Source organism: Camelus dromedarius, chromosome X, assembly GCF_036321535.1.
Source record: "Camelus dromedarius isolate mCamDro1 chromosome X, mCamDro1.pat, whole genome shotgun sequence".
In the NCBI taxonomy this organism is placed as follows: Eukaryota; Metazoa; Chordata; class Mammalia; order Artiodactyla; family Camelidae; genus Camelus; species Camelus dromedarius.
Genome location: NC_087472.1, coordinates 91,056,899 through 91,201,077, shown reverse-complemented (window position 1 = coordinate 91,201,077; position 144,179 = coordinate 91,056,899). Strand labels below are relative to the sequence as shown.

The following is a 144,179-nucleotide window of genomic DNA, read 5'->3' as shown; positions in this document are numbered from 1 at the left end:
CTCTTTTGAAATTCTCAGTTTGTTAATGCATAGCTCTCTTGATCTTGATGAGCATCTTTATGACTATTATTTTGAACTCTGTATCAGATAAATCACTTATTTCCATTTCATTAAGTTTCTGGAGATTTGTCTTATTCTTTTGTTTGGAACATATTCCTCTGTTTCTTCACTTTCCTTGACTCTCTGTTAGTTTCTGTGCTTTAGATAAAACAGCCACATCTATTCAGTCTTGATAGGCTGGTCTCGTGTAGGATATGGACCTCATCAATCAGCCCAGCCAGAGCTCCTGGATGCCTCTCAAACCTTTGCTGTATTTGTTCTCAGTGGCTCCCAGCAATGGAGATTGTGCCAAGACCCTTCCGTGTCCCAAAGGGGAGTATATCTTTCAGCACCTGGATCCAGGCTGCTTAGAAGCTAGACCCTCAGTCAGCAAGTAGCTTATAAAGCATGCAGTCAACTGCTTCAAGGGGAAGACTGGACATGGGCACTTCTGCCTGCACTCTTTGCACTGAGCCCAGGTGGCATATCTACAGCAAGTGCTCATACTTCCATTAACAGCTGCTGCTTTCTTTGCTGTAGTCCTGTGGGACTTATGAAATGTAAGCCCTGATTGTTCTCAGAGCTAGGTAATTTGGTTGTCCATCCCTCAAATGACAGCCTTAAAAACTTTGGTCCTAGATGTGTGAAAAAGCTCCTTCTAGGGAGATGCTGGTAACTTGCTTTTATTACTGGAGCAAGGTGGAGAAAGGAGGCAGGGGAAGTGCTGTTAGTCTCTGTGAGACTCTGAGGAGGCTCACAGTCAGCACCTGGATGTATGCTAATTAGAAGCTGGGTCATCAGGGCAACAGCTTGTAAAGTATACAGTCAAACCCCTTTCTAGGAAAGATTGGGAGATGAGTGCTTTTGCCTGCTCTTTCTGCACTGAGGCCAGGGAGCATAAATGCAGCGAGTGCTCACACACTTGTTAACAACTGCTTCTTGGTTTGCTCTAGTCCTATGGGACTTGTGATTGCAAGCCCCACTGGCTTTCAGAGCTAGGTGATTTGGGGGCCCATCTCTCTAGTGGCAGCCTTAAAAGTTGTGGCATTAGATGTGTGTTCCAAACCCTTCACTCCTTAGAAGCTAGAAGTTGGGGATTCCCTTCCAATTGTATGGTGCTGTGGTGGAGGTGGGATTTAAGTTGAAAGAGTGTCTCAGCCTTTCTTACCCATTTTAATGTGGGTATTTCCTCAGTTGCCTGATGTGTAGGATTCACTCAGCTAGTTTCTGAATTTCTCAGAGAGGAAATTGCTGTCTGTAGCTGTATATTCAGTGCATCTGTGGGAGTAGAGAAATTCAAGAGCCTCTTATGTCACCATCTTTGTCCAGAATCTCTATTCACTTTCTAGATGATACTGCTTGGAGCACAAAAGGTTTTAAGTTTTATGTAGTCCAATTTATGTATTTCTCTTTTGGTGTTAGATCTAGGAACAATGGTCTAATCGAAAGTCAGAGGATGTATTTCTGTATTTTCTTCTAGGAGTTTTATAATTAGTTCTATGATCCATATTGAGTCAGTTTTTATATATGTTGTAAGGAAGGAGTCAGACTTTATTCTTTTGCATGTGAATATCCAATTGTCCTGGCACCATTTATTGAAAAATCTATCCCCCCACCCCACCACCATTGAATTGTCTTGGAACCCTTGTTGAAAATAAGCTGACTGTAAATGTGAAGGTTTACTTCTGGATTCTCAATTTTACTTAGTTGATCTACATGTCTATCCTTATACCAGTACTTTGGTGTAGCTTTGTAGTAAGTTTTGAAATCAGGAAGTGTTATTCCTCCAGCTTTATTCTTTTTTTCAAGGTTGTGTTAACTTCTGGCCCCTCACATTTCCATATCAATTTTAGGATCAGTTTGTCAATTTCTACAAGTAAACCAGCTGGGATTCTGACAGGTATTGTATTGAGACTGTAGATCAGTTTGAGGAGTATTGCCATGTTAACAGTGTTAAGTCTTCTGATCTGTACACGTGGAATGTCTTTCTACTTAGTTAGATCTCTAATTTCTGTCAACTATTTTTTTAAGTCTTGTACTTCATTAATTTTCTAAGAGTTTTCCTTATGATGCCCTTGTAAGTGGAATTATTTTCTTTTTCATATTGTGCATTGCTAGTGTATAGAAATGCAGTTGATTTAGTATATTGAGCTTGTATCCTGCAGCCTTACTGAACTCAGTTATTAATTCTAATAGTTTTTTAGTGGATTCCTTAGGATTTTCTGTATATAAGATTATATCATCCTCAAATAAAGCTTGTTTTAGTTTTTCCTGTACAATATGCATGCCTTTTATTTCTTTTTCTTGACTAACTACGATGGCTAGAACCTCCAGTACAATGTTGAATAGAACTGGTGAAAGTAGGTATCCCTGTCTTGTTCCTAATCTTAGGGGGAAAGCATTTATTCTTTCAACATGAAGTAAAATGTTAGCTGTGGGTTTTTTTATAAATGCCCTTAATCATGTTGAGGAAGTACCCTTCCTTATATTCCTATTTTGTTGAGTGTTTTTGTCACAAAATCATGTTGGATTTTGTCAAGTCCTTTTTTTGCATTTATTGAGATGATCATGTGGTTTTTGTCCTTGTTCTATTAATATGCTGTATTACATTGATTTTCAGATGTTAAATGAATCTTGCATTCCTGGGATTAAATCCCACTTGGTCGTGGCATGTAATCATTTTTATGTACTGTTGGTTTCAATTTGCTAGTATTTTGTTGAGGGTTTTTGCATCGGTATTCCTAAGGGATATAGATCTGTAGGTTTCTTGTGATGTTTTGTCTAGTTTTGCTATCTGGCTAATGCTGGTCTCAGAATGAGTTGAAAGTGTTCCCTCCTATTCTGTTTTTTAGAAGAGATATGAAGATTTGGTAATAAATCTTTACATGTTTAGTAAAATTCTCCAGTGAAGCCATTTGGGCATAGAAAGTTTTTAGTTACTAACTTAATTTATTTGTTACAACTCTATTAAATTTTTCCATTTCTTTCTGAGTCAGTTTCAGTAGTTTGTGTTTCTCTAGGAATTTGCCCATTTTATGTAAGTTATCTAATCTGTTTCCATAGAGTTGTTCATAATATTTCCTTAAAACCATTTTTATTTCTGTGCTGTCAGTGATGGCCCCTTCTATTCCCTATTGAGTAATTTGAGATCTCTCTTTCTTTATTCTGGTCAATCTGGCTAAATATTTATTAATTTTGCTGCCCTTTTCAAATAACCAACTTTTCACTGTTGTTTCTATTTTTTAATTCTCTATTCCATTTAATTCTACTTTAGTCTTATTTCTTTCTGTTTGCTTTGGATTTATTTTGTTCTTTTTCCAATGTCTTTAGGTGTAAGATTAAGTTATTGACTTGAGATCTGTCTTCCTCTATAATATAGGTGTTTATAGCTGTAAATTTTTCTCTAAGCCCTGCTTTAGTTGCGCCCCGTATATTTTGGTGTTTTTGTTTTTTTTTTTTTTTTTTTGTCTTTTAATATGTTGGGTTTGAGATTACTCTGGGATATTTAGATGGAGCAGTTTTAGTAGGAAGCTGAAAACAGGCCTGGAATTTGAGAGAAAGTTGAAGACTAGAGATAAGTGAAGATAGGAGTCATCAGTGTCCAAGTGATAGTTTGGGGGGAGTGAATGGGTTTGTTGAAGGCAAGGACATGGAGTAAAAAGAAAACAGGGTCAGTGAAGAAACACTGTATATGAACATGAATATAGCGGGCAAGGGAGGAAGAATCCAAGAAGGAAGCTGAAAAGTCATCAAGAGTAGAAAGAACCCTGGAAGGTCCTGAGATCTTAGAGGCCAGGGCAAGAGAGAACAAGATGAAGCAGTTAACATCACCAGGTCAAGTGAGAGAAGGCCTGAGACCATGGCATTCTCGAGTTGAAAACCACTTTCAGCAGGCAGTTTGGCACAGAGTCTAGTCTGTGGCAGAGGAATTAGCAGTCGTTGAGAAAGAGTAGAAAGCTGGTATAAGCAATACATGCGCCTATGGAAGGGACTGGGCAGAGAGATAAGTCAAATTCGTGTTTTGGGAATTAAAAGTACATTAAAAAAAATCAAAGTCATTAATGCACATGGTTCAGATAATATAGAAGGGCTACTATTGAAAACAACCATCTTCTACCCAGAAGTTTCTCTGCCCATTGTCATGTCTCTAAACCATATGTTTATACAAAGTCTTGACTTAGGAACTTGAGAAAACACCTAGTGACTTCATGCTTTCATAAATGAGGATTTAACTCATTCACACCTATACCCCATTCTCCCTTTTCCTCCCAATATAGTCATATTACTATTTTAGTTCCCTTCTTAGTTGCCTTTGAAACTTTTAATGATACTCTTAGAGCTCTGCTGCTTATCTCACCAATTATAGCCAGTGTCCTTTGTCTCTCCACTTCATAAGATGGGGACATCATTGCCAGTACCCCCTATTTATTTCTCTGTTCATCACTCCCACCTCCCTGATCTGTCACATGTACTTTCACATTGACCAGGTTGATCACATTCATAATTTCTCCTTCTAACAGTGCAATCATTCTAGCTTTGTCTCCAGGTTGATTCTAAAAGCTAAAAATCAATAGTACTCATATTGCTATGATTGTTAACTGTAGAACCACATTGGATGTTAATGTGTTATTTTCAGTAGTTCCTAAGAAGTTAGAACACTACGCTCCTGGAGACTTGTGTCCATCTCTTGCAATCTGAACTCACTGGCTCTGCACAGCTGTCATCCAAGAGCTTCTTTTCATTGCTCTGGTAAGATGCCCAATCGGTTTCCTACTTATCACCTCTCCTCTTCCTCCTCTTGTTTACCACTTCATTTTACCAGAGCACATCCTCCAGAAATTTCTCCAAAAGGGTATGGAAAAGGTAAACTGTTGAGTCTTTGCTTTGACTAAAAAATATCTTTATTTTGTCCATACACTATGCAATTTTAGTTTGAAAATTACTTTTACTCAAAACTGAGGTTGAAAATCCATATGGTATTATTAATGCTGAGAATTCTGATACCAGGCTGATTGTTAGTCCTTTTTAGGTGATGTGTTTGTTTCCTGGAAGCTTTTTGGGTCTTCTCATTACTAGGAAAGTTCATTGTGAGGTGTGCAGTGCTTTCACTATTTATCTTGAATATCACTGAGTAAACCCTGCTATTTTCCTTTAACTCCTGGAATGTTCTTGTGTCTCTTTGATAAGTTTCTCCCCCTGTTTGCCCTGTTTCTTCTCAGGAACTCAGTATTTAGAGATCAAACCTACTGGGTTAGGCCTATATATCTCTTTAGTTTTTCTAATATCTTCCCTGTCTTTGTGTTTTGCTCTGCATTTGGGAGATTTCCTCAACTTCCAACTTTTTTGTAGATGTTTATAATTTTAGTAACTGTATTTTTTTTAATTTCAAAAGGTTTTTTGTTCCAGTTATTCCTGTTACAGCATGACGAATGCAATTTGTACTCATTTGTCTTACTGAAGTTATGAGATTTGTTTTCTTAAGTTTATTTCTCATCCCTGAATTATCTGTTTTTCTGCTGGAGTTAGTTATTTCTGTTGCTTTTAAGTTGCAGACTTACTCAGCTGTCTGGTGACCCTTGATTGCTGGTTATTTTAAAGGGCTGATGGGGCACAGGGCTTATTATCTGGCAGGGTGAATGGGCAGGAAGTTGCCAATATGTCCAATTTGTTCCATTTCTTTAGAGAAATATCTTCAGTTTTCTTGTTTTTAACTGAATGATTAAACATGTGGTTGCAAGCCGATTTTTGAGCTTGAGCTTGGCCGTAGAGTGTAGGGAGGGGTGTGATGGTTTTCTATTGTACTTCTTTCTCCTGTCCTCCCTCGAATCTTCCAATTCTGAACCCAAGACTTCCTGGGGACTTGGCAGACACATTGGCTGCCTGCTCAGTTGTAAGGTCTTCCACACACATTCCAGGTTGCAGGTTACTCTCATCTGCTGTCATCAGTCCTCTCTTACTGCCTCCTGGAAAGTTTTTGTTGTCATCTCTTGTCCCTCAAGGACTCCCATTCTGTTTATTTTATGTTGTGGGCTTGTACCTTATTTAATTCTTTTATTATCATTTTAATGAAATCTTTATAGAGAAAAGATAAAATATATGTGCTCATTTTACAACTTTGAACTCAAAATCTGAAAGATTTTGGTGGGGGATAACTTTTTATGTACATACAGTTTTTTAAACTTCCAAAATCATTTTGCTCCATTTGCTTTTTTAGTATTCTCATGTGTGTATACACATATGCACATATATATCTGTATCCATGTGCACATATTTTTTCTGAACAATTTGAAGGTACATTAATGATATCATCCCTTCTACCTATAAATACTTTAAATATATATATATATATCCTAAGAATTAGACATTCTCTTACAGAAGACAGTACAATTTTCAAAATGAGAAACACTGATATGATAGTATTATCTACCCCATGGTCCATATTCAGATGTTGTCAGTTTTCATGATAGTGTTGCCATAGCAAATTTTCCTGGTCTAGGAGCAAATTCAGGATGTCACACATTACATTTAGTTCTTGTGTCTCGAATATAGAACAGTTCTTCTGCCCTCTTTGTCTTTCATAACATTGATATTTTGAGGTCATTATTTTGTAGAATGTTGCTTAATATTGGGTTTCTCTAATTTTTACTTATGATATGATTCAGTTGTGCAGTTTTGGCAGGAACACCACGCAAGTGATGTTTCCTTCTCAGGATGTCCTATCAGGATCCACACAATGTTGGTTGGTCATATTCCTGGGTAATGGTAACTTTGGTTGCATTACTGGTGATGGTAACTTTGATCACTCGTCTAAGTTATTGTCTGCTGGATTTTTCCACTATGAAGCTACTATTTTTTTCCCTTTAACTTATAAGCTATTTGTGAGGAGATCAAGGTACCTAAAGGCAGGAAAGCTCTGAGCATATTTGAGGAGAAAGGAGCCAGTGGAGAAGCAAAGTTAGGGAAGATAATTGAAAGCGTGGAATCCCAGAGATCAGGAAGTGGTGCCATTTGATTCCTTTATTGACTGATTCATTCATTCCATTGTATAACTTATTCACCACCAAGGACTGTAGATCTGATTCACAGGTGATTCACGTTACTTTGTTTCAGTGCCTTTAAGATCTAATGCTCCTTCCAAAACTGGTAGCAGGGGTTGTCACTCAATTTGACAGGAGAGGGACAGGAATGGAGGAGACAATTTTCATTCTATGCTTTTGTGTAACATTTGGAGACTTTGGGTTGCTTACATTACCTATTATAAACTATAAGTTACAAAAGAAAACTTTTCTGACTATTCTGAGAGGCAGTTTATAATTTCCTCTCTTTACAAGTTCAGTTTGGCGAAGGAAATCAATATTAATATGGCTTATAATGATCAAATTGTATCTGTAACATTATCAATATTTTGTTGGCATACAACTATTTTTCCCTTTCTTTACCTTTTTTTTTGTCTTTAAGTCTTTTTAATTAAATGTTTTATTTTGAGACAGCTGTAGATTGACATGCAGTTGTAGGAAAACAGCACAGAGAGCGCCTGTGCAGCCTTTACCCAGGTTCTTCCCATCTTGCAAGACTATAGTTCAGTGTCTTAATTGTATCACATTAATACAGTGAAGATACAGAACATTTCCAGCATCACAAGGATCCTTCATGTTCCCCTTTTATAATGATACACACTTCCCTCCCACCCTCACCCTCCCTTAACACCTGTGAGCACAACTATTTAAAATATATGAATGTTTGTATATTTAAAGAGACAAGGATCTTTTTAGAAAAGACACAGGATCCTTTTCTTTCTTCTCCCTTAATCTTAGTAAATTGGCTGGTAAGTCTAATTCTGCCTCGTAAGGTCATATAAACAGAAAACACTCATGATCTTCTAGAGCAAAGGCTAGAGTGACTTACTGCTTTACTTTTTAATGAACTTTTTATTTTGGGATAATTCAGATTCACAGAAAAGTTATAAAGATAGTACAGACAGTTCTCATACACCCTTTACCTGGTTTCCCCTAATGTTAACATCTTAAATAACCGTGATATTTTTGGCAAAACTAGGAGATGAATACGGGTACATTACTATTTACCAAAGTCCAGACTTTATTTGGATTTCATCAGTTTTTTCACTAATGTCCTTTCTCTGTTCCAGAATCCAATCCAGGATACCACAGTGTATTTAATGGTGGCATTATTTAAATTATAAGAATTCATCATGTTAGAAAATTTAAAAATTGCATATTAGACAGCAAAAAAATTGTAGAACAATTCTATTTCCGATCCTAAAATATTTGCAGATCAAGATGATATCCAAATCCATCCATTTAATAAATAATATTGGTTTAACATTTTTCTAGCAAAATCTGCCCTAGTACCCAGAGAAAAAAATTGAATCAATAAACTAGTGGGCTATTAGGTATTTCAAAACTACTTAGAGAATTGTGCTCATAATTTTTCTTAGTTATTTGCTTGAGAGGGAGTTAGAACTGGAATATGTTTTAAAAGGAAAATTGTCTGGAGGCTTATCCCACTTTCTGGGTAGTGGAAATGTGATATGACAATTATTTTAGAAGTCTTTCTTCAACCTTATTCATTATTCATTTAGTCCACCACTCTTCATTAGATATTTGTTGAATGCCTGCAATATGCCAAGCACTGTTTTGAACCCCTGGGGCTCCTTGGTACAGAGTGGGCATCCTGATCATAAAGGGTTCTTGATCTCCACTCACACATCACAGCAATTGTCTTAATCACTCTGGCTTTCATTGACCCTGTTAGTCTCTGCGGCTAGATCTGTGTTACTCTCTCCATATTAAATATTAAACTGTCACTCTCCTCCAGTGACACTATACTCATAACTAAATCCCTCTTTTCAAATGAGCAGTGTTCTCCTTAGCTGCTATGAGAAGGGTTTTATAGCGCACCGCGGCTTTTTGGTAGGAGGACACTCCCAGAGTGAGCAGACGTGGGAAAGGACTCCTTACACTCGGCATTTCTTTGTTTTTGTGTTTCTGCCTCTGAATCCTACCATTACAGATGTTCCCTGGGCTATAGCAACCTTAGTTAAAACCTGTCCCTTCCACAAAAACCCAAAACCAAACCCCCTCACCCCTGAAAACCAAAAAACCACAAACTGTATGATGCCTTTATATAACATTCAAAACGAGCAAGACTGATCTATGCTGGTAAATTAAAATAATGGTTACCCTTTGAGGAGAACCAACATGGAGAGGCCATAAAGGAGCCGTCTAGGTGCTGGAAATATTCCACATCTTGATGTGGTTGATGATTACATGAGAGTCTACATATATAGAAATTTTCAGGCCACACACTTAACATTTATGTACAGTAACTTAAGGAAACAGACCTTTATTATCCTCTCATTCAAATAATTCTTTTCTTGCTATCTGTGATATGATTTATGATGAGAAACATATTTAGTCTTTGTCGCTTTCCTGTCACAGAGCTCCTAAAACCCTTGGAATTTCCTAAGTACAGAGAGTGGTAAAGGTGTCTTTGTTATGTTAACGGTGACTTTTGGGAAGCTCCTTTGCAGAATGGGGGCTGGTTGCCAGGGGGAACCAACCCGCTGATGAGAGAGTTGGAACTTTCAGTCCCACCCCCAGATCTCTGGGAGGGGAGAGGGGCTGTAGATTGAGTTGAATCGCCAATGGCCAGTGAGTTAATCAATCACTCGGATGTTATGAGACCTCCAAAAACACCCAAAAGGACAGGGATCAGAGAGCTTCCTGGTTGAGGAAGGTTTGGGAGAGCCGTGCAGCACCCTTTCTCCATACCTGGCCCTTAGCATCTCTTCTGTCTGTTCCTGAGTTATATCTTTCTTTAATATACCCGTTATCTAGTAAGTGAAACGTTTCTCTGAGTTCTTTGAGCTGCTCCAGCAAATTAATCAAACCTGATGAGGAGGTTGTGCGAACCTCCAATCTTTGGCCAGTTGGTCAGAGGAAAAAGTGACAACCTGGACTTGTGGTCGGTGTCTGAAGAGGGACTGCAGTTTTGTGGGACTGTGCCCTTAACCTGTGGGATCTGATGCTGTCTTCAGGTAGATAGTGTCAGAATTGAGTTGAATTGTAGGACACTCAGTCACTGTCTGGTGAAAATTTGAATGGTATTTAAAAACAAAAACAAACAAACCACAACCCCACACACATTGGTCTCTCCCCATAGTTTTAAGTCTCCTCGTGTTTATTTACACTTGTATGTTTATTTTCAAATCTCTTGTATAGTCAACTCTTTCTTTAGCTTGGCATTATAGAGTATTAGTAAAAATCCCCGGTATGGTAATAGGGTAGGGATTCCAGAGTAGACTGGAATGGTGTGGAGAATTAAAAATTTCCTTTTAATAACAAACTCTCATAGACAGAAGTCATACATTAGAACGTGGTGAGGGGTTGGTTCTAGAACTAAGGAAGATATGGAGAATGACACCTGCAGGGCAGTTCGGAGCCTGTACAGAGCAAGAGTGCCTGGGGACCCCCCCAGACCATTTGCACGCGTCCCGCCGGTGGAGAAGCTGTCTCGGCGAGCGGAGCTGGGGTTACCCTGCCGAAGCTCCGCAGCGCTGGAGCGCAAGTTCTCAGCTCTGCCTTGTTCATTCCTGATAATTTAAAAATGTCTCCGCCAGTTATGTTCCTTTTAAAAAGGAAAGGCTTAGGACCATCGTTCCCTCTAGGTTTTTCTCAGTGAGAAAATGATCCTAGAGAAGGGGTGCTGGGGCCTGGGAACGCTGCAGTTAGCTTGGCTCTTGCCTGCAGGCTTTGTGCTTAGGGCAGAGCACACCTCCTTGGAGCCTTAGGCTGGGGCTGCTCTGGCTTGCTGCATTCTCGCCAGCAAAGCCATCACTTCCTTTTATCCCTTAGCTGAGGCTGGCTTGCTGTGCCAAGCAAGCTTCTTTCCCTCATGAAAAAATACCTCTCAGTGGTCCCACTGTTCATTCATAAAACAGGACTATTGTCAGTTCCCCATCCCCACTCCCAGCAGCCCCCTCTGCTCATTGACCCAAGTATGCCTGACATTCATTCAACTGTCTTGATTAAGCATTTATTATTTGCCAGGCAGTGTGCACACTGTATATGTGTATATAAAACATCACTAGGGACCTGGGTTGAGTTTTTCTTTGTCCTAAGAAATGCTGCTCCTTAGCATTCCATAAATCGGGATGGAAGTAGCTGGTAGGTAGTAGGAAGGTGTTGCTTAAAATACCTAGCAGAAGATTCAAGTCCCAGCCCCAAGTCAGCCAAAATGCTCAGTTACATTTTCTTATGAGTGAGAGAGCTTAGAATGTTCCTTGTGGAAAGCTTGTCCATTACTCAGTTAATGTGTTTATAACAGTCCCAATAACTGGTTATCAGAAAAAAAGCTAGAATTTCTGAATCCAAAATTGAAAAGTAAGCGTGTGTGTGTGAATGTGCAAGAGAGAGGGTTCTTTCAACTTTTTTTTCCTCATGCCAAAAACAGCAGCACACAATTTGTCAGAGTGGAAAAGAGAGTTAATGATGCAAAGGTACTTGAGGCCAAATGTATTGTGATGGGCATGTGATTCAGCCACCTCTGGTGACTCACTTCCAATGAGGGTACACTTGTAAGTCTCACAGAGAAAGAGCCTCACTCGCATGGAATCGGACAGTTGCTTCATGCACAGGATCTCAGATATTTCACTGAAGGAGGTGCTATGTCAGGAGGACAAAATCCTAGTGCCCAGACTTTTAAAAGTAAATAGGCTATCCTAGTCCAGTAGCTGTAATCCTTGGCTAGAAATTAGAATTACATAGGGAGCTTTGTTAAAATATTGATTTCTGGGTCCCACCATCCACAAATTCTGGTTCAGGTGAGGTCTGAGCAAGTTCAAATCCTGTAGCGCAGCACTGTGCCTTGGGAAGGTTGGGGAATAAATTTGTGTCATCCACATTGGCTTAAAAAGATAATAAAGGGAGTAAAACAGTCATCCATCCATCAACTGAAATTCCATACCTCCAGCAATGTTAGGGGACCCAATCATCAGGTATCATGCTCCAGGCAAACATCCTTAAAGACCAAACCAAGGGCAAAGGGTACCTGCTCAAAGCTGGGGTATAAAACTTAATCTCATCAATTTTCTAAGGTAGAGATGGGCTAGATCCATCCTCTAGCTGGAGATGACACATGGGGCTCCCTCAGAGGAGACCTAGAGACCAGAAATGTGATCAGCAGGTGCTTTTGTCAAAATACCCATTTGTGAGAGTGTTATCGAACTCGGGAACATAAAAAAGCAGTCCGTTGGAGAGTCCTCACTTCACACTGTTGTGAGCTCATCTCCTGCCAAAGCTTACCCAATACTCCTCATGTCAAAAATCGTACTCATTTTTAGCTTGGTTTTGAAAGAATCGAATTCAGCTACATTTTAGAATTCTAAACTCTTTTTTGGGGGGGCGGGGGTGAAACAATTCAGAAGACTCTAAAAATTAGACACATTTAAAATAATGATAGCATTTAAGATACACATACATGGACACTTTTACGCCTACAATACACATTTATTTCATTTCCACTCCCTGGAGGGGAGAGTATGTGGAATTTTCCAAGTGGGCAAGTAAGTCATGGTATATAAGGAGTTTTTCAGGGCATACACAATGATTCTGAGGAAAAGCAGAAATCTAAGCAAACAAGGTCTCTCTTGTGGCCTATATTTCTTAATGAATGGACAAAGGGTTACATCCCCAGCAGCAAAAGTATTCATGTAATTGTTTTTATTGTGGTATAATTGACATACAACTTTATAGTAGTTTTAGGCATACAGCATAATATTTGATGTTCGTACATATTGCAAAATCATCACCACCGTAAGTCTAGTTAACATCCATCACCATACGTATTTACAGAATTTTTTTCTTGTGATTAACACTTAAGGTCTACTCTCTTAGCAACTTTAAAATATACAATATAGTATTAACTATAGTCAGTCACCATGCTGTACATTAGATCCCCATGACTTATTTTATAACTAGAGGTTTGTACGTTTGATCTCCTTCAACCATTTGGCCCACCCCTACCCTGATACCTCCTCCCCCTACTCTTTCTCTGACAATCACAAATCTGTTCTCTGTATTTATAAACTTGGTTTTTTGGTTTGTTTCTGTGTTAGACTCTACATGTAGCTGAGATCATGCAGTATTTGTCTTTTTGTGTCTGACTTGTTTCACTTAGCATAATACCCTCTAGGTCACAAATGGCAGGATTTCCTTCTTTTTTATGGCTGAGTAGTATTCCATTCCAAGGATGGATGTCCTTGGGATCATCCCACCCCCCAGGAGCTGGCTCTCTCTGTAGGAAACATATCTGGTTCTATAGCATGCCTTCTAAGCTCCTAGATAGATTTTTAAATCAACTTTATTGAAGTACAAATTCAGTACAGTAAATTGCATCTGTTTAAAGTATACAATTTGACTAGTTTTTGCAGAGTGTATACACCTGTGGAATTCCCTCCTAAGATATAGAACATTTCCATTCTCACTCCCCAAGTATTCCTCCTGCCCATTTTCTCCACCCCCCATCTCCCAGGCAGCCACCATGCATTCACTTTGAGATGTAGTTAGAAACATTTTTTTCTGTTTTCAGTTTGGGGTCTCGTGTGCCCTGGACAGTGACAGAGAAAGTCTATTTTCTAAAATGTACACATGTACATGAAGTATTCCATATCTTTATTCATTCACCCATCGCAGGACAGGTTGTTTCCATATCTCGGCTATTATAAATAGCACTGCAGTGAACCTAGTGGTGCATATATCTTTGTGCATTAGTTTTTTCATATTCCTCAGATAAATACCCAAAAGAGGAATTGCTGGATCATATGGTAGTTCCATTTTTAGTGTTTTGAGGAACCTCCATACTTGTTTTCCATACTGGCTGCAGTAATTTATATTCCCACCAACTGGGCAAGAGTTCCCTTTTCTCTATGTCCTCAGCACTCTTGTTATCGCTTCTCTTTTGATAATAGCCATTCTAACAGGTGTGAGGGGGTATCTCATTGTGGTTTTCATTTGCATTTCCCTGGTGATTAATGATGTTGACGAATTTTCATGGTTGTGTTAGCCCTCTGTAGGTCTTTTTTGGAAAAATGTCTCTTCAGATCTGCTCATTTTTAAATGGATTGTTTGGGTTTTTTTGCTATCAGTGTATGAGTTCTTTGTATGCTTTAGATATGAGCCCATTATCAGTTATATGATTTGCAAATACTTTCTCCCATTCAGTAGGTTGCCTTTTCATTTGAGGTACTTTGTGTACTTTAGATATTGTATGAGTTCTTTGTATACTTCAGAGTTCTGTATACTTTAGATATGAGCCCCTTATCAGTTATATGATTTGTAAATATTTTCTCCCATTCAGTAGGTTGCCTTTTCATTTTGTTGATGGTTTCCTTTGCTGTACAGAAGCTTTTTTAGTTTGATGTGGTCCCATTTGTTTATTTTTGTTTTTGTTGCCTTTGCTTTTGGTGTCAAATCCCCAAAAAAATCACTGCCAAGACTGATGTCGGGAAGCTTACTGCCTATGTTTTCGTCCAGGATTTTTATGGTTTCAGGTCTTACATTCAAGTCTTTAATCTATTTTGAGTTAATTTTTGTGTATGGTGTAAGATACTGGTCCAGTTGCATTCTTTTGCGTGTGGCTGTCCAATTTTCTCAACACCATTTATAGAAGAGACTGTCCTTTCCCCCATTGAATATTCTTGGCTCCTTTGCCATAAATTAATTGACCATATATGCCTGAGTTGATTTCTGGACTTTGTTCCAGTGATCACTGTGTCTTTTTATGTCAATGCCATAGTATTTTGATTACTATAGCTTTGTAATACAGTTTGAAAATCAGAGTGTGACAGTCACATCTCCAACAGCACAAGTACATGCAAATTTCATGCTGTAGTTTTTTTTTAATAGTGTTTTTCTTTTAAAATTTTTCTTATTTTTAATTGAAATATATTTGACATGATGTTGTGTACAACATTAATTTGATACAATTTTATGTAGTAATATGATTGCCATTGTAGCCATAATTAGTACCTCTATCATATTACCTAATTACCTCTTCCTTTTAGTGGCTGGATTAAAGCATAGTTTTACAAAACTCTCCTGACTAATAAAGAAGTAATGAAGTAGTTACTTTTGGTATGTTTTTGAGGAAATCTCAATAATTAGGTTTAAAATTAAAGTGGAAATTAGATTGATTCCTTTGTATTAACATGAGGTTCACTTGGTTGTCATTTAGATTTTTGAAAGTCAGCATTACAGAGCACTCTTTTATAAATGAGTATTTGTAGCAACATTGTGAAAATTGGAAGATCTAGTATGGATGCAGCATTCAGTGAGTCACTTTGGAGCACAGGGTTACGGTTTGGGTATCTTTGATAGCATTTTAAAAACTTTTTTATTTTGAAGTAATTGTAGACTCACAGGAAAGTGGTAAAATAGTATGGAGAGTCTCATGAACCCTTCACCCAGCTTCCCCCCAATGGTGACATCTTATATGACTGGAGGGTAATGCCATAATATCATTTTATGTTAATAATGGTTTTGAGTTCAGTCAAGATTTGCAGCAGAGGACACAAACTGATTGGCCAAATAATTTCATCTCAGGTGTCATTTCATCTGGCTCTACTGAAAAAAATGTATAGAAAAAGAGTGGGGGCATGCTCTTTTAAGAGATACAACCTTTAATTGTATACGAAGTGGTAATTCATTTAGGCAAGGGAACCCTTCGGTAGATAGAACATGTTTTGTTTAAGCTTCCTCGGCCTTAAATTTAGCACAGTGCATAATGGTTAGCTGATTAACCTTTGTGTCTCTCTAAATTCACATATCCTCAAATTTTTAGTTGAACATCTTCAATATTCAGTTGCCTATAACCAACGTGACAATCCTTAAGTCACATCATAAGACATTCAATTCTGTAGACTGAACTGTGCTTTTCTAAGAGATGATGTGTTACTTCAAAACCTAATGATACTCCTGTACATGTATATCTCTGTGTAAATAATCATTATATTCACTATTTGATATCTCCTTAATTGAAGTATATATAAATATTTTGGTAAAGCAACCCATCCATGTAGATAGATGAACAGAGCTAAGATTTCCAGTATATTACTTTAGGTTTATAATCTATTCAGTAGGCATCTTAAATTTGCCTTCCAGGCATGCTGAGACCTCAGTGATACAGGCTAGCAAAGCAGGAGAGAAGCTGAGAACTGTCAAGGCCAAGAGAGCTGATTCGAACACCACCTGGTCCTAGGGAAGCATATTTTCATTTTTAAACAAGACATTTTCCCATATCTGAACCTTTAAACATGTTGGTATGGTCTGTGTATCTGTTTTGGCAAGGGGAGGAAGAAAAACATGAGGCCTTTTTTTCCTGCAAAAGCTTAATTCAGAACCCATCGTTTGGTTTTACCTTTTTCTATCCAAAACAAATTTAGATAATTCCAAACATACTTTAAAGGAATATCCTTTACATGGGAGATTTGAACTAAAATGATCTTGGCATCTTGTGGACAGTGGTATGACACATTATCTGCTGGGACTTGGGACATAGTCTTGATCAAGGAAAAAACATCTTTTAAACTTTTAAAAATTGAAGTATAGTCAGCTTACAATGAATGTTGTGTCAATTTCTGGTGTACAGAATAATGTTTCAGTCATCCATGTGCATACATGTATTTCATTTCATATTCTTGAATTCATTATAGGTTACTACAAGATATTGAATATAGTTCCCTGTGCTATACAGTATAAACTTGTTCTTTATCTATTTTATATATAGTAGTGAGTATCTGCAAATCTCGAACTCCCAATTTATCCCTTCCCACCCCCAGACTGTTTTGATTGCTGCAGCTTTGTTGCAGGTTTTTGAAAATGGGAAGTTGAATAGTCATCTCATTTTGTTCCTTTTCAAGATTAGTTTGGCTATTCAGATCCATTGAAATTCCATATGAATTTCAGAATCAGCTCCTTCATTTCTGCAAAAAAAAAAAAAAGCTGTTGGAATTTTGATAGGTATTGCATTGAATCTGTAGATGACTTTGGTATTGACATGTGAACAATATTAAGTCTTCTTATCCTTGAACACAGGATGTCTTTCCATGTATGTAGGTCTCCTTTAAAATATTTTTAGCAGTGTTTTGTACTTTCTGGTGTACCAGTCTTTCACTTCCTTGGTTACATTTGTTACAGGTGCTTTATTTTAGATGCTATTTATTGTAAATAGAATTGCTTTCTTAATTTCCTTGTCACATTGTTCACTGCTGGAGCATAGAAACACAGCTGGGTTTTGTGTGCTGTTCTTAAACCCAGCAAGTTTGCTGAATTTGTTTACTAGCTGTAGTAGCTTTCATGTGAATTGTTTGGGATTTTCTATATATGGGATTATGTTATCTGAGAACAGAGATGGTCTTCTTCCATTCCAATATGGATTCCGTATATTTCTTTTTCTTTTCTATTGCTCTGGCTAGAACTTCTAGTACAGTGTTGACTAGCAGTGGTAAAAGCAGGCATCCTTATCTTGCTCTTTATCTTAGCGGGAAAGCTTTTAGTCTTTCACCATTGAGTATGGTGTTAGCTGTGGGTTTTTTTAAAATGCTGTTTACTGTATTGAGGAGGTTCTCTTCTAAGCATAGTTTTCTGAGCACTTTTATCATGAATTGGTGTTAGATTTTGTCAAATGCCTTTTCTGCATCAATTAAGATTATCATGTGAATTTTCCCCCTTTATTCTATTAATGTGATATATCACATTTATTCATTTTCCCTTATACTGAACTACTGCATTCCTGGGTTAAATCCCAGTTGGTCATGGAGTATAATCCTTTCAATATGCTGTTGGATTCAGTTTGCTAGTATTTTGTTGAGGATTTTTGCATCAACTGGTCTGTAATTTTCTTGTGATGTCTTCATCTGGCTTTGGTATCAGTGTAACGCTATTCTCATAAGTTAGGAAGTGTTTCCTTCACTTCTATTTTTTTGGAAGGGCTTGAAATGGATTTGTGTTGATCCTTCTTTAAATGCTTAGTAGAATTTACCAGTGGAACCATCTGCTCCTGGATTTTTCTTTTTTGGGAGGTTTTTCGGTAACAGACCTTTAGACATTGAATCAGTAAAGATTTTCTATTTCTTCTTGAATCAGTTAGGTAACTTGTATGTTTTTAGGAATCTGTCCAGTTCATTTAGGTTATCTAACTTGCTGATGTGCAGTAGTACATGGTATTCGCTTATAATCCTTTCTATTTCTATAACATCAGTAATATCCCACTTTTATTTTTAATTTTAAATACTTGTATGTCATCTTGTTTTCTTTGTCAATCTAGCTAAAGGTTTGTCAATTTTGTTTTTCTTTTCAAGGAGCCAACACTTTGTTTCATTGTTTCTCTCTTATTTTTCTATTCTTTACTTTATTTAGCTCTGCTCTAGTCTTTATTTTTTCCTTCTCTCATTAGCTTTTAGCTTAGTTTGTGTTTTTTCTATTTTCTCAAACTGTACCATTAGGTTATAAATTTGAGATCTTTGTGTTTTTGTTTTTGTTTATTTAATATAGGCATTTGTAGCTATAAATTTCCCTCTGGGCTCTGCCTTCACTGCATCCCACAAGGTTTGGTATGTTGTGTTTTCTTTTTCATTCATCTCTTGAGTATTTTCTAATTTCCCTTCTGATTTCTTCTTGGATCCATTGGTTGTTTGAGTGTGTTGTTTCATTTCCACATGTTTGTGAATTTTCCACTTTTCCTTCTTTTGCTGATTTCTAATTTTATTCCATTATGATTAGAGACAATATTTTGTATGATTTAATGTTTTGAAATATATTGAGACTTGCATGGTCTAGCATATGGTCTAGCATATGGTCTATCCAGGAATATGTTCCATGTGCACTTGAGAAAATGTGCCTTCTGTTGTTGGATGGCATGTTTTGTGTGTCTGTTAGGTACAAATGGTTTATAGTGTTCCAGTTCTTTATATTTTCATTGATTTTCTGTCTAGATGTTTTTCCATTATTTAAAGTGTTGTAGTGAAGTCTCCAACTGTTTGTAGAACAGTTTCTCCCGTCAGTTCTGTCAGTTTGCTTCATATGTTTTGTGATTATAATGATAGTTTTAAAATAGTAATAATAACAATGACAGTAATAGCTACCAGCTTTGACCAGTTAGGATAAGCTAGGAACTGTTCCGTGTATCTCACATATAATAATTCATTTAACCTTCACAACAACCCAATGAGGGGGTAGAGTGCTATTCTTGTCCACATTTCACAGGTGAGGTGAGTAAGTTTGAAATAAATTTTTAAAAAATGGTAGAAGATAGCACAGCAAATAGGTTGTAGGAAGGGTAGATAGTCCACCTCCACAGCCACAGTCCTTAGCCCTTAATAGCCCAGGCACTTCTCACTTCTGAAACAAATGCAAAATACTACCATAAGAATTTTTGTGGCATTAAAAAAATGTAGTATATGTGTTATCTGTGTGCTTATAATTGAGGAATATAATTATTTTAGAGCGTGAACACAAGCTGGGGAGTTAAGATAATGCTTCATTTCATCGTGGCTGTTCAGATGGTAAACCTTTGCTCTTTGTACCTAAGTGTTAATCCTGACAGTTAGTCACATTTACTATTGGAAACTAGCATATTGATGGGGTAAAGACACATTTATTTTTTCATTTATTAAATTCTTAGTCTTTAGTTCAAATTCGACTCCTAAAATGAAAATAATTTGGTGATACAACAGCAGAGATTCTAGCTTCTACGTGACCCCCCAAAAAACTACTGTATAATTTTTTTCAAACTGTGGATAAAATTGACAAGACTGGATAAGCTAGGGAAGCTAAAATTTTCTACATTATCTGTGTAGATCCTGTAATTGTTTCTCACAAACATCACCTCTTTATTCTTCCTTAGAGTTCCTCTTTTTTCCTTATTTTCTATTTATTGAAGTATAGTTAATTTACAGTATTATGTTAGTTTCAGATTACAACATAGTGATTCAAAATGTTTATACTCCATTTATAGTTATTATACAATATTGGCTATATTCCCTGTGCTGTACAATATATTCTTATAACTTATTTATTTTATACATAGTAGTTCGTACTTCTTAGTCCCCTACCCTCCCTTGCCCACCCCCCACCTAGGAACCACTGGTTTGTTTTCTGTATCTGTGAGTCAGCTTCTTTTTTGTTACATTCACTAGTTTGTTGTATTTTTTAGATTCCACATACAAGTGATATCATACAGTATTTGACTTATTTCACTTAACAAAATGCCCTCCAAGCCTGCCCATGTTGCTAAAATAGCAAAATTTCATTCTTTTCATGGCTGTGTAGTATTCCATTTGTGTATGTGTGTGTGTGTGTATATATATATATATATATATATATATATATATATATACTTACATACATATACACTCACCACATCTTTATCCAGTTATCTGTTGATGGACACTTAAGCATGCTTCCAATTCTTGGCAATTATAAATAAATGCTGCTATGAACACTGGGGTGCATGTATCTTTTTCAAAAAAAATTTTTTTTTTTGATACAGCAGGGATATTGGTCTTGACTATACCACAACTCTGTCCCTCCTAACCACTTTGTTGTCGTTCCTTTTTTACGTCTTTAGTTTTAGAAGATCTTCTCTGGTTGGTTCCTGGTTCTGGTAGGTCTTTTTCATCAATAAGTGTTTTGTAAATAGTTGCAATTTTGCTATGTCCATGACAGTAGGTGAGCTCAGGGTCTTTCTAGTCCACCATTTTGGCTGATCTCCTTTCTGTAGACTTCTTGATACTTGTGATTATAAAATTATTACATGCCATCTTAAATAACAATAAAATTCTGAAAATTCAGTCAAGTAATGTATAGGAAATAAAAATTATCTGTAATCCCTTCAATTTGATAGTATTTAAAGTATGACTTTTGACAAAAATTAATGGTATCATGTAGATGTTTCCCAATGTATTTAACCAACCCCATTAATGGTAACTTCTAATTCTTCACCGTGGCAAACAGTACCTTGACTGACTGATACATGGTTCTTTGCACACCTGTCTTAATAATGTCTTTGGAAAAAAAATTTCCCAAACTGGACCTACATTTAGATTTCAATTAAATGTTGCCAAAATGATCTCTAGCCATAAATGAGGTCCCCAAGCACTGGATATTACATTGTTCACATTTGTTACTCAAATATTTGCTCCAATAGATTGCTATTGAATTCAAGCCAGAGTAGATGATCTTTTAAGTTTGTGAATTTTATTTAAAGCCAGTGTATTATTAATAAACATGTACAATTAGGGTTTTTTTTAGATAAATAATTAAATCCTAACTTTAATGTTTATGATACAAAGGCAGTTTTTCAAATTCCTTATTCAGTCAAGTCATTCTCACTGGTGGCACTTTTTTGTGAAAATGCTGAATGTGCTGTGAAATGGTGAAGATTGTTACAATCTACAGGAATTTTGCGTGGTTTTATCTTATCTTCTTTAATTGGTTCTCATGACCTGGACCCCTAAACAGAAAATTACAACTACAGAAATCAATACCAATAGAAAATACATTAACTTTATTGCAGGTGTAGTTTAAAAGTAGGAGACAAATAAACCACAACTAGTGCAGGACCGAAGTAACAGTGTCACCAGGGCGTTTGATCAGCAGGGTAGGAACTGAGTTTGTGGAACTGATGACTTCATTACCAAAGATCAGGCAGTGAAGTAAATCATGGTAGGGGCAGAGTATGAAGGGGAAGTGTGGTAGTTAACATCAGGTAATCCTAAAATATGTCCGTTAAGCAAGGAAAAGGACCACTGTGAAACTACCACAGTAACCAGGTGCTGTGGTTTAATGCAGGAAAAAAATACACAGCTTATAGATTATGTAAGATAATTCAACAGATTCAGAAAACAAGGGATTTGCAGTATGTAGTTTATATTTAGTAAATCCTTTTTGGAATTTAATATTTATTTTTAAAAAGTGCATAACATGCATACAAGAGGATTCTCAAAAGTGTTCAGAACTCAGCATATTTTCCTTCATCAACTTTGTTAAAAATGAAACAAGATAAATTGAATTTTGAAATTATCTTTTGGCAAGATAAAAACTCCAATTACCTATTTAAAATCCACGTTCAAAATGTAGTCTCAAACCCAAAGCACTGCCCTTCAGTTTCCTCCATAATACTGAGTTCTGTAGAAGCATGTCCATTATACCGTAATAAAGCATTTTTTAAAAATTATATAGTTCTCTAGTTTTTAGGAGAAGCTTTTCTTTTGCACTTCATTAGAAAAGCTGCCTCCAATAGAATATGTTAAGAGGAAAATAGCACAAATATCTTAATCAGAAATGTGAAATTTCATTTTCTTCCCCCATAGTTTACATACTGTCTAGGGGGTTTACCAAGAGCAACAGTCTTGGGCTGATCCTATTAAGAATTGTGGTTAAATTTGGAGGGGAGGAAAGGAACAAAAATCTCATAGGTCATAAATGAATCACGAATAGATTATATGTTGAATGCATTATCACATAGATTGTAATTAAATAAATGAAAAGCCATCGTAAAATGCAAAATAAAAATGGGATGAAGGCAGCTTGAAAGGAAAGTTTAAAAAGTAAAACGGTGTTCTATTTGAAATTACTGCCATAGTCATTCATTCCTTAAAAAGCTGTGTGTGTGTCAAGACTTCAAGGCCAAAAGTCAAGACAAGCATTGCACAGTGAAGATGCAGAATCAAGTGCTTTTATTCCAGTGAGTGAAAGTCTAACCAGAGGTATTTATGTTTACTAAGAGAGACATTTGAGCAATTTTCTATTTATTCCTCAGAAAGTCAGTACAACCGTCCCCCGTCCCCCCACAAAAAAAGGGCAACTTTGGTTCCAGGTAACTACAGCAAAGTATCTGTTAGAGGCAAGTGATTATCAGTAACAGGTCCTCAATCCTAAATGCAAGAGCTGGTTGGTGGTAAAGTCATTTCAGAAAGCTTCAAATCCTTAGTTTCTGATACAGGCCGTTTCCATATGGAATGTAGCACCGGACCGTAGAGTTTTGTCTGTTCCAGAATGGACTTTTCATTTTATGCTTCTTTAGATTTTTAGTATCTTTATGAGTATTTCTGCATAATGGTCTTTCTTATCAATGAGACTGAAAGCTTTTGAGCTCAAGTTTTCCCGCAGATGACCACCTGTGCATGGCTTTCCGCTGCGTGTTTTGAGTGTCTGTGACAGGAGAGCTGGAGACAGCACCTACCTTCTTGGTATGATGCTGGTGAGGCTTTCCTCCAGTAAACCTGCGACTGGGAGAGGACAGTGTGCTGGCATGGGCACATCTTTGTCCACTCCTATCTTGGACATATGGCTTCTCTCCACTATCTGTCCATGTGTGAATCTTGAGATTGCAGAAGCTGTTAGTTGTCAGTCACATACATCACATTCATTAGGGTTTTTTCTCACCACAACGCATGCAACTATGGATGAGTACTTGGCATTTTTGAGCGAATCCTCTATCAACCATTTATATGGCTTCTCACCAGTATGACTTCTATGGGTTTTCAGCTGGTTACAGTGGGTGAATATCTTTCCACACATGAGGCAGATGTAGCGTTGGACTCCTTTGTGTGTACTCACTTGCCTTCCCAAGTTGGTGGCTTCTAAAAACACTTTTTTTCCATACATGTTACACATCAGCTTGTCCCTAGAAGACCTCTGATCCTGCTCTTTCCTAGAGCCCTCCAGCCTGTAAGGATTCTTGACACTGACCACATTAGATGCAGCATGTTATTTCTCTCTGCACAGTATAGTTGAGCTGTGATTTTTCACGTTTTTGTCTATTAGAGTTTGTACAAAGACTAGAAATGTATTTAAGCAACTCAGATTCTGAATTATCATTTCTTTGGGCAAATTTTTGTGTTACAAGTATGGACAATTTATTTGCATATAGAAATATTTCAACAGATGTATTCTCTAAAACTTCAGTGAGATATACTCATTCTGCCCTGTTTTCTTAAAGTTGAAAGCCTTCTTTTTAGTTTGAGATAACATCTTTGCTAAAGCCTCTTCTTGAGGATTTGCCTGAACTAAATCTGACTTTAATCATTTTTAATTCTAGTTTTTAATCAAGAGCTTTAGAAGAGTTTTTGTTTTTTTAGGTGGCTTGATTTGATTCAGTAATTTTTAGATTTAATGTCTTACACTCAAAAATATAGACTGTATAACTGTTTTAAAAATTGAGGTTTTCGTGGTTATTTGTAAATGGACATTTGAAAGAACATTTAGTTCACATGAGAAACAAAATTTTATTATAGGGAGTTTTAACCGTGCTGATTATAATATTCATTATTTTCTGTTTTGCATGTCAGAATTAGAGAGTTGTGTTCAAGTTTTTCACAAAAATTTAGGAGAATTCTAATGTCACTTTTGTTTGTTGTTTATCTTTGAGGTAATATTTTTAAAGCCTCTCATCTTCACGCTTCTTTTTTATTTTTTGCTTCTCCCCTATTGGCTGGTCATTCCTTCTAGTATTCCTTATTGCATCTCCTGGATTTAGAATTCACATTTCTTAACATGTTAGCATTCATCTCTTTATCTCTTTCCTCTGAATTCTAGAATAATTTCTTTATCGAGTCAGTTTTCTGAGGTCTCACTATTTATGTTTCATAAAAATTAGTTTTCATTTGAAAGCAACCATTCCTGATCTGATTAGCCCTTTTTGAGAGAGAAAACATTGCTGTAAATTTTGTTTGGAATTGAAATTAGAAATTAAGGTTTGGTCTTCTGCTCTGCTTCTGTAGAATGAAGTCCTTTCAGAGTGCTAAATCTTTCCATAAGTTCACTGATTTCTTAAGTGTTTTAAAAGATTATGTGGGTCACGCTGATTTTGAATCCTTAATGAATAAGAAAGCATGAAGTTTTCTCCTTTTTTTCTGTAGCTTTATTTTTCTCAATTAGAAATCAGTTGATTACAGAGTAAAGGAAAGACAGGGAGGTTCAATGTTTTGCTAAGCGTTTGTTTTAGCCACTCAATAAGCAAGCACCAGTGGGGGCTGCTTACGTATTTATGGCAGGGTTGAAAATCGCTCCCTGGAATCCTCAGCTAGGCTAAGCAAGTTTTTCCTTCATGTGCATGTGGCAGTTTGAAGTTACTGGGCCCATCGCACCCCTTATCCACGTGGCCAAACCACTTGCATTCAGTACCTTTCTTACTTAGTGAACTGTGGTGCAGGTGAGACAGAAGGCAAAAGCCGCAGTCTCCATGCTTTCTGCCCAGCACACAGATCTTTCTATTTGCTGGTCAGAATTCGGGGGTCTTCACGGGTGTTAGCAGGGAGTCCACAGACCTACTTTGTGGTTGACCTTCACTGGCAGCTGGAACTCGGCTCGCTGACACTGGTTGCTACCACCCTTAACACATCACCATCTGCATCCTGTCATTTCCTACTCCCTGAGGACACTTTCCCCTGTTCTCCAAGCCTTAAAAAATGTTTTCATTAATGATTTCCGTAGAATTTGGAAAGAGTAGTGCTGCAATCTGTGATCATTTGATTGTCAAGGTGCGTGGGGGACGCGAGCCATTTCACTCCTCCCCTGACCCCAATGCCTTTCAAATAAAGATCCAGTTTTTTGAATCATGTACACTCAAAGCAGACTATTTTTAGTGATTTGAAAGAAAACAGAATTAGGGGATAGGACTTAGAAATGGCTGTTAGTGGTTCTTGATGAAGGGAACAGAAATACCTGAAAACAGATTCAGTCCCCAAGAGGATAAATACACAAATAAGTCAAAAGAAAGCAAGGTTAATATAAAACATAGTTAACCAGCATTTTGTTCCCAAACCACAGTGCAAAACCGTACAAAGCGAGGCTGTATCACCTGACTCCCCAAATTCTGTTTCTTACCACCTGAATGTCACGAGAGCCTGGTCAAAAGCACACTCACCATTCTTTTATTAGAGACAGGACAAGTGAGATGGTTTGACTGCTCTGAGGATCTGGAACTGGTGAACGAAAGTCTGACTCACATTATCATATACCCTTTTAAAACCGTTGAAACCTCCATCACAAAGCATCACCTGGACAGTGTCCTAGAAAAAAGCCTCTAGGCCAAAGTCAAGTCAGGAAGTCTTCAGGGGAATCAGGATGGGAGACAAACACTGGGTGTCTCACACCAAGCAATCCCTCACACTTGCTTGGGAAACTGAGCTGGTCAGTACCTGAAAAGAAATCATCTGGACAGTGGGATTACAGACAGATGCCTTTAATTACTAACAAGGAGATCAGCATAATGAATCGTTATTGTGGTAACCAGATTTGAAGTAATTTTCTATTTTAAAATAGATGGTTTAAAAGGGACAACGCAAGATGTAACAAATGATGATAAGGGGAGGAAGGGAATAAAAAATATTTCACATACTATTTTTAAAGTTCTCTTTGATGTTCTTTCTATGCATTACTTTACAGTAAAATGCGGTGGAAGGGTAACCAAATAACTTGATGAGGTAGCTTCCTTACAATTTTTGAAAGGAAAAGAGGCAGAGGTGGGAGAGGAGGGGGAAGGAAGAGGGAGAGAAGGAAGGAAGGAAGATTTATGTGCAGATTAAAGGTGTAAGAGACATAACAATCAACTTCAAGTATTCTACTTAGACCCTAATTTAGGCATGCTTACTAAAAAATGTCAGACCACTTGGGAGATTTAATACTGGATATCTGATATTAAATTATCTTGTAAGATGTAATATGTGGTGCTTATCTTAAAAAGATTATTTACAGATGATTTGTTAGGATGTTTGGGGTTTGTTTCAAAATAATGGGAGGGCGGTAGATGAGAATTTATGTGAAATAAAATTGCTTATATGTGGATAAATCTGAGAACTGGGTAATGAGTCAATGAGGGATTATAGTAGTCTTCTGTACTTGTGTATGTTTGCAAATTTTATTGCCCATTGAAAAACTATAGTTACAAAAGAAAGTGATTTTTCTCTTATCTTTGTCATTTGTAAGTAACTTACTGAAGTGGAGTAAGTGTAAATTTGTAAAAATGTAAATTCGTACCTTTTTATATGAAATTTGCTTATATATACTTTCACCCAATTTTTAAGTTAGAGTAATGTACAAATACTTAATCCCCCAAATCTAAGATCACTACATGTTCTAACAGAGGAACAGAAATGTGATGAAAGATCAGGTTTCTGAGATGGCATATTTCAGTCCAGAAATATATGAGTGTTGGAACTAGGGCTAGTTTGAAATTGTGAATCATTGCTAACTACACAGAAAAGATGCAGAATGTAGTGTTTGCTTTTAGTTTATTAATTTATTTTGCAGGAATCGTTGACGTTCCGAATATGTACTGTTTGGAGGTACGATGCATGCATAGCCTTTTAAAATGCCTCTGTACAATTTCACCTCAAAATGATTCAATTCACAGCATACACAGAAATCTAAAAGAGACATGGTATTTACAAGATTTAATAAGTCTTGCTGTTTTACTGAAGAAACTGATCGATTCTTTTATAGTAAGTAAACATGGATATTGGGTGTCGTTATAAATAAGAATTCAGAATTGTTCAGTCTCAAAGCAACTTTTCATGGCTTTAGAAATTAAAACTGAGTCATCATTCTGTTAATCTCCGAATGCCCAAGCCATGCAAAATCTACTTGTATTAAATATTTGGGGATGCAAATAATACAGGAAAAAAAAATGCATGTCTGGTGAATGTGAAATCATCATGAGAGTTAACTTTTACAATAAGAAAATATTATTAATCCTTTCAAAAAGATACAGTAGTGGTGCAACAGACAGTGCCCAATTTATTCTGATTTTAAAGTAACATTTCAATGGTCATTTTGTCTACGGATATACAGACACACACTGTAACGACTCATTTAAGGTCTAAAGAGTGATTACAATATTAAAATAAATCAGTTTTAACTATAAGGGGACATCTTCACATTCCAGGATACATCATTGACATTTTGAAAGGACAGTTTTTCTATGCCTTATATTCTTGCTTTTTGTTTACACTGTCAAAGACATTACAGTTACTTTTTAAAATACTATATAAAATTGAGTTGCCACAGAAAGTTGGAAATTAACTGTAGATAACTGGGACAGAGCAATGACAAAAATTTAAGGAAACACCGATTTCTTATAATAAGTCCTAAAATTGAGACCAGCTCCTTAAAAATTATTAAACTGCTCATCACATTCCCGTTTTTCCAGGGAAATAAACAAATTAGCAACACTTTCCCCACCATCATTAATCTGCTCTAAAACTACCTTTTTTTAACAACGCATTTCTTTTGTTTCTTTAAAACCCGCTGCCTCTACACTCCCAAACAAGATCCTTATTCAAAACATTTTACAACGCTTAGAAAGTTTCTGGTTCCTCTATCACCACTTTAAACATTTAAGACCTACTCCAAAAGTTAAGGGGCAATGTACTTTAACAAAATGGCAAATGTGCTTTCTAAGAACCCCGTTTACAAAACAGTGAAATAATGTAAAATGTATAGTCAGGTATCTGTGTTACCAGATTCATCAAACTAGTTGTATTTTAAGGAAAAAACCTTTTTACTAGAAACAAGAAGTGCACCAACTGATCCAAAAAGCACAGGCACCTCAGCAGGTGGACACCATCCAACTTCTATCCTACCCACTTCTACGCCAGCTGTCTGTACACAGCAATCCAACCAGGAGATCCTTTTGAAGAGGCATCTTGAAAATGGACTGAATTCTTGTTCAAACTGCTGATAGGCAAGAAGTAGCCTATTTATGGGTCACAGTTAAATATATCAAATTTATCAGTGTCAAATAATTTTGCTTATTTTAAAAGCTGAACACAGCCTATGTCAGTGTATGGAACTTGTGCACAACCGGAAATAAGCACATACAAAACCTCCTTAAAAATCAGTCTTTGATGTCTCATACCCCACCCTCTATACCTATCGCGTAGACTGGTTTCTCATTCTTCCTGGCAGGTGAAGACAATGATTTACTAGATATATCACCAAAGCACTGGAACCATGCATCTACTGTGTGATAACAGTTCGGTTACCTGGATGTATGTTCATGCAATAGTTTTAAAGTCATCTACACGGTGTTAATAAAGCGTCAGACTTTTCATACATGCTACTTTCATTCTCAGCTGACAACTGCCAAGGTAACTGCTGCTGCTTCAGCGTATCACTAAGAATACTGGGTAAACCTTTAGCTAGAACACCAAGCAGTATATATATTTCCCCCTAGATTTTTACTTGATACCAAGTGGGGTTGACCATCACTAAAGAGATATGAAACCATACAAAGGCAAAGGTATTGGCATATCACAGAACAGTAGGACTGACAGACTTATTAGAGACTGACAGACACCAGTGCCACAAAAGCTTTTAAAGAATGAATGCTGTTTTCAGGTCAAGGCTTTTAAGCCCATCTGCTTTCTCACCATTATTTTCACAGTTTTGACACAGTCGCAGGAGAGATGTTTTATCAGTGTAGTAACATAGCCACGCTGACTTTGTGAGACGAGCAGATGTTTTTGAGGACATTTTCCACATATGAAAAAATGTTTTCAAAGCTGCTGTAGGAACAGTGTGAAATTATGATTTTGATGGAAAACTATGATGAACTAGTATGCCTTTGATTTCATTATGCTATTAAGTGCAGCTTGTTTTTCCAGGTCTGCCAGAGATTACTGCTAAATTAGAACACAATGACACCTTGAAGTGTGTGTGTGTGTCTAGGACACCCAGTATGTGAGAGTAGATACTCCTAAGGTTATAATTTCAGGTAAAGTCCTTCACACTTAAGAAACCCACCAGTTTTATTGCTGTTTATATTTACCCAAATAAGGGGAAGATCCCAAAATGCAATTCTGAGCTTGGAAGAAAAGTCAATAATGGTAGAGACTGTAATTAAATGTCTTATTAATAATTTTCCAGTGGTGCACCCTACTGAGTGATTTTATATCTCTTCAGTTATTCACACCCTAAAGTTCTAGTTTCAGAAATAAGGAGTGCTTTAGTATCACCTGAACTATCTGAACAAACTCAGTACTATCTCTGAATACAGTATGTTAAATTTTAGAAGTTCTTAGTTTCAAAGTCCTTTGTATTCACCTTTTTCTTAATCATTTCTTAACTAGCCTTCTCTTCCTCCCCACATAATGCAGTGTGCAACTTTGATATTGGCTAACTATAACTTCTCTCACACTGGTTTATTAACATGTGCAAATACATCTTTATTGAACGGCTAATGTTGATTTTTTTTCAGCTAAATTAGGATTATGGCACAAAGTATCTGTGCTGTAAACATCATGTACTCGTCACAAAATTGAAAGGAGGGGGGAAAAAACGCTATGGACTGCAAACATTTCTTATAGATCCACAGCTGAGCTCAAGATTCCAAGTGGATTTTGGAATGGATTTACATTCAGCGTACATTCACTGTGCTATTGGCAAAGCGCAGTTTTACGAGAAGGTCATTCATAAAATCATAACTTGTAAGGACTTGTTGGTTATTTTAAGAACCAATGGCCTAATAAAAGCATGCAGTAACTGTAAAAATATATCTATTATGCGGCAATTAGGTCTTAGTTACCAGTGTTGATGCAGCTTGATGAATCACTGTACAAGCAAAAGGGATCTTACCACCTCTGATTGTACTTTCGAACAAAGGGCGCAATATGCCTAATTCCTGACTGCTACAAATCACATTTTAAAACATCTTACTTGTACGTTTGAAATTACCCCTGAAAAAAGCAGCAATTACAAATACCCTTGTTATTTTGCCCCCCAAAAATCACCCTCTGGTTGCTTTTCCCTGAGCTGCTCTTCAGTAGGAAGCATCAGGAAGAAGCCCGGGGAGCCTGGGTTTTCCAGAGAGCTGTGACCAGGTAAGTCCACTCTGGCAATTCACAGTTTGTCTGCAGAAACTGGAACATGGCACACCACAATTCAGAGTTGTAGTTTATGAAGTAAGGGTCACTCAGCAGTAACTTTAACAGTTGGGATTCCACAGAAAAGCTCTTGACTTCTTTGTGTACATTCTTTCAAAAGTGAATCCTTTCCCCGTTTCAAGTATCCCTTTCTAACTCTGCAAGGAGTTAGAGAGGCGGGGGACCCCCTCCCCCCTTAAGTGAGCACAAGCAGCTATGGCGGCATTCCTCCCCCCGCCCCCCACATAATCTGAAATGCAAAGGCTGGGCAGATGGACAGATTTCCGAGCTTTCCTTTTCTTCTCATGGGTTTGACTCTCGACGTGGTGCAGACTCTTCTGAATTCAAGTGTACCGTGGCATCTCGCACTGCTCACAGCGATTTAGTGCGGGATGGTTCAGAAAGGTGCAGCTATCACAATTCCATGGAGCCCCTTCGTAGTCTTCATCTCGGGGTTGTGTCCGAGGACTCTGTTTGGAGCCACTTAGATGCTCTGAGAGAAGTTAGGAATAAAAGCCAGAAAACAGATTGAATTTTTTCTAAGTGTAAGATCCCAATGGAAATTAAAAACTATCCCCCACAAAGCAAGGGACGTGGTTTTGGGAAATGTGAAAGCCAAGCAGTATACAAAGCTACTGGACATACAGAACCGAATAGTAAGTTTGTGATATATATTCTACTTTGTTCTCAGCAATTTACTTTTTTGCTATAAGAAAAAGATACACAGAAGTCCAGCACAGATTACCTTCCTAGTTCATTATCTTCAGATAGTGAGGAGTTATGCTATATTCCAGCCAAATGAAAAAAATGAGAAATGTTAAACAGTATGTTAAATAAATTCTGCCTCCTCCCTAAATTTTCCTTCACCACTTCGGCCAGCCCATGACTCCCACCCCCCATAGGATTAAATCAAACATCGATTAAATGTGTGCCTTCTTTCCTGAGACCTTCAGCTCCACCATATGCATGTTTTTAATAACAATGATTTAGAAATGGCAGTGACAGTTCATTGAAAAAAGGTTTTCCCAGAATGGTTAAGAGAAAGAAAAAGACTCTAGTCTTTCATAAAGCTAAATTCATTCAATATAAAATATTATCTTTTATCCTTTTTGGCATTAAAATGTCTTTCAAGTGTTGTAAAAAAATGTCTATAGCTGGCAGTATAAAATGCTGGCAACCGTATTTAAAAAACTTGAAACTCTTTTTCCTCCAAGGTCCTCATTCTCTCTGGCCTTGGGCTCAAAAAAGTTCTTTGCTCCTGGAGTTGCCTTTTAGGAACCATCCATTTTGAAAGTGCAGTCAGTGGCTAGAAGGGTGAAGAGCTTCAGATGGACTACACCCTTAAATCGGGAAGGTCAGCAGGCTGGGAAAATCTACCTGTAAACCTGGAAATACTATGAACCACAAATGAGATTAAGATCTAAGGTAAGTAGCCTTCCTAAGCAGGTGACACAAAATAACCGAGTTCTGGGGGAAGCTTTAATCAGTTACTTGGGCTTAAGGACATCTTCCATTGGAAATGCGGTTTATCAGTTTGTCTTTCATGACATACGGCTGGTGTGAGTATTTCCCAAGAGGGAACGAGAACTGAGGTTTAGACCCTGAACCTTACTGCAGGCATAATAAGGCTCAGGCTTAATCAGGAAGGTGTTTTTACCCTTACAAGAACAGAAGACCACAGTGTTATTCAGCTTATTCCTATGACTATAAAAAGGAGATGGGCTTGTAACTCTGGTTCATCTATTTGCTTTTAACTGCCATTATCACCCACCTTGTATCTTTTGGCTTAATGAAATAAAATTCGTATTTTGTGTAAAGACAAGAAAAATTTAAACAAAATCATTCTCTGCCAGTTTGGGTGGCCTCCCTCCCCGTTAGTGCGTACTGTGCATCTGCAGCAACCAGCCCTCCTTAGGCACTAACATTCCTTCTTAATCTTGTCAAGAGTCCGGATGAAACCACTACTCCCTTTCTAGACACAGATCTGGACTGTGTAAACTATCCACGTGTCATCTGAAGTATAATCCTTTGTCTCAAAAACTAATAAAAACCTGTGTGCTTTGACCTCTAATGCACAGAACAGACCTCAGAGCTTCCTGACTGTCTCCCAGGTCATAATCCTCAGGTTGGCTCAAATAAAAGTTTCCATTTATTTCTTAAATCTACTACTGATTAGTGTTTTCCATTGATACATGCAGGGTGTAGCTGGCAGGTTATCAGAGATACCCAGCAGAGGACACCTGGAGTCTTCCCTGAACCAGCACTTGGTACCAGCATGGGCCTATTGATCTCCACCGGCTTTCTGTTACTTCTCTGGGGTTCTGGTGAGTTTTTCCGGTATCTGAATCTCATAGCTTTTAACTGATGATCCTAAAAATGTTATTTGAGCTGTTTTTACTTAAGACTTGAAGTCTTAAAGAGCACGGGTGCATTTCTAAGCAGAGACCTAGGGGGATCTAGGCAGAAGGCCCAGGGAAACATAGGTGGCTGGGTTTTTGTTAAATTGGCTTCAACTGAAAAAAAAAAAAAAAACAAGTTGCTATAGGGTCTAAAAAAGACTTTTGCTAGTGAAATGAGAGCCTGAATTGTTCAGCTTCAAAGAACAAGGGACATGTGCTCCTTCCGGCCATATGGTGTTCTTGGGTGACTGAGAACCTAGCAGAATTGTCTGAGAATCAGTCTTTGTGACGTCTAGTGGTCCAACAGGGGAACCCCGCTACAACCATTAATACCGCTCTTCCAGGGATGGACAAGATTAAGGACTGATCATCCAGTTCTCCAAGCACCCACAGCAGTATTAGACTGTAAGAGAAACCGGGACATGAAAGAGTCAAACCGACCAAAGGGTAACTCCTTGGGGAGCTAGACTCAGAAGCAGCACACGGTCTGATGTCTGTCTGATCCACCACACTGTCCTCAGAAAGTTGTTCAGATCCTATCTCATAATTGAATTTGACTACCAAATGAATAATGGGAAACTGCCTCAAAGGCCCAGCAGCTCCCAGATGGACAGCCACCTATGGGGATACCAGCTGGGTTTATACATGCTTGTAAGTACTTACTTAATTGGGAGTTAAAGGAAATCCCACCCTGAAATGGCCAAGATGGGATTCGTGGGCACTCCAAAGCTGTAGTGAGAGAAAGCCTAGCGGTCTGGGCTTACCAGGTCAGTCTCCTGGATCTTGCAGGGTTGACTGGAAACAAGAGTGATTTCTCTTGCCTAAAATTAGATTAGCAGGAGGAGATATTTATAGGGCTAGCTCTTTGGAGCCTTTGAATTGGAAAGTCTTCTAAATTGTTAACATTTTTAAAAAGCTCTCATCCTAAAATAGTGTACCTACTTTAGTTGGTATGCAGAACCCCCAAAAAGGCTTCAAAATTCCAAAATAGCCTCATGGAAATATTTCTTATAGAAGGCTAATGAAAGAGTAATGATACAAACTTGAAGAGTGACGTTACTGCTCCCCTTTATCCTTCTTGGAGTACTTACTCGAGTAATCCTCTGTCTGAACTGCCTTTCCACTCTGAAGAGACTATTAAATGGTTGCCTTTAGAAATGGAACCACCTAAGACTGTAGGCAAGCCCCTTTAGATCAAAGGTCGCAGTGTGCTATAGTTAAAAGAATTTCTTAAACCCAAGAATTTTCAATAGTTTTTGTAAATGGAAGATCAAGATGGGAAGCCACTTCTGACTAAACTGACCATGTAGCTGATATTCAAAGCCTGATAGGAATTTTTTGTGTGAGTGGTTTTCTCCCTAAGTTAAATGAGGGAAAGAAAATCATTCCAATATAGGTGGATGCATATCATTAAGGTATCTACCTTTTAAGCAATCTGTTGTAACTTTCTCTATTTGGTTTTGAAATCTTTTGTCACTTTGGTTAAGTGAGTAAGCATTGCTCCACAGTGACTTGTGATCTTTTTTGACCAAGTGTTTAAAAAACTTTTTGGTATTTTTGACAAAAACCTTTTTGATATTTTTGGCAAAATTACCAACGATGAAATTCTAACTGAAGATCATTTGACCTCTAGCTAACTTGGAGGTTTTGGTAAGGGCTCCTAAAACACCTCAAGAGAAATGTTTTTTCTCCTTATCAAAGAAAGATATTAAACTAATGAGGCTTCTCTGGTATGTTAAATTCCATGAGCAGCACTGTCATATGAGCAGCGATAAACCTTCTTAGGTTATACTGTATGAGTAAATGTTATTAATGTAGATATTCTAGAAATTATACGGAACTCCTAAAAACGTGTCTTGCTAAATGTTATCAGTCATAATTCTAGTTATTATCTTATGTATACCACAGCAACAACCAAGTTTTTGTCAATTGCATCGTAATCAGATCTTTAACAGTGCCTTTTAAAGTCTTTTGTCATTTACTATGATGCTTTTACAAAAAATGCTTTATCTTCAAGAAGATTCATAGAAAGGACTTTTTGACAAGTACAGGTTTCTGATAACTTTCAGATCATACTGCTGAATCGGGTAAAAAGCCATCGAATTTTAATGTAAAATTCGATGGCGTCACAGAACTGTTTATAGAAGATTAAGATCAAGGATTAGTCACATAGGACTGAGCAAACTGATGAATATGGTTATAATTTTTTTTTGGTTTTCTTCTCTGAAGTATTACTGGGTTTTAATCTGTGTTTTCCAGATAAAAGGAAGCCCTTCCCTTTAAGCTGATTAGGACTTACAGCAATTTGGTAAATAAATTACACCTTTGTAAGTAGAACTAAAACATTCACCCTTTCCTCTCTACATGGTCCCTACAAAAATTGCAAACTCTTTGGTTTCTAGCAGCCTTATCAGATGAATAAGAAAGGCTGCCTCCTGGCAGCTTCAGGAATCTCGATATTTTGCAGATGTCTATAGACATCCCAGGCTGAATCTGATGGTAAGTCGTTGGTGTAGCTATCGTGGCCTTGAGAGGCCTTTTAAAAGGTCAACTTAAGATTCCTTATAAAGTTCCAGCACAGCCAACTTGAAAGAGCCTGTATGATCAATTATACTTATGTAAACAATCAGGCCAAGTTTATAGAGACCAGATTTCTTTTGCAAATAAGTCAGTCTTAATTTGGCTATATTCAGCAGAAATGAGGGTAATTTTAGGGGGAAAAAAATGTTTCAGTGGACATTAAGTTTTAATTTAGTGTTGCTGTTGGATTCTTCACAGCCACAGTGGAAGGGGGTCATACCAGGCCCTACATCTCTTATTTTGGAGACCTGAAATTGACTAGGACCAGCACTACCAGACAACAAGAAAAAGACAACATCTGAAAGCAAACAGCTGACCCCAGATGCTGGACCAGGCCTGTATACTTATTACTTTGGTAATTGTTAACACATCTGCTTATGAACCAAGTATATTTCTTAGGGCTCAATCATATGCACATTTCAAAAATCAATCCAGTTGCTGGGTCTGCAGCCAATTACATATGTTCAGCACTGCTAGGTTACCTTGGTGGATTTCTTCTCTCCAAGGCTCTAATTGGATGGCCCTTAAAAATTTTATTTTAGAAGAAACTCCAGTACCATGCAAGTACTGAAAATATCACTTAAGTGGAACCCTCTTACCTGGCCAACTGATGACACCTGTTCTAAGCCTAGCCATAAAATACTCCTTTTCACCAGATGTTTAATACTGGGTAGCTCCTAACAGAACCCAATGTATTTATGGAACAAATTTATGACCTTGGCTCTCCCCAGGTTGGTTAGGAAGATGGCAAAATTGGTTTACTTTGGCTCAGTGTCACCCACAGGTAGCCTTGGAAAGAGCTCCTACCAATCTGCTTTTAACTTGAGCATGCTTTTGATCAGTTTTCCACCCAGCAGTATGACCATTTGGCTGCTACATTTGTTCCTTCACTTGAATAGACAGTATCATTAATCACATAGAGCCTTAACAAAATTTACTCAGCAAGTTTTAAATGACAGTAATTAGCTTGCTCAATTTGGAAGTCTCTATGATGAGAAAACTGGTCCTACAGAATTGCATGGCCCTCAATATTTGAACTGCTTCCGAAGGAAGAATTTGTGGTATAATACATATTAAGTGTTGGGTTTTATACCTGATACCTTCTAGTGTAACTTGGCTTATGACACATGGAAGGATCAAATTTCTATTCCGACTGATCCTTTTCCCAGTTTAAGGGAAATACTACGAAAATGGTTTGGTTTAGGAGGATCTTGGCTTAGACCTTTGCTAATGACATTTACTCCTATTGGCAATTTGACTGTAGTTTGTGTAACTCATAAAGTGGTAGTTTCTTGCCTTTTGCATTGTGTATCACCTAATAAGATAATGCTGTCTCAACAACTTGAAACTACTTATCACATCTATAATTCTCTATAAATTAATGCATATGCATAGTGCACACGCAAGGTAAAGGTGGCATAGGTGCTATTGGGAAACTTGGAACTGACTGACTGTAATTGCCAGACATATTACTAATACAACCCTCTAAAAAGAAAGAGCTGGGCTATTAAGACCCAACACTGATGGGCCTAGAGCAGGTAAGCAACTAACCTAGCATAAAGGGACCAAATATTTGACCACCTAATGCTTTCTATAGACGTGGAATACAAACTTGTGGTTGCCAGAGGGGTGGGCAGGGACAGACTGGGAGTTCGAAATTTGTAGATACTGACAGGCATATATAGAACAGATAAACAAGATTATACTGTACAGCACAGGGAAATATATACAAGATCTTGAGGTAGCTCACAGCGAAAAAGAATGCAACAGTGAACATACGTATGTTCATGTATAGCTGAAAAACTGTGCTCTACACTGGAGTTTGACACAACATTGTAAACTGACGATAACTCAATTGAAAAAAAAAAAAAACCAAACAACATCAATCTGAAAACAGGGGCTCTCCATGGGCACGGGTAAGTCCCTTCTCTCCCATGATGGAATCTCCTCACTTCCTCTCCCTCTCCCTCTCCCTCCTCCAGAATCGAACCTAGGACCTCCTGCATGCTAGGCCTACACTCTGACCTACAGCCTCTCTCTATCTACCTTACTTTCCCCGAATGCACCTTTATCCTCCGCCAATCTTTCTGGGCTAACTCCAAACACAGCCTTTACTCTTAGATTGTGGCAGTGTAAATGTTTAGTATGAAAAGGTTTTCCTAATCCTAAACTACGTAAATAATTGGAAAACCTCTTTTAACCTAACTAATCCAAGGATACCTGGGGACCTTTGTCACTGTTTTAATGTAGGGGAGGAAAAAACTTTTTCACTCTACCCTTCTGAGTTCTTGGCTGAGATACCCCTGCAATAAAAAGATAGATTAACAAGAGAAAAAGATTTAATAACCTAAATACCTCGTGTATACATAGGAGAGACCCAGGAAAACGAGTTAACTTCCTGGGATGGTGCAAGTCACCAGGAAAAGCACAGTAAATAAGGGTAAAGTTTGTAAGCAAATTTATGTCATTGCCTTCTCCATTGACTCCCTTTTGATTTAGAGTCATAAGACACTTAGAAATGGAGACTGCATTTAGAAATGCCGTGTCCCTTACAAAAGGGTATCTTCTACTCTACTTTCAGAGCTTTTCTAGTGTCTGCAGTTTCTCAAAATAGTCCTAATGCCAAACAGACATATTTTGCTATCCTTTGGTATCTTAACATTTTGGAATAATAAGTTACTCTGAAGTAACTTATCAAAACATATATTTAAAAGGCTCCTAACTTACAATTATTGTTGGTCCTTAAAAAACAAACAAAAACACTGCTCATTTCATCATAGGGAAGTACTGATTAAACAGAAGCATCAAAACCCCAAAGACATGGTAGATTTCCATTTTCATTTGATTTGAAGGTGTGAAATCTTTTCTTTTCCACGGAGTATTTAAAAGGCAAGGATGTTTCACACCTTATAGAAAATAAAAACTAAAAACTCAACAGAATATGCATAGTTATACATGAGTAAGAATTGAAGTAAATAGGTTTTTTCCTTTGAGAGTATTTTTACATGGATTAATTTTAATAGGCTCATCTTCCACAAAACTGACTATCCTTCCAAATATAAAGTGACAACTTACCAGGTTAATCAATATTCTTTATATAATAATTAGAATATATATGTGTAACTGAACCACTTTGCAGTTCACCTGAAACTAAACATTATAAGTCAACTACACTTCAATGAAAAATAAGAATTAGAAAAAATTAGAATACAGAAGACAAACTGCCCAAAAGGATGCAACTAAAATTTTCAAATACAGTTTCAAAGATAAATAAACTCATAGAAAAGCTGTTATTTTCCCACTAACTGGAAATAATGCCGATTAGGTAAAGGAGGGAGGATTTGTTTCTCAACAATATGAAGTACAATGTTTCATGCTTGGTTTGTTCTAAGCATTGGACTCTTTCCACCTAGTCATATAATATTATTTCTGCATTAAGGAGAATTTAAGAAATATCAAGTAGAATACTCGCACAAACTCAAACATATACAGCCTTTATAGAAAACTCATTTAAACTGAATCCCAGAGTAACGTTCAAGAAGCATTAGAAAACTTCAGTGAGAACTTAAAAAGTCCAGAGTTTTCAAATTATTTTATTATTGACTTGGCCTTGCTTTCTAAATACTATTATCTTAGAGGGCTTTGTCCAATATGGTGGCAACTGGCCACTTGAAATGCAGCCACTCTGAATTGAGATGTGCTATCAGTCTAGAACATACACAATATTTCAAAGATTCAGTATGAACTGTAGAATGTAAAACATCTCATTAAGAATTTTATACTAATTTCATAGTGAAAAGATATTTTACTTTTTTACTTTGTTACTTAGGCTAACAGAAAATTTTAAATTATGGATGTGGCTTGAATTGTATTTCTACTGAACAGAGCAGCCTTAGAAACTGAGTAACTTTTTTAAAGGAACAACAGTTGGCCTTTACTTATGCTAACTCTAAATGGGTTAACACGTATGTTTGGACATTCTGCACAAACTCCAGACACGCAAGTACAAACCATCTGCAGCTGCTGCCTGGGTGTCATGGACGTCCTCCTGTATTCTGGAGGTCACGCTAATTCTTCGGGCTTTCCTCTCAATTGTGCAGGGGTCTGACGAGTCTGTATGAGAAGAAGCAAAGCCAGGAAGAAGGGATCAAGCCATTCATTAGAAGAGTGGACAGGCTCACAAGGATCTCTCACGGGATGCACACAGTTCGAGTGTTTACTCTCTTCCTTCATGCTACCTGCAGTCCTCCCGTAAGGGTAAGTGTCATATTTAATACTGCCTTTCAACCTATACAGAGCAGTGGTTCTTACAACTTTTTCCATCTTCTCTAACTACTTGGAATAAATGACTTATTTCACCAGTTTCCCACTTTCTAGTGGGCTGGGGGTGCAAACTCAATGACAGTAATTAAGTGTCAATATGAAAGCACTATTTGGGGAATCATACCTTAGCAACTGCCAGATCAAACAACAGTTATTAGAAAGTTATGTGTTTAAAGTACCCTATCCATAAGGCTAACCAAAGAACCCATTACACTAATGGTAACACTAAACTACAGCATTACATAATTAAAGAATAAGAGTAGCAGTATTTAAAAAATCAGAACCAACTCAAAATACATGCCCCACAATCATTTCATAAATTCCAGTTACCTATGTGTGCAAAAGCTCAGTAGACACTTCACACCATGGACTGCAGGCATACCAATTTCTTGCGTTTCTATTAACTTACAGGTAATTAGTAGGTAATCTTTTGTATTAAGTAAAAACAAAAAAGGGCACACTTCGTATTATTTACCCTTAAGACTCAAACAAAGATACTGCATTTTCTAACTGTTCTGAGCCCATAAAAAGTCCCCTATTATAACCCATCTTTGGAAATCAGTGCTCCACAATCCTAAGCAAGGTACTTACACGTTCCATTATCAGAAGAAACAAAAGCAGAAGAGACATCTACTTAGGCTCCAAAGAGTAAGGAGCAGTTTTGTTTCTTAGATTTATAAGCACTTTTATAGTATCACACATCTCCTCCTCACTGCCACAACGACCCTGTAAAATACACCAGCTAAATGTCTGGAATGGTCACCTCTCTGGTGCACACACTGGATCTGAACAGTCAAGTGACCAAGACACCCAGGACCAGCACTCAAGTCCAAGGTCAATGCTGTCGCCACTGTGAGTTACCAAACACAGGGTGGGGAGTACTTTCTGAATCACCTGATGAGCTTACATGCAGACTGGGTTACTAACTACAACGTCCATTTCAAAAACATTTCTCTCTCTCTCCCTGTCTTTCCTTCACTCTCTCATTCTCTTTAATTTCCACACTTATTATTCAGATAAACATCTATATTCCATTTGGATTTTTAGCATATCTCTGAAGTAACTTCAGGACATTTACTGTAACCAATAAGCCAATTCTCCCAGTTACTCACATTTTAAAAGCAAGTAAAATGTAAGTGGTACTGCAAGATAATCTGCATTAAACAAGATAAACTAAAAGAAGAGAATCTTCCAAGCGCTTCAAAGAAAACAATAGAAAACCAAATAGCTTTTACAAATCTGTGATGAGAAGGCTTCCTAAAGAATTGCAGATTGTAATCAAGTTCTACTGTTTAAGTCTTAGTATAAAAAAGTGAAAGACTTAAAAACTGTATATAGTATATAATAGCACCATTTTGTAGTCTCACTAACAGTATATATTATATAAAGCTCAATTCAATTTCCAAAGGAGAAATTCATTTATAGTGAAGGTGTTAAAGTAATCACTTTCTAGTCTACTTTTTCGTTTAAAAAAAAAAAAATCCTGTGTATACGTAGAGTAAAAACTGCTTTGGGGTAAGAGTTAGGTCTTACCTTTGTGGGATCTCGGATGTATGTATTTACATAATGTGTCTACATATTGGGTGTCTGATACATTTTTAAGACGTTAATTGTAATTGAAATCCCATTATAACTCTAAGGGACTATCCAATATCATTTTAGCAAATTTTGTTAGAATTAAAAGTACCATGGAAAAGAGCGCTTTTACTGTAAAGTTCCTTCTAGGGAGCTAGATGAAGCTTGATATTAATGCAAGCCCTACACAATTTCCAGCTGAGACGTATACCAAACAGGAACCTCTCACCTCAAATACACAGTGTTGATCTCAAAGAAGGCAAAATGACATATCTACATTGACCTCACCACTACTAGAAAACTGAGTATACATGGGCTACTGGCAATTACTCTATCGTATTACCTCAGGAAATTTTCCTTTTATTTCTTTGTGAATTTTCAAGGTAAAATTTATACAATGAAATACACAGACCTGAAGTGTACCATTTGATGAGTTTTTACCAAATGCATATACACACCTGGATAATCCAAACCCTATCAAGACTTAGAACATTACCATCAACTCAGAAAATTCTCCCATGCCCTTTCCCAGTTAATTTCCACCTCAACTCCGAGAGATAACCACTGTTCTGATGTATACTTGGGCTATTTTCAATTTTTGATTATTATGAAAAAAAGTGCTGTGAATCCTCTAGTGCAAGTCACTTTGTGGACATATGCTTTAGAGGCTCTTAGATAAATCTTTAAAGTAGAAACTGATAGGCTATAGGGCATGTCTGGTTTCATAAGAAATGGCTGGACTATTCTCCAAAATGGTGACACCATTTTACACATTCACCAAAAATGCATAAGAATTCTGATTGCTCTACATCCTTAATACTTCCTATCAGTCTCTGGAGTTTTTTGGCATTCTGGTTGATGTGAGGTGGTATCAGGGTTTTCATGTGCATTTCCCTAATATCTACTCAAATTGACTATCTTCACATGCTTATTGGCCATTTATATATATATATATATATAATGTATGTATGTATGTACTCTCTTGGGAAATGTCTGCTCAAATGTTTTGCACTTTTAAAAGCGGGGTTGTCTTTTATTGTGTTATAAAGGTTCTTTATATATTCTGGGTACCAGTTCTATACCAGATACCTGTTTTGCAAATATTTTATCCCAACCTGCAGCTTGCTCTTTTACTTAATAGTGTGTCTTGAATGAGCAGAGGTGTTGAATTTTAATGAAGGCTAATTTACCAATCGTTTTTCTTTTCATTGCTTCCTGTGTCCTATCTGCGAAGATACTCTGTGTTTTTGTTCTGGAAGCTTTGGAGTTTAGCTCTTACAGTATGAAGTAAGGATCAAAAAATTTTTTTTCCCACATGGATATCCAGTTCTTCCAGCACTGGCTGTTAAAGACTTTCCTTTCTCCACTGGTTGCTTTGGTACGTTTCTCAAAAATCAACTGGCAGTGTAAGTGACAGTTACATCTGAGCTATTTTGCTGCAGTTAATCTAAAAAATCCCTATGCCAGTACCATACTGTGATTACAGTAGCTTTATGGTGAGTGCTAAGTTGGTTAACATAAGACACCCAAAGACTTCTTTTCCAGTTTGTGTTGGATACTCTAAGTTTTGTACATTGCTATATGAATTTCTGTATCAGCTTATTAATTTCTACCAGAAAGAGAAAAGTCTAGTGGAGTTAAATTTGTTACTGCGTTGTATCTACTAATCAAGATGAAAATAGGCATATTACCAAAAACAATACTGATTTAATCATAAACATGGTTTTATTACACTATTTAGGTCTTTAATTTCTTTTGGCAGTTACTTTTATAACTTTTCTATAACTTTCAACATAGATCTCTGGTTAAATTTATTAGTAAGTATGTTATGCTTTCTGATAGAAAATGGAGTGAAAGAGACAATTACAATACCAATTGTTTGCTAAGGATGCTAACCTTAATATCCCAAAACCTTGTTAAACTCACTTAGTAGTTCTAATAGTTGTTTGGCATCTCTAGATTTTCCTTGCAAATAATCATGTCATCTGAATTTTGTCAGATGTTTTTCCCTGTACCTAGTAAAATGGTCATAGGCTTTTTCTCCTTTACTTTGTTAATACTGCATTCCTGACCTAATAAGCCCAGTTTAGTCGTGATGTATTATCTCCTTTATATATTGTGAATATTTTATTAGGGTCTTTTTGTTGTTGTTTTTATGATCATGAGGGTTACCGATATGTAACTTTCATTTTTTTTCTGGGAGGTAGGTATTGCCTATCAGGTTTTGGAATCAGGATCCTGCTGGCTCCACTAAAGGGGGAAAAAATTGGAAGCTTTCCTTCCTCCTTTTTTTCCTCAGAGTTTGTGTAACTGACATCTCTTCCTTTAAAAATTTGACAGAATTCACCTACTAATGAAGCCATCTGGATCTGGAGTTTTCCTTTGTTGGAAAATTTTTGATAATGGATTCAATTTCTTTAATAGATGCATAGCTATAATATGTCCTATTTCATCAAGGAATGTCCATTTCATCTAAGGTGTTGAGTTTATTAACATAAGGCAATGCAATGAACATCTTTACTATTTTAATGGGTAACACATCTTTCATTTCTGACCCCCTACATTAGTCAACCTTAAAGTTTACTGATTTTGTTTACCTTTCAGAGATCAAACCTTTTCCGACTCTGATAAACTTTCTCTGTTATTTCTCTCATTGACATTTCTTTTCTTTCCTTTCTTCTACTTAATTTGTGCTCTTTTAGTTTCTTAAGGTATAATTTTAGGTCAATAACATCTTCTTGTCTTAAACAAACATTCAAAGCTATACATTTCCTTCTAAGCACTGCTTTAACTATTGTACAGCAAAGAATCTGACCTTGCCCAAAGAGAGGTCTAGCTTTTCCTGGAGGATGACCTCTAAAATCTTGAAATTTCTTGAGAGGAGCATTTTTGTATTTATGGTGGATCCTTCAGACTATATACCTTAGAGACTATGCTAATTAAGGTGGCTCGTAGTGGACATACTGTTCATTTATCATCAACTTGGTCCTCTGTTCCCAGGTTAACAACTTTGCAACGTACTACCTTAAAAAGGGTGGTTCCTCCATGATAATCCTTGAATCAGTTAACTGGATCACCACTAGGTAATGTTTCCTTAGTAGACACTCAAGCAAAATCAATTTGGAAGATTCATAGTATTAATCTAAATGGTTAAAGTGATTAGTGATATAACCCAGCTTGAAACTGCATATAAAGTTGCCAGAGTGCCAAATTTGGCACTTGGCAGTCATCCACTAAGATTCTTTTTTGTACCATTTTTAGAAATCATTAGGCAATTTTAAATGTAGATTAATTGAAACATCTATGGTTGGTAGTAGTAAACAATAAAAAGAGGAACAGATACTGCATTTCAACCTATAAATAAAATACTTAAAAATACTCTCTACTGAGCTTAAAATACATAGAAAGCTGTTTCAACCAAAACTTAATTTAGATCAGGTAACTTTATTTAGGTAGAATTTGTACATTCCCTGATTAAAAAAATTACAATGGTGGAGAATGCCTTAGTTTAATGAGATTTTTCATTTAGGTGTGTTTTCATTATCAATTTATCCTGAGTTGGTTAAAGCAAATAGGATTAAGATATGAAACGCATAGTTTAGTGCAGTCTTGATAACTGTACGAATGGGGCAGTAAAAGTTTAAGTTTTTAAGATACTAAAATGCCCATTAAACATTTTGTACATAAAAAAGACAGATTTGATACCTTTAGTTATCACCCAGAAATGATTTAACAATTATCCAAGTGATTCCTTCAAATCTTGGTTATGTAGGACTTACTCTGTCCTTGATGAGAACAAATTTTCCATTCTAACATAAAACCTTTAAAATTCTCTTATTTTTGTAAGAATTTTTTAAGAATTACCTTTGACAGTTTTCACTGTGCTCAGTAAGTTTATAATGTTAAATACTTAATATAAAGTGTCCCATCTAATTAACTTTGACAATAATTCTAGGAGTTGCTAACTTTAGTACTTTTTAATGCTATCTCTATAGCTGAAGAAATTTGCATTATATATGGACTCCCAAAGAATTTTGATATTTATTTCTATGATGTTTGTGACATTTCCCTACTCACCTTTTTTAGATGGCTTGGGTGGTACAACTGGGCCAGGTTCTATGTTGTCATAAAAATTATTCATGGCTTTTGGATCAAAGTTTCCTATAAAGAAAATAAAATGAGCAGGCATTTAGGCCTCTTTCTCCTGTTACTTGAATTTTTTGATAAGGAAAAAATGGAAATAAAACATGTAAGAAGGGGAACTGTTTTCCAGGGTCTCAAAACTCATTATAGTATCCTACTCTCCTCCCACTGACACTGATGAGAAAAGACCCAAGCAAGCTACCATACCAGTATCTGTCTACAACGTATCACCTTAAAGACTATTTTTCTAACTGTAAAGCTCAATTCTACACAGAATTAAGCTTGTGGCGCATTTAGGGAGGTAAATGAAGAGAAATGAAAGGATGAGTGAACTGTTTTTGTTTTGATTTTAATGAACAAACCATGAGAAAGCTTACTTTTGTGTCTTTCATAATTTACCTTAAAATTTTATCCATTATAAATTCAACTATGGAAGAAGCTAAATATATAAATTTACAAAGATTAATCAAGTTGTTACATCATGGATTCCTTTCTTCAAGAAATGGAGAATCTTAAAATGTTGCCTACAGATATCAATAGAAGATGACATGCTGCCAATTTCAAAATGATAAGAACAATGCCTGAAAATTTTTCACCTTTCTTAAAATGTTCGTTCCCTGATCTAGTGAGTCTGTTTCAGCCCGTTCTGCCAAGACTCCTCCAAGATCACTTTTGATCCACTGCCAGCTTTGGGTCCTACCTTCACATCTGTGAACCTACCACCGCAATCTGTTCTGCACAATTCCAGGTAAGCTTTTTACCTGTATCCATCCCTATTTACAGAGGTACTGATAGTTCCAATATGTTGGATCTCTTGATTTCTAGACCCATTTTTTTTCCCCAACAGAAATTTTCCTCTCCAAAACCAACAGAGCTGCTTTTCATCAAATCATACACTGATCTCCTTCTACTCTGTCACTTAAAAGTTTAGATTGGAAACTCAGTATAAAAATTTTCCAGAGCACGAGAGTAGAATTTAGTAAAAGTGGATATATTTGGACCCCTTATGAAAGGAGATTTAGAAATGCTTAAGCACCAAAAAGAGTTCTTTGTTGCCCAATGGAGACAAAAAACACAGCTCTTTGCTTATAAAACCTTAATAATGCTTTCCCTTGCAGTCCTATTACACAAATGCCTTTATCCATTTGGATATGCAATTTTAAAATAATTTTCTGAAAATAATTCCTGTGACGGCTCATAAAAGCCACAATGCTATTTGATATATTAATTAGATCTTTTTACAGTTTAAGATGCTGCATATGTATTTCTTCAATTACTTACGTTACAGCTGATGATCTACTGTCTAGATCCCATAAGGCTTACTATAAATATCCTAACCAAATATTTCAAAGAACACACAAGCAAAAAAAAATTGATGCAATCTTCTAATACAGTAGCAAAGTTTATATAACCCCCACATCATGCATAGCAATTCATTCCTTACCGCCAGTAGGCTGTAGAGTGACTAAGCTTCTGAAAATAACTAAGGATACCCAACGAGATTGCTCAACTTTCACATGCAAATTTGCTTCTGTCTATTGTTCACGTAGTTCCGCGTCTTTTGGGTTCCCCTGCTTCTACTGTTTAATCTTGCCTAAAATGGCAATGAGGTACCTTACAATACAGTAGAAGCTCTCTTAGCTGCCATAATTAAGAACATTGAGTGGTGTGAGGCGTGGGGGTGGGGGCTCTGAGTAAAACACAAAATTGTTAAAGAACAATCACATCAACTTTAATGCAACAAAACATAAACATAGCAGTATTTTTATGTTGGACCAAGACCTCTTCTCTAGGTGTCTGTTGACTAGAGTTCTATACTGTCTATCCGTCTGTCTTAATAAACTACACCTATCATGAGGATCTAACGTGGGGGGTAAGTAAATTTTGTCTGTAACGGGCCAGAAAATCAAAATTTCAGGATTTGTGGACTGTAATACTGTTGTAAGCCCTCAACTGTCCTGTTGAAACACAAAAACAGCCCCACACAATATGTAAACAAATGGGCAAGGCTCTGTTCCATTAGAATTTTATGTACAAAAACAGGCAGTAGGCTAGTTTGCTGAACCCTGATCTATAATTTGCTGTTTTGATTTTAGAATGGAGCAAGGAAGACACTTTAAGGATATTTAATTTGAGAACAGAATCCTATTAGATTTTCCTCTTTAACTCTTTTCACCCATATCTAATTCACAGTCCCTATTTTTGTTAGTGTGTGTTTGTTTGAGTCTTTAAAACACAGCTCCTGCATTCATGTCAGTTTAAAAAACATTACGTTACAGAAGTACAGTAACTGGTATAAACAGGTTTGGGAAGAGATACACCTGACTCTTCTTGGTAAGCAGACCATTCAACTGATGGGAGGAGCAACAGTATGAGGACACTCCCGAATGCAGCCTCCTCATCAGGAGCATGCGGGGGCTGTGGACTTGGTCAGTATATTTCACAGAGGAAATGAAGAATCTCTCTAACCTGGTGAGCTGGGTAAATCAAAGTCAATTAAGAGAGCTTCTACTGTAGTACACTTCTATAAGAAAGCCAAAACCAAAACAAAACAAAGAAAATCTCTAAGACAGAGCTGAATGTTTTCATGTAACACATAACAAAAAAATGGCATATGGAATTCATTTTTAAACTGAGAAATCTGATGTTCTCACTTGGGATCCCTACTTTTACAGATATTTTTTGATGACTATCACATAAAATAAGAATCTACTAAGTTTAAGATTAAAATTCATCAATTTATAAAATATTCACAGTAATGACTAAAAGAGGATAAATGCAGAGTAACAACATAGAACAGTCTAAATGATAAGAACTTAATGATGAAGTTGCCTAAGTAAAGGTATTTTTTGATCACCCAAATCTGATCTATGACCGCAGGGTGGAGGGATCTCTTTACCAGGATTGTAATCTTTTAAGAGAGAGTTTTTATCCATTATTTCTGTAAAACCAAAATGATCGCTATTTAAGCAGCTTAAAACACCACACTATAACTTATGGTTTACCAAATAATCAAGTCTATACCTCTAGATTGAAGGAGGTCAACTTCTTTCAGTGTACAGTCAACATTTATCTGCAGTTGTCTGTTCATGCTTCTCAATCTTGTCATTTCCTCAGGCTAGTAAGAAAGGACCCAAAATAGCAATTGTGGGAAAGTCATTATCAAGCCCAACATTTAAGAACTGCTATTCACGTTAATTGTTCTGACTGGTTATTACCAAGAGTATGGCCTTAATCCATAAGAGGGCATGTTTAACAAGTCCTGTATGTTATTTTCAAGGAATAGTCATAATGGTGACATCAGTATAGCCACATATAAACAAAAACTGCACATAATGTGGCGGGGCTATAATACTAGACTATGTTCTCTCATACACATGCTACCATTTTAATCACAGAGCACTGAGAATATTTTATTTCTATGTTTTCATGATAAGGGCAACTACAAGAATCAACCTTTTAAACAAGCAATGTCCATGATTTTAGTCCTGTCCATGCTGGTAAAAGTTACAGCAGTACTAATTAATGCTTACTAAGTGCCACGCACTATGCTCACCAGAATTCTCTCATTCTTTCCCCAAGACAATCTTGCAAGGTAAGTACTGATATCACTCCCAGTATATACATGAGGAAGCTGAAGCACAAAGAGGTTATATATAATTATCACAAGGTAATAAAAGCTAGTAATTGGTACAGCCAGGATTTATATAGAAGTCCTCAATATAAACTTAAATAGAAATCCTTTCTCAAGTTCTTATTTTCTGGATCAAAGCCAGCAATTAACCTAGTACGTGAAAATTTCAGGAACCTTATTCTTCAATTCTGTTTCCTTCTGCCTTGATCTTTGAGCCAGCCTACTCCCTAGGCCTCTCAGGGGCATTACATGAGACACTGAAAGGTGAAAAGAGCCCTAAAGTTTTTTGGACACCTCTACTTCCCCTGACATTCTGAATTTCCTTATTATTTACATACATGTACAGTTTAGACTCCAGAGGCATGGGGAGTGAAGCTTTCAGCACAGTCTAGCTATTCACTCAGTTATTAAGGTGATTTCAACTATATAAAATAAAAGATAAATATCTGCTACGATAGGAAGACAATAAAATCCTATTCTGTTAAAAACATGTATTTTGCCAAAAACTAAATGTAAGAGTGGAAAAAAATGAGCAAGAAGAGTTATCTTAATTCCGAATAACGGAAGATCTCATGCTGTCGAGACATATTAGCAGATTAACTAGGAATGTCCATTAAATTAGCACATGTCAAAAGTTTAAAACAGTTATAATCCCTGAAAATGCTAGGGGAACACAAAAGTCATTTAGAAATATTTAGTATTAGTAATTTCTTTTCTCACTCCTGTAACATATAAAATGCTTACCCCTTGTCTATATTAAATATTACCACTGAAAAGTTTAAAACATCTGAGCATTTATATTAAGAATAAAGCACTTGTTCAACGGTTTCAGAGAGTGATGATGTCTTCCTAGGAATATGGGAAAGAATCTACTCTTTTGTAGAATCACACTGGGAAAAGCCAAGTACCTGAAGGAGGTCTCGATCCCACTTATATATTTGGGGGAAAATGGGGATGTTTCAGTCACAGTGGTCCTGAATAGTGAAGCTCTGTAACTAAGTATGGAAACATTATAATAAACTTTATAGTTAAGAGGCTACTGCACATTTGCTTATAACAATCACAACAAAGCTCTTGTCAACGGGCTCATTTCCAAATACAGCAGAACCACTGGAACTCACTAAACTAACAGTTTATCTGTAAGATTCCTATGTCCCTTTTCATAGCTTCTGATTGAGGAAAACAAAGCTGCTTCTGAAATGTTACTATTTGTCAAAAAGTATGCTGTATTTTCATCAAGGAGGGGGTTTCAAGATTGGCTGTGTGTAATTTCAGACTTGTTTATAAAAACTAGGATGCTTATATCTGACATTTCTAGGTAAAAAATTCTAATCTTTTTTCAAAAGGTAGCAGAAATACCTTAGGTCAACTGTTTCAGCATTTTAAGAACTTGTGTTCTTGGGTGGCTTGCCCCAGTTACGCATTTGGGACTTAAAGCTGTGTGTTGGTCCAAAAACCCAATTGATCAGAACAAGATGGGGAGGGAGGGACTTGAGGGAAGGAGTAACTGGAAGCTCTCTGCTTATTACAATCTTATTTATCCTTCAAGGAATAACTTAAATTTCCCCCTTCTCCGTGGAACGGTCTCATCTTTGAGCCCTAGTAGCAAAAAGCTAACACTTCTATCTCAGAGCTCTAAAAGTACTTAATATCATTACCATTTAGCCGGCCAGCACTTCTGATTTACTGTCTTACATTAGCATTTCTCCCTCTCTCTTACACACACTCACACATACATACAGGTTCATAGACATATATGTGTATCTTTTCACATACAGATCTCTTTAAGAGATGACATCTTCCACAGCATTTTATACAATGCTTTGCAAATAGTAGATTGAGAAATGATGGTCGTCATGCATCTTTCACTTCTGCCTTCCTTGCAAAGATTATTTCACTGCCCCTCTAAGTTTCTGCAACTGCACACATAGCTGGTCACAAATGTGCATTCCAGTCTCATGAGGCACATGGGTTTCTAACTAAGTTTCTATACACTGCTTGATAATAAATTAGTTTGAAAACTTAAAGGTGGCAATATGTGCTTAGTAGCAAAAAAGTCAACTATCTTGCATAATCCTACGTGAGTGGGACAATGATAGCGATAGCCATTTACTGGGCGAGGCACTTTACATATATTGTCTCTTTATGTTGACAACGATACTAAAATGTACTTCTTATAATTCCGCTATAAAGATAGAGAAAATCAAATGCAGAGAAGTTAGAACCAGTGAGCACAGAGTTACTTTGGTTCCAGAGCCTATGTGGGCACTCTCTCAATACGTCATGGTGTCACGAGTGAGTCTCTATGAACAAAAAGGGAATTCTGACCAAACAATTTCTTAATTTCCTACATGATATACCTTTATGTTATGCATGTTCCTAAAGTTAAAAAGAAATCAAATTTTGCAAAATAGTTCCAATTTGTGTTGCGCGTATGTATGAGAGCAGACTTTTTCCCATATCTTGTAAACAATACATTTTGTAAGAATACTATTTGTTGGGCATTGTATAAATTGTTTAATGTATCTTATATTATCCTAACAAAAATCCCATGCAATGGGTATTCACATATATATTATAGATAAGAAAACAAGCATAAAGAAAGCTGCTTATCCAAGGATATATGAGCGACACATAAGTAGCAGAAGTAGGATTCAAATTCACACCTGAAATTGAAAGCCTACATCTAAACCACCACGTATAACTGTTCATCAACCTTGCACTCTTATTAGTCTTCCATCTTCTTCTAGGCCTGGCATTGGCAATACATGGGAATCACACACTCAAATTTCTCATCTCTCAAATACGAAATTAGAAATTCACGTGAGCTACTAATTTCTGAAGCTGGGTGGTTACTACACAGAGGTTCACTATCCTATTCTCCTTACATACCTTTGAAATTCCCTGTAATAACAAATTAAATTATGGCCTAGGGCAGTAGTTTTACTAATTTCTCTCTTTTTCTAAAGAAGTCTCAATAAAAACTCTCTTTTTTTTTTTGAGCACTACTCAAAAGCACTAATCTATGCTACATTAGCCAACAACCCCCAAAATCAATAGGGTTTTAGCATGGATTATTACACAGCCAAGAGGTTGCTAAACAAAGTTTATACGGTTATTTTAGAGAAAAATGACTTCTTTGTTTATACTCCACATGTATTTAAAGGACTCCAAAGTACCCAAACATCACTGGTGGATTCCCATATGGGAATTCTTCAGTATCTCAACCAAGCAGAGGATATAATTCAGATTTCCAGTGGAGGGAAAATGAGGCACAAATATGATTTATATTAATATCACCTTTTAGTTAAAGATAGCTTTGTAATTATCCATGTGTTTTAATTAAAACCCTTCTAATACTGATTATACTTAGCTATTTTAGTCAATATTAGAAAAAAAATTCATTAAATTATTAAATATGCCTGTTTCTCCTTGATCTCCTCAAAAACTTCCACTGGTTCCCCATTACCAGCAGAATACAGTTCAAACACTAGCATCAACCTGCACATTGACCTGTTAAGACACCAGAAATCTCAGCTTAAGCAAGGGAGCTGTTGTTGACTTGACTTCTGTCTTGACTTGAAGCCTCTGTTACCTCAACTTTTCTCTTCTAAAATACTTCCCCCCTTTCCTCTTTGCTTATATAGCAATACTATACCATTTAGTATTAATAACTTCTGCTGTAATACTTTCATAAGGTTATCAGATTGAAGGAAAAAAGGGTGAGGTCTAATAACCTTATGAAAATCAGATGCAAGCTACAGACCTGCCTTTCACATAAACACACGAAACTGCATATAATTTAAGGACTCACAGATACGCTTTGAAGCCACGAATTTCAGTTAAAATCTTCTGAGGGTAAAGTTGCAGACATGCTGTCTGCAAGAGACCTGACATACATGCTCACTTCTCTAAATTTCTAATCTCTAAGAGAGAGATTACTCTCAGTTTAAAGAGAGTAGGAACATGAGGAAAGGTTCCGTGAAAAAAGAAGAGATTAAGCTGAGTCCTAAAGAACAGATGATTTATACACGCAGAGCTTTAGCAGAACAATCCAGCAGGAAGATAATGTGAGAAAACGAAGTGCACTGAGTATACACGGATAAACCAATTGCTCTATGAGTTCTCTCATTATTACCTGTGAGCAGACACAGCACTTACCATACTGTATTACAGTTATCTGTTGAGGATCTATTTCTCCCACCAGCACATAAAACACTAAGCACCTAGCACAGGACCACATTTATAAACTGTAAAAAATGCTTGTTGAATGAATGAATGCTGAAAGGTGAAATGATAGGCTGGATCACAGAGTTTGTGATGTCACAAGATTTTAGGACACTTGCTTTAAAATTTTTCAGAATTTTCTAAGATCTTTAGAACTCATACATATTAACCAATATGTTGATAATATATTACCTTAACTGCCCCCGCCGCCAAAATATTACCTGAATCTTTTCATTACAGGAGTTCCTGTGAGGAGCACTATCAATACTGTTATTTTAGTTTATACAATTATTTACACTTAACAAAACTGACCTGCTTTAAAGTATTCTGTAGTCAACACTTCCTCAAAATGCATATTTATCTTGTTCTAACTCATAAATTGATACACTTAGAAGAATAACTTAGATGCTTGAAAGAATAAATGAATACATGAGAACATTTTATAAAATATTTGGTCAAGGTGCACTTTTTGTTTCTATTCTGACAGCGATTTATAGTAAATGAGATCTATACCGTGATTATAAATGTCAGTACTTGAAAATACAGATAAGCATATGAAATTCATACATTTGCAAAAAATCATCAACTTATTTCGACTAGAACTACTGAAGGCAAAAGTCCTTCATCCATTGTTTCAGAAACGAAAACAACTGTGCCAGGAACAGAACCTAAAAGAAAACCAACTGGCCGCATGGCCAACACCCCCACCTTCCTATCCATACATCCTAACGGATCACTTACCGTTGGGATTGCAGTGGTGCAGCTGACCCTTCTGAGCCGTCTCTGCATCAGGTCATGCTCCATACCGTTAACTTCAGCCTTCAACCGCTCTAGCTCCTCTTTCTCAAGTTTCAATTGCTTTGCTAACCTCTCCATCCTTGCTCGCTGATGTAACAGCAAGGCTATAGCATTACAGATAAAGTCATTGCAGAGAATAACACTGAACAAGTAACTGGAAAATTCCCATATGCATTGCTAATGTATGAAATACCCGTAAGGAACCCAGTATTCCAACTTGAGTTCGCATTTATTCTCATGTCTTTCTAATGCTATTCTGCCTTCATATCTGCTTTAATTTAGCTCTTGTAACCGCTGCCAAAATGACATCATCTATACATCCCTCTTATTCTATCATCCTTAGTTTCCCTAGGATTCTCTTTAATTGTACCTGTGTTCATTTTAAACAGGCTCAATACCTGGCATATTGAATTACAATCATAATTACTTCCCTTATATACTGAAAGAATATTCAATTCTTAGATATTTTGAAACAGACCTTTAAAATACTCTATTCTCCTTATATTTAGTTAGGTCCATTGTGAACTAATCCAACAAAGTTCTTCAGTACCAATCCCACTTCTTACAAATATACTTTACTTAAAAACATCATTACACCCTTCAAGCAATCCTCTAGAAAAGATTAAAATTTTTTTCACTTTAATGAAATTTAGTCCACACTCTCTGAATCTCTTTTTCCCACTCTGTAGTTTGTATTTTTGACAATATTGGTTTCACTTGTCTATATTTTTTCCCCAGTGAATGTTCTTTCTTAAAAAAAAAAAAGTCTTCTTAGTTCATTATTATCATGCCTGTATTTTTATACTTTAACACAAAGTATAGACAATCCTGAAGCACTAACCCTGTTCTAATAGGAATGCTACTGCCCAATATTTAAATAGCTAATATAAATTTCTTTTGAATAGGAGATTGACACCTTACCACAAAGAATGAATTTAATAAAATTACCTTGTGTATAGGCATAGTCATCTGATCCAGAACTAGAACTCCTCTGATATTTATGGCTTCCTTTTTCTCCCCCAGAGCCTGGTATCACTGAAATGGGCTGAATAGGTTCTGGGGCTGCAGAACGCTCTTCTTGGTCCACTAAATTTAAAAGATTTTCAGTTGCTGCTCGGCCTACAGTAATCTTAAAAACTGTAGTTGGGTTTGGTATCATCCGAGGAGATGGTGATGGAGCACAAGAAGGTCCAGTTGGCTGTGTATATGTGATATACACAGGATTAACACTAAATGGAGGTTTTGGTTGACTGGATATCCCTCTTGAAGGTGAACTGGAAGGTGGCGTGGTGGCCGTGTACAATGAGTGCTGATTCCGTGGAGATGGCTGATTACTGATAGGTGAAGGGCTCCTATTAATTGCTGTCCCAGATCTCTGAGAGGGTTCAACTGTAATTTCTATCTTCTTCATGGATCCTTTGGGTAAGCTAGATGTTGCATATGGGAGATAGGCTACTGAATGGCTTCCCTGTTTCTGATAGCTAGGAGGTCCTTGTTGATATGGATGGGGTGGAGTAGCTGAAGGACTAGGTGGCATGAAGACGTGGGAACTTGGGTGGCCCAACTGGGAAGGTTGCACTTGATGCTGTGGAGAGCTGAAGGGTGAAGGACACTGAGAAGGAGGTGGTGAATGGTAAGCAGGTTGCGGGATCTGCTGTTGTTTGGGAGAATACTGAGAAGGCTGGTAGTTCTGTTGATGTGGATAAACAGGTAAAGGACGTTGGCTATAATGAGGCACTGGGCCCTGTGGTGAGGACTGCCACGGCGTACTCTGAGGAGTTTGTCTTCCCGATGAACTCTGAGATGTCTGTCTAATATAAATAGAACCAGGAGACCCATAAAGATTGCCTGGAATTTGTGGAAGAATTTGTAAAGCTCTTGGTACAGTCTGTCCAGAAGGGAGGTTTTGGGATACTGTAACAGTAATTGGATTTGTACTATACCGAGGTATGTGCATGTATGAAGGAGGAGGCGGCGGTGGTGGTGAAGGCCCTTGCATAGCAGATGGATTCATTCCCGTTTGAATGGAAGATGGCTGTTGAGGTGGCTGTGAAGGAGGAGTAGCTGCACTTCTGTTCTGCTCAGTCATAAAAAATGGATTGTAGTTGGGAGTAGCAGCCACAACAGCTGGAGCTGAGTGTGGTTCCTGAACTAAACATATAAGCTGTTTACCTGCTGCATGCTGTGGATCAATATGTCCATCACTTGAACTGTGTACCAGTGTTCGACCACCATTAAGTTGCATTCCATCTCCTGGGTGGTAGCTACCAGGAGAATGGATACCCAGGTTAATATGCAAAAGGCGATTTCTATTCATCCTGTTGTCATCTGGACTATGGTATTCCATATATAAGTATTTGCTACTCTCCTGGGAAAGGGCTCGGCAACAGGCTTCAAGATTGTTGTTATGCTAGAAGGAAAAATGGCAAAAGTAACATTAGCAAAATTAACAAACCCTAATAATGAAAGTCAAGCTTTGCCAGAGAGTTATGTAAATACAATTGTCACAGAATAAGTAGAGAATAGTATTTTAAGCACAAAAAGCTTCATGGTCATCTATCCTGAAAAGGAGGTCCCAAATGATTTATATTATTTTACAGACATTTAGCTCACATAACTAGTACTACCACTACTGCTACTGCTACAGAAATGTAAAGTACCTACTAATGAACACTGTGACTCAACCCCAACTTTTCTGACTCCAAATCCAGGACTCATTTTACACTTGTTGCATCTCAACAAATTGAGATGCTGGGCTATCTTGGATTCACCACAGTTGCTGCAATATACAAGTATAAGTAATATCCATCATTAACATTTAAACTGATAAACATGAAAATAACCATGCTTTAGTTTTCAAAAGGCACTGAAACCCCAAAGAGAAAAAAATTACAATAAAATTCCTAGAGTCAAAACAATAAAAAAATCTAAAGCAGCCTTTACTTTTCTTTCAACACATTGATCACCTATTGTGGATTGGGTGCCCCTGAGGAAACATAACTGTCATGCAGGTAACTAAGTTATCCCTATATAACTTCAACTATCTTGTTGTATTATGAAAGATTAAGTTAAACAAACAAATCAGTAAAGGAAAAAAAATCCACTTTTTGAATTACGGTACCATGACTTCACCAAAGTTATGTTAATTTAACACAAAACCAGGTCTCAACTGCTTTTATGAAATTTATTCACACCCCCCCAGTCTCAAAAGTTTTTACCCACTGAAAAGTAGCTTGGTAAACTTTCGAAATCATTGAAAGATCTGATCTTTTTGAGTTACGCGCGCGCGCACGCACGCACACACGCACACACACACCCACCCACCCACCAAACTGACATTTCAGATGTTCCAACAGACAGTAATCAAATAAAAGGCTCCCTCCTTTTAAAATGTTACAGTACTATAAGGCAGTTTTCCATTAAAATACAGAATTCAGAACTACTTTATTAGCCTAAAACACTATTATTCACTGCTTTTCAAATAATCTGAAAGTTTCTCAATTATCATGACCTTTTCTGTATTTCATAAATATATATATAGATATGTACATATTCTTACCGCATATTTACTTTAGGAGAAAGTACATTTTATATAAAAATGAAAGCAAACACTTCACTTCTGCTGAGAACCAAATAAAGTTAAATTTAAAACGGGGCATATAACGTCATTTTAGAGCTGGGAGAACGCTTGGGGTTGACCTACTCCAATTCAACTCATTTACAGATGAGGAAAGAGATGCCTGGGAAGTTACATGACTTGAAAACAAGCACTTAACTAGGTAAATGGAGAGTCAGTTCCAGATTCTTGGTCTCCTGACTCTCAGTGCCCTTTCTACTAAAACACAGTAATTTCAAAGGATAAGACGTTAGGCCAAAAGTACACTACTATACTGAAGCTTTAGGGAATAAAAGAAAATTCTGTCAAGCAAACCCTTGTAAAATGAATTCTCAGAAATGTAAAGAATTGGCATAATAACTTTTATACTTTTCCTTAATTAAACCTTTTGGTACTAAAATTCAAATACTTTTTAAAAATACTTTCTGAGCCATAGAAAAAAGTAACTGTTGAAATTTCAGAAGAAAACAATTAAGTTTGGCCTTTTTCTCATACTGCTTGAAATCACGCTGACCGAGGAAGGAAACCCAGATATTAAGCAAATCTAGAGCGAAAGGATTTTAACTGACTGACAACTAGAAGAAAACATCACTGACAGATACTGAAGGGAAAAGAAATACAAAAAGTGAAAATAAAGTACCTCCAAGTTTTTTTTATAAACTTGAAAATTAAAAGGAGAACAAAAACTAGGGTTTTATTTGAAATCTAAAGCAGTCATGGACACTTTACTATCTGACATTTTTATTAATGATCCTAAGATTTCATGTTTTCTACAATGAATTAGGTAGCCTAATTAATATTCCCACAAAAGGATCCAAAATCAAAATGACACAGTTAAATTTGTCAGCCTATTCAAATGTATGTCTACAGTGACAAAGTGGAGTACACTGTCTTATGAAGAAAAATTTAAAACCACAAATATAAGATATTTAAGTAATATCTTTACATTATTAGTATTTTCAAAATACTACCTATAGAATAGATTCAAATATATCTGACCTGCTGTTTTAAAAAGAAAAAAAATGAGATAATTTATCAAACACTAAATATGAAGAATAAAGAAATTAAAATTATTTAGTTGGATAAAGAGAACTGGATTTTTAAGAAGGCATGTATGAACACTCGTGAAAGGACTGAGGCAAAAAAAATATCATATCCCTAAAAAGCTATCCTAAATTGGGGGATGATATCCTAGAGAGAGGTTTTAGGACTGGTGTATTAACTGTAAAGTACTGAGTATCTTATTTTAATTGAAACAGAGACACTTCCCAGAGCTGGTAAGTGTTAAGTCTCTATACCAATAAACAATATTAATCCCAAAGGAACAAAAAACACTAAGACTGAGGACAATGTAAGTTATCAACAAATGTTCACTGAGTTGAATTTGAAGTTCTTCTTTCAATTCAGTAAGTAACATGAAGGCACTTAGCCATGAAAATAATATAGGTAATAAAGGGCTAAATAAAATTAAATTAAAAAACAAGGTCAGAGCTGGGTGGGGCCCTAAGATAGATGAGGAAGGTACTTGGTAGGAAGTGGTTTAAACTGGAAGCCTCATTCATGCTTGGTTTCACTCCAGTGGGAAGTATCTCTGCTCCACCAGAAACCAAAATGGGGCTAAAGGAAAGGGTGGAAATTCAGATGAGGAATGTATGTTAGGAAAAATAAAGACAAACTATAATATAAAAGCTGTAAGCCTAAAGGTCTGCACCTAGTAGAAGGGCTTACAAACAAAGGAAGCACCTCTATCACCACCAATGATCTATGAGTCTCTATTTGTAATTAACCTCAACTATATATAGGCTTACATTATATCCTGAGCAGCTCCCAATATAGTAAGGTAGAGCATGCATATATCATGCAATAACGTAGAGTCTGAACTGATTGTGTCCGTGAGGAAGTCCAGTGGGTAGGATAGAAATGTTGCTTCCAAACGTCAACCAACTAGGGAAATGCTAAAACCGAAAATACACTGAGATTCTGTGAAGGATGATGTAAAACCCAACAGGGGAAGTGTCAGGCCTATTTCTATGTTGCCCCTTGGGTGGGAAGACATGTTCTATCAGAGATGGAAGATTTATTTCAATAAAAGGCAATAAGACAAAAATAATGTATTTAAAATCGCTAAAGAAAGTGGCCTTATACTTAAAATTACGTATTAGTAAGCATTTACCAACTAGAAAATCAGTAAGAAAGGGAGTGGACTCTAAAAACTCTTAAATATAGGCTAAAAAAGTATACAGCCTAAGAAGTTATAAAGATAAATTTGATATTCAAAACTCAATTCTAAGAATTCAGGGACTGATGACACAACCCCCAAATTTAAGAAGTATAATGGGTGAAGAATCTTTTTGTTAAATGCCTCTATTCTTTTCTCTAAATCACTGGTTCTCAATGCCAGGAGATCATGTCTCCCATGGCACACGGAGACAGTTTTGGTTTTCACGACTGTGAGGATACCACTGGCATTTAGTGGGTGGAGGCCAGGGCTGCTGCTAAACATCCCACAATGCACAAGGCAGCTCCCCACAACAAAGATTATCCAGCCCAAAATGTCGACAGTTCCAAGGTTGAGAAATCCTGCTCTAAATGTCCCCTCAACATAAACAAGAAAATTTAACTGAGTTCTAGTCACAACACAAAGCCAGCTCTAATAAGGAAACTCTAATTTAACATCACTATCAATAGGGGGTAATCTACCTGTAACATGCACTGAGACACCACACCCTCTGGAATCTCAGGGAAACGTTGTCGGAGGTCATGGAGAACCTGCATATCAAGCTGTGGACCGCTTTGCGCCATGCCAGAGAAAATGGTGGTCAAGTTTCTCTTAGGAAATGGATGCTAACCGGCCTTCCAATAGTAACGATCTTCCAATACTGCAGTCATTTTCTATGAAAAGAAATGAAAGTACGGTTAAATTTAATTACATATTTCACTTTATTCCAATAGAAACCATCAATACATTAAAATGGAGATATCTAAAATAAGTATAACTAATTCTAAAGTTGGAAAACTGAAATTCTTTTTAGCCAAAGACTTCTTCTGATGTAATATAGCCAATCACTGGTTTAAAAACAACAACAAAATACTCTCAAAACTTCAGTTCCATTTTAATGTTTAAAAAAAGAAAGAAATTAGCTTGATTAAAAAATACAGAGTATTATTATGTGGCAACCATATTTTTCTAGTCTTGAGAAAGGACCTAACTATATATGATCACCCATGTTTTCCTAAGGTCTATCACATTACTCCTCTAAAACAGTAATCATTTTAATGTCTGAAGTGATATAATAAGGCAACAGGACTTGACAGTAACACCACAAAGCACACTTCTCCTGTATGCCTTACACTCTCCCTACACTTTGAAGCCAAAGGTTTGAATTTGAAGTCTGAGTAAAGGAAACCCAATGTCCAAATGAAACAACAAGGCAAACAAAAATGGAAATGTAGAATCCTTTGTTTCCAAAGATGATGCTGGTGGTCCATCAGCAGCCACACCTGCCTAGTTAGACTTTTACATAGTTCTGGTGCCACTGGCACAAGTGTTAAGATGCTAGGATTTGGGGGTACAGTCTGAGTAGAGCAAAGTGATCCCCAATTGCACTGGTACATGTCAAGTTAAGCACCCATGTAAATAAAGGTAACTAGTGAGTAACAATGAAATCATAAATCAAGTGGCAGCATCAAGAGGCAATTAATAGATCCACTTTTTAATCTATATTCCCCATTTTTTGTAAGGGGAAAAAACAGTGTATACAATCTCATAATATTTCTGCTGTGTTCACTCACTAGATGGCCAAATACTTTTAAGAATGAGGGGTAAACACCTGCATCTTCATAAGATGCATGGAAATCCTGATTATAAGACACATGACTAAACCACACACGTAAGGAAGGGTCACCCCACACCAAATCTGTTTCTTGCAAAAAGGCCAGAAACTTTAAATCACACCATTATTTGTGGCAATGTATAGAACTACAGAGAACATTTTTAAATTTTAAAATGTTTAAGGAAAATATTGAATTTCTTTTGCTGATTCATATTTAAGTATATAACTAAAAAATAAATACCATGCAACCTCAAATTTGACTTTCATAGGCAAGGATTTTGACTTTCCATGCCATCTGTTGACTTTTACTGGGCATCTACCTCTCTCTTCTTCCTTCCAAGCCAAGACTGTCAAGATTTATATAAACTTTTTGTCTACAAGGTGGCCACAAACCCCCAGTGTATTGAGACCCTGCCTAACCATAGGTAAAAACAGCTATTAGGGACTGCTTTAATGACTTCCAACCATCAACATGGAAGATGCCTAATGAACCTGAAAATTAGAATGTGGGAAAAGAATAAAGGTAATTTCCAATTCTCACATATATAGGCTTCCTGGCCACTCTATACTACTCTGCTTCCTGCAATTCATTCCTTAGTCTGCTCTAACCTGGCTCATAAACTGATCCACTGAAATACTCTATTCATCATCACTCTGCTGCTAAATTCAGAGGCTGTAGTTTCTGGTCCCTATGCCCCCTGACCTTTGCAGCATCTGACACTACTGATTATTCCTTCCTTTTTTGAGCCTCTATGACATCACATTAGCCTGGTTTCTTCCCACTCACTTGCCTGGTTTTTGCCCTAAGTGGCCACTGCTTCTCATTCTACATCCTTGTGTCCAGTGATGACTACTACTAAGGTTTCAGTAACACTGAAAGGCTGACAATCCTCAAATTGCTATCTTAAGCATCATGCTCTCTCCAAGACTCCATACACATAGAGACTACTGCCTACTGCATAGCACTATCTGGATATACCCAAAGATATCAGTCAATATGTCCAGAAAGGAATGCCTCACCAAAATCCATCCCCAAATGCTGTGTTGTCTCCATCAATGTTACCATTATTCACTCAGTTAACAAAACCAAAAACCAGAGTGTGATCCTTTACCTCCCTTTCTTGCACAACCAACTAAACAAGAACATTAAGTCAAGTGGTTGATGGTTAGCAATCTGCTTCTGTCATATAGTAGTAACTAGGAAAGAAACTCAATCTTTAGGCCTTTGAAGCTTCATGTGTAAAATGGAAATAACTGTAGGGCTGTAGAAAAATCAGCAAACAGTAACAAGTCAGGAAGCATGAGTTACTATTTTTCAGGGCACGTCTAATTATTGTTCTCATCAATATTTTAGCAGCAACTTCCTGCCGCTCTTCCTGCCTCAGGTTTTGCCTTCCTCCACATCACAAGAGTATTTGCTTTGGAAGATGCAAATCTGATGATGTCCTCTCCACTCTTTGCATCTCAACAAAACAGAGCCATGTGTGATCCTGTGCATGGATGTCCCATGCCACCTCCTCTCAGGGCATTAGCTAATGATCATCCATCTGCCTGAGATACATTTCTATCTTCCTCCCTCCCTGCTGCTTCCCCAAACCATACTGATCCCATACCTGTCATTATTGGTGGCACCTCCTCCTTTAAGGAGGTTTCCATTGACACTCGCCTCCTACCTGCACAGCAGGCTATGCTTATCCTCACAGGAGCACCTAACACACTACTCTGAAGCCACTTGTGTATCTGAAGGTCTCTTGTATGGAACTGTAGTTTCACTAGAATGTGTTAAGCTAGAGTGGAGAAGTACTCAAAAAGTGATAGGAGCTCATCATAAGGACCTGAGAGTCAGCATGAAGAGGCTCCCACTGGTCTTATCTGTGATAATTTGACAATCAAAATAATCAAGGACAGTAATAAATTATAGGCCTGTAGAAAATAGGAAGCTTTGAGTCCTTATCAATAATAATTACATGCACACATACACAAAGGAGGAGGGAGGGCTTTCATTTACAGTGGAATCCAACTGGTAAACATATGCAGGCAGTGCTGGAGTTGTAAAATCATTTTGCAGCCATCACAGTACAGACTGCTTCAGTCAAGAATCATCAATGGACGCTAAATCTAGGGGGAAATTTGGTTGAAGAATATGCTATAAAAATGGTCTTAAAGTGTTTCCACGAAGAATTACATTTTAGTTGCAAGGGGGTAAAATTTAACTGTACGGTGGATAAACCGAACAATATTTTGACAGGGTAATCAAAATTAACATCAACAATGAGGGACAGAGATGGACAGCATATGCCTCCAGATTTCATATCCTGAGAAGAACATAGCACTTCCTATTACTCCAGTCAGGAATGCATAATCTGAAACTACTCAAGAAAGAATAGCCAAACCCCAAATGAGAAACAGTCTATTTACTTAAAAAAAAAGCAGTGACTGGGAGGTGAGAATGTCATCTTAAAAGTAACAATGTCAAAAAAGACAAAGGCTAGAAAAACCACAGATTAAAGGAGATACAACCATAACAACTAAATCCAATACCTGATCCCAGACTGGATCCTGTACTAAATGAAGAAAATATTATAAAAGAAATGAACTGATCAACTGACAAAAATGAAATGCGGATGGCAAATTAGGAAAAGTATTCTATCAATATTAAATTTACTGAATTTAATACATTAACTGACCTAGCAATTATGTTGTGGTTATATATGAGAATATCATTTTTAGAAATTAAGCAATGAAGCATTTAGGAGTAAAGGTCATAAAGTATGCAACTTACCTTCAAATGGTTCAGGAAGAAAACATATGTATGTATTATGTGCATATAAACATACATGCACACGTGCACACATAGAGAGGGAGCAATTTACAAAGCACACAGAAAGGGTTTACAGCTAGATGACTGAGTAGGAAGACACTGAGCTTACCTCCTCTCACAAGCACACCAAAATTACAATTATTTACAGAGCAACTATTGATAAGAAAGACTGGAATCTACTAGAAAAGATCTTCCACAACTAAGGATATGAAGAAAGGAACAACAATCAGATAAGTAGGAGAGAGAGAGTCATGAAGAGTCAAGACTAAAACCCCTAGGTGGGTGACTCACAAACAGGAGGATAATTACAACTGCAGAGGTTTTCCCCAAGGAGCAGGGGGTCCAGGCCCCACACTGAGTTCCCCAGTCCAAGGGTCCTGCACCGAGAAGACAAGCCCCCACAACATTTGGCTTTGAAGGCCAGCAGGGCTTTGCTTTAAAAGAATCAAGGGCTGTGAGAAGTAGAGATTCCACTCTTAAAAAGGGTGCATACAAAATCTCATATGCTCCAGAAACCAGTGATGAAAGGGGAAAACCTACAACCAAGAACACTCTACCCAGCAAGGTTCTCATTCATATCTGATGGAGAGATCAAAAGTTTTACAAACAAGCAAAAGCTAAAAAAAGGACAGTACCACCAAACCAACTTTACAAGAAATGTTAAAGGGATTTCTCAAAGGGGGAAAAAAAAAGCCACAACTAGAAACATAAAAATTACAAAAGCTAAAAGCTCATTGGTAAAGGCAAATGTACAGTAAAGGTAATAAATCAACCAATTACAAAGATAGTAGGAAGTTCAAAAGACAATAGTAAAATCGTCTATATCCACAATAAGTTGTTAAGGGATACAAAAAACAAAATGTTTAAAAAAATTATAAACTAATCGTACGGAGTAAAAACGAAGGGTTGTTAAAATGAATTTGAAATTAAGAGATCAGCAACTTGAAATAATTTTGTGTGTGTACACCTCATGGTAACCACAAACCAAAAAATCTATAATACATACACACACAAAATAGAAAGGAATCCAAACATAATACTAAAGATTGTCATCATATCAAAACGAGGAAAAAAAGGAACAAAAAACAACCCCAAAACAACTTACAAAATGGCAATAAGAACTGACCTATCAATAATTACTTTAAATGTAAACAGACTAAATGATCCTATCAAAAGACACAGAATGGCTGAGTAGATACAAAAACAAGACCCATATACATGCTGCCTACAAGGGACTCACTTCAGATCTAGAGATACACAGACTGAAAGTGAGGAGATAGAAAAAGGTATTCCATACAAGTGGAATTTTTTTTTAAAAAGCCAGGATAGCAATACTAGTATCAGACAAAACAGACTTTAAAACAAAGATTGTAACAAGAGACAAAGAAGGATATTACATACTGATCAAAGGACCAATCCAAGAAGATTTTAACAATTGTAAATATATATATATGTGGCCAACATAGGCACATCTACATACATAAAGCAAATATTAACAGATATAAAGGGAGAAACTGATAGTAACACAGTAATAGTAGGGGACGCCATGTACATCAATAGACAGATCATCCAGACAGAAAATCAGTAAGGAAACAATCGCCTTAAATGACACATTAGACCAGATGGACTTTAATGCTATGTACAGAACATTCCATCCAAAAGCAGCAAAACACAGATTCAAGTGCACATGGAACATTCTCCAGGATAGATCACATGCTAGGCCACAAAACAACTTTTGGTAAATTTAAGAAAACTGAAACAGTGTCAAGCATCTTTTCTGACCATAATGCCATGAGACTAGAAATCAACTACAAGAAAAAAACTGCAAAAGACACAAACCCACTAAGGCCAAACAATATGCTACTAAACAACCAATGGCTCCTTCAAGAAATCAAAGAGGAAATCAAAAACTACCTGGAGACAAATGAAAACAGAAACAAAACTATCCAAAATCTATGGGACACAGAAAAAGCAGTTCTAAGAGGGAAGTTTATAGTGATACAAGCTTTCCTCAGGAAACAAAAAAATCTCAAATAAACAACCTAACCTCACACTTAAAGGAGCTAGATAAAGAAGGACAAACACAACCCAAAGTTAGTAGGAAAGAAATAAAGATCAGAGCAGAAATAAATGACATAGAGACTTAAAAAAACAAAAGATCGATGAAATTAGGAGCTGGTTCTTTGAAAAGATAAACAAAATTGACACATCTTTAGCCAGACTCATTAAAAAAAAGAGGGGGGGGGCCTAAATCAATAAAATCAAAAAGAAAAAAAGGAGAAGTTACAATTGATATCACAGAAATACAAAGGATAAGAAATTACTAAAAATAATTCTACACCAATAAAATGAACAACCTGTAAGAAATGGGCAAATTCCTAGAAATGCACAATCTCCCAAGACAGAACAAGGAAGAAAAACGAACAAACCAATTACCAGTAATAAAACTGAATCAGTAATAATCAAAGCTCATAACAAACAAAAGCCCAGAATCAGATGACTTCACAAACGAATTCTACCAAACATTAAGAGAAGAGTTAACACCTATCTTTCTGAAACTATTCCAAAAAATTGCAAAGGAACATTTCTGTACTCATTCTATGAGGCCAACGTTGACCAGACAAAGATATCACCAAAAAGAAAAAAAAAAAAAGAAAGAAAGAAAGTAAAAGAAAAAGTATAGGCCAATATAACTGACAAACATAATATGCAAAAATCCTCAACAAAATATTTGCAAACCAAATTCAACAATCCATTAAAAGGATCATATACCATAATCAAGTGGGATTTATCCCAGGGAGACAATGATGGTTCAATATCCACAAATCAACATGATACACCACATTAATAAGCTGAAGGATAAAAAACATATGATCATCTCTTACATGCAGAGAAAGCTTTTGACAAAACTCAACATCCATTTATGATAAAAAAAAATAACACCTCCACAAAGTCGGTACAGAGGAAATGCACCTCAACATAATAAAGTCCACATATATGATATGGTAAGTCCACAGCTAACATCATACTCAATGGTGAAAAGCTAAAAGCATTTCCTCTAAGATCATGAACAAGACAAAGATGCCCACTCTCGCCACTTTTATTCAACACAATATTGGAAGTCCTACCCAGAGCAATGACAAGAAAAAGACATAAAAGGCATCCAAATTGGAAAGGAAGAAGTCAAAATGTCACTATTTAAAGGTGACAAGATACTATACACAGAAAATCCTAAAGACACTATCAAAAAAAACCCAGTACAGCTCAACAATGAATTCAGTAAAAATGCAGGATACAATATATACAGAAATCTGCTGCATTTCTATACAATAGCAACGAGCTACCAGAAAGAGAAATTAAGAAAACAATCCCATTTATAGTCACATCAAAAAGAATAAAATCCCTAGGAATAAACCTACCTAAGGAGATATGAGACCTGCACATAGAAAACTGTAAGACACTGATAAAAGAAACTGAAGATGACACAAATAGACAGAAAGACATAGTTTGTTCATGGATTGGAAGAATATTGTTAAAATGACCATAATACCCAAGGCAATCTACAGATTCAATGCAATCCCTATCAAAATGCCAATGCACTTTTCACAGAACTAGAACAAATACTTTTAAAATTTGTATGGAAACAAAAAAGACCCCAAATAGCCAAAACAACCTGGAGAAAGAAAATAGCTGGAGGTATCATGCTTCTTGACTTCAGAGTAATTACAGAACTACAGTAATCAATAGAGTAGGGTACTGGTACAAAAACAGACACATAGATCAATGGAACAGAAGAGAGTCCAGAAATAAACCCATGCACATATGGCCTATTAATCTATGAGAAAGGAGAACATACAGTCTTCTCAATAAGTGGCACTGGGATAACTAGGCAGCTACATGTAAAGGAATGAAATTAGAACATTTTCTTACACCATATACAAAAAAACACTCAATGGATTAAAAGCCTAAATGTAAGATCTGAAATCATAAAACTCCTAGAGAAGAACATAGGCAGAGCACTATTTGACATAAATTGTAGCAGTATTTTTTTTGATCTGTCTTCTAAGACAAAGGAAAGAAAAACAGAAATAAACTAATGGGACATAATTCAACTTAGAAGCTTTTGCACAGAAAATTATCGACAAAACAAAAAGACAACCTATGTAATGGGAGAAAATATTTGTAAATAATACGACCAATAAGGAGTTCATACCTAAAATATATAAATAGCTCATATAACCAATATCAAAAAACCCCCAAGCCAATTAAAAAATGGTCAGAATACATGAATAGACACTTTTCCAAAGAAGACACACAGATGGTGAACAGGCACATTAAAAGATGCTCAACAATGCTGATCAGCAGAGAAATGCAAATCAAAACTATAATGAGGTATCACCTCACACCTGTCAGAATGGCTATCACCAAGAAGACAACAAATAAATGCTGGTGAGGAAGTGAAGAGAGAAGAGCCACTGTACACTGTTGGTGGGAATGTATATTGGCACAGGCACTGTGGAAAACAGTATGGAGGTTCCTCAAAAAACTAAAAATAGAACTACCACATGATCTAGGAATTCCATTCCTGGGTATATATCCAAAGAAAACAAAATACTAATTTGTAAAGATATGTGCACCCCAATGTTTATAGCAGCATTATTTACAATAGCCAAGATATGGAAGCAACCTAAGTTGGATAAAGAAGATGTGGTGTGTATTTTATATGTATATATTTACACACACACACATACATATATATGTATATGTATATATTATGCACACACACAATGGAATACTTCTCAGCCAAAAAAAAAAGACTGAAATTTTGCCATTCACAACAACATGGCTGGACCTGGAGAGTATTATGCTTAGTGAAATAAGTCAGACAGAGAAAGAGAAATACTGTATATTATCACTTACATGTGTAATCTTAAAAAAATAGTAAATACAACAAAAGAAACAGACTCACAGATATACAAAACAAAATTGTGGTTACCAATGAGGAGAGGAATGGGGGGAGGCGCAAGATCTGTGTAAGAGATTAGAAGGTACAAACTACTATGTATAAAATGGATAAGCTACAACGATATATTGATATTGTACAGTGCAGGAAATACAGCCAATATTTTATATTAACTTTAAATGGAGTATCATCTATAAAAATTTTGAATCACTATGTTGTACACCTGAAACCAATATAATATTGTAATCAACTATATCTCAATAGAAAAAGTACAGGGAAAAATGTTATCAATACATGAATCTGGATAAAAGGGTATATGATGAACTATTTTTATTCTTGCAACTTCTGTAACTTTGGAATTATTTTTCAAATAAAAAGCCAAAACAAAACAAAAAACAAACAGAAAGACCATAGTTTTATTCAGGGATTATCCCTTGTTTATCACTGCATTTCCAAAGCCCAACCTAGTACCTGTTCAAAGGTTTGTTAAATAACTAAGAATTAATTTTACTATACTAAACCAATCTAGCTAGTAGGATAGAAAAATATATAGATGAACATTTAGCTGAACCTTGTCCCCTCTTCTCCTGCACACCCCCTCCCCCATAATAAAATACTGGAGAATCACAGATCACCTATGTATTTGTGAATGTTTAGGAAACAAGAAAAATAGCTTTAGTCTACTGAATCAGTAGGCATATTTTTCTAGTTTACCCCTTTTAAATAATCCCAAATGTGAAATGCTAAGAGATTCTACCAGATTAACATTCTATGCTTTAATTTAAAGTGTAAACTATTCAAAGTCCTTAGTGTTAATTTAACTTTTTCTGAAACAAGGCTTGAATTATCCACCTTTTTGATCAAACATTATCTGACATTTTCAAAGTAAGGCAACCAACAATTTGCACTAGCCACAAGAGTCCTAACTGGATGAGTAACCTTGCCCAGTCACTGAAGCACTAAGGCAGTGATGTTTCCAATAAAAACATACTGTAAGTCCTTTAAAATGTTTTAGTAGCTACATAAGAAAGTAAAAAGAAACAGGTGAAATTAATTCTAATATATTTTATTTAACCCAAAATATCAAAAATACTATTGTTTTAACATGTAATCAATATAAAATCACTAAGATATTTTACATATTTTTTCAGTCTGAGTCCTTGAAGTCCAGTGTGTATTTTATATCTACAGTACATCTCAGTTCAGACTGGCCGCATTTCAAGTGCTAAGCTATTAGTCATGACCACCTTACTAGTCACTGCAGCTCTAAACCTTTAGGATTGTCATTTAAATGGCAGGCGAAGACCTACAACTCTTACATTCCCTAATTCAATATCTCTTTTGAGGGTATACAACTAACTGGGCAAAGGGCCCAGCACAGACTAGGTGTTCAATAAATATTTGTTAGGTGAAATGAACAAAATGGAATTCACTGAATTTAATTATAGGAATGAACTCAAGTAATCAAATCTGCCTGTATTTATAGAAGTAACAGCTTTCCTACCAGGAAATGATTCCTCAATATTTGAGGCCAACCACGTTGAGAGCATTTGATGGCTATTTAATAATTGCCAATGAAGAGTTTCTGAAGCACCCAAAGGCTTAACTCAAGCTTTCCTAGTTTTTTTTTTTTTTTTTACTCATTTTTCAATGTAAATTTCAAGTCCTTAAAATATAACGGCAATATAGTTGCCTTTTTATGAGAAAGAAAAAAAAGGCACCAGGGGTCAACAAGAACAATGTTTCAGGTGTCAAGAGTCTGGACCCGTGCACTAGTTCAGTGCTCTTGGGAGCCATTAGCTCTAGGCTAGCTTTATCAGCTTTCAGAATCTCAGGTGCTACCAAGGCCAAAGTTACTATTAATTTTATCAATATTATTATCAGCTACCATTCACTGAACAACTATGCCCTGAAAGGGAGCTATAACTACCCCCCCCCATTTTATGAATAAGAAAACAAACTCAGAGAATGAGCATATGACAGAATCATGACTCAAACCCAAGCCTGCCTTCTCCAAAGTCTTTTCATTATGTCATTGGTAGGTATCAAGGACATTCCCAGCAGAGTGATGATGAGCACCCTTCTTTGAATGGCTGGTGAAAAAAACACAGAAAACCTTTATCAGCTTATCATCCAAATACAGGGTTACAGGTGTGTGGGAGGTGGAGGGCTGAGAGGTGAGGAAAGAGTCCTCGCACAAATAAGCCGTTTTAAGGCATATAAGAAACAGTGCTAAAGGAAAAAAGTTGCTGGGTTTTTTTTTTTAATTTTTAAAAATACTTGCCTTTGGGAAAAACATTAAAAAGCATCTTTAAAATCGAAGCCAACCTACCCACCCACAAAGATGGCTACTATCAGAAAAGATGATCAACAGGAGACCTACTTTTCACGACTAAGAATTTAAATTAATGAAAACATATTCTCCTCAAGGGATTATGTATATAATCTTAATAGTGATTAGCACTCTGCCCTGTACAAACATTCACTCACACCAGCACTAACTGATGTGAATAATCATTAAGTATTTCACAACATATAACACTCTTAAATAAACTTAATTTTTTGATGATTGCAAAATACTAAAATACTTTTTAAAAAGCAATTTCCTTTCTGCTCACTGGGAGGTTAAGCGAACAGTTTACAAATAGAAAATTACCAAACCACAAAAGGAAGAAGAAAGGAACAAAGAGGATATACCAATTCAACTGCAAAGATAAGTTCAAAATGGCAATAAACACACATCTATCATTAATTACTGTAAATGTTACTGGACTAAATGCTGCAGTCAAAAGACATAGACTGGCAGACTGGATAATAAAGCAAGAACCTTCAATATGCTGCATACAAGAGACCCACTTTAGGGAGAAGGACACATATAGATTGAGAGTGAAAGGATGGAAAAGGATATTCCATGCAAATGGAAAAGCCAAAAAAGCAGGTGTTGCAGTACTGACTTCAGATAAAATAAGACTTTAAAACAAAGGCCATAAAGAAAGATAAAGAAGGACATTTTATAATGATTAAAGGAGTGATACAAGATGAGGACATTACACTCGTTAATATATATGCACCCAATATAGGAGCACCTAAGTACATAGAACAATTACTAACAGAGATAAAGGGGGATATTGATGGGGATACAATCATAGTTGGAGATTTTAACACTGCATTAACATCACTAGACAGATCTTCCAGACAGAAAATAAATAAGGCAACAGAGAAATTAAATAATACAATAGAAAAACTAGATTTGGTGGATATTTTCAGAGCATTACACCCCTCAAAAATAGGATATACATTCTTTTCAAGTGCACATGGATCATTTTCCAGGATTGATCACGTACCTGGGCATAAAAGAAACCTCAACAATTTTAAGAAGATAGAAATTATCTCAAGCATCTTTACTGACCACAATGCCATGAAACTAGAAATCAACAACAGAGAAACAAAGGAGAAAAAAAGGAAAGCATGGAGATTAAACAATATGTTATTGAAAAAACAATGGGTCAATGAGGAAATCAAAGCTGAAATTAAAAAATACCTTGAGACAAATGATAATGAAAGCACAACCACTCAAAATCTATGGGACACGGCAAAGGCAGTGCTAAGAGGGAAGTTTATAGCCATACAGGCCTTCCTCAAAAAAGAACAATCTCAAATAAACAATTTAACCCACCAGTTGAATGAATTAGAAAAAGAACAAAAAGCCCCAAAAGGCAGCAGAAGGAAGGAAATTATAAAGATCAGGGAGGAAATAAATACAGTAGAGATTAACAAGATCATAGAAAAAATCAACCAAACCAAAAGCTGGTTTTTTGAAAAAGTAAATAAAATCGACAAACCTCTGGCCAAACTCACAAAGAAGAAAAAAGAGAGAGCACAAATTAGCAAAATAAGAAAGGAAAATGGAGAAATTACAACAAATACAATAGAAATACAGAATATCATACAAGAATATTATCAAAAACTATATGGAACCAAACTGGATAACCTAGAAGAGATGGACAAGTTTCTGGAAACATACTGTCCACCAAGACTGAATCAAGAAGAAACTGAACAACTGAACAATCCAATCACCAGAAAGGAAATAGAAATAGCAATTAAAAATCTCCCTACAAATAAAAGTCCAGGACCGGACGGCTTCACCAGGGAATTCTACTAAACATACAAAGAACTCATATCAGTCCTTCTCAAACTCTTCCAGACAATTGAAAAGGAGGGAATACTCCCAAACTCATTCTATGAAGCCAGCATCACCCTGATACCAAAACCAGGCAAAGACACTACAAAAAAAGAATTATAGGCCAGTATCACTGATAAACATAGACGCCAAAATCCTCACCAAAATATTAGCAAATAGAATCCAACAACACATAAAAAAGATTATACATCATGACCAAGTGGGGTTCATCCCAGGGACACAAGGCTGGTTCAACATACGCAAATCAATCAGTGTAATACATCACATCAACAAGAGAAAGGACAAAAACCACATGATCATCTCAATCAATGCAGAAAAAGCACTTGATAAAATTCAACACCCATTTATGATAAAAACTCTCACCAAAGTGGGTATAGAGGGAACATATCTCAACATAATAAAAGCTATCTATGACAAACCTACAGCCAGCATAGTACTCAATGGTGAAAAACTCAAAAGCTTCCCACTAAAATCTGGGACAAGACAAGGATGACCACTATCACCACTCCTATTCAACATAGTCCTGGAAGTACTAGCCACAGCAATCAGGCAAGAGAGAGAAATAAAAGGGATCCAAATTGGAAAAGAAGAGGTAAAAGTGTCACTATATGCCGACGACATGTTACTATATATAGAAAACCCTAAAAGGTCCACACAAAAACTACTAGAGCTGATCGAAGAATTCAGCAAGGTAGCAGGTTACAAGATTAACGTTCAAAAATCAGTTGCATTTCTTTACACTAAGGATGAATCAACAGAAAAAGAAAGTAAAGGAACAATCCCCTTTAAAATAGCACCCAAAGTAATAAAATATCTGGGAATAAATCTAACCAAGGGGATGAAAGAATTATACACAGAAAACTATAAACCATTGATGAAGGAAGTTAAAGAAGACTTTAAAAAATGGAAAGATATCCCATGCTCCTGGATTCGAAGAATCAATACTGTTAAAACGGTCACACTGCCCAAGGCAATCTACAGATTTAATGCAATCCCTATCCAATTACCCAGGACATATTTCACAGAACTAGAACAAATCATAATAAAATTTATATGGAACCATCAAAGACCTAGAATTGACAAAGCATTACTGAAGAGAAAGAAAGAGGCTGGAGGAATAACTCTCCCAGACTTCAGACAATACTATAGAGCTACAGTCATCAAGACAGCATGGTATTGGTACAAAAACAGACATATAGACCAATGGAACAGAACAGAGAGCCCAGAAATGAACCCACAAACTTTTGGTCAACTCATCTTTGACAAAGGAGGCAAGAATATACAATGGAATAAAGACAGTCTCTTCAGCACATGGTGTTGGGAAAACTGGACAGCAGCATGTAAAACAATGAAGCTAGAACACTCCCTTACACCATATACAAAAATCAACTCAAAATGGATCAAAGACTTAAACATAAGACAAGATACAATAAACCTCCTAGAGGAAAACATAGGCAAAACATTATCTGACATACATCTCAAAAATTTTCTCCTAGAAGAAATAAAAGCAAGAATAAACAAATGGGACCTAATGAAACTTACAAGCTTCTGCACAGCAAAGGAAACCAGAAGTAAAACAAAAAGACAACCTATGGAATGGGAGAAAATTTTTGCAAATGAAACCGACAAAGGCTTGATCTTCAGAATATATAAGCAGCTCATATGACTCAATAAGAAAAAAATAAACAGCCCAATCCAAAAATGGGCAGAAGACCTAAACAAGCAATTCTCCAAGGAAGACTTACAAATGATCAAAAGGCACATGAAAAAATGCTCAATATCACTAATTACCAGAGAAATGCAAATCAAAACTATAATGAGGTATCACCTCACACCAGTCAGAATGGCCGTCATTCAAAAATCCACAAATGACAGATGCTGGAGAGGCTGTGGAGAAAGGGGAACCCTCCTACACTGCTGGTGGGAATGCAGTTTGGTGCAGCCACTATGGAAAACAGTGTGGAGGTTCCTCAAAAGACTAGGAACAGACTTACCATATGACCCAGGAATCCCACTCCTGGGCTTGTATCCAGAAGGAAATCTACTTCAGGATGACACCTGCACCCCAATGTTCATAGCAGCACTATTTACAATAGCCAAAACATGGAAACAGCCTAAATGTCCATCAACAGGTGACTGGATAAAGAAGATGTGGTATATTTATACAATGGAATACTACTCAGCCATAAAAACCGACAACATAACGCCATTTGCAGCAACATGGATGCTCCTGGAGAATGTTATTCTAAGTGAAGTAAGCCAGAAGGAGAAAGAAAAATACCATATGAGATCACTCATATGTGGAATCTAAAAAACAAAAACAAAAACAAACAAACAAACAAAACCGTAAATACAGGACAGAAATAGATTCAGACATAGAATACAGACTTGTGGTTGCCAGGGGGGCAGAGGGTGGGAAGGGATAGACTGGGATCTCAAAATTGTAGAACAGATAAACAAGATTATACTGTATAGCACAGGGAATCACAGAGAAAAAAATGTGATAATGAGTGTGTATATGTCCATGTATGACTGAAAAATTGTGCTGAACACTAGAATTTGACACAACATTGTAAAATGATTATAAATCAATAAAAAATGTTAAAAAAAAAAAAAAAAGAAAAAGAAAATATTCCAGCCAATAAGATGAGCCTGTTTCTTTAAAAACCAAAGTTTTATAGTAAAGTACTGCATTGTTTGGTATTTAATCTCATAGAATACAAATTATAGATTTGAATATTATGCAGATAAACCATACCATCTATTCTTGTTCATATATATATACAGTGTATGCAACTATGCAAAATACATACAGATTTTGTTCTTATCAACATTATAATGGGCTGCTACTTTTCATAAATTATTAAAGTGATGGGTGATGATTTGAAACCTTAATACCAGGCAGAAGACTCAAGCAGTATCTGAACTGAACTGACCAAACTGCTGGGACACCCTTGCAACACTCCAACTAACGCACAAATGGCCATAGCTGTGGACTGTGGTGCTGTGTAGGCGGTAGCCCTTGATGAAGCAGGATGAGCTACTGAAGGCATAAACCCAGGACTATTACAGCTGCAAAGCCACATAAACCAGGAGATTCCGTATGGCTGACCCTTTGCTGCCTGTTACCTTTGAGAGAACTCCTAATTTCTGAAGACAGCACGGAGACTGAGGAGCTGAGAAGCTATGCTTAGCAGTGGAATCACTCTGAGGCTTCCTCCAGGGGTGCAGCTACCCCCCTAATTCAGGAGTGCTGGCGCCTCAAGGCACAATGGAATCTGTTCCTCAAAATGCAGGTGCTGGAATTTCTCTGAACAGAATTCCTCCTCCCACCCAGAGAGGAAGCTCCCCCAGAGCTCTGCTCTGAAGTCACACTCCTCCACACTCAGGAAAATGACCCCTACACCTAGTGTTTTGTTTCCACAGCCTTTTCTGAGCTCAGCAAATACGCAGGGTGGCGCTGTTATGGCCCTGACTGTTGACCTCTGCCAGTATTTTCGCTTACTTCCTAAAATAATTATATCACAGGTTATGAACCAATGGTCTGTGGGCTGAATCCAGCCTACCAATATGCTTGGTTTGGCCTTGGCACGTTAAAAAAGAAAGTTGAGCCATACTTTAAAATAGGAAGACTTTACATAAAAGTTTGGATATCTAGCTTTTCTCTGAAAAATCAGAAGATGAAGCAACAACAGACAACAATTAGCTGAAGCCGAACCTTCACTTCCTGGTTTAGAAAGGACCCATGCTCTCCAGCTTGCCTAGTCCCTACACTCCCTAGAATGTCCCAGACACTGAGGCCTGGTCTTGCTTCATTCATTGACATATTTGCTGGGTCTGTGATACCTGACATGTGTTCAACATATAGGTTTACAGACAGTACAGTACTCATTAGTCTAGTCTAGTATCTCAACAGTATGCTACTGATGTGGCGATCTGGAGCACAGTAATTCTTCACCATGCAAACCTGTTCTGTGTGTCACAAGGTGTTTAGCATCCTGGCCGCACCCGTAAAATCCCAGTAGCATCCCCAAATGGCCTGTAGAGAGGCAACAGTATCTCAGGCTGACATCCACTACTAGCGTGTCAAGTTTGGTGAGGTGAGCATTTCCCAGGTTTGAAGAAAAGTTAGTCTTGTCTTTAGAGAAATTTTAAGATTAAAAAATAAAGGAATCATTCATTTTTCTGATTGGCCTGGCCCAAGTAATAACTGTTAAACATAAACATGTATACTAGCATAAACCTTTGGAACTTTCATTCATTTTCTTGCTGTTTTGGAGGGTTTTAGATCATATTTATTGAGACATATCTATGTACTCAGTGCTTTATTTCATTTAATCCCCATTATCATCCCATGGGAGAGGTAATAATCACATTTTTACAAATGAGGAAATGTAAGGCTCACAGAGGGCAAATACTCTGCCTGTGCTCACAAAGTCAACAAAAAGCAAAGCTAGGATACAAACCTGAAGTCTATGTTTTAATCATTATTCTCCTATATTGTTGGCTACATGGTAAGATTCTGATGTCATAACTCTTAAAGACATTGTACAGTTTAAAGCAAAACTAGCTTTTAAACAGAAGAGTTTTTGTACCAGACTGTGAATCCTTCAAGGCAAACAGTAACAAGAAGGGGCTGATATTGGATTGTAACAAATGATCTTTTACTGGAGGGGTAAGAGTTCCAATTTCAGGATTTTCATGCATATATGTAAAGATGCTACCAAAAAGGGATAGGAATATGATAGTTATTCTTCCCTCTAAATGAGCCTTCCAAATAATTTCTACAACTATCATCTACAGGATTTTCATTACAGTGGAAACCATTTTGAAATAGTCACATAATCACTGCTTCTACCTCATATTCTGTTATATTCTCAAAAGAGATAGACTATGGACTAAAATAATATTCATATTAAAAGACTCATCAACTTGAAAATCAAATATAACCCCCAGAAACAAACAGAAGTATATTCAGATTAAATTTCAGCTTAACACCCCTCCCTACAACTGAACATCTGTTTGCCAGCTGCCACCTATACAGGATATACCATACGTGCCACTCCCTGCCTTCCCCAACCAACCTCCCCAACAAAAAAGGTACTTGGGATCTCCTCCCAATTCTGAGATGGGCAACAAAGAGGAAGGATATTAAAAAATAAACAAAGCTTTATGACCTTAAACAGAGGAATCTGAAAAAAGAAATGGGAAATACTTGATTCTTATTTATTAGAAATATTTTGTTCAATAAGAATACTGAGTTGATGGTCGGGGAAAAATGGTATCTAAGAGAAATCAAAGGTTTCCTTTAGAAAGGGACTTTAAAAATTTCTCAAGAACATTCTGAGAAAGGCAAAATGACAGAGACAGTAAAAAGATCCATGGTTGCCAGGGGTTTACGGGGAGGAAGGGAGGATTCATAGGTGAAGTATAGGAGAATTTCAGGGCAGTGATTCTGTATGATACTTAAATGACATTATACACTTGTCAAAACCCATATAACTTTATAACACAAAGAGTGAACCTTAAAGTATCCAAGCTTAAAAAAATCTTTTAGAAAGTCAGGATCCCAGGAAACCATATAGAAACCATATGACAGAATTTAGCTGTATTACAAATGCATGAAACAATATCACTGCAGGGGATGGTGGAGATGAAGATGCTGATCTAAATAACTTTGGAAACGAGTGGAGTTTGTAAGACTAAAAGCAAAAGAAACTGTACATAAACACTGTACTCTAGTTGATAAAGCTGTTTCCCATAAGGGTACAGGTTAACAATTCTGATATTGTTATCCATGGGGGTATGAGGTTAACAAAACTGATATATATCTATACACATAAACTGGGATTGACCAATTAGGTAAATGGATGGTGAATGGTGGGAGCCAGATTTCTCACTGTTGGAGTGGGAGATTACAGTCAAGCAGGGGAAGAAGGCTAGAATGACCTATGTGGTAATGGATTAGAGTTGGAGGCTTCAGTATGAACTCATGTTTACCCTAATATTGATACACATAGATATATAGAAATGGATGCATACAAATAAAGAGCTCCCAATGGCCAAACCAGAAAAAAAATCTGAGCAACAAAATAAATAAGGTAGTACTGAATTGTGACCCAAAATATAAAATAAATATCCATCAGCCCATACTAATATAAAGAAATGACTGAATAAATAAATAAACGGGGGAGAAGAGACATCTCCCATGCAGGATTCCCAATAATTTATGTAGAACACCCTCAAGGAGATGGAGCAAAACTTTCCTCTCCCTATATGTGGACTACACTTAGTGACTTATTTCCAAACAACACAGTATGGAGAGGAGTTTTTAATCCAAAAAGAGAGTAAATTTACAGTGGAGAAACTTGACAAACATGTTCTCAGTCAGTTGACCATAGTCAACATTAACAGTGATAAATCATGATAACACGTACTCTTGACATGAGGTGATGAGAATGTGAGAATGGCACTTTACCACTGTGGTCTTCCTCCTCAAAATCCATAACCCCAGGCTAATCACGAGAAAAACATCAGACAAATCCCACCTGAGGGACGTTCTACAAAATACCTGATCAGTTCTCCTCAAAATTGACAAGGTCATCAAAACAAGGAAAGTCTGAGAAACTGTCACAGCCAAGAGAAGCCTAAGGAGACATGACAATAACTGTAATATGGTACCCTGGTGGGATCCTGAAACAGAAAAAACACATTAGGTAAAAACTAAGGAAAACTGAATAAAGTATAGATTTTAGTTAATAACAATGTTTCAGTACTGGTTAATTTTTTTTTAACATTTTTTATCGATTTATAATCATTTTACCAGTACTGGTTAATTAATTGTAACAAATGTACCATACTAATGTAAGCTGTTAATAATAAAGAAAACTGGGCACAGAATATAGGGGAACTATCAGGACTATCTTCTCAATTTTTCTGAAAAATTAAAACAGTTCTAAAAAATAAAGTCAACTTAAAAATTGTTTAAAAACTATCACAAGATGATTTATGACCCTGGCATAGGAGTCTTATTCACATCTCCAGCTCCAAAAGCACCTTCTTTTCAACAGACTGAAAAATCTGACAAGATGAGGAGGTAAGCTATCCTCTTACTAACTTTCCAACTCAATATGGAAAAATGACAAAAACTCATAGACTTCTGGTGCCTTAAAGTAACAGCAGGCAGGATGCTAGATCACACTTCTAGGGCAGGTGGTTCTTTTCCAAGTATCACCACTAGCAGAATCTTCTTCTTTTCCGTCAGGTCACAAATGTCTTCTACAGCAATTAAATTCAACATTATCCCACAGAAGAGAGCAGCAGTTCACAAAGATAAAAAGATAGTCCATTGCCTGCTTTCTTAAGGCTTCTGTAGCACACCTGGTTGTGACTTACCATTCTGAGCCCCACCCTATTTGGAGAAAAAACGATGAAGCCCAGGCCTACCAAGCACATATAAAATTTTCAATTGTGTAGCCAAAATAGTGTATAACTTTTGAAAGAAATGCTGCTATATAAACTATTTCTGTTCCAAGGAAGAACAATTTACGTATTGAATAGTATAGTCTTATTGGCTTATTCTGAAAGATGAGCATTCTCTCTCTCCATCACTGAGAAACTTTTCATTCTTAAAAAACCTAGTAATTCAATGTTAACTTTATCACTTTAGGCAAACACTGGCTTATAAAAGAACAATCATGCATACAAGTTTCTACTTAATTTCCCGACTCAAACTCATTTTACAACCACAGTAGAACTAAAATAACGTAACTGTTTATAATATAATGTATATTTTTTAGTGCTTCACCATATTTTTTCTTATATCTTAATTTCTGAGTTACTTTATCTTAAACAGTACCCAAAAAATGAACTTCAAGTATGAGCAAGAAGTACTTACACCTATATGACTGCTGTTTTCTACCATGTGAAACAGCTTTTTCCAACCTGATATGACAATGCAAAATTCACCCCATATTCATGTTAACCTTCTCCCCATCAGCTTGAATCAGAACAGTTTTCTCCCCAGTCAATTCTTAAATAACATTATCTAAAAAGACAGACAGGACAACCTATAGGCAACATATGTCAGAGGTAGATCTTGACATTTTATTACTTAAAGAGACTCCTTAGAACAGTGTTTTTCAAATGGTGGGTTGTGACCTATTAGTAAACTATATAATACATTTACTGGATGATGACAAGTATTTAAGAAAAAAAACATAGTAGAAAATAACAGTGCTTCACACAGTATTGTAAGTACTGAATCAAAATACTTGCTCGAAGTGTGTACTAGATCATGATTAAAATGTATTTCTTACTATGGAATGCTTTGAGAAATACTGACTTAGAATAGTGAGATATTCTAGGTTATGTAAGAAAAATACTTACTACCTTTCCTTTTCACTGTTATCTCAATAGACAACAGCTTTCTAATGAATAAAGTGAAGTTATCAGAGAAACGTCTGGATATGAAAGCTGAAATAACTTATGAATTTTTGTGTGACTTTTTTTCTCAAATGCAGCCTCAGTGTATTTTGTGTAGCTCCCTCACATACTATTGGAGGCTCCCGCCTTCTAAAAGCTGAAGGGGGGGAGGGGGAGGAGGAGAAGGAAGAAGAAGAAGAAAGAAGGAAGAAGGAAGAAGGAGAAGAAGGAGAAGGAGAAGAAGAAGACGACAACGACGAAGACGACGACGAAGACGACGAAGACGAAGACGAAGACGACGGAGAAGGAAGGAAGGAAGGAAGGAAGGAAGGAAGGAAGGAAGGATGGATCATCAGTGTCCTTAACCCAGAAATTCAAGATCACAAACTGTGGGAATTTCCTACTGGAAGGGTTTAAAAGATTAACAAAAATGCCATTTATAATCATTTATTTTAAAATGTCTAACCTTCAATACTCCTGAGTCCATTGTTCATTTAATAAAATCTGAGCACTTGGCTTGGAGATATAGCAAGCTCATGTCCTCAAAGAGAGAGAAACCCACTGAGAGTTATAACAGACTTAACATGTAAGTCCTATAAGTTGTCATAAAAAAGAAATATTTAAGTAGGGCCAAAAAAAAAAATGGGGAAAGCTTCACGGAAGAGATGACATTTAAGCTGGGTTGCAAAGAACTGGATTTTTTAAAACAAGAACAATAGAATTATAAAGTTGGGAGGAACTCTGCACATAATCTAATGTAATGGTTCTCAACTGGGCGATTTTGCCCCACAAGGCACATGTGGCAATGACTAGAGATATTTCTGGTTGTCATACTGAGGAGAGGTGCTACTGACAATTGGATGACAGAGGTCAGGGATACTGCTAAGCATCCTACAGTGCACAGGACAGCCCCTGACAGCAAAGAATCATCCAGACCAAAACGTCAATAGTGCCAAGGCTAAGAAACCTTGAATCCAACCTCAGTACAATCTCCTTGTTTTATAGAAGAAGAAACTGAAGGCTAGAGAGATTTAAAAACTTGCTAGAAAGCCAAGACTATAAAACAGGCCTCATAACATCTCGTTTAGTATTTAATTCACAACACACATCCACATATGTTATTACACTAAGAAACAGATGTTAACAAGAATGGGAACATTACTATAAGGTGGAAAGATAAGCTATCTAGAAATCAAAGCTGAGACTGCTATACAGTCTTTCCTGATCAGATCTACCAATGAAATTATACTCCAATACCATGAAAAAAATTATACCCTTATTTGTTTATAATACTAGACATATCACCAATACAACTCATTTATTGAACATGTATCTGAAACTAAGAAGTATTTTATTACGATAAAAACTAGGAAGTTGGAAAATCAGCATATGCATGCACACTCAGTTACTCCTTGGGGCAGGTCTTTCAAACTCCACCAACTCCAACCACTGTGTCTGGGACCTGATTTTATTCAAAATGAACTGCGAAGTCACCCTTTCATTTGCTGGTGAGGTTTCTAATAGTAAATGAATTATACAAAGAATTTACTTGGAGTCCTGATTTAGAGCCTAAATTTAAACATATGAAACAACCTGGACATCTATCTTTTATTTTTTTCATCCTTGCTCTTAAATGCACAAAAGGGATAGGGGTGAGGGGGTGGGGTAAACAACATGTTAAATAGCAATACAGATTTGTTTTCAAGAAAATGTTTCACTTTTTGCAAGAATACACAGACACACAGCTAAACACTCCTTACCTCCAGTGTTTCAACTGGTGAAACTTCAACTAATACCTTGTCCAGTTTGATACGCAATAATTCACAGTAAAAAAAAAACTTGAAGAGAACGCTGAAGACACTATCCTAAATAAATGAAAGACCAAAGAGGTAAGATTCAAACTGTGAAATGTTTAAGGAAGACCATGTGAGCAAGTGACAGTGTATAAATAAAAGATCATGAAAAAGAAAACAGCCATTTGCACACCTTTACTACCAGAAATTTCAGTAAATGAAGTTTATATTTGATTGATACTAACAAAAAGCTCATGTGACTGCTTGAACTTCCCTGTACTTTTTCCCAGTAAGTCACCTCTAGTGCCTAAGGCAGAGCTAGCCAACAGCAGAGGGGATTGCCAAAGCTTCTCTGAGGATTTGGCTTCAGAGAAAGCTAGCATAAAAACCTTAGCTGCATCCCTGGCAAAACATCAGGGGTCCCTACAGTTCCCCTTGATATACTAGTCATTACATTTTAATGGGTTTGACTACAAAACTGTGCTAAGGCCCCTTAAGGGCCACAGGTCTATAAATTTAAATGACTCTATGCTGAGTCTCATTTATTCTCTGGTAAAGTACAAGAATGTTTAAATTTCCACACTCCAAGTACACATCACACTCTCAGTGCAAGGCCCAACAGTGAAGGGAGTATGTTTTTTTCCTTTTTCCCCCTGACTCCCCGCAGCTACACCTTCTCAAGAGAATCAGAACTGCTCACTCAGGATTGGGAGGCACTCTCCATAACCCTACCCACAAAATCACTAATATACCATTCAACAATAAGTTTAACTTCATCAAGAAGGAAGAAAAGTACTTTATTGTAAGAATTCATGAAATAAAATAGTTTCAGCTAAAAAAAAAAAAAGCAGTCTTCTGTTCCCCAACAGAGGATATTAACAACTCATGAATTGACTAGATACTACAGGTTAATCAACTGGCTTTCTTTAGTGAATGAGGAAAAAGTTCTTCCAGAGAGAAAATTTTCAGCTAGTAATAGCAGAAGTGACTAAATTATATCATAATTTTGCAACTTTTATTTAAATAATCCATGAAATGGTAATCAATGAATGGTAAAAGCATTAGGTGAAAAGTGGGGCTTCATGATGGGATCAGGCTATCACCACCTGAACCCTCTCATGAATCAAACTGACTACAAAAAAAGAATTTTTAGACAACTGGAGAAACTTGAACATGGACTAAGTATTATATATGCAATTACAGAACCATTATCAGGTGTGTTGTATATGACAACACGTGCTTATCTAAGAAAATGTGTTGTTTTAGATACATGTTATTTAGGGATGAAGTAAGTCTTCACAGTGAAACGAGTATGGTGAAATGTTGATGACTGCAGCAAAGAGGTTCACTGAACTTTTTGTGTTTTGTATTTATTTTGTCTGTTATTGTGTTGTTTATTTGGAAATGTACACAAATAAAAAAGTTAAAAATGAAAAAATCAGAGTCACTACATTTTTCCTTTAAGGAGAAAAAAACAATATATTCAAAATAATACTTAAAAGCTGATGATTTTCATTATTTTGTACAGAGCCCACAGAAAAAGCTGAAGATATAAAACTACTAAGAGGGTTCTTAAGGCAGTCCAGAGATAAAACCCTTAAGAGCCAAAACCATTATATTTAAACATCAATTAATATTAATTTAAAACATACACACACTACTTCTCAAGATAAAATGGAGTATTACTAAATTTGAGGCAGCAGCATACTCATACCCTTAAACATGTAGTAACTGAACACCATGTAACTAAATACGCTCCAAGGAAACAAGGGCATTTGACATTCACAGTCCTAACGTAAGATGACTGTTTAAGGTTATCATTACAAGGATGTTGAAGAGATGTGAGCACCATTCAGAAGCAGAAGAACCACCAAACATACAAGAGCAGTGACTCTACTGCTGGGAAAGGGGTCTAAGGCATAAAAGCTTTTTGCTCTCCCTAAGATTCAAAGGATCAGAGCAAACAAGATTTTGGCTGGGATCTTACCAAGAGTGATTAGAGAAGCAAGAAAGGAAGGCTTACGGAAGATACCCAGTTAAGGGAGTAAGATAGTTTGAGTTTAACCGTGAAGAGTAACAAGAAAAATATCAAATGCACTGGAAAGAAAAGAGGCATCTTTTTCAGAATTAGAGAAACTGAGGCATGTCTAAAGAGAGGGAAAGGGATTAACTGTACATGTGGGGTGAGAAAGAATTAGTGACAAAGCAAGCTCTCCAACAGGGCAGAGGAGTTGGCAAATTCCAAAGCTGGTGTGACCACGTTCTAGAAATGGGGTGGGGTGAGGGGCAGTGAGGATTGGATATGAAGGAGTCATTTCCCAATCATCTCAATCTTTAGGATATGAGTCATGAGGTCATTATATTATATGGTGTACAGAAAGAAGAAAACATAACATGACAAGACTGGGAAGTCAGTGAGTGTCTGTCTACAGACAAGCGTTAACAGGCCACAACAGCTGACATAAAACACTGTAACAGTCATAGACAAAGAACATATACCATTCGCCAGGTGTGGGGCCAAAGACAAGTTTCTTAATGTCTCTTAGGCCTGTTTCCAACTCCTTTGCTTAATACCACATCTCACAAGGCTGTTGTGAGATTTAATTTACACAGAAGGAAAATGTTTGTAATTTGTAAAGCACCATATTCACTCAAGAGGTTGTTTTGGAGCTCTCACATGGCAGCAAATAGGAATCTCAGCAGAACAGCCTCTTTTTTTTTTTTTTCTATTTCATAAGGACAGATATATATTATATCTACAAATAGGTACATAAGACAGAAGTCATGATGGTTATAGTATAACTAGGAAACCATTCTTTTCTTTTCTATGAGAGAAAAAGAAACTTAGTTGATATTGTACATCCCAATTTCAAAAGCAATTAAGAGGGATTTCAAGTTCTCAGAGTCATTCCAGAGACTATTTTTAGATGAAACTTAAATACAATAAATCTGTCAATTGTCAAGGGCTAGAAACTGCCCAAGGCTAAAGAAACTAAAATCCTGCTGAGTATTCAGGTAACTATTTATAATTACACACATACAAACAGAAAGTAACCTTATACTAAGTATGTACAAAATTATCCAAGTGAGTACAGCTATATAAAACAAAACTTAAAGAGAACTAGGTGCTGAGTCTGAAGTCCTGGAAAACATGACAAAATCATGTTCTACTATAAAGAGCCAGCAGGAGGACTTCTCTTGGTTATGGCACATTAGGTAATCTGACCCAACCTTCCCACTAAAGAGAAGTAATAGAGCTAGACAAAATATAAGAAACGACTTCCTTAAAGATCAAAGAGCCAACAAGATAGTGCTTTCACATCCACTAAAAGACCAGAATTCAGAGAGGTGAGCCCAGCAACACAGAAGAAACTAGAAGTTAAACTGTATTTGACACCTAGGTAGGCCCAGAGGGGCGAAAGGAAAATCCTATTTCCCATCTTCAGGTTAGGAACCTGAAAGGCTGCACCTCAGAAATATGAATGAGCCAGAAAGTAAACAGTCCATACACTGAATGCGATTTGGCCTTGAGTCATCTGGTTGGCCCAGAAAAATCTTGAAAGCTGAGATTAGTCTAGGTAATCCTAGATTCCCTCAAGAAGATACCACCCAATGAAAAAAATCCTTCCTGGAAGATATCATCCCCATCTCAAATAATTTCTCAAGTTATTTTTTCAACTCCAACACCCAGCATACAATTAAAGACAACCACACACATGGGAAGACAAGAGAAGATCGAAAGCCATACAAACAAACAATAAAAAGAGACTCTCAGAGACTTTAAATACTGGAATTATCCAACAGATTTTAAATTATGCTTACTATGTTCAAGGAGATGGAAACCAAACTTAAGAATCTTGGCAATAAACTAGAAGCCATAAATAGGTGATATACCAGATTTTTAAAAGAAGCAAAGAGTAATTCTGTTACTGAAATTATAAAAACTGAAATAATTCAATGAACAGCTTTAAAAGCCAATGGACACAGTTTAGACAGTCAATCAGAGACAGGTCAGGGGGAGAAAAGCCCAGAATGAACAGAAGGTAAGAAACATGAGAATACAATAAGAAGGTCTAACATCCAACATACTTAATTGGAATTCCAGAAGGAAAATAGAGACAGTATGGGGCAGAAGCAATATCTGAATGGTTGAAAATTTCCAAAAATGATCAAAGATGTCAAGCCACAAATTCAAGAACTTTCATGAATTCCTAGCTAAAAATCAACAAAGAAAAACTTAAAAGCATTCTGAGGAAAAAGATTACTTTCAAAGAAGCAACAGTTACACAGATAGCTTAATTCTCAACAACAAAAGTGAAAGCTAAAAAATTATGTAATGAATTCCTAAGAAGCAGAAAGAAAAACAACTGCCAACCTAGTATTCCACTGCAGAAAAAATATCCATCAAGAATGAAAGTGAAATTTATTCTCAAATAAAAGCAGAGTTCACATCGAGCAGAACCCCACTAAAAAATGATAAAGAAAACTGACCTAAAATGGAAGGTCACAGATGCAGAAATAAATAAAGAACCATGAAAGCTTAAGTAAGCATGTGAAAAATCTAAAACATTGATTGTATAAAATGTCTTGTGGGATTTAAAATATGTACAGAAACTTATCTCCAAACTCATCAAGTTACACACATTAAATATGTACAGCTTTTTGTAGAAAAACATACATACAGAATATTAACTTACACAACAAGAGCATGTATGCCTGGAGATGGGTGAATGGAACACAAGTGTTTTAATGTTCTTGCTTCAACCCCAAGGAAGATAAAATTATCAATTAACATGAGAATTTGATTAAGTAAAGTATGCATGCTGTAAGTGCTAGGGTAATCATGAAAATAATTGAAATGAATATGTGATATCTGAACCAATAAAGTAAAGCTGACATAAAAAATAATCAAATGAAAGGAAGAGAAAAAGGAGAACAGATGGGACAAAAATGTGATGCTTATGTAATCTCAAAATGTCAGTAATTACATTAAATATAAATGAATTAAATGTTCCAAAACAGAGAAAGATTATCAGACTGGATTAAAAATTTACACACATGGGTGGAGTTATGATCAAGATGGTGGAGTGGTAGGACCTCGAATTTGCCTCTCCTTGCAACTACAACAAAACCACAACTGAATGCTAAACAACCACTGAAAAAAGACTGGAACCTAGCAAAAAAGATCTTCTGCAACTGGAAACATAAAGAGAGAACCACAGCAGGATGGTAGGAGGGGCGTGCTCGTGATATAATTGGGCCCCATACCCCCTGGGTGGATGACCCACAAGCTGAAGATCTGTTAAGTCACAGAGGCCCTCCCACAGGAGTGAGAGCTCTAAGCCCCATGTCAGACTTCCCAGGTTGGGTCCGGGCACTGGGAAGAGAAGGGGACCCCAGGACATCTGGTTTTGAAGGCTAGGGGGGCTTGGTTCTGGGAGCCTCACGTGACTAGGGGAACAGAGACTCCATTCGCTTGAGAAGCATACACAGAAACTCACATGCATCAGGTCCAAGGGCAGAGGCAGTGATTCCATAGGAACCTGGGCCAGACCTGACTACTGGATTTGGAGGGTTTTCTGGGGACGTGGGGGATGGCTGCACTCAGTCAGGGAACATAAAAGCTCATGGCAGACATTCTGTGAGTGTTAATCTATATGAGCTTTCCAGAGGCTGACATCTTGATTGGATCATTAGCACCAAGACCTAGCCCCACCCAACAGCCTGTAGGGAAGCCTCAGGCCAAGCAACAGACAAGGTGGGAACATAGCCCCACCCATCATCAGACCTCCTAAGCCACAAAGGCCTCTGGACACAGCCCTACCCACCAGAGGTCCAGGACCAAGCTTCACCCAGCAGTGGGAAGGCACTGGCTCCTCCTGCCAGGAAACCTGCATAAGCCTCTAGTCCAGCCTCATCCACCAGGGGCAGATACCAGAAATAAGAAAACAGTAATCCCAAAGCCTGTGGAAGGAATACACAAACACATAGAAAGACAATATGAGGCGGCAAAGGAACATCTCCCAGGCCAAGGCATAAGATAAAATCCCAGAAGAAATAAGTGATGAGGAGATAGGTAATTTATCTGAGAAAGAGTTTAAAGTAATGATGGCCAAGATGTTCAGAGAACTCAAGAGGAATATAGATGCAGAGTGAGTTTCTTGGCAAAGAGTTGGAAAATATAAAGAATACCCAAACAGAGTTGAAGAATAAAATCACTGAAATGAACAACACACTAGAAGGAACCAAGAATAGACTAAATGAGGCAGAAGAACAGATCAGTAAGCTAGAAGACAGATTAGTGGGAATCACTACTTCAGAACAGAAAAAAGAATAAAAAGGAATGAGGATAGTTTTAAGAGAACTCTGGGACAACATGAAGTGCTCTAATATTCGCATTATAGGGGTACCAGAAAGAGAAGACAGAGAGAAATGACCTGAGAAAATTTCTGGAGAGATAACAGCCGAAAACTTCCCCAACTTCGGAAAGGAAACAGTCACCCAAGTCCTGGGAGTGCAAAGAGTACCACACAGAATTAACTCAAAGAGGAACACAAAAAGGCACATAGTCATCAAATTGACAACAATTAAGGATAAGGAGAAAATATTAAAATTAGCAAGAGAAAAGCAACAAATAATTTACAGGAGAACTCCCATAAGGTTATCAGCTGATTTTTCGGCAGAAACTCTACAGGCCAGAAGGGAGTAGCATGATATATTTAAAGTGATGCAAGGGGGAAACTTACAAACAAGAATACTCTATCCAGCAAGGCTCTCGTTCAGACTTGATGGAGAAATCAAAAGCTTCACAGATAAACAAAAGCTAAAAAATTTCAGCACCACCAAACCAGCTTTACAACAAATGTTAAAAGACCTTCTCTAGTCATCAAACCGTAAGAGAAGAGAACAAAAAGAAGAAAGAGAAGCAAGAAAAGAGACCTACAAAAGATTGCTTAGGCTGTTCAGGGTCTTTTGTGGCTCCTTATAAATTCTGGAATTGTTTGTTCTAGTTCTGTGAGGAACGTCATGAGTATTTTGATGGGGGTTGCACTGGATCTGTGGATTGCTTTGGGCAGTGTGGCCATTTTGATAGTGTTGATTCTTCCAATCCAAGAGCACAAGAAATCTCTCCATTTCTTTGTGTCATTTTGGTTTTCAGAGTATAGGTAACCTCCTTGGTTAAGTTTATTTCTAGGTATTTTGTTGTTCTTGGTGTAATGGAAATGTCTCTGCCAGTTATAAAATTGTGGTTTTTGAAGTGGAAAAAAAAGTGAATGAAGGGCCACAAACGGCAAAAATATCCTTTTTTATGGGTGAGTTGTATTCCATTATATATGTGTGTGTGTGTATATATATTTCAGAGTACAGGTAACCTCCTTGGTTAAGTTTATTTCTAGGTATATATATATATATATATATATATATATATATATGTATATATACATACATACACACCTAGATAAAATCCCAGAAGAAGAAATAAGTGATAAGGAGACAGGTAATTTATTTGAGAAAGAGTTTAAAGTAATGATGGCCAAGGTGTGTGTGTGTGTGTGTGTGTATAGAACATCTCCATTGTCTATTCAACTATTGGTGTGCACTTAGGATGCTTCCACATCTTGGCAATTATAAATAATGTTGCTCTTAATAGCAAGGTGTATGTATCTTTTTGACTTAATTCTTATTTTATGGTTGGCATTATTCCTTTAATAACTATGTAAGTTTAAAAAGCTAAAGCTCTAAACATTCTTAGAAAAAATGAACAGTATATATATGTAAATTAAAAAATATATGTGTAGTAAAAAAAAAAAAGATCTATCAAGCCATGAAAGACATAGAAGAAACTTAAAAGACATACTGCTAAATTAAAGAAGCCAGTCTGAAAAGGTTACAAACTGTACGATTCCAACCAAATGACATTCTGGAAAAGGTAAAGCTACAGAAACAATAAAAAGATCATGGTTCCCAGAGGTTTGGGGACAGGGAGGGAGGGAGGAATTAAAAGATGGAGCACAAGGGATTTTTAGGGCAATGAAATTATTCTGTATGATACCATAGTGGTGGCTATATGTCATTATGCACTTGTCAAAACCCATAGAATGTACAACATCAAGAGTAAACACTAATGCAAACTATGGACTTTGGTTGATAATAATGTGTCCATGTTGTTTCATCAATTGTACCAAATATGCCATACTGATGAGTGATGTTGAGGGTAGGGGAGTATATATGTTGGAAAAGATGCTTGATTTCTTCTTACAACTGTTTGGTAAGTTACATTTTTTAAAAAATTTGTCCATTTCATCTGAATTTTCAAATGTATTGGCATTACAGTTATGCTCTTTTACTGTTTATTGTCTACATATTATCTTCATTAAGATTCCTTAATGAAGTTTCCTCCATTCTTTTTTTTTTAACAGTTTTTACATATACTCATTTAATTCACCCATTTAAAGTGTACAAATCAGTGTTTTTCTAGCACATTCACAGGGTTGTACAACCATCACTATAATCATTTTCAGAACAGAAAGAAATGCTGCACTGATTAGTAGTCACTTCCCGTTTTCCCCTAGACCCTTCCCTCCCCATCAGACCTATGCAATCACAAACAGTTGTAAGAAGAAATCAAGCATCTTTTCTGACAATGGCATAAAATTAGAAAATTCAAGTATGTGGAGATTAAACAACATGCTACTAAACAACTAACAGGTCAACAGAGAAGTCAAAAAAATACCTTGAGACAAATGAAAATGAAAATACAACATGCCAAAAATTATGACACACACCAAAAGCAGTTCTAAGAGTGAAGTTCACAGCAAAAAATGCTTACCTCAAGAAACAAGAAACATCACAAATAAACAATGAAACATAACAGTTCAAGGAACTAGAAAAAAGAACAAATGAAACCCAAAGTTAGTAGAATGCAGGAAATAACAAAGATCAGAGTGGAAATAAATGAAACAGAGACCAAAAGGCCACAGAAAAGATCAATGAAACTAAGAGCTAGCTCTTTGAAAAAGTAAACAAAATTGTCTAATATTTACATGTGATACCACAGGAATACAAAGGATCACAAGAGACTACAATGAAAAATTATATGCCAACAAATTGGAAAACCTAGAAGAAACAGATAAATTCCTATAAACATACAACCTTCCAAGACTGAATTATGAAGAAATAGAAAATATGGGTAGACCAATTACTATTAAGGAGATTAAATGGGGGGAGGCATAGCTCAGTGGTAGAGTGCGTGCCTAGTATGCACAAGGTCCTGGGTTGAATCCCCAGTACCTCCATTTAAAAAATAAAGACTAAATAAATAAATCTAATCACCACCCCCCACCAAAAAAGGGGAGACTGAATCAGTGACCAAAAATCTCCCAACAAACAAGAGTCCTGGTCCAGACAGCTTCATTGGTGAATTCTAGCAAACAGTCAAGGAAGAATTAATATGAATCTTTCTCAAAGCCTTCCAAAAAATAGAAGAGGAGAGAGAGAACACTTCCAAACTCATTTTCCAAGGCCAGCATTAGGTTGATAACAAAACTAAACTAGGATACCACAAGAAAAGAAAATTACAGACCAATATGCTTGATGAACATAGATACAAAAATCCTCAATAAAATGTTAGCAAACCAAATTCAACAATATATTAAAAGGATCATACACTATAACCAAATGGATTTATTTCAGGGATGCAAGAATGGTGCAACACCTGCAAATGAATCAACGTGATATACTACATAAACAAAATGAAGGATAAAAATCATATGATCATCTCAAGGGATGCAGAAAAAGCATGTGACAAAATCCAACATTCATTTATGATAAAAACTCAATGAAACAGAAATGGACCTAAACATAATAAAAGGACATATCCAACAAGCCCACAGCTAACATCATATTGAAGAGTGAAAACCTTAAAGCTTCTCCTCTAAGATCAAGAAAAAGACAAGGATGTCCATGCTCATCATCTTTATTCAGCATAGCATTGGAAGTCTTAGCCAGAGTAATTAGGCAAGAAAAAGAAATAAAAGGCATCCAAATTTGAAAAGAAGTAAAACTATCAATACTTGCTGATGACATATTATATACAGAAAACTTTAAAGACTCCATCAAAAATCTGTTAGAAGTAATAAACAAATTCAATAAAGTTGCAGGATATGAATCAATACACAAAAATCTGTTTCTTTACACTAATGTCAAATTATGAGAAAGAGAAATTAAGATAATAATCCTATTTACAATTGCATGAAAAGTAAAATACATAGAAATAAATTCAATCAAGGAGATGAAAGATCTTGAAAACCACAAGATACTGATAAAAGAAACTGAAGACAGAAATAAATAGACATTCCACATTCATGGACTGGAAGAACTAATATTGTTAAAATGTCCATACTACCCAAAGCAATCTCCAGATTCAATGCAATCCCTATCAAAATTCCAATGGTAATGGTATTTTCCACAAAAAGGTAACAAACAATCCTAAAATTTGTATGGAATCACAAAAGACCACTAATAGCCAAAGAAATCCTGAGAATGAAGAACAAAGCTGGGGGCACCATGCTTTTGGATTTCAATATATTGAAAAGCGATAGCAATCAAAACAGTGTGGTACTGGCATAAAAACAGACACATAGATCAATGGAACAGAATATAGAGTCCATAAATAAAACCATACATACATGGTCAACTAATTTATGACAAAGGAACCAAAAGTATACAATGGGAAAGGACAGTCTCTTCATTAAATGGTGTTGGGAAAACTGGACAGCCACACGCAAAAGAATAAACTGGAGCACTATCTTATACCATACACACAAAAAATCAACTCAAAATGCATTAAAGACTTGAATATATGACCAGTTTGAAACCATAAAACTCCTAGAAGAAAACACAGGTGGTAAGCTCCATGACATAGGTCTTAGTGATCATTTTTTGGCATCTGACACCAAAACAAAAGGCAACAAAAGCAAAAATAAACGAGTGAGACTACATCAAACCAAAATTCTTCTGTACAGCAAAGGAAACCATCAAGATAAGGAAAAGGCAATCTACAGAAAGGGAGAAAATATCTGCAAATCATACCTGACAAAAGACTAAAATCCAAAATATACAAAGAACTAATATGAAATATAATGTTCATAGCAGCACTATTTACAATAGCCAAGACATGGAAACAGCCTAAATGTCCATTAACAGATGACTGGATAAAGAAGAGGCGGTATATTTATACAATGGAATACTATTCAGCCATAAAAACGACAACAAAACGCCATTTGCAGCAACATGGATGTTCCTGGAGAATGTCATTCTAAGTGAAGTAAGCCAGAAAGAGAAAGAAAAATACCATATGAGATCGCTCATATGTGGAATCTAAAAAAAAAAAAAAAAAAAAAAAAACCATAAATACAAAACAGAAACAGACTCATAGAATACAAATTTGTGGTTGCCAGGGGGGAAGGTGGGAAGGGACAGATTGGGAATTCAAAATATGTAGATACTGACAGGCATATGCAGAATAGATAAACAAGATAATACTGTATAGCACAGGGAACTATATATAAGATCTTGTGGTAGCTCACAGCAAAAAAGAATGTGACAATGAATATATGTATGTTCATGTATAACTGAAAAATTGTGCACTACACTGGAAATTGACACAACATTGTAAACTGACTATAACTCAATAAAAAAATATATATATGAAGAACTACAGTGAAAAATACAGAGAACTCACTAGCAAAAAAAAAAAAAGACTGATTAAAAATGGATTAAATTAAAAATTTCCCCAAAGACAACATACAGATGGCCAAAAGGTACATGAAAAGATGCTCAACATCATTAATCATCAAGGAAATGCAAATTAAAACCACAATGAGATATCACCTCATACCTCACACCACAATGAGATATAACCTCACACCTCAGAATGGCTAGTATCAAAAAGAGAAGAAATAAAAAGTGTTGGTAAGGATGGAGAGAAAAAGGAACCCCTGTGTACAGTTGATGGTAATGTAAACTGATGCAGCCACTATGGAAAACAGTATGGAGATTCCTCAAAAAAATTAAAAATGCAACTACCATACAATCCAGCAATTCCATGCCTGGGTATTTACCTAAAGAAATGAAAACACTAATATGGAAAGATATATGCACCCCTATGTTCATTATAGCATTATTCATAATAGCCAAAATACAGAAACAATCTAAGTGCCCATCAATGGATGAATAGATAAAAGAAAACTATAATGTATATATGTGTGTGTATATATATATGTGTGTGTGTGTATATATATACATGCCATACAATGGAATATTATTCAGCCATAAAAAAGAATGAAATCTTGCCATCTGTGACAACATGGTTGGACCTCAAAGGCATTATGCTAAGTGAAACAAGTCAGGCAGAGAAAGACAAATATCACATGGTCTCTCTTGTATGTGGAGTCAAAAAAAAAAGCTCACAATACAGAGAACAGATTTGTGATTGCAAGCAAGAGGTGCAGGTAGAAGAAATGAGTGAATTATTTTTTCCTTTTAGTTTAAATAAATTGAATTTTAAACGTTTTTTTTTAAAGACAAAGAGCAAGTATATTCCTTAACTCATTTTACAAGGCCACCAAAACTGGACAAGAAAAACAAAATTAGAGGCCAATCTCACTCAAGAACAAAAATACGAAATCCTTATGCAAAATAAAAGGAAAATGTGATAATGATCAAACTGAGTTTGTTCCTGGAATGCAAAGTTGATTCAGCATTAGGAAATCAATCAACATAATTTGATTCAAGGAGCAAAATAATATGATTATATTACCAGTAGGAAAAGCATTTGATAAAATCCATTATCATTCATGATATAAGCTCTTATCAAACCAAGAAGAGAATGAAACTTCTTTAATCAGAGCAACTGGGAAAAAGTTAGAGCAAGCACATTCAATGAAAAAATGTTGAAAGTTTTCCCTTTGAGAAAGGGAAGAAGACAACAGTGCCCTCTATTACCACTTCTATTCGATATAATAATCTAAGTACGAGCCAGCACAGTAACAAAAGTATAACAATTTGACAGGATAAAACAGAAACACTCCAAAGATAAATTATTGAAAGCAATAAACGTTTAGTACAATCGCTAGATACAAGGTCAATATACAAAAGTCAACTGTATTTTTATAAACAACAAACAAAATGAAGTCGATAAAAACTTATAATATCACAAGGTCCTACTTACAGCACAGGAAGTTATATTCAATATCTTATAATAGCCTATAATGAAAAAGGATAGGAAAAGGAATATATATGTATGTGTAACTGAATCACTATGTTGTACACCCAAAACTAACACAACATTGTAAATCGACTATGCTTCAATTTTTAAAAATTCAAAAATAAAAAAAGAAAGTAAAAAAACAATTTTAAAAAACAAGCTGGATGTAACTCCACTAGCTTAGAAGTGGATAGCAAATCAAACCCTTCCTACGTGATTTTTTTTAATTAAAAAAAAAAGTTTTGAGGGGGGTGAGGCAATTAGGTTTATTTTTATTTATTTTAACGGAGGTACTGTGGATTGAACCTAGGACCTCGTGCATGCTAGCCATGTACTCTACCACTAAGCTATATCCTCCCCTCCTTTGAAGATACAATAAATGCTTTTCATTAAAAAAAAATATACAATATCAAAAAAATCAAGTATTTAGGAATGAAACTCTCAAAATTTATGAATGACTTTCTGGGAAAAACTATACATATTATTGAGAAAAATTAAAGAGGACCTAAATAAATGAAGTGGTATATCATGTTCATGAATTAGAAAATAAGATAAAAGGAACATATGTATGTATACGTATGACTGAAACAATACGCTGTACACCAGAAATTAACACAACACTGTAAACTGACTATACTACAATAAAAAAAGTAAAAAAAAAAAAAACAACAGTATGATAAGGATGTCAATTCTTCCTAAATTGCTCTATATATTCTATGCAAATTCAATCAAAATCCCTAGATATTTTGTGTTAGTATGTGTACGTGTGATGTGTGGAAAGTGCCGAGATGATACTAAAATTTATATAAACGTGTAAAGGCCAAGAAAAGCCAAGATGCTCTCAAAGGATAACTGAGTGGAAGAACTTGTTCTACTAAACATGAAGACTTATGATAAAGCTATAGTAAGGAAGATAGCATGGTATCAGTGCAAGGACCAATGGAACAGAACAATCAAGAAACACAATCACAGACATAGGGATATCTGATTCCTGACAATAGCAGGGAAAAGACAGTGTGATAGAACAATTAGCCATCCACGTAGGGAAAAAATAGTATTGCCTTCTTCCTCACACGAAGCACAAAAATCAGTTTCAGGTAGACGTTAAATCTATACATGAAAGCCAAAACAGTAAAGGAGGGAACACCTTCAAGACCTTGGGATAGGAAAGGATATTTTAAACCTGATGTCTAGTTTAAACATAAAGGAAAATACTGATAAATCAGATTACATTAAAATTAAGAACTTTGGTTTATCAAAAGATTCATATCAAAATGAAAAAGCATACCCTTGCAACGAGCAAGGGCTCATTTCTAGCATACAGTAAAGAATTTCTATAAATTAGCAAGTCAAAATAGGTGAGGAAGTACATGACATGATTTTGAAGGAATTCCATCCAAAACAGTTATAAAAGCACAAACCTCAGTCACCTAGACCTAGTTATAAATACTGACACTTTCCCTGAGATGTACAGAGTAAAAGGTTTTACTATATATTAATATTTAAAAAATTGTTTATAGATGCCTATATTAAAACACACCATTTTCTCATTCTTTCTCTAGTCAGAACTCTAAAACAAATATCCATCATTGTTAAAAAATCCTGTTTAAGAAATCTTTTCCTACTCTAAGGTCACAAAGACATTCTCCAAAAACTGAGACCTATCCACACTCCCATCAACAGCAGAACGATATATAGTGATATATTCACACAATGAACTACACAGTAATGAGAAGGAATAGTCAACTATACACAATACAAATAAATCTCATATTCATAACGCTGCACAAGAGAGTACAATAGGATTCCATTTATATAAAATATAAAAGTAGGCAAAGCTAATCTTTGATGTCGAAAGTCAGAGAAATGCTTGGGGGATAGCGTAGTAAGTGACCCAAAGGGCACACAAAGAGGCTTCTAAGTGGTTGGTAACGTTCACTTTCTTGATCTGGGTGCTGGTACACAAGTGTGCTCAGTCTATGGAAATTCACTAAACTGTTCGCTACTGATGTGTACTTTAGGCACATATATTAAAATTTTTTTTTAAATGTGAAGGAGTACTTCTTTTTCAAAATGGCTGGGGATACGAAAACAAAAAAGTCTGAAGTCTATTGCTTCAGGTTAAAGTACAGGAATTGAATAACTAACAAAAACTAAAAATGCAGGAATTAGACAACATGCTAATTACAGAAAAATACTGATAGGGCTGTCAAACCAACTAGTGACTCTCAAACTTATAGCAACATTGGTTTGAAACTATCTGAACCCCAAAAGATAAACTGATTCATATCTAGACTTAGTGGCTGGTGTTGATTCATCAAGATCCAAGACAAACAACTTGATCTTAGAGGTTTTTTATTAAATAAGAGGGTCTTTCAAATCTCAGAAATGAGTAGATTCACACATCTAGTCAAATCTCCTAATTTTACAAAAGAAGAAACCATGGTCCCTTGAAGTTGGGTGATTTGTCCAAGGTCCTAAGTATCTCTCAGTAAGTATGAAAAAAATCCAAGTTATTTAGTTAAGTTTACACCTCTCCCAATTTTCTGTAAGTTCCAGGGGATTTCTGTACCAAGGGAGTTTGTTACTGGCAGTGTCTCAACATACCATTTTCAACTGAAAATTTTTCATCCAATTGTTACCAACTCGAAATTAATTTCTTTGCCATCCATGATAATAGCCAAAAGCTATTTCTGCGGCAGAAAAGACAAGACTTTCTAAAGTAAAGATCATGATATGCAACCTAACAGAAAACTTTGTTTACGCTAAATGATGACTGACATCAAACTTAAGGCCTATGTGGTAATTTAGAATAACAGTGGCACCTTTAGCATATAATACCCCTGAAAAAGGCCCCCCCCAAAAAAAATGACCACAAACTAAAGCCAATATATATATACAAATGTGCTAAATTAGTAACAATAAATTATTATATAACTTATTAATTTCTCCAATCAGAATTATAAGTACTAAAAAATTACTTTCTCCAATTCATTCCAGTTAGCTTCTATATCCAGTATGAAGTATGCTTTTTATATAACTTAAACATTTTTAAAAGAATGTCTTGTCTACCACAATAAGATATAAAAATAAAAAAAATTTTAAAGAATGTCTTGTTATTCTGAAGCTAAATCCACTAAAAGTGAACAGTATATAAAACAACCCATTTAATTCTGTGAAAACATATTTTTAAATTATAAAAATGCTTTAGTCTCTAACCTATCACCATAGCATTCTTTACTCTATCATAGGACTCTCTCCTTTTATTTCAAACTATTAAGTTCAGTGCCAAGATGAATCTCTGAGCTTGCCACCCCCAGGGGAAACACCTGGCCTTTTGAGGACCTGCAGAAAGCTTGAATAGAAAATCATTTTACAGCCATAGAAGCTTATTCACTAAAGATTAAAAATGACTGAACAACTAAATACAACATGGTATCCTCAATTGGATCCTAGAACAGAAAAACGACACTGGTGGGAAAACTGGTGAAATCGAATAAAACTGCAGTTTAGCTAACAGTAATATACCAATGTTAGTGTCTTAGTGTTGACATAAATATACCATTGTTATGTATAGCTGGGTGAAGGGTATATGGGAACTCTGTACTATCTTTGCCTATTTAAAAATAAACCACTTAGTGAGAACTACCAAAGTCAAAAAGTTTGTACCTCAATTCTGACCCAATCAAATGAAATATCTTCAAGCAATGTCTCCATATCCCTACAAGGCCTAAAAAGGGGATGGGGGCAGGTTCACAGAAGGGACTCTAAATTTCTCCAATATTACTAAAGAAAATAAACCCCAGAAAAGCCTCCAAAAAAAAGATGCTCACTTTAGACAGGGATGACAATGAAAAGCTATGAAACTACTTCTCAGTGGAAAGGGGGGAGAACAAACCCATTTAAGTACAATAGATACGGGCAGTGGGCAGCCAAGTAGAGAAGGGTATTCTAGCAGTTCTAAAACAGTAAAGCTTAATAATAAATGCACAACATTTCTTATGTACTCACCTATGGGCCAGGTACTATTTTAAGTGCTTTATATATATTAACACATTTAACCCTCTCACGAACCTTATTAAAGTAGGCAGTACTGATATCTACATTTTACATATGATATGTCCTATAAGTGTTAGAATAGATTCGAGGGCAACCACTACACTATACAGCCTTTTGAGGAGCCAAACCAGAAAAAAGCTCCTGCCTTCTAGAGACCAGCTCCCATTACTCACTCTGTCCTTAGCCTCCACCAGAGAAGAAAGCCCTCTGCCCAAGGCTTGAAGTTCTTGCTAGAATCGTGAAGGAATGTGACCTCACCACTCCATCTTCAAGATTATGTTCATAATCTTTCAGTACCTGATGCACTCAGTGCATATTCTTGTTGAGACACTGTTATACTTAGAAGTTAGTCTTTATAGTACTATCAGTCTTCAAATTCTGATACGCTGGGCTGGCCTGGAAATCTGAAGGCCATATGTGACATTATTTCTGTGGGAAAATTGTGCTGATTTCCAAAAAGAAAGTCTTATAGTCAACCATTTAGAAATTAAGGCTCCGTCTATACAGACTTTGGCTTTATAGATGCCAAGAAGGTTAAATGAATTTTTTAAAATACACTGCAGTTACTCAAATAATCCAGTTTTGCTCATACATCAACATGGCACAGTTCCTTATACCTAACATAAAAGAAATGGTGTTACTGAAAAATATTAGCTTCATATTTTATGGACTTCTTGCACTACGGTCAATTTTGGATGTACCCAGCAATTAATATACTGCTCTCCCTGCCCCCCAAGCTTTGCATTAAAAAATTACTACCAAATAAACAAGTATATCTAGCACACACACATCCCAAGAACCAAGAGTGTCATCTCAGAAGGCAGTTAAAGCAGCAATAGTAGCAGTAATAACGATGATGACAAAGTAATAATAAGAACTCTTTCTGAGCATTTACCATTGTTAAGCACGTTCTAAATACTATACATCCTCTGGCTCATTTAATCCTGATGAAAATCATGTGAGGTAGATATTACACTATCCCAATTTCAAAAATGAGGAAACAGGTCAGAGATTAAGCAACTTGCCTAAGATCACAGAGTTAGTGTCAAAAGTAAGATTTGAACATTTGAGCATTTCATCCCTAGAGACTGTTTTTAACCACTGCACTCTATATGTAATTAAATAATTTGGTAAACTCTTAAAATAAACAAAGGGCACTAACTCAAATTCATTTTTAAAACAAGAGTGGTTTATAGACCAAAAAATAGGCCCATCTTGCCTTATATTAGGAATATGTCCTTTAACCAAGTCAACACTGAACACATTTACAGATAACAAATTTTAAATGCATTTTCTTTGCTTTTATTACTTTGAAATCCCTCATGTAATTGTTTGAACACTACAGGGGTAACAGCATGTAACTTCAACAGACTAATAAAACTTCATTTTAAAATTTTTTTTTTTTTTTTTTTTTACAAATCCTGGAATATTTTATTTCAGTGCTGTCAGAACATTCTGCATTGGTTTATATGTTGACAACCCCTGGGTGTTTTCACTTTTTTTTTCTTTTCTACCTTTTTTTTTTTTAACATTTTTTATAGAGTTATAGTCATTTTACAATGTTGTGTCATATTTTAAAACAATATGATAAAACAAAAACACTATCCATATTTACCACTAAACAAACTTCGTTAAAATAACTCCCAAGAGTTCTAATACCCTTGAAAAGTTTCAGAATAGCAGCAAGAAATAGCAGGAACAAGATATTCCTTTTATAACAAAGAAAAACTCTGTTCTTTCCACAACACTGTTAACACCTGCTCTAATGACAAACATAAACCGGGATGGACTGAACTTCAATTGTATTTCAAAACATGTGCCTAAATTCAGAAAATTTTCACTGACCATCTAAAAAGGCTATCAGCTTATCAGCCAGACGAGCCACCTGATCCACAAAACACATAATTTTTGATAGCTTAAACGTGTGTTCCCTACAGAACAGAGTAATTAACAAGAAGCACACAACCCCCAACAACCTCTGAAGCACAAGCTGATTTTGTAAATCATCTACTTGAACCTCAGAACTTGCCTTCCCAGGAAACAAAGATCTATGTGCCAGGTTTCCAAGCTAGTCCACTAAAGCTTAAACACCCATAAGGTTACAGAAGTATAATAAAATACTGAACCTGCGTGGGCAATGTTTCTATGGAAAAACCCACTTAGCACTCAATTTAGAATAAAAGCAACTATCCCTGCCCCGTTCAGCCTTGGAAGCAAAAAAGAATTCCTCCCTCCCCTTACTGGGAGCCTGAGCTCCCCTAGGACCACAGGCCTAGGCTTCCATGGTCAAGGCTGAGCAGGAGGAAAGGCATGAATGAGGGCAGTCGGCAGAGTGATTAGGGCTTCAGTTAGGAGGAAAGAAAGACAGAGCTGCGGTGGGAGGAGATCCTGGGATGAGGAAGGCAAGACCTACTTGGGAGTGAAGGACCAAGGGTGGGATGGTAGCTAACTAAAAGGAGCAAGAAAAAAGTATGGGGGCTGGGGAGGGGGGAAACGCCTGCCGAAGAGGATGAGGGAACAGTGGCTGCTCCTGCAGCAGACAGGCTTTTACAAATTTTCCTCCTAAATGCTTAGGAGAGAGAAGGAAAAGAAAGAAAAACTGTGACAAGGGTCTTGACACTGCCTCCCTCACTCTGGTTACTCTCATTCTCCTTTGCAAGAAAAAATGGAATGGGTTAAGGGGTGTTGTCTGGGTCCTTCCTGACCTCCTAGAGCACATAGATTCGGAAAAGGGGAATGGACTTAGGGGAGTTTTGTTGCCCTCTTTGTCAACATCCATTCTCCCAAAGACTTCAGTGTCAACTGAGAACTAAGGGAAGGCTCCAGGTACCAGCAGAAACAGCATCAGAAAGAGAGGAAGGAAAAGCAGGGAGAGAAACATGAAGCAAGAAGGAAGTGGGATGTTTGAGGGTCAGACAAATAAATAAATAGAACTGCCAATGAACTAAACTATAATAAATGTTCTTAAATATTTATGATTAATTCATTTTGACAAGTTTCAAATATTTCATCAGAACCATTTCACTTTCAGACAAATGAGTATTTGTGGTCACAGAAATAAACTGAGGTTTATTATCTGGAAGGTATGAAAATAAACTTCTAAATATATATAAGACAATTTCCTGGTGTCTTTTCTTCATATGGCGGCAATATAAATCATTTCAGAAAGGCTTTTTTATTTACTTGGTGAGCACTCAGTTACATTATCATTTGTTGATTTTTTCACCCCAATAGACCAAATACCAGGAGTAATTGCCTTCACAAGTGAGGAATATATTTAACTCTTTTTTGGAGGTATAACTATTATGAAAAACTTGCTCATTCATTACCAAACACTGCCCATGAGGATTCCAAGGTATATTCCCAGCAAAGCTTCAAACTCTGTAAAACATATACAGATGCATCCTAAGGAGCACAGGATTTCTTTTTTCCTCCAGCCTCTTATACCCATGTTTCCAGAACTTCCAGCCAGGGATAGTTAATTCAACAGGTAAACCTAACCAAACGACCTGCGGGAGGATGAGTGCCAGCACTTAGCTTTTTTTTTTTTTTTTTTTTAATTTCAGCTTTCAGCAGCTACTCTTCAGTTCAACTCTCTATTGAGCAGAGATAACAGCCAGGTAAGCAAGTTCAGCAGCACATCAAAGATGCAAGAGCAGAGACGAGTGGAGGACAAAAGTGACCAATGGCCATGCACTGGCAAGATGTTTCTACTGTTTCACCAACATCTCAGATATTCCCTGGGAACTGGGAAGGTCTTTCACTCCCTAACTCCAGAAAGGATTATGCTGGATCCCAGAACAGCTGTCATATTTTCTGCAAACCACAAACTGGGTCTGAAACCTCTGCACTAAATTAAAGAGAAGAAAAACAGCATCTGCTATCAAGTACTCCACTTGCTGGAGGAGGTAGGTGGGTGGGTATATGTGTGCATATACCTGCAAGTTATGATAAAGCAAATTCAAATTCCCTAAATGGTTGGTATTTTATTTTAGTAATATAATTCGAAAAACTATTCAGGACCAGAATAAACAAAAGATTTGATCTTTGAAGTATCTTGGGCATGCTGAAACTGAAGACAAAGTCACTGAAAACATGTGAATTTCAGATAGGTCACTACCGGCTACTAGGAGTTCTCATTAATCAGCAGACTTCTGCTAAAATGCTACCTCTGGCTAGAAAATGGACACATTTGCAAAGAAAAAAAAAAGTGAGATTATCTTCAGCCAAGGACACTGAAAGCTTTCAAGCTGACCAAAAAATTGAAAGGTTTCTTTGCAACAAAAATTTCAATTTTCACAAAATTGGTGTTAGTAAGCACATACACTTATGTATAGTAGCAAATGCACATATTCTAGAATCAGACACACATAAGCTTGAGTTCTAGTTCCACGACTTATCAGCTATATGACCTTCTTAGGAAAGTTACTGAAGAATACTGGAGGTTAGTGTCGTTATCAGTACAACAGGGATAACATTATCTTTAGCACAGGATAGCTATGAGGATTAAATGCAAACATACATAACCCACCAACCCCAGTGCCTTAATACTCAATATTGACTCCCTTTGTCCAACACAAACTGTACAGAATGTGTCAACAAGATGTGAAACACGTAGAAGAAAATTCAGAGCGACAGAACAGATTATTATGGTCTGTCAAATTTAAAGATGAAAATCACATGTAATATTTACTTCACTAAAGTCTTTCTTGATTAAGTTGGTTATAAGCAAAGGGGCAGGGGGGATTTTAAATTTGAAAAACTTCATAGCACACTGATTTAAAATTATGTGTATACCCCGGATTTCTTCCAGTATTCATAAAAGGACGCCATCACAAAACTTACCATGGGCGATGATGCCTTTAAAATTTAATAATGTGAAAAATTAAACTCTCTTCTTAAAAGCTCTTTCTTAATCGAAAAATCTCTTTTTTCTTACAAATGTTCTGGTATACTATTGCAGAACACGTGAAAAAGCAAAAAAAAAAAAAAAATTAGATTCCTTTATCCTTCCGAAATGAAAAAGTGTGTGAAAGAGGCTAAGTATGCCAAATTATCCTTTCCTATTCGTTCTTGTTCTTTTACAAACCAGAAGTAAATACATCACAGGCCAAAATTATTGTCTGACTGACCAACGTCACTGAGGAACACATAGAATTGTCAAACCCCGTCTGGACCAAAGGTGACAAGTTTTCTTAAGCAATTTAAATAAACTACGTTTCAATAAGCACAGAAATGCTTTGCATCAACGTTACGTACTTTTGACTTAAATGCAGCTTACTTTATAACCCACCTTGTCCCCCATCCCATCCCCCCAAATCCTGCTTTTAGGCACTTTAAGGAGCTGGCACACGGCATTAAACTACAGAACACCAACTGGAAATAACTCTAATCTGTTGTTGGACCTCAGAGGACTGCTTGTGTGATCTTTAAATCAATGTCGACAATATTTTCTCCTTTCCGCACACCTGCCAATAGCCGTTTGCATACCTCATCCAGAACATTACTATTACTTCTAATCTTCCCCACGTCTCTCAACACCTTCAACAACCCTAACCTTGGGCTGCTAGTCCTCATTCCCAAACGCCTTGCTGGGACTTGAAGCCAGTCCACAGAGGTTCACGCTTCGCAGTGTCCAGGGTCTGGCAAGGAAGGACATCATCCCCTGGGCTCGGGGGGCGAAGGCCAACCCAGGCCCCCCGGCCACTCCCTCTCTCCTCCGCCTCCCGGGGCGTCCCGGGCGGGCGCGGGCGCGCCAGGCCGTGCGCAGACCTCCGGCAGTCCCGCAGTTTCCGGCGTCCGCCGCAGCCCCAGGCCGAACTGATCCCCGGGGACACCCGCAGTCCAGCACACGCCCGCCGCCCGGGAGGGGGGTCACAGAGACGACCCTGGGGCCACCCCCGACACCCCGGCCCGGACAGGTGCCGGGCCTCCTTGCGGACACTCACCCGGCAGCCGCTGCTCCCCGTCCGCCGCTGCCGCCGCCTTGCCCTCACGCCAGCCGCCTGCTCCCGCGGGGGGTCCGGGACGGCGCCGCTTCCCCGCCCGACCCCCCTCGGGTGCGCGCCGCGCGGGGCCCGAGTCCGGTGAGAGCCGCCGCTGCCGCTGCCGCTGCCGCTGCCGCTGCCGCCGCCGCCGCCGCCCCCTTTCCTCCCTCCTCCCTCAGTGCGTCCCTCCCACCGAGGCCCGCCTCGTATTTCCTGGATCCGGTCTCGGTGAGAGCTTAGCAAGCGAACCTCCGCCTTTAGGGCTCTCGTGGAGCGTCGTCGCTCGCCAGGCACAAAGATGGCGCCGCCGGGGATCTCGCGAGATTTCTTCAGCAGCAACCGGAGGGCGGGGCCCACGGGAAAGTCGGTCAATTAGGGTAGCCTGAGTTGGCTTCACAGCAAACGCTACCCCTTATCGAAATTGGCAGCACCAGTTTCAGCGGAAGTTTTCGCGCCTGCGCGCGGGCTGCAGAGGACGCATGCCCAGAACGGCCCCTGAAATAGGACCCAGTTCTCCGCGTTTTACCTGTTTCCTCTGGAGGCGGGGGGTGGAGGAAGGGGCGGAGTAACCGGGAATGAAACCCGGGAAAGGACTGGGCGGGACCCAGCGGCGAAGTGAAAGGCGTCCCTTAAGGGTTGGTCATCCCTCTAGAGCACGAACGGCTTACACACTGTGGAGTCTCGGGGAGTCCTCCAACCCCTATTCTTCTCCCTGACACCGAGTATTCTTTACAAAGTCTCAAATGCCCCTTTTTCCTGTTGTCGGTGCGCTTGCTGTGTGCTGAGAGCTGGGCTCACAGCTGGCAACCACAGCCCTGTTTCTCACATCACCATCTGACTTTCTCTTTCATTTTGGCGCTACGTGAGCCTTCCAAATCTCATACTAAAATAACTGCTTCTTTTCCTGTTTCCATTTTTCCTGGCTCATTCATTCATTCAAACTCTTTTTCAGAGTTTCCCATGTGCCGGGTACTGAGGAAACAGATGTGCTCTCATCTCAGGGATCTATTGTCCTAGGATGGAGATGGGTGAGGGAAAAAAAAAAATGATGACAGTTCAGCACAGTAAATTCTATGACAGAAATGAGTACAGAGAGGTGTGACAACTATTGGGGGTGGGATGTCATGAAATACTATATTAAAGAGAAAAATCTGAGGGGAGTCTCACACTCGTAGGATTTACTCTAGTGAATCAGTCTGGGTGATGTTAGGAAACAAACTACCTCGGTTATTTTCACAGAGAGAATTTAATATAAAGAACAGGTAATAAGATAACTGAAAAGACCGACAGCTCAATTCATTGCTAAGGTAACAACTGCTACTATGCCTGGAGCTAGTGGAACCAAGGGAAGGGGTTAGGATTGTTATAACTGTTTCAATTTAGATATTTAGAGGAGGCACCTTGAGTCGCTGAAATTCAGACCAGTGAGGAGGAAGCAGCATCTGCTGATGCTGGTGTCTCTGGGTTCTGCTCAAAACGCTGTGTCTGCAAGTGTGGGGAAAACTGTAAACTGCATCCAACCGCTGCTATGGGAAGGAACTGCCACAGTCCTGAGAGCTTCCAATCTCCCTGCAGCCTTGCAATGAGAATGAGACACAGAGCAGAGCTGAACTTCACCCACATCCTGAAGCAGACCAGCTCTTGTATTAAGAACAACTCATTTTGGAAGCTGAATGTGGTCAGAAAGGGGGCCATTCACTCCCACCACACACCCACACAGAGTGGGAACCATTTTGTTGAAATATTTGTGGAAAACCTGCTTCGAGGTCAAGGTTTCATACCAGAGCTACCCTAACCAACTCACAAATCCATGAATGAGAAATAAATGCATATCGTAGTTTGACATTGAGACTTTTGCTTATTACATGGCACAAGTGGACTAATACAGCAGCTCTGTTCCACAAAATGAGCAGGAGTTAGTCTCCTGTCCTCTTGCTCCACCATCCCTAGACTGCCGTCCTAGTATATTTGGTTCAGAATGGCTCGGCACCACATGACATTCCAGTACTTAGAAAGAGGAAGGCCTACCTGTTATCCAATGCAAGTTCGTGTGCCCATTGTATGGTGAGGCCAAAACAAACTGAAACACAATTTGGAGCAGAAAAAGGTTTATTTCAGGGCTGAGCAAAGAGGACCGGGTGGTTCATGCCCAAGAAAACCCCGAACTCCCTGAAGGATTTCAGCAAAGCATATTTAAAGTCCAGGTAAGGGGGCGGGGGTGGTCTCAGGTTCGTGATCATCAGCTCACACATGATTCTCTGATTGGTTGATGTTGAGGGCAGTCAGAAGGTCTGGGGGCCAGGTGCTCAAGATCATCAAGTAGTTACTTACTTCCATTTGTTAGTGATTTTTAGCATCTGAAAAACTCAGGAAATATGCATGAGATACTATTATCTGGATATTTCAGAGAGAAGCTACAGCAGCACATATGGGGGAGGGTTCTGACGCAGGAAGGCCACACAGGGTCCTGCTCGGTTACGAACCCAGTTCCCTTAAGGGCACTACCCATGGGTTGTTAACATCACTTAATGCTATTACTGTGTCTACCTGCAGGGGAGACTGGGAAATGAGATCTTACTCTAAGCAGACTTGTATCTAACTAAAAATTCTATGACTTTGGAGGGAAGGTTGGGAGGACAACCAGCAGCCCCATAAAATAATAAAAACTCAGACCTTGATTTAAAATTATTTCTTCTCCTTTCTGGCAGCTGGGTCCTGCCCCTAGTAAGGAGCTTGAAGTAAAAAAAAAAAAAAAAAAAAAAAAAAAGCAGGTATAACCCTTTTATTTCTGTTCCTTAGGGATCTATTTCTTCTCTCTGTTTTACTAAACACAGTTTCTTCTCCTCTAGGAAAGAAGCAGGTGGGAATGGAGGTGGGTAAATGATTGCTTTACAGGTACAGTCATAAGATAGTTTTGTCCTCTCTGGACATGACAAATGTCTAAAGTTAGCTCACTCTCTCTTGGTTTCACTTGAGGGTTCTTAGGCTCCCACTGGGAAGATTTGATAGCATGTCCTAGGACACAAATGATGCTCTTTCTTCTGTCTGGCCTCTCTCTCCTCAGCCCCTTGTCTCTTTTACATTTTGATGCTGCTGTAAGTCCTCTCTAGGCTGTCAGTGGCTTCTATGTGCCAGGCATCAAAATGCTGGCTCTCTCATGGGGTGAGCATGGCTCTTCAGTACCTTCCTGACTGCACAATTTTTTTACATGGAATCAACCTTTTCTAACTTCTTCTCAGTCCCTGCCTCTTGTAGAATACCCACAACTTCTTATTTCCAGTATCCCCCTCATACACTGGCAGGGCACAAGTGAGAGGCTGAAGCTTTTTTGCTTTCTGTGAAAGTCACTTCATCCATAGGAAACTCACATATCCTTGCCAGGTTGAACAACAGACATGCTGCCCTGTCATTGTTGCTCAATATGCTTCCTGCCTTCAGAATTCTTCTGGCAAGAAGCAGACAGCGATGTCTATGTCAACACAGGTCTCCAAACTCCAAAGATACGTGGTTGGCTCTCCCTGAAATTCTCACTCTAGGTTGGACCTATAGGTAGCTGCAGTTCAGTATAGTAACCAAGCAGCTGGACTGTGACGCACCTTGAAGACACTCCTCATTCAGCTCTCAAAAGCCCCCTCGCTTGGCTTTGCCTTCCCCAGTGGGAGAGAAAATCTATAACACTCTCTCAAAGATGAGAACTAATAAAAATCTCCCTTCTCTTATTTCAGCTGGAGGAAGTATTTGAGTGATAGTCACAGAACCGGTTTCACCACCTATTGATGATCCTTTAGGGAAGGGCCTAGAAACCCTCTTTCGAATGTGATAGAACTTAGAATGTAGTCTCCTCAGCTGTATCAGACACATCCTATGTATAATTTCAAATATTTTTGGCATCATCTGTTATATTAATAATCTATTGCCTTGTAACAAAACCACTCCAAAACATAATAGTCTAAAATGATAACCATTTTATTTGCTCCTTATGCAATAAGTTAACAATTTGGGTTGGGCTCAGCTGGGCACTGCTTCTTCTGTTCTCAGCCAGGGTTACTTATGGTGACAAGAATAGAGGCAATTCATGGGACCCAGAATGGCTCCCTCTTACTAAGTGACCCCAGTACCACAGAGTATGGTCTAAAAGCCAAGAAGTTAGCTGGGCCTTTAATGGGCCATTTCATTAGGCTCTCTGCTTCTGAGTGGTGACATATATGATGAGACCAGTGGTTCTCAGGGTCATGAGCATCTCCTTTGCAGTAACATGGGTCCATTGGTTTTTGGCAATAGTGTATGGGATACCACATCAATAGGTGACCGTTTTGTAAAGTCTTGAATGGTGGTGCTGCTGGGAGAACTGTGGATAGGAAAGGCAAACTCATAATGAGAGTATGAATCAGTTCTGGAAAGAATGAATTACTGCCCTACAGTCAGATACACACCCCATGTGGAAGGGATTCAAAATAATCAATTTGCCCAAGTGGCTGGCTGTTCTCCTTGCGAAATGTTGCCATAATATGGCTCAGTGTTGGTTTCTGCAGGTGGTGGGTTGGGCCAGTGGTAGCTAATTGTGCCTTAGTATGAGGGAACCCTTGTTGGACCTGAAGGGCAAGCCTGGATTCTATTGACAGGAGCACTTGTTCTGCCTTGTTGTAGAGCAAGCCTCCGAGGAACCTTATTGATGGCAGACCACTCGGGGTGCTTGGTGCCAGGGAATCTGGATTCGGCGTGCCAGCTGTTTATAAGCATTTTCTGGAAACTTGAGGCTGATAAGATGGTACAGTCCTCCTGTGAGGGAAGGAAATCCCATGGGAAGCTGAGTTTGGGTGCAACCACCCCTCTGGGAGAAGGGCAGACCTCTGGCTCCAGTTAGCTTTTTGCCTGCAACTCAGCATGAATTTTCAAGATCACTTCCAGACAAATTTGTACTAACATATTGTGTTTAAATTATGTTAATTTTCACTTGTGTAGACCCCTTGATTTATTTTTACCTTGTGATTTGGTGAGTCTCAGTGGGAAAGGGATTCCTTATAATCTAAATTTCCCCCTGTAATCTACCCCCTACTTTGCTTCCCACCTAACCTTCATTAGCACTTGTATTGGCCAGTACTCTAAATAATGAAAGTGTCAGAATGCCTTCCAATCTTGCTGGAAGAACTAAAGGTAGCCTGCTCTCATTTTCCCTATCATAAGCACAACGAACAACAGAACTGGGCCCTTTTTATATCAAGACACTTAAAGAGGGAGAAATCATTAGTTAAGTACGAAGGACAAAGAAGGAAGAGGTACCAGTTGCCCATCACCCCCACCCTTATATCCCTGGTCCTGGGGCAGGACATACTCATTGTTTCACATCTCAAAATTCTCTGACTTGGGAGTTGTATATCTGGTGATGGTTAACGGGTTAGTGCTTCTCCTGGAACACGACTTACCTATACTCACCAGGACTCTTTTTAGGAAAAGCCAGAGGAATAGGATTGGGTCTCAGGCCATCACTCGAACTGGATGGATATCGTACACCAATCTCAGCAACTCCAGCTGGTGACCAGGATCCATTTTTTCACATTCCTCCTTTTCCCTGCTGGCTCACACTTCTAAACACCAATGCCCTCGTCCAGTGGTCAACGCCCCACTGGCTTATCTCTACCAAGGCTCTCATCTCAGGAGTAGTAAGCTTCCTCTCAGAAGAAAGAGCTTAATTCAAATTGGTTCAACATCTTTTTCTTCTTTTGGAGTTAAAATAAGTTAGTAATAGGAATAAAAGCATTTAGGGGACCAGTTCTCTTGACCAGTACAAAGTAATCTCTAATTTCTTTTCCCAAAAAGTACATTTCAAATAGAAAATGTACTCAATATTTACTTCTAAATGAGTTCACTGTGACTTTCTATAACACTTGATAAGCTCAATGATGCTGTAAGAGAATCTTCACACACATTTTCTCTCCCAGATGATCTTGAGGTCTTTCTGAATCACAGTTTCCCCTTCATAGTAAACATGGAATAGTACAAAGAGACATTTGACAGATGAAAATTGAGATTAAGAGAATTGCCCAAGGTAATAGGTAACTGGTCCAGCCCAGATGGGAATTTGAGCCTTCCCTTCCCAAATGCAATGAGCTCTCTGCCAGGAACACCAGAAATAGTCAGTGTCCTTTATTCATGGCCATAGGAATTCATTCATTGTTCCACATATATTTATTGAGCCAGGTTCTGAGAATATACAGTGCTGAATAAGACAAAGTCCCTGCTTCACGATATTTCCCAGTCTTTTGGAGAAAAACGCCATATAAACAAATGAGCAAAAAAATTAAAAAAAAAAAAACAATATGGAGTGTAGCAAATGAAGCCATAGTTCATACCTTTGGTGTTCTAAAAACTATGGCTCTGGAGAAAGTAGGAGAGTGAAAGTTGGGAAAAGTTATAGAAAGCAGCCAGTTGTCTGGGGACTCTGTCCCAAAGGAGGTCATGTGTAAACTCATAATGAAAACGAGTGAATATATATTCAGTTGTTGTCAATGAAATAGTAAATATTTAAAGTTAATTATTATTTAGATTTTACCAAGGAGAAATTACGTTTACCAAGAAAAAATTTCTCCTTTTGATATCTAAAAGGAGACTTAAATCCTGTGCTCCCAATCAGGTCCTCTTCCTTAACTTTTCACTCTGAGATCTTCTGACCAATTGTCATCAGCTGATAAAATTGGGACGGAATAACTGAGAGATGGTAAATCAGGGTACATGAGAGTGAGTCCTTGTGATATTGTGATTGTTAAAAAGGGGACAACAGGCCCAAAATACAGTCACTTGTGCTAAGCCCATGATACGAAACCAAGGCTTAATATCTAACCTAATTGCAGTTTCAGTCTCTTACAGCAATGGAATCTTAAACCAGTCAATCTGGAATTACATGGTCAGCGCTAGGGAGGTAATCTGCCTGATAGACCACAGCTGTCCCCCAAAAGAAGCTGACTGCCTGAAACAATCAGGTCTTTGCTAGAATAACTTCCTTGTGCTTCCTCCTTCTACCTATAAAAGTCTTCCATTATCTACAGCTCTTTGGAGCTCCTTTCTGTCTGCTAGACAGGTGCTGCCCGATCCGTGAATCGTTGAGTAAAGCCAATACAATCTTTAAATTCTACTCAATTGAGTCTTGTTTTTTAACTTGATTTATAGTAAGAAATATATATTTGGTCTCTGTCCCATTCTTGGCACAGGATTCTAAAACCCTTGGAATTTCTTGAGTCATAAGAGCTATAAAAGTGCCTTTTGTTATTCATAATAAGCCCCTTTCAACTACACCTGAGTTTATGCTAATACGGTGACTTTTGGAAAGCCCCTAAGAATGGGAGCTGGTTGCTAAGGGAACCAAGGAGTCAGTGATTAGAGGGTTGGAACTTTCAGCCCCATTCCCCAGCCTCTAAGGAGGGGAGAGGGGCTGGAGCTTGAACTAATCAGCAGTGACCAATGATTTAATCAACAGTGCTAAATTAATGAAGTCTCCATGAAAACCCAAAAGGACAAGATTGGGAGAGCTTCCAGGTTGGTAAACACGTTGGAGGTTCTTGGAGGATGGCGTGTCCTGAAAGGCTATAGAAGCTCTGTGCTCTTTCCCCATATCTTGCCCTACGCATCTCTCCCATCTGGCTGTTCCTAAGTTACATCTTTTATAATACATTGGTAATCTAATAAGTAGACTGTTTCCCTAAATTCTGTGAGCTCCTCTAGCAAAATTAATCGAACCCAAGGAAGGGTTTGTGGGAGCTTCCAATTTATAGTCAGTTGTTCGGAAGCACAAGTGACAACATGGATGTGAGATTGGCATCTGAAGTAGAGAGGGAAGGGACAGTCCTGTGGGACTGAGTCCTTAACTTGTGGGATCTAACATTATCTCCAGGTAGATAGTATCATTGACTACAACTTAGTCGTATGACTGTGTCTAACTTCATATGCCCAGGAAGCAGGTTAGAATGGATTTTAATATATATATATATATATATATATATATAATCTTTTTGTAGATTTTTACATTACTTATCATTAAATCAAACATTTTCCATGTTATTTCCATGGTCTTCATTATTGTGGAAGATTTTATTATTGTCGAAAATATTTCCTGTCCCTTTCCTCTGGGGCCATCTCTACAGATCCAGTTCTTGGTAGGTCTCCCTATATGCCCCATTGATGTCAGGCCTGGTCATGTGACTTGCTTTGGTTAGTGGAATTTGAGCAGAAATGACCTATCCCACATCTGAGCATAAGCTTTAAGAGCTATTTTATTATTCTCTCCTTGCTCTTTTTCTGCTGCCTTGAGATCAACATGGAGCTAGTCCTTCCAATTAGGTCCTGGGATAAAGCAGAGCTGCAGCTGAACTGCAAACAATGGGTAATAATTGAGTGAGAAATAAACCTGTGATAAATCACTGAGATTTAGGGATTATCTGCTACTGCAGCATAATCTAGCAAAAGCTGGCTGGTACAATGATTATAATAGCTGCACATTATTCCATTGTGTTATGTACCCTGATTTTTCAGTCCTTTCTTCCAATGTTAGACATTTAGGTGGTTTCCAATTTTCTGATGTTATAAATAATGCTGAAATGGACATCTGTGCAAAGTTTTATTGTTTCTGTTAAATTATTTCCTTAGGATACATTTTTCAGCATACAAAACTGAGTCAATGTGTATGATCATCATTACTGTTGTAGGACAAGGCAGGCTGGTACAATGGGCAGTAAAAGAATTTACCAAAGACGAAGGAGGAGAATAGTAAAGGGGTTTATTAGGTACACTACCACAGACAACAGTGGGCCACACAGATGAGATGTGCCTGTGTGCACACCGAGGATGAAAGCATAGGGTCTTTTATGGGGAAGGAGTTGGTGAACACAATGGGTTGTGGGCAGCATGATCAGCTCGTGCACAAGTTTCTGATTGGTTATAGGTGAGGTGAGAAAGTAAGGGTCTGTGAAGGAGCAGCGGGATTTATGACTCTGATAAGGAGGAAATACGGGTTGAAACAAACCAGTCTGAGCTATTGTGAGAGTAGCCCTTCCCTAAGGCTATTAATTCTGCTAGGGCAAAACACACATCAGAAAAAAATTTACTTTATCTTTTGAGGGATTGCAAGTGGACATCTAGGAGCCCAGGAATGGGGGTCATTGGACTTTGAAGGGCACCAGTTAGCCTCACAATTACTACTCTTATTCCCAAAAGGGGTATATTGTCTGTGTATTAAGTCAGATTCCAGCAAAAAACATGAAAACCACTCTAGTGCTAGAGGGAAAAGAAAACAAGAAATTGACTTCACACATAATGAAGGAGCTAAGGAGTCAGGGGTGAAATAACCCAGAGATTGGAGACACCAGAAATATTCTGCCACCCTTGGGGATGGAGGGACAGTTGGATAAGGTGGAAAAAGCTGGATCCATGGAAGAGATAACCTAAGAAACAGAAAGAGAAAGGGAGAAAAATACTTTGGACTCTTTCATCTTCTTGCTCTCCAATTTTCTGAAAGTACTGTCCATTGAGCAAATCTACCCAGAAGTCAGGGAACAAAGGAACTTGGAGAATATAGTTACCTACGGCACAGAGGGCAAGAACAGGACAGTGAGGTATCTGGACAGTAATGGATGAGTAAAGCCCTTCACCAGTCTTTCCAGCATTGTGCATTATAAATGTTGCTCCTACAGAACAGAGACAGACTCACAGACATAGTAAACAATCTTATGGTTACCAGGGGAAAGGGAGTGGGAAGGGATAAATCGGAAAGTTTAAGATTTGCAAAGGTTAACCACTATATATAAAAACAGATAACAAATTTCTTCCATATAGCACAGGGAAGTATATTCAATATCTTGTAATATTCTTTAATGAAAAAGAATATGAAAATGAATATATGTACATATATGCATGACTGGGACATTATGCTGTACACCAGAAACTGACAGATTATAACTGACTATACTTAAAAATAAATGTTGCTCTTTTGGCATGAAAGACAATAGTAGTTGAGACTACTGACTCAAATACCATTGGATTTGAAATCCTGCTCAAAGCTCTTCCTAGTCATGTGACCTTGGGTGAGTTTCTTAACATCTTCAAGTCTCAGTTTCTCATATTAAAATGTTGTGAAGACTAAATATATAAATATAAATATAAAACACATGAAATAGGTTCTCAATAAACATTAGCCTATGTAATTATCAGCTGTAACGTGAAACCTCTAGATTAGTTTAATTTTCACATCTTTGATGTCTATGTAGGATAAACATTTCTCAAGTGATTTTCCTTTACCATATGTATTTCCTCAAGAGTCAGTTGTTCATTCCCTTAACTTTGGAGTTTGGTGTCTTATAAATTTGAGTGACTTGTTAATATGATATAATTATTAATCTTTTTTCTATCACATTTTATATTTCATATTGCTCAAAGCTAAAGAAGTTGTTATTCTTACACAAAGCTTAAAAATACTGTTTTCTTCTGGATTTCTAGAATTAGGTTATGATAAGTAATTGCTTATTGATTAAGACATAAGTTTGACTGTGTAACAGATAAATAAAAGCTCTCCTATAAATGTCTAGGCTAGTAGGTGCTCTATGGTGTCAGAAACCCTGGCTCCTTCTAGCTTGTTCTGCCATTCATAGAGTGCTGCCATGGTTTCCTGAGCCCAGATGGCCATCCACCACCTCCAGATTCCAGCTAGTGGAAAGTAGGAAAGTAGGAAAGACATGTGTCTTCCCTTTAAGGGCATAATCTGGATGTTGCACCCATCACTTCCTCTCACATATCATTGGCCAGAACTTAGTTCCATGACCACATCTAGTTACAAAGAAGACTAGGAAAAGAAGTTTTTATTTTAGATGGCCATATACTCAGTTCAAAATTCTATTATGATAGAAGCAGAGGAGAACAGATATTGGAGGGATACTATTGGCCTCTGCCATTCTGCTCTTCTGGCCACACAAACATCTATGTGTGCTCCTCTTCCCATACATAGAACACACCCATCACCAAGGGAGAGAGCTCCCAAGTACAATCCCATTACCACTGAAGGGGAGCAAAATTTGCTACCCCCAAATATGATTATCTTGAGCTGGTTATTTTTAAGAAGCAACCGACAGGAGAAGCTCTGAAAACAGAGCAGAAGTTATCATTTTGTAAGAGACTTTTATAAGGGGAAATCCATTTGTAAGGGTGTCTCCCCTGTGTACCAGGAAAAGGAAGATGACTAAAATCCTAGAAACTTACCAATGAGAAGGCAGACTTAAATCTGTATTAACAACCTTACCCTTGTTTACTGTGCTTTTCCCGGTCCCCTCCCATAACTGGCCTCCCCTCTCCCCCAACATCCTTCTTTTGTCTTTAACAGAAGATGGTGATGGCTCTGGCCATTTTGGGGAGTTACTCAAGTTTCCTGGGTCTCTCTCATGTATACAGGAGGTATACATGTTATTAAACTTCTGTTTTTCTCCTCTTAATCTATTTTTTATTACAGGGAGCGGAGTGTTCAGCCAAGAACCTAGAAGGGTAGAAAGGGAAAATTATTTTTCCTCCCTTACACTGCATACGTCTTCAAGTCCAGGATCTCTGAGTGATGTGTGATCTCCTATGTCAGGTTCAGCTGTGTCTTCTTGTGATTCTGAAATCTAAAAAAAAAAAAAAAAAAAAAGACAAGTGATGTACCCCAGCCACAACATCATAGTGGAGTAGGAGCAAGATGACAAGAACAGAAACATTGATACTAGGAAGGGAGAAGCGGAACCACTCAGTAGTCATCAGTTCATGGCGATTAGAGTCCAACAGGCTTGGAAATGCAGAAACTCATTGTCCTATCACTGGATTAAATTTCTTAGTTGGCTCATCTGACAATCTTTAGCTCTGCTCTCTTAAAGGAACCCCTTGTCTGTTTTCCTCTATGGCTTTAGTCTTTGCCCTCTGGAATTTTAATTTCTATTGATTATTACAGCCACATCTGCAGTGGGCATTTCTTGGGGATTGTTCAACTTCCACAGCCTGTTTCCTGCTGAGCAGTTTGGGGGTCCTAACACTGCTTGGAGGTAAAGGGGAGCAGAATTTGTCACCACAAAATATGTCTCTTTAGCATAAGCATTATTTTGAGCTGATTATTTTTAACAAACAGCTGTCACAGGAGAAGCTCTGAAAACCAATCAGAAGTTACCCTATTATAAGATACATTTACATTTATAACACACCCTCCATTTGTAAGGGTGTCTCCCTCTCTGTACCAGGAAGAGTAGGATGGCTCTAGATATCTGGAAACCGTCATCAATGGAGAAGTCACCGACCTAAATCTGTATAACAACCTTACCTTTGTTTACTGTGCTTTGCCCGGTAACCTCCCACAACTGACAGCCCCTGCTCCCCACCCCCACCCCCACCCCACCTCCAGTGCCATTTCTTCCATCTTTAGCTGCAGTTGGCATTTAACTGTGGGTTCAGGTCATTTTGGGGAGTTAGTTTTCCTAAGCATCTCCTATGTACACAGGGAAGTACACATTATTAAACTTCAGTCGTTCTCCTGTTAACCTGTCTTTTATTACAGGGGTGTCTCAGCCAAGAACCCAGAAGTTTAGAGGGAAAGTTATTTTTCCTTCCCTACAGTGACTCTAATAACCATAGGCATTTGCCAGGCTTTTGGCTTTCTTTGGCTTTCAGATTCCCTGTAACATTTAATAATAGGCTTCTGTTCTATTTCCTGCTTGTCAATCACATTCAGAAGTAACGAGCCGCCCAGCAGCAGGAGTCTGTCTTGGCCGTGAACTTCTCCAGAGGAAGGAGGCAGAAAGCAGCAGGGCCCAGGGATAGGAGGGCTCACAGACCCAGGGAACTGGACCAAGATGTGCAAGTACCCAAGGCTTGGTCCTATGTCCTAGGTCATGGAGCCTTGAAGCTAGGACTACCCATGGGGGACAAAGCCTCCCTGCCCCTGGGCACCCTCCTGTATCTGCCCCAGGTCCTCAGCTTCTCAGCTGAAGATGTGAGTGAGTGGTGGACACCAGTGGGAAGCAGTGGTTCACGCAGCAGCCGAGGGATGCCAGCATGTGCCCTCTCATCTGAGCCAATCAGGGTTAATCCCTGCAAGTAACTGAGTTGGGGCTGATGCCCTTGGAGACCCCACAGGCCCTGCCTTTGGTGCTTGTTCATGGCACATTCTGGCAGCACTGGCCATCCATCCTGCTCAAAGGCCTGTCCTGCTAGGGAAGGATGCACAGCCACCTGGCCTCAGGACTGCCTGTGGACCCTGGTATCCTCAGTGGCATGCGGCCAAATGGCTAAGTGGTGGTATTCATCAATGGCCCCTGGCCCCGACAGATGGAACACCCTTTTGCTCTGTCAATGGAATGATCCTGACTCCAGGGAAGACTGATGACTTCCGGCTTCCCAAGTACTTGAAAAAGGCCCTGCAGCTATGCTCTGCCCAGAGCCCCTCTCCTGGACTGGTAATGAGGAGACAGAGTGTCAGAGTGGCCCCAAGCACAGCTCCAGAGGTAGAAGGGTGATTCAACAATAAAATATTTATTTAAAAAAAAAAAAAGAAATGTAAAGAGATAGCAAAAAAACCCCTCAAGTTTGAAAAAAGAAAGAAAAAAGAGGTAGTGATAGCCTGAGATCTCCCCCAGGCAAATTCTCCTACTGTTCCATTGTTCTCTGTGCTGACTCATCTTCTTCTTACTGAACTTGATAGCTGCTTCCTTAAGCTCTTCTTAGGAGGTTTGGGTGGGAAGTTGACGTCCTTAATACAGTTGTTCCTCAGTATTCAAGGGAGATTGGTTCCTGGACCCCCAGGATGCCAAAATCCATGGATGTTCAAGTCCCTTTTATAAAATGGCATAATGTTTGCATATAACCTACGCACATCTCCCCATGTACTTTAAATCATCTCTAGATTACTTATAATACCTAATACAATGTAAATGCTATGTAAATAATAGTAAATACAATGTGAATGTTACATAAAGAGTTGTTGGTCTGCTGAAAATTCATTTTGCTTTTTGCAACTTTTTGGAATTTTTTTTTCAAATATTTTCTACCTATGATTCATTGAATCCACGGACGCAGAACCTGCAGATACAGAGGGTTAACTGTATACCTGTGCTCTGACTTTCATTTATTGGTCAGGAAGGAAAGTCCTTGAGGAGCCACAGTCTTTTCTCTTGTAAGCCTTCCCCTTTTCGCAGCCCCTTTAAAATGCTTCAGTGTGAAGCTGCAGAAAGCAGTTGGCATTTTCACTTGTGTGGGGCTCTGAAATCACAGGCCACAGGCAAAGAATGAGTCTTGACAGAGCTATGTTCTCTTCCACTTTTGGTTGCTGTCTGGTTAGCTCTGACTGGCGTCCATCCTTCTGTAGGACATTGCTTCCGATGCCTGGGAGCTGCTGTCCAAGAGCTTGCCAATCTTGGTTAATGTTGTGCCTAGCTAAAATTCCATTTCCTTAGAAGAAAGAGAAAATGGATATTGAGGGAGAACTAGCACTCTGCCACAAATGCCTATTGATTCACAGAGTTTCTTAATTCCACTCCATAAAGTGAGTCAGCGATTTGTAGAAGGCACAGGGGCCAGCAAAGTAGAAACTGGCACCCTCAGATTGCCATATCATACGGTATCAAAGGACTCACTTTCAAAAAGGAAACGGCTCTTCCCACACACACACACAAATTGCAGCTAAACTTTTCCCAGTTTTGATATGATTGATATAAATGCTCAAAGAGTATCTCATAACTAGCAATGAAGCTGACTTTTGGGGCCCTGTCAAAAACTTGATTTTGAAAGTCTAGTGAAACAGGTGAACAGTGACTTTAATAACTGTAAATATGAGAAAACCTATGCATCATTATAATTTTGTAATATGGTTGCCAGATTGCTGACGATGCTTCCCAAATTCTTTATTGTCTTTCAGATATATTTAATGTGAATTTCACACTTGTAATATATTCTAAATATCTGTTAATGTTTCCTCTCTTATTATGTTATAAAATAAACCTTTAAAGAGAATGAAAAATTAATCTGTCACAAAGAGATTTCGCTTTCTTTTCTGAGTATTACATGTCATTTTCTTGATGTTCATATTGTGTGATAAATCTACCCCAGATTCCTTTATCTCTAGCACTAAAGATACCTTCATTAATTTGCACTATCTAAATACAAATCAAATATCAATTTTATTTGAGAATGGAGACAATGACCATTCTAAACAGAAGTTCTGGAACAAAGTCAATGGCTTTTAAGAAGTTTATATTATTATAGTTTTTCATACTGGTCTGAAATATAAAGGACTTTGATCTCTTTTGTTCACTGCTATACACCTGGTACCTACAATAGTGTTTGGTGGACAGTCAATAAATATCTATTTGGTTAATGAATTAATGTATTTTTCTTTTTAATAACCCTAAAATATACTGGAAAATATCTAACCAAAGTAGTTGGAAGAGAGTTGGAGCTTTTCTAGTCTAACAAGGAGAAGGCATGGTGGGATTATATAAATCAGATTATTAAAATTCATGAAAGCAGTCATATAGGGTAAAAAGACATTTAACCTCAGTTTGATGTCTCTGAATATTCAACCAAGAGGGAAGAGGAAGGGCACGAACTGTGGCAACACAATTATATGATACAGGTGTCTCAGATATGTGTTTCTGGTGGGAGATAATGGCTGAGAAGATACTAGTCCAAATGATTGGCAACGTTAATATTGAAATAAACATTTTCATGTGTTCTTCATATAGTTTCCTGGTCTCACAACAAATTTGACAAGTGGTTTCTATTACTATTCTCACTTTACAAATGTGGAAATTGAGCTTCAGAGAGGTGAGTAACTTGTCCGAAGTCCCACAGCTGCTGATTGGTAGAGCCAAGATCTAAAGGTCTTTCACAATCAAGGTACGTTGGATAAGTCATGCTCCACTGGCATTCAGCTACTCTGTGGTTCTCTCTCTGTCCCTTACCCTCTTCTGCAGCATATCTTCCTTTCTTCTTGTTAAGGATATTGTACTAATGTTGTAATGCCATTAAGTGTTCTGAGTTAATAAAGGGCTTTTTTTCTCTTTTAGTGTCCAAAGTGATACATAATATTTGTTGGGTTTCCAAGAAGGAAATAATGATGACTGGAGCCAAAGTCTCAGAATTTTCTGCAAGCAACCTACCATGTTATAGATTTCTAGAAAAACGATTTAGTAGGAACCCTCTATTATGGACTGAAGATTTGTCTCTCTCTCAAATTCATTTGTTGAAACCCTAACCCTCAGTGTGACGGTATTTGGAGATGGGGTTTTGGAAGATGATGAAGGTGAGTCCCTCATGATAGAATTAGTGGCTTTGTAAGAAGAGGTAGAGAGATCTTTTTTTCTCTCTCTCCACACACATGCACTAAGGACAAAGCGAGAAGTTGGCCACCTGCACTCTAAGAAGAAAGCTCTCACCAGAAACTGAATTGGCCAACACCTTGGACTGGACCTTGGACTTCCTACCCTCCAGAACTATGAGAAAATAAAATTTCTGCTGTTTAAACCATCCAGTGTATGGTATTTTGTTATGGCAGCCAAAGCAGACTAATATGCACTCTGCAGTACTTTGGCTCCCAAACCTGTCCATAGACATCTTAACCTAGGTAAGGTGGACTGGATCACAGTGAGAAATGAGGTCTATTTTTGCCTAGACTGAAAAGATCCAGAAACCCGCATGGGATCCCTTTGAGGTCTGTGGCTGAACACGTGCAGGGTTTAAATATATAGTGTGTCAAAAAGTTGTGAAGGCAAAAGTTTTAAGGTATTGCCTCTGAAAAGAAGGTATTTTATAAAAGCTAATGCTCACAAAACACACTATCCAAATAGTTGACTTGGGTAAAAAATACCTTCTGCTGCAGAATATTGGTAATCGCCTATTTTAAAATGATAGTTTTAAAGACTAAGTGTGTATGTAGACTCTCTAAAGATTACCTCACTCGATATCAGGTTTCTTGAATTTATTGTGTGAACTTCCAAAAGCAATCTAAAGCCTGGTATTTTGCAAGTTGTAGATTGAAGGTATGAATTTCCTTCAGCCCTTATAGGAAAGCACTTTTGAAATCATTTCCTTGACATGCAATTGCTCTCCCCAAAGCAATTTTGGAGGGAACATTAAGTGCTGTAGAACTGGAATTGGAAAAATGTGCCCCAGAAAATGATTTTAATCAGGGTTGTGTGGGAGCCTATTTAACCACTGGGCAATAGAAGACGTTAAAGAAACAACACTTTAAGGGACTTGTTGACTGAGAAGTTCATTTAAAGTGGGTCCTCTCTTTTCTGGCTTCTCATTTCGGAAATGTTTGGCCAAGCCTGACCTCCATCTTTCTAGTAGCTATTCTTCAGCCCAACCCTACCACTCACCCCCAGCAACTTCATCCTTTGAACTATAAATGGAAATTCACATGTTTTGGGTTTTGTCCTTGCAAGTTCCAGTTGTCTCTGACAATTCCCTTTGCATTTGAGAAAAGCCAGAGTAGTACTGTGTATTTTCAGTCATATTCTCTCTGGTATCAAATGTCACAGCTGGGTTGCACGAAGGTTTATTTGTGTTATAGTAGTATTTCCTTTAGATCTCAAGGGGCCTCTGTCTCTGAAATCACTTGTCTATAGGAACTTGAGGGAAGAATAACTTGACCTTTTTAAAAGTAAACTTTCCATTTGAATATCTCCCCCTGGATCTAGGTTCAGATGGTTCTCTGTGTGTGTGCGTGTGACCTGAAATTTTAGGGTAATGTAGATTCTGACTTTTAAAGTGATATAGTGTGCCTTTCATTGCCCAAACAGAGAGGTCTTTTGTCAATTACAGTGATGAGTAAGCTATAAGTATTGTAGTGGGATAATTTATTGAGAGCATAATGTATGTTCTTCCTCCCACCATTCCAGAAAGTTAGTCAATTCTTTTTATGGTCTTCTTAAATTTATATTATATTTGTAGACTGAAATAGGGTGACCAACTCTCCCAGTTTGTCCAGGACTTGTGGAGGGGGAGTTTCTGGCATATGGAACTTTCAGTATGAAAACTGGGAAAGTCCCAGGCAAACTGGGACAGTTGGTCACCCTAGGCCGAAGTCAGTACAAGACACCACCCATCCTGGAATTTTTTCTAAACCCTGAGTTCACTGAAGAGAAGTGGCCCTAAGGTCAAAGGAAGAGCTGGATACCATATTAATGCAAACTTTTAATTGAAAAATAACATGTAATGCACAAATCATAAGTGTGTAGCTCTACAAAATTTCACCAAGTGAACACACACGTAAAGTAGTATGCAAATCAAGAAAGAGAATATTTCCAGAGTCCCAGAAGCCCCCTTGTACATTCTTTCAGTCCCTACCCCTTGAATAACCACGTAAGGGAGGAAAAATAAATAAATTTCCCCCTACTCTTCTGAGCTCTGGGCTGAGACCTCTCTGTAATAAAAAACAGATTAACAGGAGGAAAAAAAAGCAAATTTAATCATATGTATACCTCCTGTATTCATGGGAAATACTCAGGAAAACTGAGTAAATCTCTCAAAAATGGCCCAAGATACCACCTTATTTTTCTTATTGAATTACAGTTGGCTTACAACGTTGTGTTAGATTCTGGTGTACAGCATAGTGATTTAGTTAGACACTCAAAGGGGTTGGTGCGAAGTGGATATAATTATGGGGGTTCTTACCTCTGCAAACTTTGTGACCCATGCAGGGCACAAAAGCAGGGAACTGCTGTATCTCAAGTGAAACTCAGTCTTTGACAACAGAACGATCAGCCATAGTGAAATGATTAGGGGCCTACTTGGAGTGAGCCAAAGTGCAAGGTGAAAGACAGTCCGACAGACCGCCAATTCTGCTCAAGAATTCTGATACTAACTACAAGTACAAGGGTTTCTCTTCTTTTCTTTTTTTTCAGGTTTTACTGAGATATCATGAACATACAGTACTGCATAAATTTAAGGTGTACAGCATAACAATTTGACGTATTGCAAAATGATTACCACAATGTTTTGTTAATATCCATCACCTCATATAGTTAACAAAAAAAAATTTTGTTTCTGTGATAAGAACTTTTAGGATCTACTACTCTCTTAGCAACTTCTAAATGTACCAAACGGTAATGTTAACTATAGACATCATGTACATTACATCCCCAATACAGATCCTCCTCAACTTACAATAAGGTTGTATCCAGATAAACCCATTGGAACTCGAAAATGCACTTGATATACATAACCTACAGAACATCATAGCTTAGTCTAGCCTACCTTAAATGAGCTCAGAACATTTACATTAGCTTACAGTTGGGCAAAAATCATCTAATACAAAGTGTATTTTATAATAAAGTGTTGAATATATCATGTAATTTATTGAATATTATACTGAAAGTGAAAAACAGAATGTTGTATGGGTACAGAATGGTTTTAAGTGTATTGATTGTTTAACCTCGTGATCACACCATTCACTGGGAGCTGTGGATCGCTTCTGCTGTCCAGCAACATGAGTATTGTCCCGCATATCTTTAGCCTGGGAAAAGATCATAATCCAAAATTTGACCTATAGTTCCTGCTGAATGTGTATCCCTTCCGCACCATTGTAAAGTCAACAAACAGTAAATTGAACCATCATAAATCAGGGATTGTCTGTGCTTATTTTTTGTACAGCTGGAAGTTTGTAACTTTTGACCACCTTCATCCAATTACCCCACCCCCACTCCCACCTTTGGTAACAAGAAATCTGATCTCTTTTCTATGAGCATGGATTTTAGTTTCATTTTGTTTTTTGTTTTTTAGCTTCTACATACAAGTGAGATCATACAGTACCAATCTTTCTCTGTCTGACTTATTTCACTTAGCGTAATACCCTCATAAATACATCCATCTTGTAAATGGCAGGATTTCCTTCTTTTTTATGGCTGTATAATATTTTATTATACATATATAATCACACACATATAAATAGATATCCATATATCAATGATTTCTTCTGTATCCATTCATCCATTGATGGACGCTTAGGTTGTTTCCATGTCTTGGCCGTTGTAAATAATGTTGCAGTGAACATGTGGGTGCAGATATCTCTTCAATATAATGATTTCATTTCCTTTAGGTATATACTGAGAAGTGGAAATGCTGGATCGTATGGTAGTTCTGTTTTTTATTTTTTGAGGACCCTCCATACTATTTTCTATAGTGGCTGCATCAATTTACATTCCCACCAACAGTACATAGGCAGGAGTATCTCAAGCCACCTTCAGGTTGGGTAATTCCCTAGAAAGACTCACATAACTCAGTGAAATCTATTGTACTCACAGGGGAAAAGATATATTAAAATCAGCCAAAGATGCATACATAGGGCATAGTCTGGGAGGGTTCCAAAGGGTTCCAAACTCAAAGATTCAATTGTCCTCAGGATGCATTACTCTCCTTACATCAATGTGTAACAATATTCCATGCATATTGTCAATCCAGAAGCTCATCCAAACTTTGGTGTTCAGAGTTTGTATTGGGTCTTCATTATGTAGGTATGATTGATTGAAATGCGGTTGAATTGAGTCTCCATCCACCTCTCTATCACCTCCCTATGGTTTGTCTTCCTAGTATGGGCAGCCCACACAGAAAAACTAATGTGGCTAGCCCCACCCTGAGTCATCTCATTAACATAAAATGTCAGATGTGGTCCAGGGAGCTTACTATGCATAACAAAGACACTCCTACCACATGGGAATTTCTAAGCATTTAGAAGTTACCTCCAAGAGTCAGGACAAAGACCAGACCACTCTTGACAAGACCAAATTCCTTACTGCATAGGGCTCTTCCCCTTTTCTCTTTAGGACTCTTGGATTCTGATGTAACAGCAAGAGGGGCATTGTTTCAATAATGACTGAGACCATCTGCCCAGTGAGAATGGAGACTCAAAGCAGAATTTAAGGTGATTTATAGAAAACAAAGCAATGCCATATTTCCTGTAGCAGAATAGTATTTTGAAATGTAAACCAATGTGATTTTCATTATTAGTAATTCATTTATAACTTCGCATTACTTTCCTTATGAAAATGAGCAGAAAGAAAATATAATCATTTATTTTTGTACTACCAAATATGCTGTTGAAGCTTTTTGCAGAACTGATATGTATGAGAGAAAAGGTTTTTGGATCACAAGAGCCTTAGTGGTTTGGGTATCAAAAGCCAAGGCCCTGAAGGCATCAGGGTAGACACAGAAAGATCTGGAAGAAGACCAAATCAATCAGAACCACCCAAAGCTATATAAAGGACTAGAAGAAAGGAGAGTCAGAGGGAGAAAAGAAACTTACAAATGTGTTGCTGGAAGGGGCTCCATATTCTGCCCATGACCACCTAGGTAAAGGGAAAGAAAAGGCAGAGATGCAGTCAGAAGTTGCTTGTAGCTGACACTCTCAGTGCCCCATCCATTGCCCTCCCATCTTTCATTGTGTTCTCTCTGACTTCCACTGGCCAGTAGCTGCATCTCTGTGTTTAAAGGATTTTTTTGTTTTTATTTTTGTTTTCTGGAACTACTGTGCTTGGTGCAGCAGGGCAGAAGTGCCAGGGAATGAACACTCTGAGAACATCCCTCAGCCAAAACTCTCATTGTAATTATTATCCCCCATTATAAATTATTTCTCATAATTAATACCGCAGCTCCTGCTTCCCTTGGGTGGGATAATTCTGAGGTGTGTATTTTACACCACTTCAGAGTTGCCCCATAAGGTTCAGCTCCAGGTGCCCATCATAGTAAGTTGGCTTAAAAAAATGTGCCTTATCTGCTTTGCCTTCCCTGCGTCACTCCTCAGCCCCAGGTGATTTCTGTACAGCCTGAATGAACTGTGTGCACTTAAATGCAATCAGCTCAGAATCAGCTTCTGGTGGTGCCCAAACCAAGGCACCAACCCTTTCCATTGCTTCAAGAAGCAAATGTTCCTTTTTAATAAGCTCATTAAGAATAAGGAAAAAGGAGAGGATGATTCCCTTACACTTACTCGATTTCTCTGTGGTTCCTAGCAATGAATCCTTTGATTATCAGCATTGTAACTGAGCAGAACCCTGTGGGGCCTTCCAGGATCAGACCCCTCCCCCATATCCTCTGCTGTAGCTCCCCTCTGAAGCACCCAGATAATAGTATCTCATGTATATTTCCTGAGTTTTTCAGATGCTTAAAAGTACTACCAAAGGGAAAAAATTAACTACTTGATGATGGAGAATGCGTAGCCCCCAGACCTTCTGGCGCCTGAGGGTTGATAGTGTTGATCACCCTGTTCCCTCAGCATCAACCAGAGAATTGTGCGTGAGCTGGTCAGGCACCTTGTGACCCCCTCCCTCACCTGGGCTTTAAATATGCTTTGCTGAAACCCTTTGGGGAGCTCGGGGTTTTTCTTGGGCGTGAGCCACCCCATCCTCCTTGCTTCGCCCTGCAATAAACCTTTCTCTTGTTCCAAACTTTCATGTTTCAGTTTGGCCTCTTGGTGCAGTGGGCATATGAACTTGCCTTCGGTAACAATTCTGGTGAGCCAGCGCAGGAGTCTGTGCCCGTGGCAGGTCGACCCCAGCCAGGGGCAGCCCCTTCCCTGGGTCCCAGCAGCTGCTGGAGCTCACTTGGCTCCCAGGAACCAGGAGGGACGCTCCCCCGCAGGTGCTGGCCGCCCTACGCATGAGGCTGTTTGGAGCCAAGGAACATCCAGAGCTACCATCCATATTCAGAGTTGCCTGGGGGTGAGTCGCTCCAGCTTGCACAGGCTGGGAAATCTCTTCACTCCATCTGGGCTCATTTCCACTAGGAACTGAGCTGCTCTGGGCTCATTTCCACTAGGAACTGAGCTGCTCTGGGCTCATTTCCACTAGGAACTGAGCTGCTCTGGGCTCATTGCGAGCCACTGTGGGTCCGTTCTCTTTCGGGAGCTGGGCCTGTCTGTTTGGAGGCCTCCGTTTGGGAGTGGAAGTAGAAATCTTAGACAACACCTCCTCTGATTGTCTGTGCGACCATCGCTTATTTGTTGTTTGTGTTCTTGTGTGTATCGTTTTTGGGGTGAGCCACTCCAGTTGCGCAGGATGAGAAAATTCTACCTGCTCCATCTGGGCTCCTTCTCTTGCAGGGAGTGAGCCACTCTGGGTCCATCTCTTTTGAGAGCTGGGCCAATCTGTTTGGAGGCCTCTGTCTGGGAGTGGAAGTGGAATTTTGGGGCTACAACTTGTCTGATCTTTTGTTTGATGTTTTTACATGTGTGTCAGAACTTGCATTGGTTGGTTGAGACGTCTTTGAGTGACAGGGCCCGCATGTCACATGTGCCAACACCAGGGTATCCATCTCTATTGCGTTGGCCTCGCCTGTGGTGAAGCATTGGTCGGGATGTTCCCTTTCGAGCCTTGGTCATTCATTCAGCTTTGTCTCTGATGGGGCAATGGTTGGGGTTCTCCCCTTGTGGACTGATGGGTCATTGGTTAGGAGTTTCTCTTTGGGGCTAGGGCACTGTGACCCTGAGAGACCACTTTGAATTGTTGTTTGCTTGATATTTGATACCATTGGCCGTGAATAATTAAGGATGATTAGAGCTCTGTTCTATCTTATATATAGTCCTCCTAGAGTGTATTTTGCACAACTGGGAGATATTCAGCTATGCTCCATAAATAAAAGAAAATGATATTTTTTATTATAACATTGTGTGGCCTCAGTACTCCCTGAGATCTGGAGAACAGTGGCCCTAATGGCTCTGCTGTTATATCAAAGTGGGCCTTTTGCAATTTGGCTTTTATCTTGGTGTGTATGTGTATGAGTATCTTGGTGCCTGAGTTCAAATCCTGTTCTCTCTTCCTACTTTTGCTGAAAGTGAGGCATCTGAATGTGAGTGAATGATATATATCTCATTGTCTATTACTGTTATTTCTTTAAAGTGGAGTGGACATTAGGGAACTGGGGGGAAAAAATCCCTGAAAATAACCAAGATGATTGGGTTTTGTATAAACCGTTAGAGGAGGAATTTGTCTCTTTCTGTGCCTTTGAGATGTAAGTGATCTACCTGGGCTCTCAAGGAAAAGGTTTTTTTTTTTTTTTTTTTAAACTCACACAGAAAACCTGTGAGATCTCTGGTTCTACCTGAATTTATGTAAAAATTAACATGTAAAAGAGCTCTATTTAATTGACTTAAAAGTAAGCACTTAAGATTAAATACTTCTAAGTATAAAAGAAGCTAGACAACAAATTTTAGGCACATATGATCTAGGAAATTTTTAATATTAAGTTAATATCTGATATTAAAGCTTCCTTAAGCTTGTTGGTATAATCAACACAGACATCTTTTATTGTACCTAGATGTACTGAAGGCAATAGGTTCATGTTGTTTCTGTTGCAGAGTTTGTCAGAAAGAAAAAAAAATTCAATTAATTTGGTATGACAAAATTCTTGTAAGTAAATTGAATGCAAATAACAAAAGTTTTTGGGTGAACTCATTGAAAATAATTCTGTTTTAGGACTATCTATTTAAAAATGATCTCTCCAGATACTTAGTAACTTAAAATTTTAGAGTTTTACTAACTTAAGTTAAATGATGGAAGTTTGTTAAATAGGTAGGTCACTCCCAAACAAAATAAGATGCTGGAACATTAATTACTGAACATTGGTTTCCCTTTACAGATAAACTAAAGGTGCTTTGGACTATTATTAGATATGTCTGGTGCCTCACTGAGGTATATTCTATAAAAACCACATGTTTTTAGAAATTATCGGTATTTATGTTTGCCAGTCTACCAAATGCTAATGTAAAAGACAGCTCATAATTGCTTACTTCTTGGTTTTTGCTAGAAATTACGGTTTTTAAGAGTTGAGAATTCTAATTTAAATGTGTCATTAAAGCTACTACAATAATACAGGAAATATTTCAGTATACAGTGAGAAGGTAGGATATATGTTTTGAGTAAAAAGTATGAGGGATGGAACTACATTTTGTTAAGGGAAAAGTTTGTAGAAAGGGACCCCTAAAAAAGGAGTTTTGTGCAGGTCGGGCTAGGTTAAACTTAAGTAAAAGGTAGGTGGATTTTATCATTAAAAGAAGACTGGTGCAGGACTAGATTGGGTCCCTCTCTGTTAAGAGAACAAGATTACTTGCTTGTGGTAACAGATGCTTCTGATAACAGATTGTGTGAAACTTTTTGATGTTGTTGTCACACCTCCTATCAAATTCTAATCAAAGTTCTTTTGACTTCAGCTAACTTTGGGAGGCTTCAGAGGACCCCCGAGACATCTCAGAGAAAAATATTAAACTAACTAGGATTGGTCGATATGTTAAATCACATGGCATTGTCAGATGAGTGATAAACCTCCTCAGATTATACGGTATGGATAAATGTTATTAACCTAGACGTTCTGGAAATTTTATAAGGTTTCTGAAATTTAGATATGTCCTGGTATAATGCTATCAGTCATAATTCTAGTTTTTCTGGCCATAATTCTAGTTCCAGTCTAGTTAGCTTACAATGTTGTATGCCACAGCAACTTGATTAAGCTTCTTTGTCCAAAAAAACCAAAAGACAGCAACAAAAAGCCCCACAAAACATTGCAACCAGATTTTTAAACTTATTTAGTCTATTTAGTCTTATTAGTCTTTAACTTTATTTAGCCTTTTATTATTCAGAGACAGTTAAGCTGGTGCTTTGCAAAACTGCTTCATCTCCAGTAAGATTCATAAAAAGGACTTTTTGACGAGTACAGGCTTCTCTTAAATCCTACTGCTGAACTGGGTAAGAAAGTTTAAAATTTTAACAAAAACTCTGATTTTGTAAAACTGTTAGTAAAAAAGATTAATTACATAGGATTGAGTAGACTGGTGAACATGGTTATAGTTTTTTGGTTTTGTCTAAGATATTACTGGCTTTTAATCTAGATTTTCTAATTGAATTGTTTATCAGATGTTTGTCTCCCTATCAGTATTATTGTTTTACTTCCAACCACACTGTTGCCCCCAATGTTTAGGATTGAAAGAAAATTCTCTAAGGGAGTTGTCACAGAGGATAACTACTCATGATGTATAACAATGCTTGGTCTATGTCTATTGCTAAAAGCACAGGTACAATCTTGTGTGACAATTGGGTATAAGTGATAAAATGTACGGCCGACAATGTGTTTCCCCAATAACATACCTCTGAGCCTATTCACAACATCTGATTAAATTTCCCCAATGTGGATAACTAGGCAAATATAAAGGAGGCCCAGCACTGCAGGACATGATCTGAATCTGGGGCAGGAGCCATCACCCCAGCATTAAGGGACGAATATTTTGAGTATTAATGCTTTCTACTGAAAAATTTGCAATCAAAAGGGGAAATGATGGAAAAATCTACACATATTGAGGTATGGAAAAGTCGTTCTGATTTATACATAGTTTAACGTAAACTTTACTTAGTGAAGTGGCCTGTTTTATGGCCTTTTGGACATGCATTGTGCATCTGCTTTGGCCTTGAGGAGGAGCATGCATTTGAAAGTCAGAACGGAGTAGCTATGATTCAGACATTCAAGGTGAAACTAGGTGGCCACTGGGGGTGTGATTTCAGACATGTTCTTGTATCGTTGAGAACTCGAATTTTCTGAGCTGTGTCATACTCGGAAGACAGTCAGCCATTCTCGTAGCAGTGTCTGCTGGCAGCTGCAACCTTATGACTTCAAGGTCTCCTCTTGTAACTATTAAATTTTAGACAATAAAATTGTTTTAGATCAGATGTTAGCAGAAAAAAAGGAGACATGTAATGGCTAATAGCTCCTGTTATGTATATGTTAATAGCGCATCTGGTTCCTCTGCTGAGTTTATGGTTAAGCTTCCATGAAGAGTCCTCTGCGTGCCCTGGGTTGAGGAGGTATCTCAATTGGATGGCTTATCATTTGCCTCTGCTCTAGCCTTGCAAAATTCATAAATTCAAGATCATTTTCAAGTAAGTTTCTCAGCAGAGGAAACTCCTACTCTAAGGTAGTGCAAACTTTGTACCCACCCCCAGGCAGAGATGATGCTGAGGGTTCCAGTTTCTTGCAGTAGCTCTCTTTCCTCCGCTGGCCCAAGGTGGGCACCCTGCTTGTGTACATTCTACTTTTATTCTCTGACTAAGGACAAGGAAACCCCTGCCTAGTGCCCACTTTCATTTAGAGAGTCTAGGTCTGGTTTCCTGATTTGACTGGCTCCTTCAGCCTGGCTTCCAGTCCTGTTCTCAGGTCCATAGTGTAGCCCAAGTTGTGTCTCCAGGCCCAATATTCCAAAAGTTGCCTGGCTTAATTCCTCCTAACTGCTTTGATTCTAACATTCCTTTTTCTTCTGACACGTTGGGGATTTGCTTTTGAGCTCAACTACATAGTAAAAAAATTTTTTCATATCTAGCATTTCTGGTGTTAGGTGTAGAAGAAGGGGCTCCAGCATCTTGCCAGGCAACAATAGTTACCATGACAAAAAGCAGCATAAACTCTCAGCATGTCACCCTGTCCACAAAGAAGACAATTTTTTGCATTATACAGAGTCAATTAGCTCTTACAGTCCATTCCGGAATAAGATTTTAGCTTTACTTTTATGTCTCCTGAAGGCTTCCCGAAGCAAAAGAGCCCTCAAAGAGAAATTCAAGCATCTGCTTCAAGCACTTAGGCTTTGTTTCAAGGTTTCAAAAACCTCAGGAACAATTTTTCAGGCTGATCTCATGGTCAATGTACCTGAGCTATTCTTTCCCCTAGAAATCACTGCAAGAGGAAAGCTCTTCTCAAACACATGGCCCAAGATGAGGGCCTAACCTTGACATGAGCAGAGATAAGCAACATACAGTCTCTCTCTCAATTCCAGAAAAAATGAACCTCAGAGGGTCACTGTTCTCCTCTTCCAATGTATATCAGCATGCCCATCTTGGAAGGTCATCTAATGCAGGGAAAGACCAAGGACTTTGAAGTGAAACATCATGGTGTCAGAGTGATTTTCTGAAGTCAAAAACACAGCTCTCATATGAATATAGAATGGACATATGTCAATGATTTTATTCAACTCATTAATGAGAGGATCAGCAAGATGGTAACCCTGGTTCCAAGAACATTTTGAGGACGGCATATTTGCAGTCCACCAGGAAAGGCAGTTTGAAATAAATTGACTAAGTTAGAGACAAAACTGGTTAATGTCCAAAGGGCAATGAAACTGTAACTTTGGGGTTATCATTTCTATTGGACAGAAAAATTACCATATAACTTCAGAGTCTGAGCCCTTGATTAATAGTAGATGGCAACTGCATACAGATACATCCCCTGCATAATTAAATAATCTTCAGGTGATCCTGTCAACATCGCAAGATGACTTTGAAAGGACACACGCAACACAATTCTCCCCTTATTTCCCAAGTTTTAAGTAATATCGCTAAAATAGCTAGAATACCTAAATTCCCTAAATTCCCTGGGACTTGGCTTTTTCATCTGTAAAATTGGGGTGACAATATCTATCTTGCTTGATTCTTTTACTTCTTCTTGCTCCCCAACTAAAGGAGGCCAAGCAGTGATGACCCTTGGTCAGCAGAAGATGGTGTTGGGTACCTTTTACCCTCGTGACTGGGAGCCAGAGACCTGATAGTACCAGGGTGTGGGTCAGAAAATGGACCAAGGCCTGGATCCCTCTATCTGAGAGACCGAAGCCTAGAAGAGAAACCAGGCAAAAATGAGCAGCGAATCTAAGATGTAGTCAAAGGAGAAGGAACCCAGAGATAAAGCCAGGAACGTCTGTCAGCCAAGGTCGCACACAAAGTGGTGGGAAAAAGAGGGCCAGAGTGAATCTGAATCTGAGTCAGGGAAGGTGGCAGCTTTTATTCTGATAACTTTTGCCAATAGTGTGGGATGGTACATCTTTGGAGATGAGAGTTACCCGTGAACAATGAATCATGTAAAGGTTAAAGAGAATTTTTACCAGGCACCTTGTGTAGTGTCTAAAAATAGCAGGTGCTTAGTAAATAGTAATGATTATATACTTTTTATCTACTTTTCTCTCTGTGGAGGTTGTGGGTGAGGCAGTTTCCACCTTACTGATAAAAATGAGGTAGACATCTGTTGTTTTCCCCTGGCACAGCAAACATGATGTGCTACTTGTATCTTCATTTAAGAAAGAACTTGTTCATTAGTTGCAAAAAGTGCACTTAGCTGACAGCCTCCAAATTCAGTGTCCTCAAGATGTGCCTCAGCACATAATCGGGAGACCCTGCCCTCTCGGGACAAGCCCTACCCGGTGACTGAGTATAAGGTGGTTATAAAGGCCTGGCCATTTTTGCCCAACGTAGGTATTCATTACGGGGCAATCTTGGGTCAGAGCTCCCCACTGGGTTGGCTGGGACTGTCAGATCTGCCTGCAGCCTGAAGCTTCCTCTGTCTGATTCTACTTTCTCCTCCATTTTTTTCATAGGTGTCTGATCTGCATCACAGTTTAAAGACTTTCTCTATTGCTTCTGCTTCCTCTCCATTTTCGCCACGTGTCAAGCAGCCCCAATAAACTTTTTGCACTCCTCACTGTCTCCCCATTGGTTTCCCAGAGGACCTGCACTGACACAGCTGGTACTAGCCGTGGTATGAGAAAGCAGGAGAAAAGTGGGGAACTGGTAACTTGTTGCGCACCACCTGTCTGGCAATAAGGACCCTAATCTGGATAGCATTTAGGACATGGACCATCCCTGGCCTAATGTGGCAGTCTAATTGTTGCTGGTGGACGTAACCGGTGTTCCAGGTTCCTGTCCCGTCCGAGAAATAATTCAGAGACAAGACTTGGAGGTCAAAAAAATAAAGTGAGGATTTATTAAGTAATGGATAGTGCACTCTCAAGGGTGAACAGCTGCCCGAGTTTCTTTGGCAAATTGGTTACATAGGGTGTAAAAATGAATGGGCAGAATATTCATTAGGGAGGGAAGGGTCTGGGGTCATATTCTCTGATTTTCATCCCAACTCCACCTTCCCAAAGGGAAGTGTGGATCAGAAGTGTCATGGCGTAGGTGCATGTTGGGTGCTTCTAATCTGCAAGGCTGGTTTTATTGAAATGAGGGCATAATGAGTGAAACGTTACATTCAGACACTGGAGATTTCTGCCTTTTCCCATCTTTTTTGTTGGCCTCTGGGCCACTTTTCACCCTCAAAGGTGTGACCACTTATCAGCCCAGAGGATCCTGCTTTTCTTTCTTTGCCCAGAGACCCCAGGTGTTTACATAATATATGGTTTCCTGCATTGGGCCTGTGTCCCTCCTTTCTGCTCAATTCCTGCCATTTGGCCTGCATTCCCCTTTCTCTGCTCATGTCTGGCTGTCTGCCTGCTCTAACATAATTGCTAAATCTTACACGGGGGGTGATTTGGGAGAAGGTTCTGATGGGAGGCCAATGCTGAGGCTGGTGGAAGGATTTGAAAAGTCCAGAGATGTTGAGTGGGAGTGGGGTGTCGGGGGAGGTGGCAGTGCGTAGAAGAACAAAGGAATCATGGAATTCTCTGTTGCTATTGTTTCAATGACATTGTACAGAGAGATAATGAAAAACTGAGGGCAGTTAGTAAACAGTTGAAAAACAGATGTGAAGGCCAGAAGGCCTCTTTGGTAGTTTACAGAGAGGCCCTGATCTCCTGCAGTGGAAAAGCGGAAAAAGCTGAAGACAAAACTCAAGATTTAATAATTCTAGTGTGGACGAAAATACTGCAATGTGAGTGAAAATACTGCAACCATATCAGCAAACAAAGAATGCTGAAACCAAGTCATCAGCAGCTGCCACCACCCCCCAATGAGGACAGGCCTGCAGCTGGCCCTCTGCAGCCACTCACAGTGGTGCACCCTGAGCAGACTCAGAATAAGAAAGGACAGGATACTGGCCCTAGATAGCTAGGTACTTGTCAAAGGAATGAATTCAATGAGCCCAAATATTTGCTTCCTCCCATACATAGAAAAGCACTAAATTCTTTAACTTGAGATGCCTGGTTTTCTTTAGGTAACAAGCAATCTTTTATTGTTCCGACTACCTGGTCTTTGTTGTAAAGCTCCTATATATCCTAGCTCCTCCCCTACCTCTTCGGAGCAGTCCCTCAGAGCGATCTGAGAGGCTGTAACCCCGGGCTCGAGTCCTCCCGCCAAAAACAACGTAACTCTTAACTTTTAGGCTGCGCATTTATTTCAGTCGACACTAGTCACTGACCTTCAAAGATGATTGAATGCTTACCTGAGACAGTCTGTTATGCCAAGGTCAGAGCCCTGTTTTGGGCAACCTGGGAATCTGATACATGGGACTGTTAGTGGGTAGAGGGATCCCCAAATTAGGAGGAACACCAAAGTGTGGGTTTTTGCTGCTGGCTGTAAAAGAATTGGCACAGCTGAGACAGAGGGATGAAATGAACAGCCGCTTTATTGCTCATAAGGGGAAATGGAAGGAAAGTGCTAGAGAAAAAAAGCACTCAAGTGAGGAAAAGATGCTGGAGCTGGGAGCCATCAGCCAAGATGGCCAGTAGAGACAGCTCCTGCCTGGGTCGGGCCACGTAGACTTTTATGAGAGGCTTCTGCCATCATGTCCTCCTTCCGGGTGTGGTGGAGCCAATCAGTCCTTGTCTAAGCTTCTCAGTCCTTGTATGGCCTTTTCCTCTTGTTGTCATGGCAATCATCAAGGTCATGGTGCTGGTGGGTGTGTCATTTAGCATGCTAATACATTACAATAAGCTTATAATGAGACTCAAGGTCCACTAGAAGTCAAATCCTCCACCATCTTGGGCTCCCTTGGTTCTGACAAGTTCTTGTTTCTTCTCTGCAGCTGCCTCCTGAGACTTAAGTAAGAGTAATTGGTTTTTACTTGAGGAAGGGGCAGGGGTATGATCCTGGGGACAACAGCCTTAGTAACAGAATGGAAAGTTGCTTTTAATCAGAATGCCTGCAATCTGATGGTCCCAGCATCACCCCCAAAAAAACCATCTCCAAAGATTCTGTTCAGCTGTGAACATTTTAAAAGGAAATGAAGGAATAATCTCAACTAATCGTTTAGATAGGTGGTCAGAGTCGTTGCCATCCTGCAATGCCTGCAGGCTTGTCCTCATCAAAGGCTTGAGCCTGCTCTTCTATGACTCAGGGAGGCCTGGGAGACTTCAGATTTTCTATAAACAAGAGGCAGGGGGTGGGGCACAGGGTCCTGCTCCTTTTCAGGATGAGGATATGTGGGGGATGCCCCTAAAGATTTTGGCTTCCCAGTGTTAAAGAAATCAGATTAGTCTCAAGATGGAGTCACTCATACTAAGCCCCATGTCAGCAAACCAAAATCTTACTAAGTTTCTATGCTTGGCTCTCCCAGAAAAGGAAGGTCTGGGTCAACAGATCTGCTCTTGCCTGCTCAGCACAAGTTACCTGACTTGGCTACAAGACTTCCCTTTGTTCCATATAAGGGAAGTAACTGTGCTTTACCCAAAACAGCAAATGCCCAGTGTAACTTCCTTGTTCTTGCTCACTTTGGTCTTGAAGGGGAGGCAAAATCTGCCATCCCTAAATATGCCTCTTTAGAGTAAGGAATAGCTTGAGCTGATTATTTTTAAGAAATGGCAGACACAGGAAAGGCTATGAAAACAGAGTAGAAGTTTTTTTTTTTTTTTAGAAACATTTACAAGGGAAATCTCCATTTGTAAGGGTGTCTCCCTCTCTTCCAGGAAGAGAAGGATGACTAAATCTCTAGGAACTCTTATCGATGGAGAAGGCAACAACTTATATCTGCATAACAACCTTACCCTTGTTTACTGTGCTTTTTCTGGTAACCTCCCATAACTGGCTCCCCCACCCCCCAGTGTCTTTTGTGTTTAGCTGGAGATAGTATTTAAGGTGATAGCTAGGGCCACCTTGGGAAGTTACTCAGTTTTCCTGGGTCTCTCCCGTGTAGACAGGGGGTGCATGTTACTAAACTTCTATTTGTGTTTCTCCTATTTATCTATCTTTTATTAAAGTGTGGTCTCAGCCAAGAACCTAGAAGGATAGAGGGAAAATTAGTTTTGCTCCCCTACAGTTAGGGAAGGGAAATATGCAGACATTTTGAGGACAATTGGACATAGACTCTGAGCTGATACTTGATATACAGAGACTCAGAGCATCATTGTGACCCATTATTAGAATGGAGTCATATGGGGTCAAAGTCTAGCTTACAATGTCTCTACTTTTTTAATGGACCCACTAGTTTCCTAATCTTTGAATGTATAATTGTGATGGACATACTTGGCAACTGATTTAACCCCCACACTGTTGCTTGGCCTATGTGTGGGGTAAGAGCAATTTCTTAGGCAATAAGAAGTTTGTAATAAGGATTCATCTTAATAAGATCCTCCAAGATCACCTCTTCTGTATCTCATTTCATGCGGCATCACGTTGACCTGGTTAAAGTTTTGTTTTGTTGCATCCCAGCAGTACTCGTCAAACCAGAAACTAGAAGGGTGAGGCCCGCATTTACCAAAACTTGGAACATGATTTTAATTTTCACTGGTTTGTTGTTAGAAACGAAAGGGGAAGTGTCACTCAGGCACTCAGGGCAATTTCAAGAAGCAGCAGCAAATTGCCAATGGAATAAAAAAAAATCTTTTTTGCTCAGGATTACTTTTCTCAACCTTTAATCTCCCTATCGAATTAGGTTAATTAGACTTCAGGACAAGTCACCAGTTGAAGTGAAAGAGAACTACACTTTCTACAGAGCTCAAAATATCTATAGTAAAATATATAGCACTGGCCTCAAGGGTATAGACGATATTTTCCTAAGATTTGTCACATTTCTCATCACTCAGCAAAATGCAATTTATAATTAGTTCATTGAGAAATTTTTACATTTAAGCAAACACAGCTCTCTTCAGACAACTAGTTTATGGAGAAGCAGCCCCAGCTGCCCTCCGTCAGTTGGGAAGTTTAGGTTTCCAAAAATAAATCTTTAAATAATGAAGATTATAAAAATTGGCAAAGACTAAAATAGAGAAAAACACAATCTCAGGCACACCTGAAGTAAATTGGATTAGATTTCTCTGAAGAAAAACTTAGACAATATGTGTTGAAGCTTTAAAAAGTGTATTTCTTTCATCTAAGCATCTTCACTTTAAGGAATTTTTATAAGACTATAAACACATAATTGAATAAAGACATTTATTAAATAATATTCATTGCAGTTTTGATTCTGACAGTGAAATATTGGAAACATATGATAATATAGAATTGGTTTAAAATTATGATGTAAATGTATAATGAAATATTAAAAGCCATTAAGGTATTTTAAATATATATTCATTAACATAAAAGATATTCATGATTCTTGGTGTGCACATAGCATGTAACAAAGTGCTATGAAGTCTGTGAACTCAATATCGTTTAAAACATGAACTTATATATTTGCATATATAAGCACAGAAGAAGTCTGGAAGTTTACAGTAAAAAATGTTAACTGAGTATTGCTAGGTGCTAGAAATATTTTATGATGAAATACTACAAACACACAAACTTACGGAAAATAAAATAACAAATACTTGTGTACCTAACACCTGGCTTTATCAAGTGTTAACATTTTGCCATATTTGCTTCAGATGTGTTCTAAGTAATGAAACATCAGAGACAAAGCCCTCTGTATTGACCCCTCTAATCCATTCATCTCTCTCCCTCCTCAATGCACAATCCATATTTTCCAGGATTATATAGCATATGTAATAACATGAATATTATTATTCCATATATGTATAAACATAAGTGATACGGGTATTATATATTATATGTATATAATATGTGCTATTTCTTGCATTTAAAAATTTTTATATAAATTTTATTATAAAGTATGGGTCCTGCAACTTCCTTTTTTCTCTTAAAAGTGTGCTTTTAAGATTTATACATATTGATATATGTAGCTTTGGGTTATTTAAATAGTCAATATAGCATTTTACTTTTTGATGTATCACAAATCATTCAACTATTGATGTACATATAGATTATTTCAAAGTTCATGTTATTGCAAACAGTGCAATTCAAATCACAAATAATTCTTTAGCCTCTCTTATAACCTGTGCAATAATATCTTTACACTATATTCCTAGAAGTGAAATTGCTGAGTCTATTTCTGCCCCAATGTCCCAATCTCATAGTTTACATAGCTTTATAATGAGGAAGGATATTTTACAAAGGAACTCTCCCCTCCTTGATTGTCTCCTTTAAAATGGTTTGGGCAATTCTTGGTACAGTGTACCACCATAAGAATTTTAGAATTGGCTTTGCAGGTTCTGGGAAAACAAAACAGGTGACAGAAACCAAAGCTAAATACATACATATATACATACATACATCCCTCCCCACCAGAGCCCAACAACAGCAAACCATATTGGAATTTTTTTGAGTTGCATTTCAAACCGATCACTTTATTTTGGAAGAGCTGACATCTTTTCTTTTCTTATCTTTCTTTCTTTCTTTTTTTTTTTGTATTATTTTATTTTTTGGCAGAGGGGAGATAATTAGGTTTTTATTTTAAATGGAGGTACTGGGGATTGAACCCAGGACCTCCTGCATGCTAAGCATGTGCTCTACCAATGACCTATTACCCTCCCCCACAAACTGACGTCTTTTCAATATTGAGTTTTCATATCTGTGGTAGATTATGTAATTATTCAAAATATTCACTCCCCTTTCTGGGAGAGCATCATAGATCCACATCCATTTGAAGTAAGGTTTGGCCACATGACTTACTTTAACCAAGCTGACGTGAGAAGTAACCAGTGCCATTCTGAACGAAACTTGAAGAGCCATCACATGTCTCCTTTTTACTCTTCCAATAAGACCAGCAACACCCCAGATCCCCCAGATTGCAGCTGCCTCTTCAGCCAGCATGCTAGAATTAAGACAATTCTAGAATGAAGCAGAGTCTCAGCTGTCCTGTGATAGCAATGATCCAAAAGCAAAAAGTCAGCTTTGTTGTTATAAGGCACTGAGCCTTCTGTGTCATTTGTACCAAAAGTGGGGTGCTGCCATAAAAAACATAAAACGATATGGCGTTGGCCCTGAAGTTAAGTGGTGTTTGGAAAAGAAACAGTTATTAAAGGCTGGGAAGAAGACAATCATATTATGAAGTGGCAAACATTTGATAAAGCTTCACTAGTGATACCTGGGAGAGGCAGATACTGTGCTGAAGGAGCCTGTAGGTTTAGGGAGAGAGGGCAGGGGACAATATTAGTAATGTGCCTTCACTCTTACTGGCTGCATTTGGAGAGATTCTACAAGTAAGAGATAGCCCCAGCCAAAATTTGGGCCACTTTGCAAGAATGAGAGGGAGTAGAGTGAGCGCCGAATTTTGGGACTTTGTAGCAATGAATAGAAGTGACAACAGATTCTTAACTCTGAACTCAGCACAATTTAGCCTAAGCTGACTAATGCATCATCTATGAACACCCTTTCTCTCTTTTTTTAGATACTTTTTATGTCCTTCAATAATGGTGAAACTGATTTGCAGGTACACAAGCATTTTTGTGATTATTGCAAATGAGATCTTTCTTTTTAAACACTTCTCAGTTTTACGGGTAAAATATATGTCTTTTAAAAAATACAACAGATCATCACATTTACCAAAATATAAAT

General features: G+C 37.7%; 1 protein-coding gene and 1 pseudogene across 1 annotated transcript; one reads left to right on the top strand and one right to left on the bottom strand.

Annotated features, from left to right (window-relative positions):
• Positions 1-27,332: 27,332 nt before the first annotated feature.
• Positions 27,333-107,749, bottom strand: TAB3 (TGF-beta activated kinase 1 (MAP3K7) binding protein 3). Its single transcript, XM_031445599.2, has 8 exons — positions 107,584-107,749; positions 60,975-61,166; positions 55,607-57,068; positions 54,602-54,762; positions 49,024-49,117; positions 45,934-46,017; positions 39,970-40,071; positions 27,333-31,472 (listed from the first exon to the last, which is right to left on the bottom strand). Exons 2-8 carry the CDS (start codon positions 61,074-61,076, stop codon positions 31,324-31,326), a joined length of 2,154 nt encoding a protein of 717 aa, XP_031301459.1. The 5' UTR covers positions 61,077-61,166; positions 107,584-107,749; the 3' UTR covers positions 27,333-31,323.
• Positions 107,750-115,930: 8,181 nt separating this feature from the next.
• On the top strand, positions 115,931-121,144 carry LOC105089309 (tRNA 2'-phosphotransferase 1-like; annotated as a pseudogene).
• Positions 121,145-144,179: the final 23,035 nt, after the last annotated feature.

Excerpts from the sequence above, each read along its gene's own strand:
- TAB3 (XM_031445599.2), bottom strand. The coding sequence starts at position 61,076 with ATGGCGCAAAGCGGTCCACAGCTTGATATGCAGGTTCTCCATGACCTC. Across the intron at positions 57,069-60,974 it reads TGTCTCAGTGCATGTTACAG|CATAACAACAATCTTGAAGC; the intron begins GTAGATTACCCC and ends TTTTCCTTCTAG. Across the intron at positions 54,763-55,606 it reads TGACTATGCCTATACACAAG|CCTTGCTGTTACATCAGCGA; the intron begins GTAATTTTATTA and ends GTAATGCTATAG.